Source organism: Lampris incognitus, chromosome 15 (assembly GCF_029633865.1).
Source record: "Lampris incognitus isolate fLamInc1 chromosome 15, fLamInc1.hap2, whole genome shotgun sequence".
NCBI lineage: Eukaryota > Metazoa > Chordata > Actinopteri > Lampriformes > Lampridae > Lampris > Lampris incognitus.
Genome location: NC_079225.1, coordinates 23,837,829 through 23,982,007, shown reverse-complemented (window position 1 = coordinate 23,982,007; position 144,179 = coordinate 23,837,829). Strand labels below are relative to the sequence as shown.

General features: G+C 43.5%; 3 protein-coding genes across 3 annotated transcripts in view; 2 read left to right on the top strand and 1 right to left on the bottom strand.

The window, feature by feature from the left end:
* Positions 1–1,096: 1,096 nt before the first annotated feature.
* blk (BLK proto-oncogene, Src family tyrosine kinase) lies at positions 1,097–11,253 on the top strand. The gene is made up of 11 exons (XM_056294170.1): positions 1,097–1,169; positions 1,626–1,719; positions 1,857–1,955; positions 3,945–4,048; positions 6,090–6,239; positions 6,763–6,915; positions 7,561–7,740; positions 8,384–8,460; positions 10,024–10,174; positions 10,673–10,804; positions 11,051–11,253. Exons 1-11 carry the CDS (start codon positions 1,097–1,099, stop codon positions 11,251–11,253), a joined length of 1,416 nt encoding a protein of 471 aa, XP_056150145.1.
* A 33,675-nt stretch (positions 11,254–44,928) lies between these two features.
* fndc4a (fibronectin type III domain containing 4a) lies at positions 44,929–101,123 on the top strand. Its single transcript, XM_056294998.1, has 6 exons — positions 44,929–45,004; positions 64,191–64,306; positions 72,842–73,046; positions 88,726–88,815; positions 94,887–95,020; positions 101,082–101,123. The coding sequence occupies exons 1-6, from the start codon at positions 44,929–44,931 to the stop codon at positions 101,121–101,123; spliced, it is 663 nt and encodes a 220-aa protein (XP_056150973.1).
* An 11,537-nt stretch (positions 101,124–112,660) lies between these two features.
* The window catches only part of si:dkey-71h2.2 (low density lipoprotein receptor adapter protein 1), an 81,306-nt gene continuing 49,787 nt past the window's right edge, over positions 112,661–144,179 (bottom strand). Inside the window, exons 4-9 of the mRNA XM_056294851.1 lie at positions 134,436–134,550; positions 133,874–133,946; positions 133,507–133,593; positions 131,471–131,598; positions 129,351–129,385; positions 112,661–113,169 (exon numbers count right to left, since the gene is read on the bottom strand). Coding sequence (XP_056150826.1) covers positions 113,085–113,169; positions 129,351–129,385; positions 131,471–131,598; positions 133,507–133,593; positions 133,874–133,946; positions 134,436–134,550 — 523 coding nt within the window. The 3' untranslated portion in view covers positions 112,661–113,084. The remainder of the gene's footprint in view (positions 113,170–129,350; positions 129,386–131,470; positions 131,599–133,506; positions 133,594–133,873; positions 133,947–134,435; positions 134,551–144,179) is intronic.

Sequence of the window (144,179 nt, the reverse complement as noted above, 5' to 3'; positions counted from 1 at the left end):
TAAGCCCTGTATTCTCTGGGGTTTCATTTGTGTAACTTGTGACCAGAAGTGATGCCAATTCATCAAGCCAATTTGAGTAGATGACCATAAGCCATTACTTCCTTAATACTGTCATAAAACATCCCCTTTTAGTATGCATCTGTCAAATAGAAAGCGCATACCAGTATTCAACTGAACATTCATGAAAAGACTGCTGGCGTGTTCAAATGGCTCACTTGGTACAGGTTAGTTGAATGGCTTTTTTTTTTACATTTTCTTTTTTCTTCTCATTTGTCCTTTTTTTGAATACATCAACCATCTATCCATTGGAAGCGTGCAGTAAAAGCATGAGTGAAGAGCTTTCACATTTCAGTGAAGTTCAAGGCTATAAGTGGATGCAATGCATCAGAGCTTTCTGCCATTTCATCTCCTGCTATTTTCAGGTTGGACGTGGTGCAGATCATGCACCGTGAAGCAGGACTGTAAATATTGTTTGCACTTCCTCTTACAAGGGTCTGTTTGTTTGTTTGTTTGCTTTTTTTTCTTGTTCTCTTTCCACCATGACGTAAGCAAACCTGTCATATATATTTATATACATATATATATTTTTTTTACTTTCATTTATTTTCAGTGCCGGCATGAACTCACAAACCTCTCTGTGGTACGGTCGAGGGCTCAGTAGTGGAAGAAGCGGAGACTGACACGGGCTTCGATCGAGCAAGTCTGCTTTATCAGGTAATAGATGCAAACCATCTCTACTTTTTTCTGTTAAGACAATGGGAATTTGATAATCAAAAATGTATTGTACAGTGAGCTGTGACAGCCGTGATATGGTGACAGTATGACCATGGCAGATGTGTTAGACTAGTCAGCGCAGTTCTAACTTAACTATTTCCATTTGCAGACATTGAGGATGGGTTGCAGTTGCAGTGGTCAGAAACAACTGCAAGATGACAAGTTCTACGTGACCAAGAAGAGCTCGCCAGCATCCGGCAACTTGACTCATATAGTAAACAAACCGTACTTAAGTACTACTCTTCCATCACATTCATATAAAGAACACAGTGTAAATGTGTACACATAAGACATAACACAGTGTTTGTGTTTTAGTTCAACTATGAACAATTGCTATTTAAAGACTTTTTTCCCCACCCCTCAGGCACGGAACAGCCAGACTCCTGCAGATAATGGTAATCATTTTAAATCACCTATGCGAAACATGAAATACAAAAAATTGAGCATGAAATGCACAAAGGTGAAATAATGATGAGGATGCTGTGCAGGGCTGCTGTGTAGTGATAACTGACAGACTGAGAGGAGGCTCTATTTGGCAAAAAGAATCCTTGACTACGAGTTTTGCTTTTTTTTTTTCTGGATTAATAATGACAAATTCAAGAAAAGGTCAGTCTTTTTTCACATTCAAAACCAGGACGGTAGTCCTCGTATCAAGTATTACTGCATGAAATGTCCCATTGTTATATTTGCCTTTTGAATTCAAGCCCCGCTCACTGCCAACCAGCATTTCAGTTGACACTACACATGCTCAAAATGGCAGCCCAACATTATACATGAAAAACTTTTCATGACATCTGAACTGAATGCCAGCGTCATCATTCATATCAACATCAAATGTTAATTTCTTTTAGATGAAGATGTTGTTGTTGCACTGCATAACTTCAAACCAACCAACAACGCGGATCTACCATTCAAAAAGGGAGACAGACTTAAGGTTTTGCAGCAGTAAGTCCCCTTTTTCTTAATCTTACAGTGCATTTATATGCAGGGAGACAATTGGCATTAGATAGTCATAACTTACAAATGACTGGTCATATTATACCATGTCCAAATTGATTTTTCTGTTTTTGGTTTATTTCTAGAAATGACGACTGGTGGCTAGCTCGATCCCTTGTGACGGGGGATGAAGGCTATATACCATGTACTTATGTGGCCAGAGCAGATACACTAGAGGTAGAAAAGTAAGTTCAACAGCAATGCGACACACAACATTAACCAGAAGAAGTCACCTAGTAGAGTGCACATCCCCGCCAGTTGTATCTCCCCTTCTCTGGTGCTCAGATTTAGATGAAAAACCAGCTGAGGATTTGGCATTCAATTGCGGTATAAAACAGGTTTTTCAAAGGTTTTGAATCACCGCAACCATGAGAAGTCCTTGATCATACAGTCATAACTGTGCACAAAAATTATTAGGCTGACAGGCCCAGTAGTATGGGAGATTGGCAGTGAACAGATGCACATGGACAGAAAAACCGTTTTTTCTGCCATTATAAGACATTTGCGCAGCGCTCAAGTCAATTGAACGATAAATATGGGGAAAAAGTCTTCAACATGCAGCGCTCAAGCTAAAAAAATCTACCTAATAAAAACTTTTTGCCTGTCAGTCTGTGGGTGCACAGCCTCCTAGGCTGCACTAATGCAACAAAGTCTAATCTGAACTTGCACGTTCCAAAAATAAAAGGTTTGCTATGCGACCATTTTGGTCTAACCACAACCCTGTCTTTATTTTGTTAATATAATGAAGCTGGGTAAATGTTTACACTGCCTGATCCAAATCCACTGTAAATGTGAGTCGTGCACCATTGACTCAGATTGGGCAGCGACAGAGCAGTGTTGGTCGAGCGAGCCAGAGAGTGAATGAGGAGAAGGAGCGGTGAACAAACGTTTTTCGAAGCACTGCAACCACGAGGTTCTTCATCATAGTCATAACTATGCACAAAAAATGTTTTTTTGTTGTACAACAGATATACTCAACAACACAACCCATCGCTGTTACCAGCGATAACGGAACATTAATTCAAAATGACGAGTAAATATGTTAACTAAACTGAATTCAGAAGTCAAGTTAAAAGGAAATATGGCTTCATAGAAATGTTGAACCGCCAAAATATTAATTTTTGAAAATGAAGAAGAGAGACAACTGATTCCCTGACAACTGTGCCTTTTAAATGATACAGCTTGCACTGAATTTGTTTCATTGTCCTCTAGATCAGTGGTTCTCAACCTTTTTGGGGTCCTGGACCCCCTGCATATTTTTGATCTACCCTGAGGATCCCTCCACCTGATCTTGGGGGATGGGGGTTGCAATTTGATAGAAACAGTAGAAACTGCATTTTAAATTGCATTATAGCATTTATTCACTCTTTGGGGCAAAAATAAGAGCTTTCAGTTGTAACTTAGATATAGTGAACATAACAGAATTCTTATGCAGTAACTTTCAGATATATGTAACAAAACAATATGTATTCAGTAACTTTCAGATATATGTAACAACAGAATTTTTATGCAGTAACTTTTAACAATGCAAACGGGAGCGAGATCTCTTATTAAAATACAATAAATTACACTTGTGAAACAGATGATATTAGAGAAAAAAGTCCTGTTACCCTTTATAGTTTAGGTAGATAAAGGTCTCAGTCACATTTGAGTAAAATAATCCTATTTCTATAAATGTCATAGGATCTTTTTATTAAAGATATTTTATTTTCACGGACCCCTTGCAATTACACCACGGACCACTAGGGGTCCGCGGACCCCCGGTTGAAACCACTGCTCTAGATCAGTGTTTCTGTTGTTACATATATCTGAAAGTTACTGCATAAGAATTCTGTTTTGTTAACTATATCTAAGTTACAACTGAAAGCTCTTATTTTTGCCCCAAAGAGTGAATAAATGCTATAATGCAATTTAAAATGCAGTTTCTACTGTTTCTAACAAATTGCAACCCCCCTCCCCCAAGATCAGGTGGAGGGGTCCTCAGGGTAGATCAAAAATACGCAGGGGGTCCAGGACCCCAAAAAGGTTGAGAACCACTGCTCTAGATGAAAGCTTTGTGAACCTGCACTTTCAGCGTCACAGGGATTATCATCAAAAATAGATTTAAGGGCTTGTCATGTTACAACAGTGACGCGAAAACATATTTTTACCTAACTATGGTGTCTCTACTGCAGATGGTTCTTCAAGGGCCTAAGTAGAAGAGAGTCCGAACGGCTGCTTTTGGCTCCAGGAAACAAACCAGGTTCATTCCTGGTGAGAGAGAGTGAGACCAGTAAAGGTGATTATCATCACTTATTTTTTTCTTATCATTCAGAAAACATGAAGATACAATGAATGTTCGACTCCACAAAGGAACACAACAGGTCAGGATGCTCCAGCACTGTAGTGACCCTCCTTTATTGGAAATGTCCCAATTCAATCCTGTTAACAGAGTTGTGTGAGCAAAACACCTTACAACTAACTACTCTGTCACTGAGGATAAACTGCTCTGAACAACAGCGTAAACTGGATTATCTGAAATATATGGCATTATTCTTCTAAGACAGTGGTGATCAAAGAAGGTCACACAATTTCATAGATCTGAATCACAACTTTTTCGTGACTTTGTTGTGAACAGAAAAATGCGGTGTGGTGGCTATCAAGCAAATCCACCCTGGCATGAGTGGGTGTAGTTCCAACGCACCCGTTTGTTGCAACTTTTCTGTTTGTAAAATCCGTATCTAAATATTGCCGAGCTTTCCAGTCGAATTAAAGCGCTGTTAATATGCAAAGGTACAGTTTGTGTAGTCAGTATCTGTACTGCCTGTATGTAAAAAGTAACAAACAAAATATGTCGGTGTGTGGCGCACACCCTTCGTTTTATCATAAAACAAGACTAGGTTAAAACCTAGTATATGGCTGGACCATGACTACATTTATTAAACGGCTGTTTTTGAGCAACTACGTTAAAAAAGCGGCTGCTTTGACATCGGTTCTGTGAACAGCTGATGATGTAATGGAAAACTGTTCGTGCCGATTCCTTATGGAGGAGCAACGGCCAATGGGGAACCTCCAACTCGGCCGTCCAACCAATGGGGAAACTCCATCACTCACTCAGGCGCTAAAACTTTACTTGAAGGGGTGTGCACAAGACTGACATGACGCCGTCATAACCATGACACAACACCTGTCATGAACATAAAGGAGTCTATGAATGTTTATGACTGTTCTCATTAAGTGTCATACGGTCAATTTTCATTTTAAGGCACTTAACATTGTTCGAGATGTCTGTTTTCGAGCTACATATGCATGAAATATATCAGATCGAGCGGCTTGACTCGTGGACTGGTCACCGTTTTATGGTCCTGCCAAAAATTCCATCTTGCATCATTACATTGGTTGGGACCCACTTTCAACAACCAGTGAAAAGTTTATATTTTTTTATGTCTTAGATAGACTAAACTACAACTCAGAAAATGGGAAGTTTCTCATAAATAATAACATAAATCTTTTTTGGCTCAACAACGGGATCGTTGTCTTACTTGTAATTAGAAGTAGGTCTGCTATTGATGGCAGATTTTCAATAGAGTAGTTATTACGCACATCGTATCCTGATTGACAGGGAGCACTGGTAAAATGGATGCTTTTGCACCAGTTCAACCGAGCTAAAGTTAGCGCACCTGAATCACGTTTTTAACTAACTCACAACCCAGAAAAGCAAGCCGACACATCAGAAACACTCCAAACCTTTATGAAAAGATTGGTTTGTTTGAGTAGATCAAATGTGAACGAGTACGTATTGCTTGTAACTGTCGATGTTTGAAATCCCATCTGGAATGAAACTGTTACCAAGTGACTGCATATGAGAGAGGCTAAGAGAGATTAGTGGAGGTGTAGAAAAAAATAAAGCTTGCCAATTTTCTAACCAATGAAGATAACATCGAAACAACACTAATGTGGTGCTTTTTTAGCGGGGCGGGCAGGGGGCCGGGAGGGGGGGGTAAGTGTCAAACACTTGGCCAAATATCGCTCTGTGTCGGTCTTGGCTTAAGAAGCAGATAAAGCGCACTGTGCTTTAGCTTATTAGAGAAACAGGACACACTCGCGAACTGACACCAAGCACATGAACTGAGCACATGAACGTCAAGTGCACAAGCGTTAAAGTGCCCTAAATATCAGTTTGTGCGTGAGTGAGGGAGAAGTGAAGATCCTGAGGTGTGTCACATCTAAGAAGTCAGTGTGTCACATCGTTAGTACTCGTTAATACTCTGAACCGTCTGTACAAAGCGTGCATGTCAGTATGCAGAACTCTCCAAGTCACATGCCTTTTGTTCCTCAAGGGGCCTTCTCGTTGTCCATCAGAGATTCCGATTCGACCCAAGGAGATGTGGTCAAACACTACAAAATCCGTTCCCTGGACAAAGGTGGCTTCTACATCTCCCCATCCACCACATTCCCATCCCTGCAGGAGCTGGTTAAACATTACTGCCGTAAGTAATACACACTTAGAGACCACTGAATAAAATCTCTCCCTCATCAAATGTTTCAGAGGGAATGGAAGATGTGGAACATAATGCACGTGTCTCCCAGCGATCTCCCAGCGGATTTAGTCATTTTTTTGTGAATTATTAGTCAACCCAATTTTGATTCAAATCTGAAGTACGCCCCCTCTAGAAGTGCTGTGTATTTCCTGTGTGAGAGGAGCAATTTTTTTTCCACTCCACTGACTAACCCACAAGAGCCTGACATGTTCACAAGGTGCTGCGGCTTATGAAGCACAGAGACAGGAACAACACGTTTCCCCCAAATATAGCCCCCACATACACGCTTGTGACATTGTATGATTAAAATATGATACTCAAACACATTATTATATCATGTCTTTTTATAGGATGGACTCTCCATAAGGTGCATGCACTGCAGGAATTAAAAAATAATAATACTTCATTCAAAATAGCATCGCCAATTCAACCACGTTTGACTTAATCTTGTTGAAAACTGCTTGGGATACAGGTACAGCAGATGGTTTGTGCCAGCGGCTGAACGCCGCTTGTAAGTCTGCCACACCACAGCCACCGTGGGCACAGGATGAATGGGAAATACCACGTGAGACCCTGAAAATGGTGAAGAAACTCGGGGCTGGGCAGTTTGGAGAAGTGTGGATGGGTAAGAGAAGTTGTCCGTTTACTCAATGCTGCAAAAAAGCATGGTCCCCCTTTTTCTAAAGGATGTATTCAATTTCCCTTTCCAGACCATGATGACTTTTGTCAGATGTACACCGTAGATGTGCTTTGTCAGACTTGAAGGAGAGCCTACCTAAATCATAGCTTATCATAGCAAGCGTGTCAGTATTAACATCAGATAACTGACCGAGTAGCTGAGTTTGCATGGACATGTTTGCATTGACGTTGATCTGATGGCAAACTTGGCAAATACCATGTAAATCTGGTAAAGCACCTCTAAGTAATTCTTAACCACATCGACTTAAATCCACCCAAGTCGGACGAAATTCAAACAAATTTGAAAAAGGTCTTACAAAAGTGTGTGTGTGTGTGTGGGGGGGTATTTTTCTTAGATGGGTCATGGCAGATTTAAGGGGTGCCACCTTCTTCTTTATTGTATGTTTAAATATTTGCCCATTGATGCAAACCAATGCATATGTTCATGTAATTCCACACATCAGCCACGAATAACATCCACCTGGATGTTGGACTAGCTGTCACACACCTTCAAATTTAAAGTTAACTTTAAAATGACCTAAAACAACAGTTTTGAGATATATTTTGCAAAGTGTGGTCTGTAATGTCCTAGGTTTCTATAAGAACAGCCAGAAAGTAGCTATCAAGAATTTGAAGGAGGGCACCATGGAGCCAGAGGCCTTTCTACAGGAGGCCAACCTGATGAAGCGGCTCCAGCATGAACGACTGGTCCGCCTGCACGCCGTGGTCACCAAGGAGCCCATCCTCATCGTCACCGAGTTCATGTGCAATGGTGTGTGTGTGAGTGTGTGTACATATATGGTTGTGTGTGAGTGTGCGTGTGTGTGTGAGAGAGAGAGACAGAGACAGAGAGAGACCCAAACTATTAGAGTATTTGAGAGAGATAATTAGGTCTAAGATTAATTAGGACATGCACAGAGTGATAATTGTGATTTCTTTCTGCATACAATTTATGGATGCCAGGTTTGCCACTTTCAAATTCACATGAAATACATAAAAAAGATGCTGCTTCAGTGTGTTTGAGTTTTTAGTGCAAAACTGTATGGAAACCCTGCATGCCTACAAAATACATTCAGGAACGGTTAAACCGTCAGACAATTTCAGTGCTTTAATTAATCCAGAAAACATCAGCACCTTTTCTCATAATCCAAAGGTATTACAGCACATGGCTTTGACAGCAGGTACACTGCTCCTGTTATTTCATATGACATCAGTTAACGGTACATATAGACACTAACCCGGGCTTTACCTAGCTTGCAGCCGCTAATGGCTAATACCTTAGCCAGAAGGTAATAGAGTTGATGGCGAAATCAGGCTTGTATCGTAAACTTGCAAAAATTATCATCCTGTACACTGCCCTATGGTTTTCAGTTCTCCCTCAGAGTGACTGGCAGTTCTCTTTTCCTCATTCACAGGAAGCCTTCTTGACTTTCTTAAAACAGATGTGGGAAATAAGCTGAAGCTAACCAAACTGATCGACATGTCGGCACAAGTAGGAGAAATATGCCGTTTTTACTACCCCTTACTGCCTTTACTATGACCCAAACGTCAAAAGTCGACAATTTCTTTCATCTTTACCAACACACACTCACTATGCCAACACACACTCACCAACACATACTCACCCACTGCTCCTAGCTACACAGCTAGGATGGGTTAAACACAGAGAGTGAATTCCATTGTATGTATACAAATGACAAATACAGTGTGTTCTGTATTCTGTACTGTGCCCCCCGGTGCATTTCATGAGTTCATAACTCATTTTGAGGACTAATCACTCTCCCGTTGTCTGTGGAAAAAATATGGTAGGAAGGCAGTGGCATTTCTTAATCAATCAATCAAGTTGCATTTTTATAGCGCTTTTCTAGCTGCAACAGCCACTCAAAGCGCTCCAGAAATATCAACCACCACTTATTGTAATATATTCTCCCCACTTCTGCTTTCTGAAGCCATGGGTTAAACCATCAGTTCCTCACTCTTTTTTTAAGCACTTTGTAACATAGTTTTAGAAAAGCGCTATATACAATTATTAATTATCAATTATTATTATTGTTGTTCTGTACTATAAGCTGCAAAAAAAAAAGGCATAACAACTATAACCTACTTGTGAATGTGGTCTATTTATAGCTGGGCTACAGCAAGACAGTTTACAGTAGAGTCCTTTTTGAACGCCAGACATTGTGTACAACACATGTAGAAACTGTCAACACCAAGTGTGAAGTTTCTATCACAGGCTTTTTTTTTAAATTTCCCTTTTTTTTAAATTGCTCTTTTGGTTTGGAAAACCTTGCCCTGTTTCTGTTATTAACATCCGGACAGGAAATGATGTTGTTTTTTTTCCATCCACAGTGCACTCCCCCAAACACTCTCACACACAAACCAGCCTGCTGTAGCTTCCTGAGCGCTGGTACTTCCTGTTTAACCCAATTCACTGATGTGTTTGTATGCACATGTACACAAGAAAGTAAATATGGACATTAGTGGATTACACATATCTGCAAAAACACACACGCGTGCACGCACACACACACACATACACACACACACACACACACACACACACACACACACACACACACACACACACACATACTTCATATATACTGTATATATCTATATAAGATATTAAAATATATTCTCTGCACCATTGCACTTTATCACCTCTTATTTCACCTGTATAGGTCAACTTGTGTATATATCTGAAGATTGTTGTGTTGTTATTCTATGTTAAGTACACTGACAGTACAGAAAGTAAGTACACGAAACCGGAGTCAAATTCCATGTAGTGCAAACCTACATGGCCAATAAACATGATTCTGATATTCTCATATAGATATAATTTATTACCTGAATATTGTATTTTAAGAGAATTATTATTTGATTAATTACTGTATATTAACTATACTTATAACTATAAATATAATTAATCATATATAGGATAAGCGGTTTGGATAATGGATGGACAGATGGATATTGCATTTAATCTTTGTATTTGATCTAGAGCTCCAATGAAATATTCTTTCCAATCCCTTTCTTCCATTCTTTCCGTCAACAGATAGCTGAAGGCATGGCCTACATTGAGAGGAAGAACTATATTCACAGAGACTTGCGTGCGGCCAACATACTGGTCAATGAGACTCTGCACTGTAAGATAGCAGACTTTGGTTTGGCGAGGATCATAGAGACAGAATACACAGCCCAGGAAGGTACAGTACACAGGACATACCTATCACCTAACTGATCAGATACGTATTCCTGCTGGGTTCTGGAAGTTGTTTGTAATTATGGTTATAAAAGTTCACATGCAACATCGGCACTATTTTGCATCCTTCAAATCCACAAGGTCCAAGAGTTTGATGCCGCTAATGTAATTATCCTGTGGCCAAAATTATTGAAGGAGGGGTTATCAGCTAATGCAAATATATAAATATATTTCAGGTTGATTGTTGATTGCAGTTTTGTGCATACTATCTTAAATTCGAGGCACTAACAATCAGGTTTCTGCTGCCTCAAACCATTTGCATCCCTCAAACAAACACACACGCACACGCACACGCACACGCACACGCACACACACACACACACACACACACACACACACACACACACACACACGTAAATATTCCAGCCAGAAGTTTTCTTCTATTTCTCTAATTTTCTCTATTTTCTCTAATTCTCTCTATTTTCTCTCCTTTGGATGGCAGGTGCTAAATTTCCTATTAAATGGACTGCCCCAGAAGCCATCAATTTTGGCACATTTAGCATCAAGTCTGATGTTTGGTCCTTTGGAATCCTCCTGACAGAAATAGTCACCTATGGAAGAGTACCTTACCCAGGTACAGAGAAAACATAAGGAAATAATATAGAAACACAAACATGCATGCAACTAAATTTCAGCAGTACAATTGATCACTTTCATTTGATTTGTGCAGAAACTGGGTTAAATGTTATATGCAATATTTCTTGGATTCAGGTACTTATATCAGATCAACTCACATAAGTAAAAGCTGCCCAAAATATCCCCAGTAAACATCTCCATCAAATTCAAAAACAAACTGATGTGATTATCTTCCCTTGGCCAGGGATGACCAACCCAGAAGTGATCAGAAACCTGGACAAGTCCTACAGGATGCCCTGCCCCGAGGGCTGCCCGGAGGAGCTCTACGACCTAATGATGACGTGCTGGAAGGAGAAGTCTGAGGACAGGCCCACCTTTGAATTTTTGCAGTGCACCCTCAACGACTTTTTCATTTCCACTGAGGGACAATATGAGATGCAACCCTGAGGGGGGGGGGGGGGGATTTGCCATTGAGGTGCAGAGGGAACAAAAGTCTTACAATGTCCCAGAGGCAGAAGTGGAACCTCAATGGACAGTACATCGACATGGCCCTCGTGACAGGCAATCTTTCTTTTGTTTTCTTATTTTTCCAAGACATTTCCGTCTTCATGGAGAGAGTTCTACGCCCACATTCTCAAAGGATGTAAAAGCCAAATCAGGGCTTCTACTCTTGCTAGCGGCTGACTACACCAAAACTTTAATGTAAAATAACTCAATTTTATTATTCCGAATTTATTCCAAATTTTGATGGCTATCCCTCTTGATAGAATATTATCAACCTATGACGTATGAAGACATAATTAAGACTGATACGTGTTGGATATATAGATACGTGGATATGCAAATACAGTATACATCCGGACAGATCACTTAAACAGCCAGTTGGACGTGCTGAAGAAGCCATCGGGGGAAATCACATGACAAAATTTTCCAGTGGTACAGAAACAATCAACCCGAGACTACACAGAGCATAGTAAGCACTTTTTCTTCGATTCCCTTAGCCGTAAGCTTCGGGTGATAAAACAAAGCAGACACTTTTTAAGTGATATCCTACCAGTGGCAGATGTCACATCAGCTTAAAAAATAAAAGTACACACTTACATGATGTTTTGTTTTTGTTTTTGCAGCTGTATTTTAATGAATGGTGTTTGCATTAGTATTACAGAGCTGCAGTATCAGACACCCTTCACGGTGTCTAATGTTGTCATCTATAAATGAAAGCCAGTTGTTTTTTTTATTTTTGAGATTTTGATCATTATAAATATTATTAGAAATGTCTCTCATTATAAAATGTCAGAGTTTGATTATAATGACCAAACCATTATTGAAAAACTGTAAAACTGAGCTCGATTGTCATGCACCACCATCAAGTTAAAAAAAAAACAAAAAAAAAACAAAACAAAAATAAATGGTAACTGGACTGCATGCACAGCACTTTTCTAATCTACCTATCTACTCAAAGTGCTTTACAATGTATGCCTCACACACACATTAATGCACTGATGGTGGAGGCTACTATGCAAGGCCCCAACCTGCTCATCAAGAGCAGTTAGGGGTTCAGTGTCTTGCTCAAGAGCACTTCGACACACTCTCTGCTGGAGGTGGAGATCGAACCAGCGACCTTCCGATTACTAGACAACCCACTCTACCTCCTGAGCCCTGCCACCCCAAAGAAAGAAGCAACAACAAAAAAAAAACAAAGAGGAAGATGAGATCCTCCAACCGAGCTCTCAGAAAGTGTGGCATTTATAAAGAAGTGGTAAATTAGAATGAGACATCATCTTGAACACTTCCTTTTTCAGTGTTAATGTCTCTACAGGAAACAAACTTATCTTTGGATTTGAATTTTCGATTACGGTTGACGTACAACCTTAGGCATACTCTTACTTTGACATCATGTGAAACTAGAGTGAGAGCGTTAATGTTTACTGTAAAACTTTACATTAAAACAAGACTTTATGTAGTGTAAAGGACACCCTCTCATGGGTTAGCCTGCTCTCCGCGGTGAAATATGAATCTTTATGACATCCTACTGCACATCAATAACAAACTGAAACGGAATCCGGGACAGGATGCCATTCAGAAAAGAAAAAAACTGCATCATGCTTCACTTCTTAAGAGCACAGTGGTTTTGATCCTCTTAACTACGTTTTTCCTTGGGGACCAGCTAGTTTTAATGAGATAAGAGAGGGGAATGGCCAAACCACTCAGGGGCCGATCCTGCCACTTCCTGAGCGTACAGGAAACAGGAAGTGTGAGTCAGCATTCCTTTCATGCCACACTACTGCTGGAACACAACACACTCACTGGCTTTACTAGATGCTGGGCTCTAAACTTTTTGCTGGTCAAAAATACATGTTTGGCAGTTAGCCACTGAAAAATTATATATATATATATATATATATATATATATATATATATATATATATATATACACACTGTAACAAAGCTGTAGGGAAAATACATCATGGCGTAACAGCCAGAACAACTTAAGCACCGAATTTGGTTTGGTGAAGGATAAAGGGTTATTTTACCTTTGACAAAACTGAACTAACTAAGACAAAAATTAATTTAAGCGAAATGCTATTGCAATTTTATATGGATATAATTTAGTAAAGCTGTAATACAAAAAGCTCCAAACAAACAGAGAGCAGCTATTAAGGCTGAGCGAGCGCGAGAGGAAGATCTTGTATGTCAGCCAGAGAGATGACCAAAGCAAATGATGCAAGACATTTTCTTTTAATTCACCGTCATTCTTATATCTTCATTTCCCATAATGTTTTATTATGGGACTAGTGATGACATGTAGAAGTTCAGTTTGGAGAAGTGACACTGACAAGAGTCACCTTGAATTCACTCCATCACTGCACTAAGCGTCACTTTCAGTCCATCCCCCTCAATTATTGGTTATGAGAATTAGCCTTTATGTATGTGTAAATATAACCAGCGTCTGAGCATAAACAAGAGATAAGCACAAGTAAGTGATGCATAAAAAGACGCTTCGTCATTTCATTGTGTTTCATCTGGCGTATGACAAATAGACAAGACTCCTCTCCTGAAGTGGGAGCTAACTTCTTGTCACTGATTTATGCACCATTGGCCGCCTTTCCTGATGTAACATCAAAAACGGCTTATATGTGCAAAATTACTGCAGAAGTCATCAGCAATCAGATTTCTACTTTGGAGACTTTCCAGCTGACTATAAAACAATCGGAAGGGCTGCGCTACAGACCATGGAAAGCCTCTGTTTAAGTTGAAATGTGAAGGGCAGTGTTTTGAAGTTCGAGTACAGGGGTACACTTACGTGATTAGTGTATCTGATTGATGACTTATTAGTAAACTGCAATTAGGCAAACTGCAAGGTACTATATTTAAATTTCAGTTGAATGTGGACAAATGCAGATACTGTTTGAGGCCTGTGCTGTCTTGTTGGTGCTCATTTTGTTGTATTACCGCCCGTGTTCACTTATTTGCCCTGCCTTTCTCGACACCCAAGGTAAACAAAAAGCAAAAATGTCACTATTTGGCTAAAGAACTACGATATGATGAGTTGCCATTGAAATACAACAATGTCTTCTCAGAGCAGTGTTTTGCTTCTTATTAAAACCCTGGTTAGTATCCATATCAAAGTGTTTAGAGATGGTGCCTTGACAATAGAGGTGGCAGGCATCGTCATGCACCATGACGACCCTTATGGTAAATGTAGAGGTTTGTGAGATCAGAAATAAGCAAAAGATGTGCATCTAGATGCTATTTTGAGCAAAACCTGTGATGGATGTGGCAAGGAAAGGCTATTTTTTTGTCAGTGTAAATGGTAAATACAGAGAAATGTGCAGGCTGAGTTTGCAGGCCTCGTCGTCTGTATTGTTGCCATCCTGTAGAGGTCAGTGTGACACAGTCTCAAAAAATATCAACTGAGACGCTTCAGCTCAGAAGAAAGAGTGAACCACTAATGCAATTTGAGGAGAGGAGAGGCTCCATCTCTCCATAAGTCAAAGAGGGTTTAATAACTTTAAACATCCCATTGAGTGACTAGCACTGCTGCCTCATAGCAAGAAGGTCCTGGGTTTGAACCCCAGGCCATCCCAGGTCCTTTCTGTGTGGAGTTTGCATGTTCTCCCCGTGTCTAAGTAGGTTTCCTCCCATCATCAAAAAGACATGCATGTTCGGGTTAATACTCCTGTCTGTGCGCCTGAGCAAGGCAATGGAAAGACGAACTGGAGTTGGCCCCGGGTGCTTCAGCTGCCCACTGCTCCTATACAATAGGATGGGTTAAATGCAGAAGATAATTCATTGTAACCTGTACAATGACAAAATAAAGTGGCTTTCTTCTTCTTTTCTCTTTCAAATTGAGTGAAGTTTTGCATTTTTCCCAGCCCCACTGTAATCATTAAGACAGTATTTTTGCTTTGTTGTTTGACAATATTGTTGTGGGACAAAAAAAAGTGGTACGGTGGCCCAGTGGTTAGCGCTGTCGCCTCACAGCAAGAAAGTCCTGGGTTTGAACCCCGGGGTTGTCCAACCTTTGGGGGGGTCATCCCAGGTCGTCCTCTATGTGGAGTTTGCATGTTCTCCCCGTGTCTGCGGTGGGTTTTCTCTGGGTGCTCTGGTTTCCCCCACCACCAAAAAGACATGCATGTTAGGGTTAATACTCATGTCTGTGCCTGACTGAGGCATGCCAAGAAGAGCTGGAGTTGGTCCCCGGGTGCTGCATGGCATCTGCCCACTGCTCCTAGCTACACAGCCAGGGAGGGTTAAATGCAGAGAGAATTTCCCCACAGCGATTAATAATGTATATCAAAATCAAATCAAAATCAAATATCCCTTTCTGACCTATTTTTCGTTTGTTAGCTTTCTATAGCTGTCAACTTGCTCATAGCTGCTGTGACAACTTCATTTCCCCTTGTGAATAAATGAAGTTACATCTTATCCTATGTATTTGTTGTCGCATAAGACATACACAACCCAAAAAAAACTGTAGATAGGGATACAATATGGAAGACAGTTACACAAAAAGCAACTCTCAATCAGGTACTTTCTTTTATCGCCCTCTGCCCAATTATCCAAGTGTCCCTTATCTATATGAGCCCAGCACATGCTCTCTCTCAATGTCATTTAGCTTTTTGGGCAACCGTGGTAGTCTATTTTGGTTGATATTGACCAAGGTGCTTTATAGTTTATAGTACCTTGCCTTTACTGTGCTTTCTGATGTTACTGTAAGTGTTCAAATAGATGTGATCTTACATATCCTCAAATTATAACTGCAGTCTCATTGCAATATAGTTCGGAGCTGGCAGGGTACAGCACCGATTACTTCTTAAAATAAATGCCAATGTTATAAAGATATTCAGAAATGTTTACAACTGTGGAGTGTTGTTGGCTCAGGAGTTGAGCAGCATCATTTATTCATGGGTCATATGTTTATCCATGCATTCTGAATTTACATTTTCAGCATTTAGCTGAGCAGAAACTCTTATCCAGGGTAATATACACTCACTGGCCACTTTATTAGGTACACCTTGCTAGTACCGGGTTGGACCCCCTTTTGCCTTCAGAACTGCCTTAATCCTTCGTGGCATAGATTCAACAAGGTACTGGAAACATTCCTCAGAGAGTTTGGTCCATATTGACATGATAGCATCACGCAGTTGCTGCAGATTTGTCAGCTGCACATCCATGATGCGAATCTCCCGGTCCACCACATCCCAAAGGTGCTCTATTGGATTGAGATCTGGTGACTGTGGAGGCCATTTGAGTACAGTGAACTCATTTTCATGTTCAAGAAACCAGTCTGAGATGATTCGAGCTTTATGACATGGCGCGTTATCCTGCTGGAAGTAGCCATCAGAAGATGGGAACACTGTGGTCATAAAGGGATGGACATGGTCAGCAACAATACTCAGGTAGGCTGTGGTGTTGACACAATGCTCAATTGGTACTAAGGGGCCCAAAGTGTGCCAAGAAAATATCCCCCACACCATTACACCACCACCACCAGCCTGAACCGTTGATACAAGGCAGGATGGATCCATGCTTTCATGTTGTTGACGCCAAATTCTGACCCTACCATCCGAATGTCGCAGCAGAAATCGAGACTCATCAGACCAGGCAACGTTTTTCCAATCTTCTATTGTCCAATTTTGGTGAGCCTGTGCGAATTGTAGCCTCAGTTTCCTGTTCTTAGCTGACAGGAGTGGCACCCGGTGTGGTCTTCTGCTGCTGTAGCCCATCTACCTCAAGGTTCGACGTGTTGTGCGTTCAGAGATGCTCTTCTGCATACCTCGGCTGTAATGAGTGGTTATTTGAGTTACTGTTGCCTTTCTGTCAGCTCGAACCAGTCTGGCCATTCTCGTCTGACCTCTGGCATCAACAAGGCATTTTCGCCCACAGAACTGCCGCTCACTGGATATTTTCTCTTTTTCGGACCATTCTCTGTAAACCCTAGAGATGGTTGTGCGTGAAAATCCCAGTAGATCAGCAGTTTCTGAAATACTCAGACCAGCCCGTCTGGCACCAACAACCACGCCACGTTCAAAGTCACTTAAATCACCTTTCTTCCCCATTCTGATGCTCGGTTTGAACGGCAGCAGATCGTCTTGACCATGTCTACATGCCTAAATGCATTGAGTTGCTGCCATGTGATTGGCTGATTAGAAATTTGCATTAACGAGCAGTTGGACAGGTGTGCCTAATAAAGTGGCCGGTGAGTGTACATTGAATGAGCATGTAGGGGTATCTTATACAAGGACAGTTTAACAGGATGGGAACAATGGCTGTTGCGATAATCAATCGTGTGATTTATGGGAGGTTTCTGTAAAACTCAGGCCACCCTACTGTCCAGCTGAACAATATCATATATGGCTTTATGGCTTTGTGTCCATCTTTGTCTATCCATTTCATTTTCTTACCTTCTTTGTATGTCGCAGACACGAGGTCTTGTTGATTTTGAGTCTGCTTTTCATGGGAAAACATTTCATAATAATCCAGGTTGGAAAATCAAAGAAAGTTGAGCCAGTTCACCTGGATACAGCATTTACTGACAGATATATTTCATCACTCATCTAATGCCCCTTTTCCACTACATGGTACCGGCTCAACTCAACTTTCGCAGTGTCGTTTTCCATTACCGTAACAGTATCCCCTCAGTGTAGCTGGTCTGCATTGATTTTGGTACCCACTCCAGTTTTTTTGGAACCTCAGCAAAGGTGTTACCAGAAAAGTGGTAACAATTACCAAAATGCTGGGACTTTCCAGTAATGGGAAACAAAAAAGTCGAGTTGAGTAAAGCCGGTACCAGGTAGTGGAAAGAGGGCATAAGTGACCTCTTCAGTCTAAACTGACTGCAGGTATTCCCTCCCTTATAAACAATACAGCTGCATAACGACCGAAACCGATCGTTGGTTTCAGTCATTATGCAGCTGTATTGTTTAGATACATGCAGTCAGTTTAGACTGAAGAGGTCACTTAGATGAGTGATGAAACATTTCGCTCAATAAATGTTGTGTCCAGATGAACTGACTCAACCTTCTATGATTTCACAAGAGCAGCTGAACTTTAACATGAAACTCCAAAGTGTGATTAACCTGAATGGCTTTCAAAATTGACCCAATATGAAAATCAACCCAGCAAAGGAACACAAATCTTCATCACACACTTACTGTATGAACCCTGTGTACTTTAAGCCAAGTGTCAGCCAAATTGTTCTCTCGTAGAATAATTTTCACCTTGTAGAAATTACAAGTTATTGGAGGCTACGTATTGAATCAACATTGTTAATATAGAATATCCAGAGACAGTATGTGACGTAATACCATTCTTCATCTGTTATAATGAAGGCAACCTTAGTTAACATGCCTGGCACTATAGCATGATTAATGAGCAGGCTCATCTTGAGATGAGTCATGGCATTGGCACATACAAGACGACAACAAGACATGTGTAGGAAAGGCTCGGAGGTCCATTCAACCTTTCCCCTCTTTTTTTCCATAGCTATTTTCCATTTTTCTTCTGAGAAATAATGATGGGGGGGGGGGGGGACTGGGTGGCTTATCCAAAGATTGATGGCTGATCCCAGGAGAAGGAAGCAACTCATTAACATCCTGCCAAAACACTCTTGCACAATCTCCAGGGATAAAAATGAGTGCTTCACTACAGATAGGACAAAAATTCACCATGCTCAGCGGTGTTCATTGGGCATTACACTCCCCATAAACTTGTTTTCTCTCCTGAGCTTTGATGTCATTAAACAAAATTAATGGGCGCCATCAATCAAGAAGAGATGAGCCGAGCTTAAAAGCTGATTGCTCTTTGTTGTCCCCAGTGACCTCTTCACCTCCTGTTTGTACCACCAGCTCCTCCTACAGCCCAAATAATTCTCGTGAGAATCCAAAAAGTCTCGTTCTCATCCCAGAGGATTACGAAATGTTGCAATCACAGCATTGTAAGATGGGGACAAAGGTATAATGGCACAACACATGAGCTAACACATCAAGCCAGGACTCCGCAGTCTACATCTCCCATCTACAGGCCAGCGGTCACTCTTTCAGGGATGAGGACGTGCACATCCTTGATAGGGAGGAAGGATGGTTTGAACGTGGAGTCTGTCGCCATCTTACAATGCTGTGATTGCAACATTTCGTAATCCTCTGTGAAGAGTACACATGGCCTCTGAAACTCTAGTTAGTGGTCACACCCATATTTGCATATGAAACTGGTCGATGGTTTCGGTCGTTAGGCAACTGTATTGTTTATAAGGGGTGGGGATGCCTGCAGTCAGTTTAGACTGGAGATGTCAGTTGAATGATGAAACGTATCTGTCAATAAACGTTGCATCCAGATGAACTGATTCAACCTTCTTTGATTTTCTTACCTGGATTATTGAGCATGCATCAAGACTATTTTAATCTGATTATGCCCGCATGAACATTCCTGATGTTAAAGTCCCTCCTCCTTGCACTTTTAAACTTGCATTGCTTAATGTTGGATCTCTAGCTAAAAAGACTTTCATTATTAATGACATAATTATTGCTCACTAACTAGAATATATCCTCATAACAGAAACCTGGTTTGAGCAAACTGGTAATAAGGAGCTGATTGAGACATCACCTGCTACAATTTTGTACATTGTACTCGGACTAATAGGTAGTGCAGAGGGTTGTTGTTTTATCTAATGATATGCTTTGCTCTAAATCTGTGGCTTTTAGCAATCATCTGAGTTTTGAATATTTAGGTCTAGTCAGTGACGGCTGGTGGTCATATTGGGACGGTGGGCTAACAAATATAGTATACCCATCTGTAGTTCATACTGCAGCAACATAACATATGAGATGCCAATTCAGAGCAACATTATATACCTTGCAAGTACTCTACAACAACACTATAGAGAAGTATAAGAATGGCCTTATGCCAAAACTCTCTCTCATGAGAGAGATACAACACACACACACACACACACATCATTTGACTATTTTTCTCTGTACACATTAGCACACGCCATCTTTAACAAGAACAACATACGCAAGAATGACAGAACAGAATGCAGAATCATGTAGCCTACAATGCCAGAAAAGGGCTCACTAGGGATTCACAACCAAACGTGCCCCAACTGAAGCGACTGCCAGTGAATACTACAACTGTTTTTATCACAACTGTTTTGCAACACACTGTGTCAAACATGTCCCGAGTAAAACAATTTGGTAAGCACAGCAAAAATAACGGCCATTATAGAAGAGAGACAAGTAATATGTAGACAGGAAAGCTAAACGTGTCTGATGGTCTTTCAAGAGGTCTATAGGCTTGGGCCTACCTTGTTTGAAGAGAAGCTCACATCGACGACCTTCCTGGGATGCGAACAGGTTAATCGCCGGTGATTTTTGGATGAAGTCCCGCTCAATAGACAGCATAGCCAGGGCCTTCAGCCTATCCTGTCCCATAGTACTTCGGAGGAATGATTTGATCCTCTTAAGTGTACTGAGACACCTCTCTGACTCTGCAGATGTCATCGGGGTTGTGACGGCTGTTTGTGTTTATTTCAATGTTTCAGAAAAGGTGCTCTGGCTTACACAAACCACATCGGTTGTCTCATCAACTTGCACAGCCACAAATGGTGCCTGCGATATTTCATCGGCCAGTTTTTGTCCATAAACAGCTAACATACAACCAAGCAACTCATTTTGGCTTGTCTTAGACGACACGCGTACTTGGCAGCCCGTGTGTTTGACAGGTGATCCTGGCTGTCCAAAAAAAGACAACTGGTCAACGAGGTCCAGAAACACGCCCCGCTGGAGTGAAGTCGGAGATTCGTCGGACCCCCGCAGTGTGTGCCCCACACAATTTAATACAGTCCACAATCCGTGATAATGAATGCCCGTTTTTCTTGACTAGCTCGTTGTCTCTCTGTATAGAAATGCGGTGGCCCTCGTCAAGTTGACAGGCGACGTTAACTTCACCCAGCATCGACAGCTTTACGCTATGTCCAATGTGACTTGTGCTGCTTTCATGTTTCCTAATTTGACGTTTAAATGTTTCAAATCCGCAATTCCTTGTTGGGTCCAAGCCGCGTCTCCCCCAAAAAGCAAGCATGGGAAACGGAAAAAGTTCATTTTTAGCTACACTTGCCGTTAGCCAGTCCTTTCGTTGAAACCATCGATGCATCCATTATCGAAATGCTGAGCGTGCTGTCAGGGTCGCAGGGATGCTGGAGCCTATCCCAGCAGTCATTGGGCGGTGGGCGGGGAGACGCCCTGGACAGGCTGCCGGGCCGTCACCAAGTAACATAAAACTTACGATTTTGTCGTTTGTCCTTTCGTGTTATTTTAACACCGTTTGGACGATGTGTCCCCAGTCTGTTCACTTCCAATTTTTCCTCCGAAGACATTGAAGAAAATTGATCAGAAAGTAAACAATACACCTGTTTCATGCTAACGCCCGCGGCCGCCATTGCTACAGTCGCTCACCTTCTCCCTCCCCACTCTCACACAAGTAGCACGTCACTGTATGTACTGTCTGTGCTGTCTGTAGCGCCTCTCTAGCATCTATCCAATCAATCAAATAAGTGGGGTTTCACTAATAAACATATCAGTGTTTAACTTGTGTGTGTGTAATTGCTACTTATTAGGCTATATGCAATACTTTTTCATTTAAAATCACTATTTAAGCGTTAATTCATACACTTTAGAATTAAATTAAAACGTCTAGAATGACTTGTAACCCTTAAACACTCTTCCACTTTTAAACAGAAAATACTCTTTTTCTTAATTAACTTGAAATATCAAAAGTAGTCATTCACCACAACTGTGTTATAAAAAAGTATAAAATATTTACTTGGAAAATATTGTTCGGTGTTTAAATGCTTCGTTTTCAAATATCTTTTGAAATCTCCCAGTCAAATGCATTCACCTACACATTGAAAACATAAGGGCCCAAGAAAAGAAAATAGCCGGCAATAACCTAGCCTAATTTCAAATATCCAGGCCTGAGTGTAGCTTGTGAACGTTGTAGCCTTAAACAAAATGGCTGCTTGACCACGCAGGTAAAAAAAACCCCAAAAGAACGGTACCTTTACTCAATGGAATGTAGCCTCAAATATACAAGGTCCAAGGCGGCGGCAGCAGGAGGAGATATGACAAGAAGATTCACGATGAAGAGAAGACTCACGCAGCTGACGATCTCGGCAAAGTCCACCACTCGGCAACGCTATCCGGCTCCGTCGGGGTCTTTGTTCGTCGTCCGTTTCGCAGTTCCGCACAGGCTTTACTAGTCGAGGTCGATGGTCGCTAGCTTGTTAGCAAAGTCCATGCAAAAGCACTAGCCACTAAGTCAGCAGAACTTATTTCTGTTTTCTTGTGCTGAGTAGTTCACTCAAAACGGACAGAACGATCACCATTAAAGTTTAGTATAAGAGTCCTGGTTGAACACTTTCACTAAAAATGGTGTACAGTTTAACATAACATTTCGTGTTTCCCTTTTCAGCAGACAACGCGCTTGACACGTCTTACTCGTTCGCCGCTCTCTCTCAACTCTCTCGTCTCATACCCTGTCTTCACGTTTTCTCTCCTCCACTCACTTCCTTGTCCTTTGACCTCCAATGTGATTGGCTCATTCACCAGAATTTCAGAAATAAACTAAATTCACAAACATTTGCGTACCTCTTTCTTCCTATTCTTACAGGCATTTTTAAAGCATGTTCACATATATTATTACACAACAAATATTTAACATTTTTAAATGCTGTATGCAGTAAAACATGAACATTACCCAATATGCATTTCTCTCATTGAGCAAAATCATAACTTCATTGCTGGTCAATGAATCTTAACATTTTAACTGTAAATTCTATTTATCAAACTATGAAATTATTTATTCAAAATGATATCTGAAAATAATTAATAAATTTCAACAGGGTTACATGTCATTGGTCAAAAGTCAGCGGCCTGTGGGCGGACTGAATTTAGCCCACATGATCAACGAATCAAGGGGGCGTGCCAAGACACCTGTCACTCACGTAACAAGAATATGAATGGAAGCTGACACAGTTGTGTTTGGGCTGTAAAAAAATAGCCCATTTAGATGTGTTTTGTGTTTTTCTTGTGACTATCTAGTGCTGTTGCCGCTCTTAAGTTCCACAAAAATTTAAAATAATCTGTTCTAATGTTTTTTTTAACAATCATTTTCTCTTTATTGTAAAAAATTGGGGGAGGGGGGCTTAGCGCTGTTAGCACATTTATACCAGCCGTCCCTGGGTCTAGTTATAAAATCCGTATCTTGTACTTCTTCTCATTCTCTATCTAGTGTTTTCCTTTTCTTTTTTTTCTTTTGTAAGAATTTTGTGAGCTGTTATCTAATAGGAATAGGCTACGGGAGTAAACCCATACAGAAAATCAGAGGGTTTTATTTCTTGCCCTTTTCTATCTGTTTAAGTCAGAGAGTGCCACTGGCGTCGTGTGTGGCTGCCGCTTCTCCCTCTCGTGACCTTAAGATCTGTGATCTGTGACCTTAAGATCCACAGTGATTCACAGAGAATTTCGGTTTTATCATTGTTTGATCTCACTGCTGGCTTTGGCATTATTGACCATGAAATTTTAATTCAAAGGCTTCATGATTAATTTGGCCTAACTGGTGCTGTTGTTCACTGGGTATCATCCTACATAAAAGACAGGAGCTTCAATTGGTAGTTTTAAATCTGCTGAAACAATTTTCTCTGGGGTTCCACAAGGGTCAGTCCTTAGGCCAATGCTCTTTAATTTATACATGCTTCTGCTTGGTATTAGCATAAAGAAACATTACATATCCTACCATTCATATACCGATGACACACAATTGTACATTTTCCTTCCCTCTGGTTATCTCGGTCCTGTTAATAAATTAGTAAACTGTATTGATATTAATGCTGGACGTCCAGAAACTTTTTACAGCTCAATGCAGACAAGACCAAGATACTGATAGTTGGTCCTAAAAGTCACAGACAGAAAATTTATTCATACTTAGCAACACTGTTTCTGAAATACAGTGAGCAAGTCAGAAACCTTTGCATTATTTTGGATACTGATCTCAATTTTGAAAATCCCATCACCAATATCACCAGAACAATGTTTTATCATGTTAAAAAAATCTATCAAAACTTAGAATATTTATGTATCTCAAACTGACTCTTAGAAACTGGTTCATGCATTAGTTTCAAGCAGGTTAGACTACTGTAATGCTCTATTTCCAGAATTATCCAGTCAGTAGGATAGCTCCAGCTTATTCAAAATGCAGCAGCCAGAGTCCTTACACGTACATGAAAATTCAAACATATTACTCCAGTAGTGAAATCACTTCATTGTCTCCTGGTACAAAACAGAATCACTTTCAAAATCCTGCTAAATCTATAAAGCTCTTAATGGTTTGGCTCCTCAGTACATTTCTAACTTGCTCACTGATTATAACCTGATCAGGCTTCTCAGGTCATCAGGCAGAGATTTTCTAGCTGTACCCAGAATTACATCCATGTCTGGTGAGGGTGCCTTCAGTTACTGTTGTCCTGCTCTCTGGAATAAGCTGCCTGCTGACCTGAGGTCCACCACAAGTGTGTCCACATTCAAAAGCAAACTCAAAACTTTCCTATTCTCCCAGGCTTATGGTTAATTACTGTCTCTGTGTGTATGGGTGTGTGTACCGGTATGGTAGCACTTGTTTCTTGTGCAGTTGGTTATATGTGCCTATATGATAGGCTAGGTGTTTTTATTTGATTGTGTTGATGTTTTTGGGTTTTTAATTGCTGTTTGTTATGTTTAATATACCTTGAGTGTATGCTTCATTGATTCAGTTTCTGCATTTTGTTCATGATTGTATTCTTATATTCATATTGTTTATGTCTCATGTCTATGTTATCATGGTTATGCCTATCTTTCATATTTTGTCTTATAATATAAAGCACATTGAACTTACTTGTAATGAAATGTGCTATATAAATAAAATTGCCATTGCCAAAATTGCTGCAAAACAGAGAATTTGTTCATCTTACAGCTACATACACACACGCATGCAGGGAGTGACGACCAAAGACCAGTTCCTTCAGCATTTTTCTCACCCTGCTGTCCTTCCTCCAGGGGCAGCCAGAAGCAGTGGGCAGCTCTATCATTCGGCTTCCGGGCATCCATGTCGTGGTCAGACACAGGACAAGAGAGTGTTCTGCATGCTTTTATTATGATTCTTTTTTCTTTTATTTTTTTTTATGTAGGAGGAAACCCATATGAGCATGGCAGCATCAGCGTTAGGGGTGGGCCTTGGGGGTCCAATCTCCTCCAATAAAGTCACTAAGCCCCCTAAGCGGAATTCTCTCCCTGACAGCAAAACAAAACTGAAATACTTTTACAGCTGTAAGTGGAACTAAGTCATACAGTTTGGTAATGGAAGACTTAATACTGTAATGGAAAATAAAGCACAAAACAGTGATAGTTTGCGTTTAGGAAACCATTTCTTACTAAAAATAACAACCCCCTGCCTAGCCAATCCGCATTATATGACCAGTCAATCAATCATATTACAAGGCTGGACTTATAGTTATGTAGAGACATTAGATGGGCAGCAGTAATGTGGACATTCTGCTTGTCACCTTTACGGCCCTTAATAACCTAGCTCCTTCCTATCTTTCTGAACTCCTTCATATCCACACAACCTCCTGCACGCTCACATCTTCTTCTGCTCTCCAACTCACTGCACCTTTTGCTTGCTTGACTACCATGGGGTCTAGAGCCTTCAGTCATTCTGCCCCCCCCCCCCCCGGAACTCTCTCCCACAAGACATTCACAACACTGACTCTCTTTCAACCTTCAAATCCCATCTCAAAACACACCTTTTCAAACTGGCATATTCAGTCTGATCCACACTTCATTGAGTTTTGTGCAGATGATGATTTTATGCTTATCTGTTGTACTAACTTTTTATTGTCTACCCTGTTTTGTTTTGATTTTATGCTGTCTGATACAGTGCTGCTTGTTTTTTTTTTAAACTGTGTTCTGTAAGGTGTCCTTGAGTGCTCTGAAAGGTGCCCACAAATAAAATGTATTATCATTATTATTATTATTATTTTCTTGGCGGTAAACAAAGCTAAGACTTAGCGATGTGCAAAACTTTGCCATCATTCAATTAATATGAAAGTGGTTTGGAACAGCACGCACATCAGCAGTAAGTTGTGGCACAGTTGGCGAGTCTAGCTGTGCTAGCGGTGAGTTGATAAATCCACTTATGCATCATGGGAAAATGTCTCTCCTGCTTTGTACACTGTGCTATTTAAGAGCTGTACTGTTTGCACTCTTGTAATTGTGGCTACGTTTCTGGATGAGTGTGCATTTGAATACCAGTTCTTCATGCGGCCTAAAAGATGTTGCTTATCATTTAATTTGTTGTATTACCTGTGAAGGTCGTGGCCCAATTAATAGGTTTATTCGTTATGCAGAATTGTCTCTTGCAATACTGTATTAAATGTAAAATATTTAACGGATTTTTACTTGTGCATCTTAATTTATAACCTCTGGTTTTGTGGACGTAGTGCGTGTGTGCATGTGTGCATAGGTGACAGTATGTATGTACGCCTCTGTCATAGTTTAGTTCTTTCATGAAACATGATAATGTTGATTATATACTTAATAAAAGTTAAAGAAAATGAAAAAAATATCTCCCTGTCAAAGTTGATTGCCTGACTGTTCCTTATGCTCTGACGCCGACCCCGGAGCATGGGAGAACATGCAGACTCCACAAAGAAAGGCCCCTAGTCTAAAGATAACCCACCTGAGCATGGGAAGAACATGCAGAGAACAAAGACAGCCATTGCACACCGACAGACCTGGGGAGAATATTCAACTCCACTAATGCTAACCCTGCCTCAGGCAGAAATCAAACTTGTTCGGTGCACTGCTGCCACCGAACAAGCGTGTTCTTTGGTCTATTAGATGTGAGGGCACAAAAAAAAGGCCTCCAACACATTCTTGACATACTCTTCCTCCAGGATTACCCCTACCCCTTTTCTCCTCCCATCTGCACCATGGTGGAAGAGTTTGAACCCACCTCCAATGCTCCTGGCCTTACTCCCCTTCCACCGGGTCTCTTGCACACAGTATTCTCTCCATCATATCAGCCAGCTCTCTCCCTTTACCAGTCATAGTGCCTACATTCAAAGTTCTGCTTCTCACCTCCACACTCTTACCCTTCCTCCTCTCCCACTGCCCCCGAACATGCCTTCCCCCTCTCCTTCGCCCAACAGTAGCATACTTTCCACTGACACCCAGCTGGTCAATAGTACCAGTTGTGGTCTTTGGTAACCCGGGCCTAGACCGATCAGGTACGGAAATCTGATTTATGAGCCGCGTATTTGATTTGGCAAAGATTTTATGCAGGATGCCCGTCCTAACGCAATCCTTCCCATTTAACCCTCCCTGTTAAAAGTTTTTTTTTTTAGGGTGTTGTCCCTTAACAGATGTAAGGGTCTAAGGACAGGGTGTTGTCCTGCCCTGTGAGGTAAATTTGTAATTTGTGATAATGGGCAATACAAATAAAATGGACTTGACAATTTCCTTGAGTCACAATAAAATACATTTACAGAATATATTATAACGTGCATGGATAAGTCGACACGTTGGTCCTTGACTAACGGGTCGGACCTTTTAGTCGACTGTTTACGTTGTCGCTAGCGGAGTGGGAGACACGGGTTCGCGTGGCGACGGTTCCCGGGCTGCTCCCCGAATTCGCTACAATATCAAATATTTACTGCAGCCGAAACATAAATTACACTGCATTTGGGTGGGTTATTTGCGAAGAAAAAGCATGCACATGTTGATTTACTTAGGATATTTTACGGAAGCAAATACTTTTAGCAAGTAAAAACGCGTTATGGGGTTGTGTTCAATGTCGGAAACGTCACATTCCGACAACTTTCTGGCGAGACCTGAAAGAACCTTCGTAATAACTAATGTAAACTACTAATTAGACACGTTAGTCCCTCGCTAACGAAGCTGACCCTTTAGCCGAGCGGTTAGTGATGTCGGCTTGTGGTGAAGTACATCCCGTATCGAATCCCGCACCGGGCAAGAAAATAACCGGTTACACTAACAAACTAAAGATCATAAACATTCGTGAACGAAGATTAATTAAGAAAGTAAAATACAAATGTCTCGCTAGAAATGTTATCAAAAAAAATGTTAACGCCGAAACTATCTTAAAATATTGCATTTCCCACTGAGAATAAAAGAAGGTCAGCTTTTTTTTCCTTTTCGCAAACGGAAGATTGGCAGTCACGTGTCGTGGCGTAGGCGACGCGAACATTGGCTGTAACGTGACATGTGGATATGAGTCGTGTTATTGCTTCAGAAATATGGAGAAGTTAACGTATCCGCGGTTTGGAGGAACCGTGTTATGCCGACATTTTATTCTGGCCATTAGACCGGAACATCTCACCAGCGCCATCTTCTTCTTCTTCTTCTTCTTCTTCTTCTTCTTCTTCTTCTTCTTCTTCTTCTTCCTCCTCCTTCACTCCTGCTTCTTTTCTTCTTCTTCTTCTTCTAAATATTGCAAAACGTGTCCCTGTTTAGCAGCCTTTAAAATAGATTCGGTAACTTTTTCCAAATCTCTAAAATGTATGAAAAACAGAATGCCCAAAAATTATTCTTTGTATTTGAAAAATTTAATGTAATTTAACCCCTGGAATATTGCATTGTTCTAATTTATTATTTTTTATCTCTTTTGTGGTGACCCACATCTATATATCGAGAGACATTCACCTAAGAGGACGGTGTACCTTTAAGGGAAGAGGCGAGGGGTCAGATAATGCACTTCCGCTTCCGGTTCACAGTCAGTTCAGTGTCGTTGTCGAACGTATGACATGCAAAGTTGGAGCTAGTAAACTACCTCGACTACGTCTACTCTCACGTCTCCTGTCTCGTTGTTTTCTAACTCCGCATTGGTGACCCCGACGTGATCGAACTACTAATACGAGTATGTCTGACAACGAAGACGCCGGTGCTAACAACATGGCTATTGCTAACGCTAGCATTTACACCGCTACTGTGAAGCTACCCGACTTTTGGCAGCATAATCCACGGCCGTGGTTTCAACATGTGGAAGCCCAGTTCCAGCTGAGAGGGATAACGCAGGATGCAACGCAGTACTTCTACGTAGTGGCGGCGTTAGACGCATCGACAACGGCGCGAGCAATGACGCTGTTGGAAGCTCCGCCAGCTGCTGGCAAGTACGATGCTATAAAGACATTCCTCCTGAAACTATTTGAACTGTCGGAGCTGGAGAAGGCAGACCGTTTACTGTCCCTGAATGGCCTCGGCGACGGCAAACCGTCTGAGTTAATGGAAAAAATGCTGTCTGTGCTGGGATCGGCTGATCCGGCCTTTCTTTTCACACACATTTTTCTGAGGCAGCTCCCCGCACCTGTACGCACAGCACTGGCCAGTTCTCCTCTCGCCACCTCCAAGGACTACCGTTCTCTGGCTGCTGAAGCAGACAGGGTTTTCCTGGCCAACCGGCAACAGTTTGTGCATGCCCTGCTACCCCACCAGACCGCCCCACCACCACCTGTGTACGACTATATGGACACCGCGGCTGCGGTGACAGCCCGCCGCCAACCTGACGACGGGCTCTGTTATTACCATGCCAGGTTTGGGGCAAAAGCAAAACGGTGTCGCAAACCCTGCAATTACAGGGTTCAGGGAAACGCCAAGGCCGGCGCTCGTTAACGGCTATGGGCGCCGGCCGTGACTGCAAGCTGTTGTTCATCAGAGATCCCTTGTCGGGCCGACGGCTGCTGGTTGACTCTGGCGCTCAACGCAGCATACTACCAGCACAAGCTGTGGACACGATGACCGACAGTCACGGCCCCCAGATGGACGCCGCCAACGGCACGTCCATTCGGACGTACGGTATCAGACATGTGGACGTGTGTTTTGGCGGCCGACGTTTCGGCTGGGACTTTGTGATGGCTGCTGTATCCACCCCGCTCCTAGGTGCGGATTTCCTCTGTGCTTTCAACCTGCTGGTGGATGTTAAAAACTGTCGCGTGATTGATGCCGTCTCTTTTGCGTCATACCCCTGCACGCTTGGGGGCGCTGGAGCGCTGTGCCTCGCTAACACACTCTCCACCGGGGATCCATACCAACGCCTGCTCGCAAATTTCCCCGAGCTCACCACACCCACCTTCTCCTCGGCGGTGGCCAAGCACGGCGTGGAACATCATATCACCACAGTGGGCCCCCCAGTTTACGCCTGGGCCCGACGCCTCGACTCGGCCAAGCTCGCAATAGCCAGGGAGGAGTTTTCGACTATGGAGCGCCTCGGCATTGTCCGCCGTTCTGACAGCCCGTGGGCTTCCCCTCTTCACATGGTTACTAAGGCCGACGGGGGTTGGCGCCCGTGCGGGGACTACCGTCGCCTAAACAATGCCACGACCCCCGACCGGTACCCCATACCGCACATAAAAGATTTCTCTACCCACCTGGCGGGCGCTGCCATCTATTCCAAAATCGACTTAGTGCGGGGGTATCACCAAGTGCCGGTCCACCCACTGGATGTCCCAAAAACGGCTGTCATCACACCCTTTGGGCTCTTTGAGTTTTTACGTATGCCTTTCGGCCTTAAAGGGGCGGCGCAGACGTTTCAGCGCCTTATGGATTCTGTGCTCCGCGACATGCCATTTTTGTTTGTGTACTTAGACGACATCCTCGTGGCCAGCGCGTCGGCGGAGGAACACATGACGCACCTCACACAGCTGTTCGACAGGCTCAGCGAACACGGCCTCATCATCAACCCAGCTAAGTGTCAGTTCGGGGAGTCGTCCATCACCTTCCTCGGGCACCACATCACTCCACAGGGGGCCGTTCCCCTCCCTGCCAGGGTTGAGGCTGTCACCATGTTCCCCCGCCCCCGCACTGTACAGTCGCTGCAGGAATTCCTGGGCATGGTGAACTTTTATAACCGTTTCCTGCCCCGTGCCGCCCACATCATGCGTCCCCTGTATGAGGCCCTGCGGGGTAAGAAGTCTAAGGACGAGCTGGACTGGTCTTCGGGGATGGATGAGGCTTTTGTGGCCGCCAAGACCGCGCTGGCCAACGCTGCGCTGCTAGCTCACCCGTCGCCTGCCGCCCCCATAGCCCTTACAACGGATGCCTCCGACTACGCCGTGGGGGCCGTGTGTGAGCAGTGGGTGGAGGGGGGCTGGCAGCCGTTGGCGTTCTTCAGTAAACAACTCCGTGAGAGCGAGCGCAAATACAGCACCTTTGATAGGGAACTACTGGGTCTCTTCCTCGCAACCAGACACTTTAGGTTCCTATTGGAGGGCCGACAGTTCACCGCTTTCGTGGACCACAAACCGCTGACGTTCTGTATGGCCAAAACCTCAGAACCGTGGTCTGGGCGTCAGCAGCGCCATCTCGCGGCGGTTTCCGAGTTTACCACGGACATACAACACGTGTCGGGCAAGGATAACTTCGTCGCCGACTGCCTTTCACGGGCAGTTGTTAACGCCGTTCACTTGGGACTCGACTACGCCGCTATGGCAGCGGACCAAGCCAAGGACGCGACCGTTCAAGACTACCGGTCGACCCCTACGGCGCTACGGCTGGAGGAAGTGACGTTCGACGCGGCCAACACCACCCTCCTCTGTGACATCTCCACCGGTCAACCGCGCCCCCTGGTGCCTACTTCCTGGCGGAGCCGAGTTTTCGACACCGTCCATGGCCTTTCCCACCCAGGAGTGAAGGCCTCGACCAAGCTGGTGAGCGTCAAGTTCGTTTGGCCTGGGCTCCGTAAGGATGTTAGAGCCTGGGCCGGCTCGTGTGAGGCGTGCCAACGCGCCAAGGTGCACCGCCATACCAAGGCCCCTTTGGCGCCGTTTGTGGTTCCAGAGAGGCGGTTTGACCACGTCAATGTTGACCTGGTGGGTCCCCTGCCCCCCTCCCGTGGTTATACGTTCCTCCTCACTATTGTGGACAGGGCCACCAGGTGGCCAGAGGCTATTCCCTTGTCCTCCACGACGGCAGCAGAGGTAGCGCGGGCGTTCATCGGCTGCTGGGTGGCCCGTTTCGGCACGCCTGGTGACATCACGAGCGACCGGGGCTCCCAGTTTACCTCGGAGCTCTGGACGGCGGTCGCTGAGCACCTGGGGATGAAGATCCACCGCACTACGGCGTACAACCCGCAGAGCAACGGACTTTGTGAGCGGTTCCATCGAGACATGAAAGCCGCTCTGCAGGCAAGCCTCACTGGCTGCGACTGGATGGACCGGCTCCCGTGGGTCATGCTCGGCCTGCGTTCGGCCCCGAAGGAAGACCTCCAGACCTCCTCCGCTGAGCTGGTGTATGGCCAGCCCCTGCGGGTTCCGGGGGAGTTTCTTCCGGATGCTACGGCTCCCTGGTCGGCCGCCTCTCACCTCAGTGCGTCCCGGAGCGCTGCCGGTGCCTTCGCTCCCGTTCCGATGTCTCAACACTGCCTCCCCCGGTCCTACGTCCCCAAGGATCTGCCATCGGCGAGGTACGTCTTCATTAGGCACGACAGCCATCGGTCCCCGCTGCAGCCCCCATACGACGGGCCTTTCCGCGTCCTGGAGGCGGGGGATAAGAACTTTGTGGTGGACATGGGGGGCAGGCCGGAGCGGGTCGCTATAGACCGTCTCAAGCCCGCTCACTTGGACATTGGGGAGCCAATGCAATTGGCCCTACCCCCGCGGCGGGGGCGCCCTCCTAGGTCGGCCCCGGCACCTGCCTCTGTTCCTGCTTCGGCCCCGCCTATGGCCCGGGTTCCGGCCCCATCTGTTTCCCCTCCTGTGAAGCGCAGCCGTTATGGCCGCAGGGTCCGCCCTCCGACTCGTCACCTGTTTTCCCCGTGACTTTGCACTATGTCATTGACTGTTCTGTTGTAGAGTCTATTTTTATGTTCATGACTTGCACTTTTGCTGTTTTGCATTGTTTTGTTTAGGTGAATTCTGGGGGGGCCTGTGTGGTGACCCACATCTATATATCGAGAGACATTCACCTAAGAGGACGGTGTACCTTTAAGGGAAGAGGCGAGGGGTCAGATAATGCACTTCCGCCTCCGGTTCACAGTCAGTTCAGTGTCGTTGTCGAACGTATGACATGCAAAGTTGGAGCTAGTAAACTACCTCGACTACGTCTACTCTCACGTCTCCTGTCTCGTTGTTTTCTAACTCCACACTTTTTAATTTTCCTTTTTTGTTTTCTTGTTTTGCTCTCATTGTCTTTGACATTTTTGATGTACTGTTCTTAGCCTACTTTGTTGTTTTAGAGTATACTGGCTTTGTTTGATGTGTTTGTATATCGTAGTCTTAAGAAGAAAAAAAATCCTACTTCTTCTTCGTCTTCTTCTCTCATACCGCCTCCTACTGTACAAGAGTGTGTAATAACGTGTAATTTTACCCTATTAAATTCTACCCATCAACCTTGTGTCACTTAAAAAGGTATAAAGAGTGCCTTCCTGGTGATTTTAATCCCCTCTCCTTCTGTTCCCGGTATCCCCGTCAGATTCCACTCTCGTCCCGCCTCTCGGACTGTATCCTGTAACCTTTCTCTTTCATACATGTTACAATATCATATTAAATCTTCAGCTTTTTCTTTAACTCCAAAGTTCTCACACTTATCACTTTCCCTTCCCCCCATAATGAACAAAGTACCATTTAATCCTGTGTGATCCAGTCTTAGTCATGTTACGACGATCTCCTCCCTTCTGTTCCTTTCTTTATAATTCTTTGTTATGACAGATTTTTGTATTTTGTCATACCCCCCTTCCTTTCTGGTCTTTCTCCGCCCCCTCTTCCTGCTCGGGTAGCAACAACATTTAAGGGGAACCACTATCATGTACTATGATAACAACACAGAAAGGACAACAAAGATTGACAGGACAGATTGGATAGAGAGAGAAGACATGACAAATTTTAAAAAAAAAGTCACGATCCTGACTCATCAAAGATGTTATAATTAGGTCTGAGCCTACAGGTATACAGTATGTTGCTCACCCTAACTAGATTAGTCATGGGGGACACCCTGTGGGTGCGTGTGCACGTGCATGTGTGTGTGAGAGAGATTGTGTGTGATTGATTTTTTTTAAAAGATTTTTGTCATATCATTTTCTGATTGAGACCACACAGTGAGACCAAGCAGCATGTGCAGATGCCACTGCTGATGATAGTGTCCTTGAAAATGTCCTATTGTTTAAGTTAATATCTATTCCTCACGTGATGCAAAAAAAAAAAAAACTCTTCTATCACAATCGATTCATCCTGCATCAGCATTGAGTGACTGAGGAAAATGCCAGAGATGCAAGCGAGACAAAATTGACAAAGACAAGGCAAGAGATTGAATTCATTACATGCCCCTTATTCAGTAGATAGGCTAGGGCTGATTATATTTATTTTCTTCTCGATCAAACTGGCATCTTATACAAGGACCACTAATGCTGATGTTTTTCTCTTTACAGGAGCCAATGCATGAGAAATCTGCAGGTAGAGGGAAATTTTTTTTACAATTTTCCTTGGATGGCCATGGAAAGCCATCTGCTAGATTGATATTTTCTGTTGATATATGAGTGCACGTCAGACCATTTCCCATCATGAACCTTAGCACCATGACGTGGGATCAACCCCCTCAAATGTGTTTGGTAATGGACCACCCTGGTATGGTTCAATGATGAGTCAAGGGCACTGGTTAACTACAGGGAAATCTGATTATCTGTGCACTGGAGCAGTAACAAGTGCTGTAGGATATTGCTAGTCCGAGCGACGTGGGTTGAAGTGTGACAGTTTAAAGTGCTTCTCCACTTTATGGCTCGAGCATTAAGCAATTGTGCAGGAGGTGCTACCTCTAAATAAAGACAAGGCAACGGTCTCTTGGTAATGAGATCCAGCACAAAATCCGTCTCTGCACTGTTGCCTTATATAGTGAAATGAACTACTCTAAATGAACAAATTCCTATGGACAATAAACACAGGAAGAAAACTAATGCAAGTGGCATAGGTCTACATTTATGTGTCTTACAGCTAACAAAAAACAAAAAAACATAAGTAACGCTTTGATATTTGCAGTTTAGCTTTATGTCACAACCATTTGTGCCTTCTTCTAGATGACCTTAAAGCCAAAGCTTATCATCCCTGATCAGTATGCAGAACCAGGTCCCTCATTGTTTAAAGGCCTCCGGTGTCACTATCACTCTGCTCCCAGTAGTAAGTGGACCAAATGCTGATATGAATAAAAACCACAGGCCTTCATAAATACACATATAAAACCCTGACTTAGATTAAGCTTATCATAATAAGTCCATGGTATCAGTTGGAAATTTTCTTTTTAGGCGTGACCCATAAAAAAAACCCCACACACACACACACAATAAAAATGCCACACACACACACACGCCGTGGAATTATTTAACGTGACGATTCTTTACATAGACTTTTTAATGCATTAGTCTCTGCAAAATTACATAATACTGGAGCAAATTGGCCAAGAAGCTCTAAACAGCCCCATTTCAGCCCACATCACACAGGCCAGCAATATCCTGCAGCACCTGTTACTGCTCCGCTGCACACTTTATATCGAAACCGAAATTGCATTCTCCCCAAGCTAAAACAGGTTTTTAAATTTTCTCGTAAGGTCATATGTGAGACATCTTTTACATTTGAATTAACAAGACTCAACAATCATACATTGTAATTGACTATAATTGCCCTTAGTTCAAAAGCTCCAAACATGCCATACTATTAAGTAGTTGTGCGTTAATTAAAATAACTGGTAGATTACTTTGTCATGTACATTGTAGGTAACAAAGTGCAGGCAACTAGCGATTAAGCTAATTTTGCAATCGTATGATAGGGTATGAAGTATGTATGCTTTGCAGCATTGTTCAGACTTGACTTAATCTCATAACATTTCCTGTGAACCTTTAAATAAGTGAGAATTCAGCTACTATATTATCAATAAAAGTGAATAAATATGAATACGACTCTCTAAAACTGGGCCCCATTGGCATCACATGAACCTGGGAGAAAAGAAAAAAATAATCAAGAATTTAAAAAAATAACAACTTGAAAAAAAAATCAAGAATTAAAATTGCATGCGCAGCTATGCACTTACAATCATTTATACTCCTTGTTTGGAATTCACTCATATAAAAATCTTTAATAATGCAGTTATAATGTGACATAAAAGTTATAATGTAACAATACGGCACGGTGGCCCAGTGAATAGCACTGTTGCCTCACAGTAAGAAGGTCCTGGGTTCAAACCCCCGGCCGTCCCAGGTCCTTTCTGTCCAGGTCCTACCCCGTGTCTGTGTGGGTTTCCTGCGGGTGCTGCAGTTTCCTCCCACCATCAAAAAGACATGCATGTTAGGGTTAATACTCCTGCCTGTGCCCCTGAGCAAGGCAATGGAAAGAAGACCTGGAGTTGGTACCTGGGTGCTGCAGACTGTGCCTATACAACAGTACAGGTTAAATGCAGAGAATGAATTTCATTGTAAGAATACAATGTCAAATAAAGTGGCTTTCATTTCATGTACTTGTTATGATGAAAATCATTTTGCAGCCTACATTGCCCAAATTGAGAGCAGCACAGTGCCAGCTACAGACCGAGCAGCTGGGAAAAGTGTCTTGCCCAAGGGCACAACGGCCACATCTGGGATCCTAATACAAGCATCTCTCCATATGTCAGCCTTGGCAAGACCAGAATTATGCAGCCAGGCCTGGGATTAGAGCCAGCAATCCTCTGGTTCCTGACTCGACTCTGGCTCGCCTTTTGTACCTCTAATTCTGCATGACATAGTTGCTATATTTATTTATTTATTTATTTAATTTTTGGTCCATCTTGCGTGTGACCAAAAATAAAAAATAAAAAATGGTGGCTCGGGATGTCACCTTGATGAAGCTTCAGCCCTACAGACTGTGTTTTAACTTTAAAGGTGTCATCAAACCTCCCCTTAATTGGACGGATAAATTGGACTATATATGTAGTTAGTCATACGAGCAGTCATACGAGCAGCTGCTCTTGCACATGTTTCTGCACTTCTAGTTCTTAAAACGTGTTTGCACTTGACCCTGAGCCATTAGCAATGAACATTTTGAGTCTGACATCACAGTTTTTGAAATTATTTGTGAAACCGCAAAGCCTCTCCGTCTGACACCTGGGGTTGGCTAAATGTCAAACCTACGGGGTTGGTTACACGATGACGGACAGTTGGGAGGAAGGCGGTTTGGATAAAGCAACAAGAGGGAGAAGTGATATTTATGCTGAAATGAGGCTTAAACCCCCCCCCCCCAAAAAACGCAAGTTTTGATTTTACAAGGTTCAGCTGTAAGCTCGTTTGCATTGTAAAAAGGTCCTCTTCATCATCATCCACATTTGCTTAATTTATTCATTAAAATTTAGCTCTTAAAAACATGACCTGCATAAAATCGAAACTTCTGTGTCATCGTGTTTGATCTTGATCCAAAAACCCAATCATCGGGAAATGAGAGTAGGGCAGTGAATTGCTAAATTTATTTTTCAGTGGTTGTACACATGTCTTCTTTCCTCTTTGTTGGAGGCAGAGAGCAAGTCATTAGATTGATTTTAAACACTGGTTCACAAGCGGCCCACTGAAAATGAGCGGTTTCTAAGTAGAAAAGTACAGCTTTTATCTTCCTCTGGATGGCGATCAGATTGTTAACATTTACAGTCCTGAGAGGTAGTCAATTTCAAAGTTTGTGCTTGCAAAATAGAGAGAGAGAGAGAGAGAGAGAGAGAGAGAGAGAGAGAGAGAGAGAGAGAGAGAGAGAGAGAGAGAGAGAGAGAGAGAGAGAGAGAGAGAGAGAGAGAGAGAGAGTGTGTCTCAGCTGCAGGCCAAACAAATTGAAAATGAGGCCAAACCTTGTGCAAGCCTGGACCCTATTAAATCATTTTCGCTGCTGATATAGTCCCGAGTTTAACTGATTTTAAACATAATTTGGTGCTCAGAATAAATAAAAACATCGATTTTCAAAGATTTGATAGATCGGGCCATCGTTTCACAAGTCACATTTATATTGGTTTGCTCCTACTGCATTGCAAAAGTTTACAAAAGTAATGCTCACACATGCAGGGGTAAACTTATGCACACACACGCATGCATGCACACATGCACACAGTCCACCTATATGGCCTTTTCAAGGTTGCATTACCATTGGGTATTCCTTATGACAGGTATTTCATCTGCGGTCACTGGACCACACAAATTGTTGTTTTTTCCCCTAAGTAGTTACAAAGAGGTAAGCAAAGGAAGGAAATATTGGATTGTAAAATGGAAAAAATGAGCACATCTATTACAATAAAACAATGGGGAAAAAAGCCCCTAAAATAGCAGAAATTCCTTAACCAAAGGGTAGAGTCAAATCAAGTCAAATAGATGTATGGTATAACCCTAAATCACGGGTAAAGGGGAGAAAATGGTGATTTTCAATATTCTCTCTACACACATGTTGTAGGACTAACACTGCAGTAGCAGCCGTAATACTGAGCAGTAGTCTGTGTGTCTGAAACACCACCGACACTGTCTGCCAGTGATGTCATCGCTGGACAGTCGATGAGTGTGAAAACTACAGATCTGGGGTATCTGGGTAGTGTGGTGGTCTGTTCCGTTGCCTACCAACACAGGGATCGGCGGTTCGAATCCCCATGTTACCTCTGACTTGGTCGGGCGTCCCTACAGACACAATTGGCCGTGTCTGCAGGTGGGAAGCCGGATGTGGGTATGTGTCCTGGTCGCAGCACTAGCTCCTCCTCTGGTCGGTTTGGGAGCCTGTTCATGGGGGAGGGGGAACTGGGCGGAATAGCGTGATCCTCCCATGCACTACACCCCCCTGGTGAAACTCCTCACTGTCAGGTGAAAAGAAGCGGCTGGTGACTACACATTTATTGGAGGAGGCATGTGGTAGTCTGCAGCCCTCCCCGGATCAGCAGAGGGGGTGGAGCAGAGACTGGGACAGCTCGGAAAAGTGGGGTAATTGGCCAAGTACAATTGAGGAGAAAAATCCCCCCCCCTCAAAAAAAACCCAAAACAAAAACAAAATAAAACTACAGACTTACTTCCTGGTTTGCCGCTACCCCTTCTGTCCACATCCAAATAGACTACACTGCACAAGAAAATGTGAATAACAACGTTACGTACAGCGTTCTATCCATCTATCCATCCATCCATTATCCAGACCGCTTATCCCACACAGGGTGCTGGGATGCTGGAGCCTATCCCAGCAGTCATTGGGCAGCAGGCAGGGAGACACCCGGGACAGGCCGCCAGGCCATCACCAACACATTCATACCTAGGGACAATTTACTATGGCCGATTCACCTGACCTACATGTCCTTACACTGTGGGAGGAAACCCACGCAGACACGGGGAGAACATGCAAACTCCACACAGAGGACGACCCGGGATGACCCCCCCAAGGTTTGACTACCTGGGGCTCGAACCCAGGACCTTCTTGCTGTGAGGCGTGCGCTAACCACTGCGCCACCGTGCTGCCAAAACTACAACCCACATTGGTGATATACACTCAAGTGAAAACTATCTGTGGAGGAGGAGCAAGAAAGGAAGAGAGCCAAGTATGCCCCAAGAGTCTCAGAACTTGGTGTAGAGACTGGCCTTCAGAGCCCCTGCAACCCACTTCAACCGGCTCACAGTGGGCCTTCCACCCATTCCTCTGACTCTCAGCTACCAGATCTGCATACGCACAGCTGTCGTAGGTCAAAACAGGGGGGGAACACCACAGACTGCCTCTTACATTTGTAACAATTAAAAAGCGTTCATTTTATTCATGCAATAAAAGTGAAATCACCTCTATTCAACTTCGCTTCCCCGCTGGCACATAAGAAGAATCTGCCAACAGAAAAATTACTACTACTACTTTCGGCTGCTCCCGTTAGGGGTCGCCACAGCGGATCATCTGTTTCCCTTTCTTCCTGTCTTCTGCGTCTTCCTCTGTCACACCAGCCACCTGCATGTCTTCCCTCACCACATCCATAAACCTCCTCTTTGGCCTTCCTCGTCTCCTCTCCCCTGGCAGCTCCATATTCAGCATCCTTCTCCCAATATACTAATCTGCCAACAGAAAAATAAAAAACAAAAATAGAGGAACATGTTTTCCCCATTACATGCCTGCGTGTATCTATCAGCTCAGTGAAATGCAAACTGCATTCCCACATATCTTTACGAGGGTGGGTGTTTTATCACGCTCAACCATTGCTTGCAAAGGTTGCTTTCTTTAAATGAAAACGACTTTGAAAAGTGCAAAACTTACTGTGAAACTAAAGCGTTGCTCACTGCTTTATCTTCCCCACGCTGTTGCATCCTTACACAGCGCATGCCTGGTGCAAGCTTCCAGAAAAATCTGTTTTATTTCCTCCTCACACGTGAAACACAACCAATTAATTTTCCTGATTGGACGTAACACGCGAGGTTGCTAAGTTACCTGGTAAATAACAGCCTCGGTTAGCTTTTTTTGGGGTTACTACAAAGTTAACTGACCACGTAACAACTGAAAGTGCACAAAGCCGTCATCGGCTTGTGCGTTCTTCTCCCTAATTGTATTTGGTCAGTTACCCCGCCTTCCCACCCGCAGACACGGCCAGTTGTGTCTGTAGAGACGCCCGACCAAGCCGGAGGTAGCAAGGGCATTCGAACCGCCGACCCCCGTGTTGGTAGGCAACGGAATAGACCGCTACGCTACCCAGGCGCCGGTTTATGCGGTTGTACCAGTGAGGTGACGTCATCAGCATCCCGACAGCCATGTTTGTTTTCATCCAAACTATGGTGCCCGGGTAGTGTAGTGGTCTATTACGTTGCCTACCAAACCGGGGATTATAGGTTCGAATCTCCGTGTTACCTCCGGCTTGGTCGGGAGTCCCTACAGACACAATTGGCCGTGTCTGCGGGTGGGAAGCCGGATGTGGGTAAGAGTGGGGTAATTGAACAAGTGTAATTGGGGGAAAAAATGGGGACGAGTCCAAAAGAAAATGTTTTCGTCCAGGATGTGCGACTTTCCCTGCTATGCGCAGTTTCAAAAGCCAAAAGGAGTCAGAGTAAGACCTTCTCATGTGTCAAGTCAATTTTATTTGTATAGCCCAATAACTCAAATAACATTCGGGCAGAAATCTATGGGTCTTAATCAGACTTGGATTACGTCAATAAGACTGTACCCCAGTTGTGGAAATCTAATGAAGCCGTTCACATGGTCATTTCAATCATCACTATATGACCATAATGGAAGTGAGGTCAGTGTATTGTGTCGAGACTGAGGCCCTCCTGAAGAAGATAATAATGATAAGCATCTGATAAGGTAAATTAACCCAGCACTATCAGCTAGTCACATGATCAGAGATGATGAGAATAGGTGGGTTTTAAGTTTAGTTTAGACTCAGAGTAGACAGAATACAGAGTTAAACTCTTTGACGTCAGCAGGAAGGCTGAAAAGGGAAGCGGCGAGGACAAACTCTGTAACCTGCTGACTTCTTTGTAAACAGAGGGACAGAGACGAGGTCTGCGCCTTTCATGGGACGCTACATAGGGCTTAATAGGATCTAATTGATAAGACGGAGCAAGCCCATGAAGTATTAGCAGCAGCACTTTAAACTCAGATCTGGTATGTAGGTGTAATACAGCAGCAGCATTTTGTACCATCTGGAGGTTTTCAATAATAGTGCTCGGCATGCTGGGGAAAAAAGGACATTGCCATAACCTAGTTCAGATGAAGCAAACATAACGGAGAGCAAAGAGAAATAATAATAACAACAATTAGGTACTTCTGCACTAATTGTCCTCTTTCTCTTGCAGAATCAACAGTGAAAAAGTAAAAGGAGTAGCATTCTCATAAAATCAGATGTGCTTATTCTGCTTGTTCCTTTTTCACCTGTTTTATAACACTCTACCTCTCAACAGATAACCAGATAAGAAACAGACACTTGTTTTCAGATCATTTTAGCACTTCACATGTGAATTTGAGGTGCCAGTTGCAATAGTATTGGAGGCAACCTTTGGGTTTTTAGTCATCACACAACATTTGTGCAAAATGCTGCTTCACCTGAAACCGTGGCATGTGTACCCTATCTCCTTCAGTGCACTGTTCATATCTCATAACTCATATCTTCATACCTCCTTCGGTGCATTGGTAGCTGTAGTGTTTTTTTATGTACACAGTTCGGGATCCTCTAATAGCTGACAGCGAGAATGTTCATACAATAACAGCACATTTATACATCTGCAGAAAAAGAAAAGACAGAGGAAAGGCAATACCAGATACTGGGGGAATACACAACTAGAAGTCGCATAATGGAAACGGTCAAGGTGAATAAGGTACCACAGGGTTGAGACTCGAATTACATTGGTAAATCAAGCCCATATTTGGGGAATCCAAATCAGGAGATATACAAATCCTAGAAAATTCCTTGATCCATCCATTACCCAAACCACTTATCCTGCTCAGGGTCGCGGGGATGCTGGAGCCTATCCCACCAGTCATTGGGTGGCAGGCGGGGCTATACCCTGGACAGGCCGCCAGGCCATCATAGGGCCAAAATTCCTTGATGATTTAGACAAATGGCTTATCTAGCCTAAACCCAGCCTAAACGACATAAACGAATGGTTTAAAACAAGCACTGACTGCAAAGCAAACGTCACAAGAATATAAAGTGAAAATAACATTGGGAACCATGTTCTAAACACTATCGTACTGAAGCAACGCCATGATGAGAATGAGCTCTGGTGACAGCATCTTGCAGCCAGCTGAGGTCTAATCAAATATAAAACTACAAATTGGCAACAAAAACCTTGACAACTAAGAGTTGCATTTTGCAATTAAGATCCAGTCTAACTTAGTGATTGTTTTACCCCACATCTATTTTAGTGTGCATGAAAGAAATGCATCGAACCCCAGCAATCAGCAGGTTGCATAGCAAATCAAGGACACAGATAGCAAAGCAGCAAGGTGTTTCTTTTGTTGTTCACAACTGCTCCGGCTCTCCTGCAGGAGTTGCACCAGCAAACTGGCTGAGCTAAATGTCACAGAAATGTCAGCTAAAGAGGCCGCTGTTATGATAACTCAAATAGCACATATCTATATAGCACAGCATCATATTTTTTTCTCTCTTACCAAAGGTGTTCAGTGGGCCTGTGTGCCCACTTGAAAGGACTTGTGAGCACATAGAAACCATGGTAACAATGGAAAACAGTCTCTCCGTGACCATTAAAAAGGGTTTAATGGGGAAAACAACAGGAATCTGACAGCCAAGCCTAATCAAAACTGCATTTGGAAATGGGCCACATCAATCTTGAGCTATGGAAATGAATTTTATAGTTCTCATGTATAGAGCAAACTGTTCTTGAGGTGGGCTTTCATTCCCACATTTCGTCAGACGGCCTATTATCTTAACGTGAAATCAGCAGACTGTTCTCAACACACACACACACACACACACACACACACACACACACACACACACACACACACACACACACACACACACACGCACACGCACACACACACACACAGATTTCTCCTGCATGGGGAATACCTCTCCACGATGAATTCATACAAACACTAACGTAACGTAAACTTTGAAAAAGAAGGCGCGACACTGAAAAAAAAAAGCTCTTCGTGGCTTTCAAATTGCTCGACCAAGAATGTTATGAATCAAACGAGTTGTGATATCAATTCTCTCCATCCCACTGCGGTAAAACGTTGGTTTTGCATCTATCTAATGAAGGGAGCTGACAAACAACGCTGGTGAAGGGGTTTGGGGGGGGGGTAGGCGTCAACTGCACGGGCATCTTTCTGGTGGCTCGTGGACGGATTAATCCCATCACATTACATCACACCACATGTTTAATTGGCTATGCTAAGTAATAGTAGCGACAAATAGCGCTTAACAATTTGGGGTTCGGATGACCAAGGAAAACGTGAGGATGAATGATGGATGGATGGATGATGGATGGATGGATGGATGGATGGATGATGGATGGATGAATAAGGTAGTCCTATAGCCGTAGTGAGGGGGGGGGGGCATACAGAAACTTGCGCTGCGGACCGAGGTGCTGAATTTGCCCGAACGTGTCTCTTCAATTTTCTTTTCTTTCTTTCTTTCTTTCTTTCTTTCTGTGTCCGAGGGGACCGACCGCCTCACGAGCGTCACTTCTTCGCGACCTTATCATTCTCTCGCAAAGATCCTCCCGGACGCCAAAACGACCGACGTTATGATGCCGCGAACCAGCGACTGAGAGGGAAGCAGCCCGTTCCGGTCTCGGCGACCCCCCGGCTGGATCAGCTGGCCACCGGCTGCCGTTCTGAACGAGACCGCTTAACCGGGTGAATGAACGCCATGCGGAGTTAACGTAGCCATGGAGAACCCGGTCCGCGCCGACAGCGTGACAGCAGCTGACAGATGTTTCCCGGCGCACACAGGCTGGTCCCTTACAAGACGCTGACCCGCTCTGGCCCCAACACTCGGACTCGTCAGTTGGCGTGAGGCAACGCTTTGAAATGAACTGATCAAGTTGCCTATAAGTAGGGGGATCTGTGAACAGGAGACCTGCGGTTATTTTTTTTTTGCTCCGAGAAGGGGATCAGCGGTCCAGATCATGGCTCGACTGCTTGTTTTGGTGAACTCCGTCTTCCTGTTGCTTTTCGGCAGCGACATCTTCTTGGTGGGAGCGAGTAAGTAAACCTGCAACTGTCCCGTTACCTATTGTAGGAGCTAAAGCTAAAGCTGTCCCAGGTTTTCTTAAACTGGTGGATTTCCAGCCAGCGTTGTCTGCCTGTGTAGCCTGTTTAAAGCCTCTGTTGTACAGCAACTCACTTCATTATCATATGCCGCAATTTGGCTTATTGAACTGTTTAGGGTATATGATTACATGGGGATGGATCGGTTGTGCAGGGTGTTGGTTTGCATCAGGGCATCATATCTCACGTTTTGTTCGGCTCAACTTAGCTGTTTGGCTGTTTAGTCTCAGATGTCTGGACACTTTATTACTTGAATTACTATCTACGTAAGCCTACTAAATCAATAATGGTGGCAATCCTGATTTTTTTTTTAGTTATGCACTAGACGAGATTTATTGTGTTAGGGTTACAGCATCAAGTAAAGCAGAAGGTAGAGTACCTATACCCTACAGTGGGCTACACAATCCACCTTTCCCTCCTTGCATCATCATCTATGGAGGAGCTGAATTAGCAAACACTTCCAGGGCTCAAACTTGTTCCCTGATTCAAGACTCGATTGAATCAGGGAAATCCTCTCAGTTTTACATATGGGACATGGTATCACCTCTCTTTATTCATACCACGCGCCACAGCAATTTACCTGTTGGAGAACTCAGTGCAATCACAGGCGAGGCACCATTTTGTCGTTAGGATGGCAGGTATGTCATCATCCCTCTGACTTGGGCTATTTTCATGTAAGATGGAATCGACCGTTCATGCACACACTGCACATAAATCTACCGCAACATCTTCATGTGCTCATACTCAAGAACAGTAACATTCTCACGAGTTTCCTTTGCTCTCTCTCTCTCTGTTTCTCTGTCTCTATCTGTCTCTCTCTCTACTCACTTACTTGCTCTCTCTCTCTCTCTCTCACTACTTGCTCACTCACTCACTTGCTCTCCCTCTCTCTATTGTTTTCTCTCTCCCTCTCTCATTCTGACTCAAGGGAATTCCGTCCTAAATATACCATGGCAAAATGAGATTGGTGTTCAGCGCTACCATAGGCATGTTCTGTCTGCATGTGGGCAAGAAGTGGCTTGGCTCTGATAAGCAAAATGCATGTGCATCTGAAGTCTGTGGGGAAGGGGGGGGGTTCTTCAAGGCATTGTCAAGAACAGAAATACCATTAAAATAATCAAGGCTCTCATAAATTTGAATAATTGTGAATAGTTTATTGTCCATGGAGATGCGATGCAATGATAATTAAAAGCAGTGTTTAATTAATGAATGTCATTCCCTTGCATGATGTGAGACTGTGGGGTTTATGGTGAATCATCATTCAGAGGAAAACAATCTGAAATAATATTGGGCCGTGCTCTCTTTGGTTTGTGTGGAGGTGGCCACTGAAATTGCTTTTGCACTTGTGTCGATGCGACAAGGAGAAAGGGAATTGGACCATGAAGTTATGGTTAGCCAGGTCAATTAATGGAGGCCTAGAAATGGCCATTCTCTTGTCGAATGGGACTGGTAAAGCCATTATTGTATAGACTATTGTCCACAAATAGGAAATGGCAATGGGTAATGTGTAGCATGCTATACTCAGGTTTAAAATGGTATACCATATGTGTTTTGTTATGTTTCAGTGTCTTTTCAGACCATTGAACGTATCACAGGGCTGCAGTCTCAAAGCTGTATAGATCCAAAGATATCATAAAGAAAGACATATCTTTGGATTATCGTCAGAGTGAAATCTCCTGGAGGGATGCATGGCAGTATTGTCCAAATGTTCATACCATTTTCCCCCTTTTCTCCCCAATTGTACTTGGCCAATTACGCTATTTCCTGAGCCGTCCCGGTCGCTGCTCCACCCCCTATGCCGATCCGAGGAGGACTGCAGACCACCACATGCTTCCTCCAATACATGTGGAGTTGCCAGCCGCTTCTTTCACCTGACAGTGAGGAGTTTTGCCAGGGGGACGTAGCGTGTGGGAGGGTCATGCTATTCCCCACAGTTCCCCCTCCCACCCTGAACAGGTGCTCCGACCGACCAGAAGAGGCGCTAGTGCACTGACAAGGACCCATCCCCACATCTGGCTTCCCACCCGCAGACACGGCCAATTGTATCTGTAGGGATGCCCGATAAAGCCAGAGGTAACATGGGGATTCGAACCGGCGATCCCCGTGCTGGTAAGCAATGGCATAGACCACTACGCTACCCGGACACCATGCCAAATGTTCATACCATTTTGATTAGCTCTGAAGCAGTTGCATCTGCGCTATCTATCAATTTTAAATGTCACTGGGTTTACCCACACAAAGAAAATCCCAGTGTGTGGTTTACTACTCCAAAGCAATGACGAAACCCAAGCAACACACCAGGAGCATTACAACGTAAACACACTTGGCTTGATATTCCTCATTCGCTTCGTGCAAAATGAGAATGAATATGGTATGAGGGTGTGGGGACCAATATTTATTTTTACACTGCTCAAAAAAATAAAGGGAACACATAAGCAATGCAATGTAGCTCCAAGTCAATCACACTTTTGAGATATCAACCTGTCCAGTTAGGAAGCAACACTGATTTGTGAATCAATTTCACCTATTGGCAAATTGTCTAATTTCCACCAGGTGGAAATTAGACAATTTGCAAGACAACCCCAATAAAAGGAATGGCTTTGCAGGTGGTGGCCACAGACCATTTGCCTGTCCTCATCTTTTCTGGCCGATCTTTGGTTAGTTTTTAATTTTGCTAGTGCCCTCACCACTAGAGGTGGCATGAGGCGGTATCTGCAACCTACAGAAGTTGCTCAGGTAGTGCGGCTCATCCAGGATGGCACATCAATGCGTGCTGTGGCAAGAGGATTTGATGTGTCTCCCAGCACAGTGTCCAGAGCATGGAGGAGGTACCAGGAGACAGGCCAGTACACCAGGAGACGTGGAGGGGGCCGCAGGAGGACAACAACCCCGCAGCAGGACCGCTATCTGGTCCTTTGTGCAAGGAGGAACAGGAGGAGCACTGCCGGAGCCCTACAAAACGACCTTCAACAGGCCACTAATGTGCAGGTTTCTGCTCAAACAGTGAGAAACAGAATGCATGAGGATGGTATGAGGGCCCGACGTCCACAATTGGGGCCTGTGCTCACAGCCCAACACCGTGCAGCCCGATTGACCTTTGCCAGAGAACATCTTGGTTGGCAGATTCGCCATTGGCGCCCTGTGCTCTTCACAGATGAGAGCAGGTTCACACTGAACACATGTGACAGACGTGAGAGAGTCTGGAGACGCTGTGGAGAACGTTCTGCTGCCTGCAACATCCTCCAGCATGACCGGTTTGGCGGTGGGTCAGTGATGGTCTGGGGAGGCATATCCTTGGAGGGCCGCACAGACCTCTACGTGCTAGCCAGAGGTGCCATGACTGCCATTAGGTACCGGGATGAGATCCTCAGACCCATTGTCAGACCATATGCTGGTGCAGTGGGCCCTGGGTTCCTGCTCATGCATGACAATGCTCGTCCTCATGTGGCCAGAGTGTGTCAGCAGTTCCTGTATGTCGAGGGCATTGATGCTATGGACTGGCCTGCACGTTCCCCAGACCTGAATCCAATCGAGCACCTCTGGGACATCATGTCTCGTACCATCCGCCAACGCGATGTCGCACCACAGACTGTCCAGGAGTTGACCGATGCCCTGATCCAGGTCTGGGAGGAGATCCCTCAGGAGACCATCCGTCGTCTCATCAGGAGCATGCCCAGACGTTGTAGGGAGTGCATACAGGCACGTGGAGGCCACACACACTGCTGAGCCTCATTTTGAATCATCTTGAAGAATTTCCACAGAAGTTGGATCAGCCTATGTTCTCATTTTCCACTTTGATTTTGAGTATGATTCTGAATCCAGACCTTAATGGGCTAATGATTTTGATTTCCATTGATCATTCTTAGGTTATTTTGCTCTAAACACATTCCTCTGTCTAATAAATAAAGATTTTCAGCTGAAATATTTCATTCATCGAGGTCTATATTGTGTTTTTAGGTGTTCCCTTTATTTTTTTGAGCAGTGTACTTAGAAAACAGGCATGCCAGAAGATTAATCCCCCCATATGATGTCAATAAACAGCTCAAGATGATTAAAAAAAAAGTTTTGCAATTCATTGAAGAATCAGGTGTATATTCCTGCTAGGCTTGCAACTTGATATTAATAAACCATGACACATGCTTGGCAAATAGACATTCTATGTGGAGGATAAATCCTCAGAGGGACACCCGTGTTTATTTTCGCAGTCACAATTTTACCTGTCATATTACAAAGCACACACATTCACCACTTACACGAAGATGAGCGCAGACCACCACATCTTGCGAAAAAAAAAGGAGCTGTTTGAATTAAGTTATTGACTCAGCCCTCCATTTGGCACTGTTGCGCCCTATAAGTTACTCCGGATCAGATAGTTAGATGTCTACGCTGCCGGAAAAAGCAGCAAACCAACCGCTCCCGCTGTTATTGATACAGTAGATGATGCTGCAGAAGAAACGCTTAACAGCTGAGCGCTTGCTTAGAGCTCTCCGCACCCCATCCCCGGTCTTACCCTTTACCTTTCCGTGATGATGAAGTATTGTCACTTCAGAGCCGAATAGCTCGGGGGACTTTGGCCACCGATTGCATTAACCTTAGACTGACACCTGGTCCCATCTGGTCACACTGTTGTATTGCTGCCTGCAGGTCCCCGACAAAGCGGACAGTGTGTCCCTGAGGGAGGCTGGAAGGGACAGTGAGTGAGTATAAGGAAAGCTGAACATTTTAAGGATTTTTTTTGTTGCTACAATGATGTCATGCTACTGCAGTGATTCATATAAAAAAAGATCTACATGGGAGGAGAATGAATGAAGGGAAAGGGCTCATAAGGCATAGCCACTGTTCCCACCTGGCATCGGATGCCAAAGAATGGCAAGATGTGGTTGTCATCTTTACACCAGCCCGAAGGGGGAATACAGTACAGAGATGAAACAATCTACTCGCTTTCAAAGGCAGTGTGGGTAGAGACAGCATTAAGGCTGAGATAAAACCAGTGTCATATTGCCTAAGATCGACTGCCAGGAGCTTTGCTGCATGGAGTCCCAGGGAGATGCGATACCCACAATCCCCTGCTGTGAGGAGGCGTAGATATTGGCTTCCCAGAAACTAGATTAAAACACAGGCAGACTAGGTTGTTTCAAGGTTGATTTGTGCATACATCTAGCTACATCAATTAATAATCACATACCAAATGATTGAAAAAAAATCAAGGCAACTATTGTGATTACATCTTGGATTTGTTTTGAGTGACTGTCTCAATGGGAATGTCTCAGTCGCGATAAAGGTATCAAAAACGATTACAGTAGCAGTACATTACAAGCACACTTCCAAGCTGTGACAAACTTCAGACTTAATGCAGAGCTAATTGAAACTGAAAAGTGATCAATAACACCAGGACACGGAGTCCATCACCCGGTAAACCCACAGCACTTTGTCTTCTGGGTGTTTGAGGTAAATTGATGTGAATTTATGCATCCCAGAGAGTCCAGTTATGACAATGTTAGCAAGCTGATCAATTACTTTGAACTTTACGTCCCCCGAATAAAGTGCTGAGCACTCCTCCACCACAGCCATGATGTAGTCAGTTAATTCTGGCGACAGCCACTGCCTCTCCATCGAGGGCACTTACTGAGGCATAGAGCAAATGACAATGTTTTATGTCTCATACATATGCCAAGCAAGCATTTCAATTGCATTTCTATGTTGTACTAGGCATCTATGGAAGAGCGAGCACTGTGTTGGCCCCCTTGTAATGACATTGTGATTTGTTGATGTTGCTCCTACAAGCATGCTTGAACAGCAACACACAAACAGTCACATCTGGAACATACTCTGTAATTGTGACTACTGTATAGTAATTTCACTAAACCACTGTGAGCTATAACCTATCAGAGGGGTATTGATTTTGGTTGAAGCGGGTATCCTAGAGTGTAGCATTAATGTACAGGTTTTGTTTTTTCCCCCCACCTTTTTCTCCCCAATTGTACTTGGCCAATTACCCTATTTTCCGAGCCATTCCGGTCACTGCTCCACCCCCTCTGCTGAGTCGGGAGGGCTGCAGACTACCACCTGCCTCCTCTGATACATTTGGAGTTGCCAGCTGCTTCTTTTACCTGACAGTCAGGCGTTTCGCCAGGGGGACGTAGCACGTGGGAGGATCACGCTATTGCCCCCAGTTCCCCCTCCCTCCTAAATAGGTGCCCCAATCGACCAGAGGAGGCGCTAGTGCAGTGACGAGGACACATACCCACATCCGACTTCCCACCTGCAGACACAGCCAATTGTGTCTGTAGGGACGCCCGACCAAGCTGGAGGTAACACTGGGATTCGAACCAGCGATCCCCATGTTGGTTGGCAACAGAGTAGACCGCTATGTTACCCAGACACCCTTAATTTACAGTTTTTCTCCTGCATTTAGGTACTCAGGTCAGAGGTGTGGGGGGAATTGTCAGCAAAATCTTAAATGCATAGTAAATTCTATTCTGCCATAGTTAATAACAAGCTAACAACCAAACAAGCTAAGACTTTTTTAGGCAGGTGAGGCAGAAACTGGATACCATATCCCTCAGATCTGTACACCTTCAGGCATCTGCTGCTGCTGCCAAAGAAGCAACTTGAACAACTTCCCAAGCTGACTATGATGAATAGATCAGTACCATTAAGTGGCCACCAGTCAGCGAGCTAGTCGTTGCTCAGACTACCACATAATGCAGAACGCTGGAGTTAGTTGCTTCGTTCCAGAGAGAAATGCAGCAGCTCAAATTGGTCTGGTATAGTGGCCCAGTTGTTAGCACTGTTGCCTCACAGCAAGAAGGTCCTGGGTTCGAACCCCAGGCCGTCCCAGGTCCTTTCTGTGTGGAGTTTGCATGTTCTCCCCATGTCTGTGATGGGTTTCCACCGGGTGCTCCGGTTTCCTCCCACCATCAAAAAGACATGCATGTTAGGGTTAATACTCCTGCCTGTGCCCCTGAGCAAGACAATGGAAAGAAGAACTGGCGTTGGCCCCCAGGTGCTGCACAGCAGCTGCCTACTGCTCCTATACAATAGGAGGGGTTAAATGCATAGAACAAATTTCATTGTAACCAAAAAAACAACTGTACAATGACAAAAAATAAAGTGGCTTACTGAAAGCCTGAGTGTGTATCTGCTCATTATGTACCTGGCACACCTTCAGTGAAGCAGAATACATGGCTGCAGTTGTTGAAAGACTATTTATTGCTTGAATGAGGTCATATAGGAACAATTCAAGGAGCCAGCTATAAATATTCAATTTGAACAAAAGTGGAAGGAGCCACTGTATTATTAGTTGTCATCCCGTGTAGCTCTATGTAAATCAGTGCCCTTGTAAAGTCCCAATTTCTTTCTGTCTTTCTGTCTTTTCTGTTTGAAACTTTTTTTTAGATCTGATAACCGAGCCCAGCTTGACCAAGAGGCAAGTTTTCATACATCAGATTTGATTGATTTGTTTGTTGTCCGATAGCCATTTTAGTTATGTTAACATTAGCTGTAGGGCTATTAAAAGTGTGGTGTATTTGAAACAGCTACTACTACTATTACTACTATTACTACTATTACTTTCGGCTGCTCCCGTTAGGGGTTGCCACAGCGGATCATCCATTTCCATCTCTTCCTGTCTTCTGCATCTTCCTCTGTCACACCAGCCACCTGCATGTCCTCCCTCACCACATCCATAAACCTCCTCTTTGGCCTTCCTCTTTTCCTCTTCCCTGGCAGCTCCATATTCAGCATCCTTCTCCCAGTATACCCAGCATCTCTTCTCCACACATGTCCAAGCCATCTCAATCTTGCCTCTCTTGCTTTGTCTCCAAACCATCCAACCTGAACAGTCCCTCTAACAATCGTTCCTAATCCTGCCCTTCTTCGTCACTCCCAATGAAAATCTTAGCATCTTCAACTCTGCCACCTCCAGCTCCGTCTCCTGTTTTATCGCCAGTGCCACTGTTTCCAAACCATATAACATAGCTGGTCTCACAACCATCTTGTAAACCTTCCCTTTAACTCTTGCTGGTACCCTTCTGTCGCAAATCACTCCTGACTCTTCTCCACCCACTCCACCCTGCCTGCAGGCTCTTCCTCATCTCTCTTCTGCACCCCCCGTTACTTTGGTGTATTTAAACCAGCTATTGCACAAATATCTAAATCACCTTTGTATTTACACTGAACAACATTTTACATTTTCACCATAGCAGCCATATGTGGAAGAAGGTGGAAGGCAGCATCAAGTCTGAGGAGGAAGGAAGCAAAGATGTTGCAGATAACAAACAGATATTGGTGATATTGCTGAAAAGTAAGTAGCTCAGGAGTGGGGTGGCTGCTGACACAACATCACTGTTATCGGTTATCTTTTTCACTTCAGATGAATCTCCGGGACCTGGGACTTTGGGTGCACCGAGTCCAAACACCACTGCAATTGCCTCACATTACCATAGGTGTCAGCAAGTTAAACAAATAAAGTGATCGCATTGCAATCGAAACACCTCGTTAAACTCTCAGCTGAACCAATTGTTTCTCAGATATCACTTTTTTTTCTTCAGCCAGGATATGATTCTGGCTCATATATATGTGTGTGTGTGTGTGTGTGTGTATATATATATATATATATATATATATATATATATATATATATATATATATATATATATATAATATACTGTTAGCTACAAAATGTAGTATTAGTGGGTAACTATCCTGCTATTTCGTGTCATACACCTAGGGCAGAGAGAGGCGAATTCAACCATGCTGTTCACTAATTGGAGCTGTGGTGTAGTAGTCTTTTGGATCAAAATCAGCCACAAAATAGCCTCTAGAGTTTAGGCGGAGGGAAAATCTTGCTAATGAAATGCTTAAAAACATTTCTTCTTTACTTGTTAAAAAAATAAACTTTGAAAAAACCTTAATAGAGGTAATCTTTAATGATAGTAAGTTTACAAGAGAAAAATAAAAAATGCTCCCCCACCTCCTTGTAAAATCTAATTTATTTCAGTCTTAGATAAATCTATTTTGATTTAGTACGCTGAACATGCGATAACCAGATCAAAACGCTCGCTGCACGAAAACAGTGATGCACTGTGCATTATCTCCCCCCGCGAGTAAACACATTGGACAAATATAGATTTGTGTTCAGCAAATTCATATAGGACTCCTTTCCACGTGGCTTGTAAAGCCATTCACCGAGACCCACCAGCACTCCAGCAATCTCTGTAGGGATTGGGCTTCGTACACTATGGGTAGATGGGAGGTAGCTAACGTGGTATATTTAGTAATTCATCCTGACGGTACGCCCACATCTCAAGAGGGTGCTACCATTTATCCCTCCTGACATGTGCCTCACTGTTTGATTTCAGCGCTTATGTAAGAAGTCCTTTGGTGCGGAGCTACTCAGGTCATGTGACCCCTTATCAAATATTGAAGTCTCCACAATGACACTTAACTACTACAGGACTGGAAATCAAACAGAGTTGGAAATTTGGAAAGGAACACTGGGAAATTGTTTGAAAGGTGAAAGGAAAAGCTGCTGTATGTAGAGACACTTGTAGCTGAAAATACAATTGAGCATACATGTCTTGATGCATTCACAATGGCACAACACAGGAGAACTAACACGTCGGGCCAGGACTCCGCAGTCTACACCCATCTACAGGCCAGTGGCCACTCTTTCAAGGATGAGGGTGTGCACATCCTGGATAGGGAGGAACGCTGGTTTGAACAGGGAGTCAAAGAGGCCATCTATGTTGAGAGGGAACAACCATCCCTGAACCGAGGGCGGGGGGGGGGGGGGCTAAGAGTACATCTGTTGCCATCTTACAATGCTGTGATTGCAAACATTTCCAAATCCTCTGTGAATAGTACACATGGCCGTTGAAACTCTAGTTAATGGTCATGCCCATATTTGCATATGAAACTGGTCGTTGGTTTTGGTCGTTATTGTTTATGAGGGTGGGGACACCTACAGTCAGTTTAGATTGAAGAGGTCACTTAGTTGAGTGATGAAACATAGCTGTCAATAAACCTTGTATCCAGGGGTCCGGGTGGCGTGGCAGTCTTCGTTGCCTACCAACATGGGGATCACTGGTTTGAATCCCTTTGTTACCTCCGGCTTGGTCGGGTATCCCTACAGACACAATTGGCCGTATCTGAGGGTGGGAAGTTGGATGTGGGTATGTGGGTATGTGTCCTGGTCATTACACTAGCACCTCCTCTGGTCAGTCGGGGTGCCTGTTTGGTGGATGGGGGGGGGGGGACTGGGGGGAACAGCGTGATCCTCCCATGCGCTACATCCCGCTGGTGAAACTCCTCACTGTCAGGTGAAAAAAGTGGCTGGTGACTCCACATGTATCAGAGGAGACATGTGGTAGTCCGCAGCCTTCCCCAGATTGGCAGAGGGAGAGAGAGCAGCGATCAGGATGGCTCAGAAGAGTGGGGTAATTGGCCAGATACAATTGGGGGGGGAAAGGCCGTGGGGGAGTGGGGGATGTTGTATCCAGATGAACTGATTTGACCTTCTTTGAATTGAGCATGCAACTGACACATTTGAGCATAGGATATCAATACATAAGTAAAGATAGACGATGCTAACTGAACTATCACTCGTTTACTGCAGCAAATGACCGACAGCACATGCATCGTGGCAGCTGCCTGTTTTGTCACCCATGCACAGATGTCTCTAACCCCCATAACCTGCAGGACGATGGGTTTCCAGAGTCCTTTCCTAAATAGATAGATCACTAAATAGATTGTTTTATGAGCAACATGACCAAGGCCAGTGGAATTTGTTTTCAGTACAGCATGTTAAACTCTGCAGCACACTACATCCATGGACAACAGCAGACACTCCACATATTATCACAAACAATACAGTCACACAGCAGAAACAACCATATTACCCATAATTATGTGAATGGTAGTATGCATACCAATGGTGTGTGAGGAGGGGACTATAGGGAGGAATTCAGAGTCCTGACAGCTAGGGGAACAAAACTGTTGGTGAAGCATTTACTCTTAGTGGACAGTGACCTGTAGTGCCTCCGTGAGGGGAGAAGCTGGAAGATGTGATGAGCAGGACATGAGGAGTCAGAGGTCGGAGTCGGGGTCCTTGCCGCCGTACCATACTGTAATAGAAAATGTTATGATGGACTCGGTAACGGCCGAGTAAAACAGAACGAGAAGTTGATGTTTGATCCGGTAATTTTTTTAAGGTGCCTAAGAAAGTAAAGTCATTGTTGAGGTTTTGCAATGATGTGTTAATTTTCCCCTTTGGGATATTGCTGATGTGTGTTCCAAGGAATTTGAAAGAGTCAGTGGTGGTGATGGGATGAATAAATGGTGTAGCTGGGTCTCAGGGATGTGCACTGATGGAGTGAATGCTTGCGGCAGTCAGAGCTTAAAGCTGTTTGGTTGGCCATCTGGGTAGCATAATGGTCTATTCCATTGCCTACCAACACGGGGATCGGCGGTTCGAATCCCCGAGTTACCTCCGACTTGGTTGGGTGTCTCTACAGACACAATTGGCCGTGTCAGTGGGTGGGAAGCAGGATGCGGGTATGTGTCCTGGTCGCTGCACTAGTGCCTCCTCTGGTTGGTCGGGCGCCTGTTCGGGGGGAGGGGGAACTGGGGGGAATAGCGTGATCCTCCCACGTGCTATGTCCCCCTGGTGAAGCTCCTCACTATCAGGTGAAAAGAAGCAGCTGGCAACTCCACATGAATCGGAGGAGGCATGTGGTAGTCTGCAGCCCTCCCCGGGTCGGCAGAGGGGGTGGAGCAGCGACCAGGGCAGCTCGGAAGAATTGCCAAGTACAATTTAGGAGAAAAAGGGGGAAAAGGCAAAAAAAAAAAGAAAAAAGAAAAAAAGAGAAGCTGTTTGGTTGTTAGCTTGCAACAAGAGCAAATTTCGCCTGACAACAAATGGATGTCCTTGATTTTCTGGGAAACTGTATAATTTATGTATATATAACTCAGACTCAGAATCAGAAAGACTTTTTATTGCCATGTGCATTACATGCACTAGGAATTTTACTTGGCGTTGCCACATACAAGGTTGCAATCTGTATTCCTGCAAGGCAAGTTGAAATGCATTAGAATGAAATGACTGACAACTGATCAGCCAACTTAAAACTACTATATGTGTACATATTGTACTGTACATAAGAATAAGGCAAATAAACAGAAAGATAATAACCCTGATATGTTTAATGGGCATACAGTATATGGGGAGTTGACTTGTTAGTTAATTAGGGAAAGGGTACAAGGCCTTTGCTAAATGTGTACTGGGAGTCTATTGTCGACCCTCCATGGTGCAAGTGTATTTCTGACAGGTAGAAGAATTAGAAGCATGCCACCATAATGATCATGGAAAGGTTCTTGCACAGAGTTAGGATGTGAGAGATGATGTACCCATTGCATTTAATGTAGACCATTACAGCACAAGGACAGAGAAACCATTAATGTAAATGTTTGGATGACTCATTTCCCACAATCTTAAAAAAGTGACCTACAACCCGGCATTAGCTCAGTTTGCACTTTATGACTGCTCACTTCTCGTATCGCAGATCAGCCTTAACACTGTAGGACAAGGGCTTCTATAAAGGAGCTGCCCGTTAGCTGGGCAAAATGAGACAGACACGACCTCTGGACCTCATCACAAGAGTGCTCCATACGTCTCAGCATCCCCCCCCCCCACACACACACACACTCACACACACACACTTATTTCTATGTGATCTGTCTATTACAGGGTAATCATTAGTCACAAGGCCAGGGAGCTGGGAGCTATGCCTGTATTTGACCGTGACTCACGAGGGCTGAAACAGGGAGACATTGTTGAGACAGATAGCGTATCCTGAGGGTCAGGTGACCCCCCTGCAATGTCATTGGTGGAAAATTGATTGCCATTCCGATAGCACGTGTGATCCCTCACCTATGCTGCAGAACCACAGAGGCCATTATCGGTTGTCTCCGAGATAAGATACAGCGATGCTGTGAAAACCGAAAGAGAAGAAGAAAGGGAGAGGAGAGAGAGGGCGTCGCATAAAGGGTAGTGTGAGGAATGAAGGAGAATGAAATGGCAAATAACTCAGAATAGGTCCCAGTTTCATCATCTCCTCTTTCATTTTTGTCTCCACGGTTGCAGGGTTCGGATGAAACAGTGCCCTTTGGCTGTCATCTCGAGACATCTCTGTTATGAGCCAGTGTGCAGCTGTGCTCGGGTGAAGTTGATAAAAGCTTTGTGGATTTATAGTGACCATACACATTTTGAGTTAAAACTACAATCTTGAGGATTTGGGGTTTTATTTCCTTACTGATGACACCTGTGATGATGCTGGTAATCACAGGTGTGTTCTTTCTCATTCAAGTGCCATGCCAAATGAAACAGTCACTGTGCTGTTATGTCAGACTCAGCTTACTGCCACCACGACCTGACCCCGGAGAAGCAGCTGATGATGAGATTATATATATACACACAACTCAACCATGCTGTGTATGTTTGGGATGGGGGTGCTGAGTAGGGTACTCCAGACATCCTCCCCCCCAGCAACACCCTCCAGCTCCTCTTGGGTGATCCCAAGGCATTCCCAGGCCAGATTGGACATATAGTCCCTCCAGCAAGTTCTGGGTCTACCCCAGGGTCTCCTCCTAGTTGGACATGCCCGGAAAACTTCCAAAGGAAGGCGGCCAGGAGGCATCCTGATCAGATGCCCGAACCACCTCAACTGGCTCCTTTCGATGCGAAGGAGCAGCAGCTCTACTCTGAGCTTCCTCCAGAGGTCTGAGCTCCTCACCCTATATCTAAGGCTGAGCCCAGACACCCTACAGAGGAAACTAATTTCAGCCGCTTTTATCTGCGATCTCACCCTTTCGGTCACTACCCAAAGCTCATGACCATAGGTGAGGGTTGGAACAAAGATTGACTGGTAAATTGAGAGCTTTGCCTCCCGGCTCAGCTCCCTCTTCACCACAACGGTCCGGTACAACGTCCGCATTACTGCTGATGCTGCACCAATCTGGCTGTCAGTCTCCTGCTCAATCTTACCCTCACTCGTGAACAAGACCCCAAAATATTTGAACTCCTTCACTTGAGGCAACAATTCATCCCCAACCTGGAGGGAGCAATCCACCGTTTTCTGGTAGAGAACCATGGCCTCAGACTTGGAGATGCTGACTCTCATCCCACATATATATATATATACAATATATAGCTTTTTTTCTGAAACTGTCAATGGTGTTATAAGTGCTCAACTAATGAGGAGTGGAATATCCACACAGATACAGGAAAGAAAAAAAGTTTTAATGCATAGCAGTACAGGCCTGTTTCATGCGTCGCACACTCATCAGCTGCTAATGATGAGTGCATGTATATATATATATATATATATATATATATATATATATACACACACACACACACACACACACACACACCCACACATACATATATACATCCATCCATCCATTATCTGAACCGCTTATCCTACTCTCCATCCATCCATTATCCAAACTGCTTATCCTGCTCTCGGGGTCGCTGTTATGCTGGAGCCTACCCAGCAGTGTGTCGGCTCTGTGTGATGGCCTGGCAGCCTGTCCAGGGGGTCTCCCCGCCTGCCGCCCAATCACTGCTGGAGATACAAAATGCATTCATAAATCAATATAACGTTATGTTTGAGTTGGGACTGTTCATCGACACCATATGCATACCTATCACACAATAAATAATACGCTATAATTATTGGCCATATTTGATCAAGGGGTCGGGAAAGGATGAGCCTGATTTCAGAGTTTGGGGTGACTGAAATAAGGTTAAATAGTTAGCAAAGATACCATATTAAGATTTGGAAACAACTTAGACAGGCTTTCAAATTTAAAGATCTCCCTATTGGTACCCCTATTTAAAAAAAATCAGTCTTTTGTCCCCTCTATTTCTGATGGAGCCTTTGAGCTTTGGCGACTCAATGGAATATTCACTTTGGAGGACCTATTTGTGATGACGCTGTTGTGTCTTGATCAGCTGTCTGAGAAGTTTAATTTACCTCGAAGTCACTTTTTCAGATATTTGCAGAGTTGTGATTTTACTCAATCTAAATTTAATTGTGTCCCAGTGCTGCTTCCAAAGACCCAACCGGACCACATTCTTGAAATTAATCCTGCTGAAAAAGGATATATCAGCAAATTTTATTATGCAATTAATACTTTTGGCCAAATACCACTTGAACCCCTAAAAAAATCAATGGGCGAGTGATATGGAAATGTCCAATCCAGAGGGAATCTGGGATCTAGTAATTAAGAGGATACACTCTTCTTGTATATCAGGCGAAATGCATGGGCACAAGTCCATGAATACTGGGATGATATCCAGTGCTTTACCTGTGCCCCTGTCCATAGGGTTAGTGGTTTCGTCAGGAAGGGCAGCCGACATAAAATTTTGCCAAATCATTATGCAGATTAGGGCAGCAAGGTGGTGCAGTGGTTAGTGCGGTCATTTCACAGCAACTAGATCCTGGGTTCAAGCCCTGGGTTAGTCCAACCTGCGGGGTCATCCTGGGTTGTCCTCTGTGTGGAGTTTGCATGTTCGCCCTGTGTCTGCGTGGGTTTCCTTTGGGTGTTCTGGTTTCCTCCCACAGTCCAAAGACATGTAGGTCAGGAGAATCAGCCATACTAAATTGTCCCTAGGTGTGAATGTGTGTGTGTGTGTGTCGGCCCTGTGATGATCTGGTGGGCTGTCCAGGGTGTCTCCCCACCTGCCGCCCAATGACTACTGGAATAGGCTCCAGCATCTCCGTGACCTTGAGCAGGATAAGCGGTTTGGATAATAGATGGATGGATTATGCAGATTGACAAGATCATACCGGATTGGTTGAGGCTCTATACCGGATCAGTCAAGGCCCGGGTTAACAGTGGCCGCCATTGGTGCTGTGCCCTCACAGGGTACCAAAGGAAATTGTAAAATCCACCCCTGAGAAACAGGGAATAAGCCGAAAGAAGAAGAAAAAATTAGCAAAGATACCATGACATGCTACCAAGCTAGATGTTATAGAGTTGCACATTGCATCGTGCATTTAAAACATGTAGCGTGCACAGTATAAATACGTAACACCCTCATATCATCTAAAAATGTTTAAGCTTATTAGTTGCTAGATAATCAAAAATATTCTGAGGAAAAAAAACTGCACTGCAATTTTTTTTCCCTTTATTGACGCCTTATGCGGCAATAAACCTTATGTCATTCTAATGTGAATCATAGCTAAGCTGTACATCGTCATGTAATCAATGATGGATAAATGTTGGGCTCAACACCTGCTCAGAAGTGTTCATTTTGGCCCACAGAAGTAGATGCACCGATTACAGACACCGGTCTCAGGATGTCTGGCGTGTGGGCTTCTAAGAGAGACAATGCCTTTGCCTCCCGATGCTCCAAAACTGTGAACCATTATTTACATGAGTTTTTTTCTTAAAAGGCTCAAAGGGCATTTCCATATTTTGTTTTCCATCTTTGTGTGATCAAAAACTAATCCCAAAAATAAAAAGTAGGTGGGCCAAACAGCTTGTTATGCACATTAAATGTTTAATTCACCTCCGACATGATTAATAAAACCATTATAGTAGACAACCTCATTTGTCCTTTGTATTTGTTATATTCAACGGCCCCATTTCTTTTCTCGTCAGTGTTCAACTACTCGGCTACCAGAGCAGTCATGATTCAGATTTGTGTTGATGTGCTGTCGTCTTGTGAGTAGAAAATATCAAAATATTGCCGGTTTGAATCCCCCGTGTTACCTCTGGCTTGGTCGGGCCTCCCTACAGACACAATTGGCCGTGTCTGTGGGTGGGAAGCCGGATGTGGGTATGTGTCCTGGTCGCCACACTAGCGCCTCCTCTGGTTGGTCGGGGCGTCTATTTGGGGGGGGGGAAATGGGGGGAATAGCGTGATCCTCCCACGCACTACATTCTCCTGGTGAAACTCCTCACTGTCAGGTGAAAAGAAGTGGCTGGTGACTCCACATGTATCGGAGGAAAAATGTGGTAGTCTGCAGCCCTCCCTGGCTCAGTAGAGGGGGTGGAGCAGTGACCGGGATGACTCATAAGAGTGGGGTAATTGGCCAAGTATAACCGGGGAGAAAAAAAAATCAAAAGTACTTTTGTTTTTCTTAGCTCTTAAGGACTGTGGCTGCAATACTGAACAAAATACATCTTCATCAACAGTCAAGGTTATCAGCAAATGGACAGCGTGTTAGCGTGTCAGTATTTCAAGACATTTGTCAGTAAATTGGGTTTATAGCTGGGAAAACCTATCGTGGAGCTGGGGTTCCATGCATTTCCCCCACAATTCATCTTTATATGTCCCCTGAACGCCATCCTCGGTGCACTTGTTATTCATCCATCTTACAGAAAGACTTTGGTGAATTGACTCTCATCTCCACATTCAATCCATTCATTTCTGCCACAACACATCAAATCTATTGGACCTACAGGAGAGCCCTCAGGTTCCCTCTTAGGGTCTATCTGCTCACCATCTGCAAACCCATTGCGTCTATCCATTTTACCCGAGTGATTGCTGGGAGGCTATAGGGCTGTATAGGTCCTCTATCTGTCAACCTCCGTTTCTTTACCCACTTGCTTCTCTCTCCCCAGGCATTGGTAGCACTTTGTAATCAACTTGTCTACTGGCAACTAAATCATGATAGATGGCGAGGAAGCGACGGCAGGGGAGAAACGCGGCACCGTCCAAGCAGGGTGGACATGAAAAAGAACGCTAGTCTTGTTGTCGTTAAAAGGGCCGGCCTGTCAGGCCTAAAGGACAGGGCTGTTGATGAGGGCAGAGGGGGCAAACAGTTTAGCCCAGGAACTGGACGAGTCCATGAGCTCTTGTTTTATTTGCTCTGGCAGATGCATAATTCGCGTTTGCGAATCGGTCCGTCGATGTCAGGCTAGAAACAGTTAGAATAATTTCAGACTCATTTGTGATTTGCTTTCGCTTCACGGTTCGAGAGTAAAGGGTAAAAAAAAAGAAGAAAAAAAGCAATGCATTTATCCAAGTAAATGAGCCCCCATTTATTTAAGGTTTATGCTACTTAACCTGAGCATATATGTATATGTATACAGTGGAGGGTTCAGAAATTGCTCAGTCAGTGGTATTCGTTTACAGCTCCTCTTTTCAAGACTTCACGGTACAAAGAATGAAAAATACTTTAACATGCATTTAAAGTACTGTTACTGATAATAGACCTGGGCTCTGAAAGAAGCCGTGAGACCTTCTCTGTGCAAAAAATCCATCTCAGGGTGACATTTCATTCTTTTGTGTGAATTTGCCAGAAAAGAGAGCCATATTGGTTGAACGGTGAACAGGAGAGAACGGAACATTGACACACAAGAAACAATTTTGCCTTATAATGAAAGTAATGAAAGCGTTTGGAATCGATTTTCAAAACACCAGTGGCTCTGCTGGGGGTACTGTGTGTTTTGGATGCAAGGCTTCGACTGTCACCCATTATGTGATGCCATGTAATTTTGCTCTCTTTCCCAACTTCACTCACTTATACGCAAAATTGCATATTACTTTAAATACTTGAGGAGTACAAATGGATTCTATTTTATACACACACCCACACACACACACACACACACACACACATACACACACATACATATATATACACATGTACAGCCAATAAAAAAAAATATTCTATCATCTATTTTATATGATTCTAATTTATCAAAAAAGTTTTATGAAGTCTGCTAACATAATGCATGAATGTTTTCATATATGTATGGAAACAGATATTTGCCCCTGACTGAGGCATGGTGAGATGAACTGGAGTTGGTCCCCGGGTGCTGCACGCTAGTGGCCCACTGCTCCTAGTTACAGAGCTAGGATGGGTTAAATGCGGAGCATAATTTCCCTTCAGGGAACAATAAAATATATTAAAAAAAATAATAAAAAAAATACATGAAATATTTACCAGAACTGTCTCCTGGTGTGTAAACACAAATATAGATGCGTTAGGCAAAACAACAGATGATACAACAAGGCATATCATGCACTGTATATCAAATTCTTTCTTTACCCTACTTTTCATATCATACTCACCTCTGCGTTGTTTTTTTGTTCCATCAGACCGGCCTCCTGCTCCTGTCAATGTATCTGTCATGCACCTGAGGGCCGACTCTGCAACAGTAACCTGGGAGGTTCCCGAAGGAGATATAATCATCGGTTTCTCCATCTCACAACAGGTACGTCTTGAAAGTAAACCAGGAATATATGGGGAAAATCAGTGGGACAACATCCAAAAAGAGAAATGACCTTGATTTCTTTTTTTATTTCTTTTTTGCCAAGGGCATTGTGGCTTGGCATCACGTCTCCATCACATCTGTTTGAGCAGCTCTTGGCACACTACAAAGACAGGAGGCAGTATGAGGAGGTGCACCTGGTATTAATTTCACAGTTTTAAAGTCGCAGTTCTTTTGACAGCCGCACACGGTACACAACATTGCAAAATCCCCATGAGTGACTAAAGAAAGTATTTGAGGAACAGCAAAATGAAAGCCCACAGAAGTTGCTCAGCAAATACTTATCAAGCACTTTATATCCTGGGATTCTTGTTGCACTGAGAGCAGAATCTCATTTCTGCAAGAACTTTAGAGAGTAAAGATTTGGTTTTTGCTGTTACCCTAATTATATTCTAAGAAACCCTTAAAAGCTTTGAGATCTTAAATCCCTTAAAAGCAAGGGAGAAAGCGTGGCTTAATCTCTAAGACTGGAATCAAAACAAAATGTTGCATGCTTGATTTATCAAGAAAAAACACTTTTTCGGGGTGACTGCACATATGTGCATGCCTGTGACTGCCACACTTTTTCAGGATTGATACATTTCAAAAGCTTAACATAGAAAAAAAGCCCAGTGAATGATGATACTGAGTGGCAGGATGTTATATAAATAAGTCAAGTCAAGTCAATTTTATTTGTATAGCCCATTGTCACAAATTACACATTTGTATCAGTGGGCTTTAGAGCAACACAACATCCTGTCCTTAGACCCTCACATCGGATAAGGAACAACTCCCTAAAAAAAAAAACCCTTTATCAGGGAGAAAAAAATAGGAAGAAACCTCAGGGAGAGCAACAGAGGAGGGCTCTCTCTCCGAAGATGGACAGATGTGCAATGGATGTTGTGTGTGTACACAAATTACAGAATACAACATTGCAAGAGGATAACAGAATTATAATGGAATTAAAAGATCCATCCATCCACTATCCAAACCGCTTATCATACTCAGGGTCGTGGGGATGCTGGAGCCTATCCCAGCTGTCATTGGGCAGCAGGTGGGGAGACACCCTGGACAGGCTGCCAGTCCATCACAGGGCCGACACAGACACACATACCTAGGGACAATTTATTATGGCCGATTCACTTGACCTACATGTCTTTGGACTGTGGGAGGAAACCGGAGCCCCTGAAGGAAACTCGTGCAGATACGTGGAGAACATGCAAACTCCACAGAGAGGATGACCCAGGACAACCCCCAAGGTTGGACTACCCCAGGGCTTGAACCCAGGACCTTCTTGCTGTGAAGCCACTGCGCTAACCACTGCGCCACCATCCCACGGAATTATAAGAGATATGAAGGATATGATGAGGGAGATGCCAAGCGGTGTTCAGATGCCACCGGAACAGCCTAGGAGCTGAGCCACGTAACCACCATCACCATGTAGACCTGACAGGAGGACAGACTACACATGAGCACAGGGGAGACTCACATCACACCATTCACATACATGGGAGAAGAGACAAGAAAAGACAGTCACACATCGGAGCGAGAGAAGGATATAACATTGAAACAGGATAAAAAATTAAATGGATTTATAAGATATATAACAAGAAAATGTGACGAGGGGGATGCCAAGCAGTGTCCAGGTGGTGACCACCGTCACCATGGAGACCTGTTAGGAGGACAGCCAATTGTGAGACTATTATTTACCCATTAATATAACATTACATGCTACCAGGATTTATAGAATACACCATAAGGACATACAGCTATGATGGAGGGAAAAAAATAAAGGAAGAAGTAATTTTGCTAAGATGTGCTTTTGGGAAGACAAAATGGAAGGTAGGAAGACAGTCCATGCTATTGAGACAGAAGAGGCATTGTTTATTAGAATGATGCAAAGTGAGTCAAAACAGGCCAGAGATGAAGCAGATTAAATGCATTCTCTATGTCTACAGAGTGAAGCATGGATAGCCCCTTTGCTGGTAAATGACACCATAGTTCCTTTTAAGCTGGACACAGGGGGTAAGGCAAACCTAACGACCATGGATGTGTAGACTCGCTAGCCCTTGGCTAACAGGTCGGACCCTTTAGTTGACCGGTTAGCGCAGTCGCCGGTGGTGCCGGGAACCCAGGTTCGATTCCTGGCTGCTCCCTGAATTCTCGCTACATTGGTGGCAGCGGTGGGATGCATATGTGCTCAGAGGCGTGAGGGAGCTTCCTGAAGGAGGGGGGTAGTGTAATGACCATGGATGTGTAGACTTGCTAGCCCTTGGCTAATGGGTCGGACCCTTTAGTTGACTGGTTAGCGCAGTCGGCCATGGTGCGGGGAACCCAGGTTCGATTCCTGGCTGCCCTCTGAATTCTCGCTACATTGGTGGCAGCGGTGGGATGCATATGTGCTCAGAGGCGTGAGGGAGCTTCCTGAAGGAGGGGGGTAGTGTAACGACCATGGATGTCTAGACTCGCTAGCCCTTGGCTAATGGGTCGGACCCTTTGGTTGACTGGTTAGCGCAGTCGGCCGTGGTGCGAGGAACCCAGGTTCGATTCCCGGCTGCCCCCTGAATTCTCGCTACACTAATAAGCTGGAGTGATGCATGGAACTTCAAAGTGAGACCCAAAGCACTGAGACAAAAGGAACATGTAGGCTAACGGTTAAGGGTAAGAATTTGCATACACCACCTGATGTTTGATGTACCTGATGGGCATAAGTCACACATAAGGCATGTGTGGATTTGGGCTTCGTAAAATGAGTCTATACCATCAAAGCCATCAAAGAAATAGCATATGTGCAGAGTGCCCCCCAAAATGGTGCAAACGTGACTCAAGATGCTATAGTACCCAGATATGCAGATGTATTTCAGGGTTTCAGAGCACTGCCCTTTACACACGCCATCAAACTGAAAAAGGATGTGCAGCCTGTGATTCACATGCCCAGAAGAGTTCCAGTGGCTCTCCGTGACAGACTGAGGGCAGAACTAGACCTAGAACTAGGCCTGGGTGTCATAAAGAGGGCTGAAGACTCCACTGACTGGGTAAATTCCATGGTCTGCAATTTGCGTTCTATTTGCCATACTTCCGTTGGCTTTTACTCTGCTTTGACAAAAACAATTTTGGCCTCTTAAATGTGAGATCTCTTGCTAATAAGTCCTTTATCATTAATGATTGTTTTTTTTAAATAATCTGGACTGTTTTATGATTACTGAGTCATGGCTGTCCCCAGGGGACACTGTTCCCCTGATTGAGGCAAGGCCCCCTGATCTTGCATGTTTTCATATTCCCAGGCCCTCTGGAAGAGGGGGTGGCCTAGCTGTTTTTTTATTAAGTTGGGACTTAGGTGCCATCCTGTTACTTTGGTAAATTTATCTCTTTTGAGGTTTTATGTTTTTTACTCACTGGCCCTCCCCCTTTACTCTGCATCTTAATTTATAGGCCCCCTAATTCAGTTAGTTTTATTGCTGAGTTTTCTGACCTTCTATCTATTGTTGTGCCAAAATATGACAGGGTGCTTATTCTTGGTGATTTTAATATTCATGTGTGTTGTCCTTCCCATTCCCTGACTTCACATTTTGTGGATCTTATAGACTCATTTAACCCCATTCCATTCGTTAAAGGGGCCACACATTCCAAAGGTCACATTTTATACCTTGTACTCTCATCTACTTTCTCTCTCAAGAGTCTTAACCTGGTGGATATGCTTGTAACTGACCATAAAGCTGTCATTCTCAAAGTTCACTACAGCTTGCTATACCTAGTCACTATTCTAAAACATGCTTTCGCATTCTGAATGCTGGCTCCGTAGTTAAATTCTGTGATGCTTTTAATTCATCGTCCTTTAATCCCTCTATATCCCCTCTCAATCCAGATGCACTGATAAATTCATTAAATGATCAGTTCCTATTCATCCTTGACCCAATTGCATCATTTAAAACTAGGAAACAAAACTCAAATAACCTCCCATGGCTGAATGACCACACTTGTGCCCTTAGAAGACTCTAGAATATCAGAACGACAATGGAAGGTCAACAAGTCCAAATTAGCACATAACACCCTTAAAAACTAAATGTTAATTTACCAGAAGGCAGTTAAGGATGCGAGATCAGCATACTTCTCTGAATTGATATCAAGAAATAACCACCATCCTAAAGTTCTCCTTAGGGCAATTGATTCTGTTATTAATGGTCCCTCCACTTCTTTTTTTTTAACCTGATTTTGAGCTGTCCAAAAAATGTCTCACTCATTTTATTAATAAGATGGAGAATATCAGGTCCCAAATCCAACCCGGGCCTTGCATTCATCCCATTCCCTATGTTAATTCTGCCTCTTTCACCCAGTTTCAACCAATTACAATTTCAGTGTTAAATAGTAAAGATCCAATACAAACTCCTCCTCCTCCATCTTAGACATCATTCCCACTAAGCTGCTCAAGGAGGTATTTTCAACCACTAGCCCCATTATTTAGCAAATTCTTAATAATTCTCGGGGCTCTTGTTCCTTTCCAGACAGTTTTAAGCATGCAATTGTTCACCCATTGCTGAAGAAACCTAATTTAGATCCCCTGTCCTTAAGTAACTGCAGAGCAATCTCCAAATTGTATTTTTTTATCTAAAGTTCTGGAGAGAGTAATTTAATCTCAATTGATTTCTTTTATGAACACTAATAGTGTTTTAAACAGTTTCCAGTCTGGTTTTAGAGCACATCGTAGTACAGAGACAGCTCTAGTTAAGGTTACTAATAACCTACTGCTGACTGCAGACAGAGGTAACTGCTTGATTTTAGTTCTTTTAGACTTAAAAGACTTCCCCCCCCCCCCGCTTCCGGTGTGGGAAGCTGGTGGCGCAAATTCACATTTGCGGTGACCTCACCCAGTACCGGTGTGGGAAGATGGCGGTGCGAATTCACGTTTGCGGCGGCCTCACCCAGTATCATTCATGCAGTGTCTTTGTCCATGTCTGCGTCTAAGTTTGTCTTCGTTTGATGGCTGGGAGAGCTGGCACTCGATCAGCTGGGAGAGCTTGGTCTGCTGCATCCTGTGGGCCCAGGGACCATGATAGTTTTGCCTGGAGCTGTGCCCGAAGAGATTACACTGAGGGCGGTCTGACAGGACGCGGAAGCGGGATGAGCTAAGCTAACAGCTAGCCTATGCAGACCGGCAGTTTCGATAACACCGAGGGCGGTCTGGCGGCATCCTCACCTAGCCTTGACTGTGTTTTTAGTGTCGTCGTGTGGAGTGTGGGGAGGTGTATCAAAAGTGTCTGGCTGGGAGAGCTAGTGTTGGATCAGCTGAGGGAGCGTGGTCTGCTGCATCCTGTGGGCCCAAGGACCATGGCCTTGACCGGAGATTCACCCGAAGAGGAAACACCGAGGGTGGTCTGACAGGACGCGGAAGCAGGGCAGGCTAAGCTAACTGCTAGCCCATACAGACTGACAGTTTTGACAGTCATGCTGGCTGGGGTTCGTTCTCCAGGACAGTGATTTTTTTTTAAATTTAGATATATGTGTTAGTTTGGATATAAACGTTCTTGTAGTTCTTGTAGCTTTTGGATGTGTTTTTGTCTTTGTGTTGCACTGCTGTGGGCAGGGGGAAATGACAAATAAAGTGTTTCTGATTAAGTTCTGCCTTTAACACAGTCGATCACAGTATCCTCTTACATCGCTTAGAGACTTGGGTTGGCATCAAGGGCTCGGCTCTTAGTTTATTACGCTCACCTCTCCAACAGAACTTTTTCTGTTGTTCTGGGTAACTACTTCCTCGATGGCTCAGTTGAGTTGTGGTGTCCCTCAAGGCTGTTCTCAGCTCCCTTCTATTTTCTATATACATGCTGCCCCTTGGCCAGGTCATTCAAAATCATAATGTGTTTTACCCTTTTTATGCTGATGACACTCATTTATACATGTCACTAAGACCCACAGATCCTAGTGCCCTAGCAAATCTCACAACTTGCCTGCCTGACATTAAATCCTGGATGTCCAAAAATGTTCTTAAATTTAGTGAACCTAAGTCTGAGGTCATTCTGTTCTGTCCCCCAAAGTCCATCACCCTTTTTGATACTAATTTTGGTGGTCTGTCATGTAGTCTTAAGCAGGCTGCTAGAAATCTTGGGGTGATATTTGATGCTAACCTCGGTTTTGATAATCAAATAAAACATGTTGTTCAGCCATGCTTTTTCCTTCTCAAGGTAATCTCCAAAATTAGGCCATTTTTTATCAATTGTCTATCTGCAAAACGTTGTGCATGCTTTTATCTGTTCTCAGCTTGGCTATTGCAATGCACTTTACTCCGGTAACAGTAAGGGCTCCCTCCACTGTCTGCAACTGGTACAAAACGCTGCTGCTCAGCTCATTACTGGGACAGAGGCATGACCATATCACTCCTGTGCTTGCCTCCCTGCATTGGTCATCTTCATTCTCAACTGACTGCAGGTATCCCCACCCATGTATAAAATACAATGACATAACAACCAAAAACGTTCGATTTCATATGCAAATTGCTGTGAGCATTAACTAGAGTTGCAATGGCAATGTTCACTATTCACAGAGGATTGGTGAATGGTTGCAATCACAGCATTGTAAGATAGTGACAGATGTACTCTTAACACCCCACCCTCGAGTCTTGCTCCTACATAAGTTTCTGATTTATTGAACTTGTATACGCCCTCTCAACCATTAAGAGCCGCAGATGGAGCCCTGCTGGTTATTCCCAGGTCTCAGTTTGTCACAAAGGGTGATCAGGCTTTTGCTTTTAGAGGCCCCACACTAAGGAACTCTCTTCCTATTGAACTAAGACAAATCAAGTCTCTAGCTTCTTTTAAATCTTGTCTTAAAACTTATTTCTGTGAAAGCTTTTACAAATGTTTGATATTCGTTTTTATTTAGTTACACTGTTTTTATTTTTACTCTTATTTTTGTAGATTTTGATTAACAAATTGCTTTCTTCCCTTGTACTCTTATTTTATGGTTTTACTTATTAGCTCTTTTTGTTTTACACTCTTACAATGATTTTCTTTTGTATATGTGTCAGTTTTAACAATTTCATCCTGTTCTGTGAAGCACTTTGTAACCTTGTTTAGAAAAGTTCTATATGAATAAAGGTTATTATTATTTGTGACAGAAGGGACCCAGCAAGTGCAAGAGAAGGTTTACAAGATGGTAGTGAGACCAGCTATGTTGTATGGTATTGAGACGGTGGCAGTGACGAAATGTCAGGAGGTGGAGCTGGAGGTGGCAGAGTTGAAACTACTAACATTTTTGTTGGGAGTGACGAAGAAGGACAGGATTAGGAATGATTATATTAGAGGGACCACACAGGTTGGTTGGACGGTTTGGAGACAAAGCAAGAGAGGCAAGATTGAGATGGCTTGGACATGCGTGGAGGAGAGATGCTGGGTATATTGGGAGAAGGATGCTGAATATGGAGCTGCCAGGGAAGAGGAAAAGAGGAAGGCCAAAGAGGAGGTTTATGGATATGGTGAGGGAGGCCATGCAGGTGGTTGGCATGACAGATGAAGATGCAGAAGACAAGAAGAGATGTAAATGGATGATCTGCTATGGTGACCCCTTACAAAGAAGAAGAAGAAGAAGATCATCATGCCAAAAACTGCTGGGAAAAGGGCATAACCAAATAGCATTATTTTATCACTCACCAAACACCATGTGATTCTTATGTCCATGAATGTTTATTCAACCAGCTACATTGGTTGTTAGCTAGCAAGTGAAGAAATACTGTATTTTCTGTAAGTGAAGTAGAGCAGGATATATTCCGGATGTAACCACACAAAAGTGATGCACAGAAAAGAAAAGTCTGTGGATGAGAGAGAGAGAGAGAGAGAGAGAGAGAGAGAGAGAGAGAGAGAGAGAGAGAGAGAGAGAGAGAGAGAGAGAGAGAGAGAGAGAGAGAGAGAGAGAGAGAGAGAGAGAGAGAGAGAGAGAGAGAGAGAGAGAGAGAGAGAGAGAGCTAAGCTTCTAAAATTGGATTTGTTTTAGTTGACAGGACTTGTCATTCAAAAGAAGCTGCTGCGAGCTCTGTTTCTTATGCTACTGCTAGTCCTGGGATCAGGTCAAACTTTCAGCCAGTTAGTCAAATAAGTGAGTAATTCAATTTGCATTATTAACTGATCAATTTGATTCTTGCACCCAGGCTGATCATCATTCGCTTCTCCCATTGCTCCCTTCCCTTCCTGCATGTAGTACCATTAGTAATTATTCTAGTTATATTTCTATTTTTGTGTTTGTGTTTGTGTGAGTGGTACTTCAGTGATCACCACCATGTGGTGGGTCAGAGGGTGTATTCGAGCCACAGTTGCTTTTGGGTGCTAAGTATCTTCTCCAAGGGCAGGTATTGATGTCATTGGACATGAAATTTGAAAACGTTCTGTTTATTGGATGGTTTCCCTAATCATAATTCCACCAAGCCACTCTCTATACTCATTAATTTATCTATCCTTCCAGCTGTCCACTTTCTGTCAGCACTATTGACTGTATCTTTGCTCCACTCCCCAGAGGCAGGACGCTCACATGCAGCGGTTCATCAGAGAGGTCAACACCACCAGCCGGGCCTGTGTTCTCTGGGACCTCGAGGAGGAGACAGACTACATCATCCAGGTCCAGTCTATTGGCTTGTATGGGGAGAGCCAGGCCAGTAAGAAAGTTCATTTCCGTACCCTCAAGAAGTCTGATCGCTTCCCGTCCAACAGCTCCAACCAAGGTAGGTGCCCAAGACTTTGCATGTGAATCGAAAAGAGTGTGCACAAAAATGTAATTTTATCATGGGTTTCCTTAATCATTCTGACGTTAATGTAGGATTTGATTGTAGCGAGTGTTTTCCGGGGGTCTTTTCATATCACAATGCATCAAAGGAAAGCTGTAATTTTTGGCCCTTGTAAGACTGTCAGTTAGTCATTTTCTCCCTTTCTTTCTGCCATTACCATTTAAATACTTGGGGTCAATTGTCCAAAGTAACGGGGAGTGCAGAAGAGAGGTGAAGAAGAGAGCGCAGGCAGGGTGGAGTGGGTGGAGAAGAGTGTCAGGAGTGATTTGCGACAGAAGGGTACCAGCAAGAGTTAAAGGGAAGGTTTACAAGATGGTTTGGAGACCAGCTATGTTATATGGTTTGGAGACAGTGGTACTGACGAAAAGACAGAAGGCGGAGCTGGAGGTGGCAGAGTTGAAGATGCTAAGATTTTCCTTGGGAGTGACGAAGAAGGACAGGATTAGGAACGATTATATTAGAGGGACAGCACAGGTTGAACGGTTTGGAGACAAAGCAAGAGAGGCAAGATTGAGATGGCTTGGACATGTGTGGAGGAAGAGACAGGTATATTGGGAGAAGGATGCTGAATATGGAGCTGCCAGGGGAGAGGAAAAGAAGAAGGCCAAAGAGGAGGTTAATGGATGTGGTGAGGGAGGACATGCAGGTGGCTGGTGTGACAGAGGAAGATGCAGAGGACAGGAAGAAATGGAAACGGATGATCTGCTGTGGCGACCCCAGCGGAAGCAGCCGAAAGTAGTAGTAGTAGTTTCTGCCATTACCGCAATATCTACAAAATGCATACATGTTGTTATAATTGTGTTGTACAGTACACAATCGAGAAGAAAACTTGTGGGCTTCTTAGGAAAGCATTGCATCCATGGTTAGCATATACATATTTACACACATAAGACATTGTGTGCAACCAGTGCAGATCATTGATATCTGAGTACTTTCAATAATGGTAAAGGTAGAATGAAAGTTCATTCATTTATCTTCAGCTGCTTCTCCGTGGTAGGGTCGTGGTGGCAGCAACCTAAGTAGGGCACTCCAGATGTCCCTCTCCCCAGCAATGCCCTCAAGCTCCTCCTGGGGGATCCCAAGGCGTTCCCAGGCCAAATTGGACATGTAGTCCCTCACAGAGATTTCTAGGTCTACCCGGGGTCTCCTCCCAGTTGACCATGCCCGGAGGCATCCTAATCAGATGCCTGATCCGTCTCAACTGGCTTCTTTTGACACAAAGTAGCAGTGGCTCTACTTCAAGCTCCCCCCGGATGTCTGAGCTCCTCACCCTATCTCTAAGGCTGAGCCCTGATACCCTATGGAGGAAACTAATTTCAGCCACTTGTATCCACGATCTCACCCTTTCGGTCACTACCCAAAGCTCATGACCATAGGTGAGGGTTGGAACGAAGATTGACTGGTAAATTAAGAGCTTTGCCTCCCGGCTCAGCTCCCTCTTCACCACAATGGTCCGCTACAACGTCTGCATTACTGCTGATGCTGCACCAATCCGCTTGTCAATCTCCCTATCCATTCTACCCTCACTTGTGAACAAGACCCTGAGATAGTTGAACTCCTTAACTCAAGGCAACAACTCTCCCTCAACCCAGAGGGAGCAATCCACCATTTTCCGGTAGAGAACCATAGCCTCAGACTTGAAGGTGCTGACTCTCATCCCAGCCATTTCACACTCAGGTACAAACCGCCCCAGTGCGTGCTGGAGGTCGCGTTCTGATGAAGCCAACAAAACCACATCATCTGCGAAGAGCAGAGATGCAAGTCTGAGGTTCCCAAAATGGACACACTCCTCCCCTTGGCTGTGCCTTGAGATTCTGTCCATGAATATCACAAACAGAATCGGAGACAAGGGACAACCTTGGTGGAGTCCGAAACCCACCGAAAACGTGTTTGACTGAGAATGCGGACACAGCGCTCACTTTGGTTATATGAGGACCAGGTGGCTTGTAGCAACTGCCCCGGTACTCCATACTCCCGTAGTACCCCCCACAGAGTGCCCCGGGGTACACGGTCGTAAGCCTTCTCCAAGTCCACAAAATACATGAAGACTGGCTGGTCAAACTCCCATGCCCCCCTCAGCACTTCTGCAACACTCTCATTCTAATTCTGGACTCATTAGAATGAAAGTGTTAGATTTTAATGGATGACATTTTTTTGACAATAGAGACCCTTACACATGTTTGACAATAGACACTAGGTTTAGTTGACTTCAAAGGCAGAGCTAGTACTTTGCGTGATTCCCCATGTCTGCTCCACATACATAATGGCTGTGCTGGAAGTTTGCTCTAAGATTTGGATCACTCCAAAATGTTGCTATGAATGAAGGTGAGAAGTTAGCTGATAGATAGTAGGAGACAGCTGGTAGGATAATAGATTTAATACAAAAAGAAAAGCTACAATCTCTCTGCCAACTATTGTTCATCTCACTTTGTTTTTATTAGTTAAGATGTTCCAGCTATAACTGCTCCATGAAAAATAGGATGGCTTTATGTTTTTCATGCTGCCATCAATGAAGAACAGCAGTTTGTGCAAGGGCCAGGCACTCACTCAGCAACTGACTTTTTAAAAAAAAATAATGCTTCACCATTTCAGTGGAGAGTCTCTGCTGTGGCTTTGTGCAAATACAAAGTATTTGCACAAAGCCACAAATGCAGTGACTTCACCTGAGTCTGTTATGTAAAATACATGTTTGCCTCATATTTCCATCCCACACGGTCTGCCAATTGACCTTTTTCCCCAGGCAGGGACAGGTGCTTTCCATTTCTTCTGAGTATCCTGTTCTCTCACTGAAAATCCCTGATGGCTGTTGTGAGCTTTTAGGTGCATTGACATTCAAAATCAGGTACAGTAAAGGCCAGTATGGACGATAAGTGCATCTAGCCCAAAGCCTCCTGTCTTAGCATATCCCATGGGGGCTCACTGTGAGTCGTGTAGGTTTATTTTCTCTGCCTGCCCAATTCATAATTGACAGACTCTTCATGCTTGGATGCAGAAAGACTCTTCACCACTCGGGGTGCCTAATCAGCATTCTGACACACACTCCAAAACACTCAAGATTCAGTCCCCAGGCTCGGCTTGATGTGCTGGAGGAAATGCAAAAGCTGTGACCAATAGAGAACAGGCCCAGTAACTCTCAGCACATATGAAGAAATAACAAGAGAGGGCTATTTCCATTATATTCAATTATAAAGATTTTCAATTCCCAAAGCTATAGGTCAGCTTTAACCCAGACAAATCTCCTTGGCAATGGGCTCAGTCTTAACTATGAAATGAATTGAATTGATGATCAAAGAAGTGGCAGTTTACTGTGCTGTTGGGGTTGGGCTAAAAATGGTTAATTGACACGTTTTGTTTTTTTCCCTTTGTGATCTATAGGGCGTAACTGGTGAATGTGAGAAATGCTGATGCTTGGGAATCATATATGTTCTGTGGCTGACGCAGGTCAGGTACCATTATTTAATTCGGCATGATCAGAGAAATTGAAATGGAAGGGCACTTTTTCAAGATCAACCTCTAAAGAAGCATTCAGTTTTAAGTCAACACATACAGTATGGCCATTGGCATTTCTACATTTTGGAGCAATTAGAGGATAATTCATTTTTTACAAACTGGGTCATACTTTCTTAGTCTTTACCATCGTGCATGTTAGTTATGACATTTTTCGAACCGGCTTGATTGTGGAGATTTTGGACATGGCATCACTGCTAGACACAGATATACAATGGCGTCTTACAGAGCAACCGAACACAAGCGTCAGGAATGTTTCAACACATCCAATGTAATGCAGTTATCTAAACCATGTATTAGGGACTGAAAGTTACAGTGAAATTTACAAGTTATCTCCCAAAATATCCATTGATTGGTCGCATTGCTGAGCTACTAAGAGGAGGCACAAGTGCTGGTCATCAGATTTCAGTGAGTACTAAACAACACAACAGAGTTCAACACACCAATCAATAAAACATGCAAAGTAAAACATTATATACAACCATGACAAGGCCAGACATCTCCGGCTGGAGACATTGATGACCAGCTAACAGCAAGGAAGCATGAAAAAAAAAAGAAAGAATTAAAGACGTTCAGATATTCCGAACACATATCACAGGATATGGAAAAGGATATCGACCCAGAAAATAGTTTCTTTAACAACATCAATAACAACTGTCTATACTACACCGATGAGCAGTTTAACATGATGGTCAACTCAGATCATAAAATTTCAGTTATTGCGTCCGGGCAGCGTAGCAGTCTATTCCGTTTCCTACCAACACGAGGATCGCTGGTTTGAATCCCTGTGTTTCCTCTGGCTTGGTGGGGCATCCCTACAGGCACAATTGGCGGTGTCTGCGGGTGGGAAGCCGGATATGGATATGTCAAGTCAAGTCTATTTTATTTGTGTAGCCCAATATCACAAATAACAAATTGCCTCAGTGGGCTTTACAGCAACACAACATCCTGTCTTTAGACCCTCACATCAGATAAGGAACAACTCCCTAAAAAAAAAACAACCCTTTAATGGTGAGAAAAAATAGGAAGAAACCTCAGGGAGAGCAACAGAGGAGGGATCTCTCTCCAAGATGGACAACGTGCAATGGATGTTGTGTGTACACAATGCACAGAATACAACATTGAAACAGGATAACAGAATTATAATGGACTTATAAAATATATGAAGAATATGATGAGGAGGATGCCAAGCAGTGTCCAGATGCCACCGTATGTGTCCTGGTCACTACACTAGCACCTTCTCTGGTCGGTCAGGGCACCTGTTCAGGGGGAGGGGGAACTGGGGGGGAATAGTGTGATCCTCCCATGCGCTATGCCCCCCTGGCAAAACTCCTCACTGTCAGGTGAAAAGAAGCGGCTGGCAACTCCACATGTATCGGAGGAGGCATGTGGTAGTCTGCAGCCCTCCCCAGATCAGCAGAGGGGCTGGAACAGTGACGGGGATGGCTTGGAAGATTGGAGTAATTGGCCAGATACAACTGAGGGGAAAACAATTTTCTTTTTCAGTTATCCACATTAACAGCAGAAGCCTATATGCCAACTTCCAAAACATCAAAGAATATCTAAGTCTCGTCAATAATCCATTCAACATAATAGCTATATCTGAGATGTGGATTAGCCCTGAGAAAGGTGTTGACTTTGAGTTAGCTGGATACGAATTGTCTTATAAGAACAGGCGGAGAAAAAATGGAGGGGGGGGGTTACTTTGCATGTGAGCAACAGCCTAAGCTACAAGACGGTAGAAATTATGTCAACAGCTGTTGATGATATGCTGGCATTTATCACAATTGATATCTGTATGGAAAAAAGAAAAAAGAAAAATGTAATCATAAGTTATATATATACAGATTCCCATGATCAAATATTGAAATATTTAAGGACTGGATAGAAGAAACATATTCAAAATCAACACAAAAGAATATATTCATATGTGGTCATTTCAATATCGACCTGTTAAATCCAAATAAGCACAATATGACAGAAGAGTTTATTAATACAATGTGTAGTTTGAGTTTATATACTAAAATCACCAGACCTAGCAGAATCACACCACACTGTGCCATCTTAATAGACAATATATTCACAAACATTATAGAAGGCAACACTGAGAGCCTTTTAATAAATGGCATCAGTGACCAGCTAACAGTGTCTGACTGCAATTTTAGGAAGAACAGTTCCCAACAACATTAAATATATAAGAGTAAGAACAGAAGAATGCATGAATGCTTTCAAAACTGAATTACTAACACATAACTGTAATATAATATACAAAGAAAAAGATACTGAAAAAGCTAAAAATTGCTCAATAGAGCAATTCAACAGTAGACAGAAATATAAGGATAGTCCATGGATCACAAAGGGACTACGTAATGCTTGTCATAAAAAAATAAGCTCTATAAAGAATTCATAAAGCACAGAACCATTGAAGCAGAAATAAGATACAAAAATATAAAAACAAGCTAACTAACATTATGAGGACATGCAGGAAGGAATACTACACTAAAGAATAAGATACCAATAAAAACAACTCCAAAGGCATATGGAATGTGTTGAATAGTATTATTAGAAACTGATCTAGAAGCCCAAGTTGCCCTCAATACTTTACAGATAATGATAATACTATAAATAACATGGAAGTCATGGTCAATGGCTTCAACAGAGTCTTTGTAAATGTGGGCCCAAAACTGGCAGGAAAAAAATCAATGACACACAACCACAGAGGGGAATTATGATGAATATGAGGGCAGAAATCCAAGTTCCATTTTCTTAGAGCGGTAGAAGAGAAGGAAATCATGGACATTGTAAACAAATGTGAGAACAAAAAAAAAATCTACTGAGTGGAATGATATTGATGTGACAATATTTAAGAAAGTAATTGAAGGTATTGCAAAACCACTAACCCACATCTATAACATGTCCTTTCAATTGGGTAAAGTTCCAAGCATATTGAAAATCGCAAAAGTCATACCCTTATATAAAACTGGACATAGACACCAATTTACAAACTACAGAATAATTTCGTTATTGTCAAAATTTTCCAAAATACTGGAAAAACTATTTGCTGCTAGACTAGACAAATTCATTGAGAAGCACAAACTGTTAACCGATAGCCAGTACGGGTTTTGACCATAGACAAATTGGAAAGGTATGAAAAAGAGGAGTGATGCAGAATTGGCTAAGAAGCTACATAGGCAGCAGTTGGTAATTCTAGGTGAACATAAATCAACGTGCATGGCTATTACTTGTGATGTGCCCCAGGGGTCGGTTTTAGGTCCAAAACTGTTCATCCTGTACTTAAATGACATATGCAAGATATCAAAAATATTGAAATTTGTTTTATTTGCAGATAACACAAACATATTTTGTTCTGGTGAAAATTCACAGCAGCTTTTAGAGGTGACCACAATAGAAATGGAAAAATCAAAACGGTGGTTTGACAACAAAACAAAAAAAATCCTTAAATCTGGAAAAAACAAAGTTTATGTTGTTTGGAAATAAAATAAACACCAAAGTAAAAGTAGTGATTGACAATGTACAATTAGAAAAAGTATATGAAAATAAATTCCTAGGTGTGATACTAGACCACAAAATCTGCTGGAAACCTCACATAACATATGTGCAAGCAAAGCTGGCAAGGAGCATTGCAGTCATGGGAAAAGCAAGTCACATTCTGGATCATAAGTCATTGTACACTCTGTATTGTTCATTTATTTTACCATGTCTGATCTACTGTGTGGAGGTGTGGGGTAAAACCTACAAAACCAACCTACAGCCATTATGTATACTACAAAAAAGAGCCATAAGGATTGTTTCATTTTTATCATGTGCCTGCACATTGTTTTTAAATGACAATAAATTGAATTGAATTAATAATGTAGGATATCGTGAACACACCAACAAGCTATTTTTAAAGTCAAGTGCCTTGAAGTTCAGGGATTTAGTAGAATTTAACACAGCACAGATAATGTTCATTTAAATAATAATGCCCGATATCACAAATTTGCCTCAAGGGGCTTTACAGCAACACAACATCCTATACTTAGACCCTCGCATCAGATAAGGAACAACTCCCTAAAAAAAAAATCCTTTAATAGGGAGAAAAAACACTGGGGCCGGGGTTCGCGCCTCGGTCTCGTCAGATCCGACTATGGCCGGATTCGATGAAGAGTCGGCTTGTGTTCATCTCATGACTGCGTCTGTGTGTGTGGGAAAAAGCAGTGGTTTGGCCTGGATTCGCCTTGTCACGGAAGTGGCGAGGCACCTCCTTCGAGACTGCTGGCGAACGCATGTGTTTGAACTAGAATAGGGATCGATTTGCCACTAAATCGGGAGAAAAAGGGAAAAATCAAAAATAAATATATATTTGAAAAAAAACAGGGAGGATAAAACAGGATGAAACCTCATAGAGAGCAACGGGGGGGGGGGGGATCTCCCTCACAGTTCATGGTATAGTCCTGATAGGAAATTTGATTGTAAGTTTGAGTCAAATGCTCATAGTTGAATAGGGTTTATTTTGGCAAGATGAGGACTTTCTTATTTTTAAGTGCCAGTCTAGCTGTTGGGTTAAGCTAATTTTGTTTTATGAAAATCCTAGGAAATTTAGCTTCCCCATACCTTATGCCCTAGCACCACCTATACAGATAATTATTGCTTTTTACCATCGGTTGTATAGCAAACATAGTGAACATCACTGTCCTCATTATGTAACAAAATAAAAGGAAATCAGTTTTGACAAAAGTTATAATTTAACTGATCTGTATTAGTGTCTTGATGACACTAAACAGTATATTAAATAGTATATTTTGCTAATCTAGATAACCCTCAACATGTACAAAATGTGACTACGTGTTAACAATAGAAAACATTTTGAAGTGACCCACTCTCCGCTGATAAAATGTGTTTTGAGGACCTTCCGACTTTTCCCGACTCATTAAAAGTATTTATTTCATGATGCAACATTAATGAGACTCTGTAGCCTCCACCCCGACTCCACTGAGTCATCTAAGTAGGACGTAAAATCAGTCAAGTCAATGGGCAAACTTCATTAGTGGGAGTGTAGTTTTGGGTGGCACGATGTAAACAATCACTTCCAGTCCTCCATAAATCTTAACGCCAGACGAGTCCACGAGCCCTACTTTAAAATGGCTATTATCTTCGAGTTTCTGTGGCTTTCCAAGTTTGAGTTTCCTTGAAACTCAACTAAACATTTTCCCCCTTTGTGTTCGGGATCTCCTCATTATTTATACGCTATCCACAAATGCTGAAGTCATTGTCTCTGTCTAATAACACAGTTCATTCTGTAAATGACCAGGAGAATCCATACAATGCAGTTGCCATTTGTAAAACAATAACCCGCTTGCTAAGCAAAAGGTATCAGCGGACTCGTTATGATTATTGCGCAGAAGTGGTTAGCGCTGTCGCCTCCAACAAGAAGGTCCTGGGTTCGAACTCCCTGGTTGTCCAACCTTGGGGGGGGGGTCATCCCAGGTTGTCCTCTGTGTGGAGTTTGCATGTTTTCCCCGTGTCTGCGGTGGGCTGTTCTCCGAGTGCCCCTGTTTCTCCCATCATCAAAAAGACATGCATGATAGGGTTAATACTCCTGTCTGTGGCCCTGACCAAGGCATGGCGAGACGAACTCGACTTGGTCCCCGGGTGCTGCATGACGGCTGCCCACTGCTCCTAGCTACACAGCTAGGATGGGTTAAATGCAGAGCGTAAGTTCCCTACAGGGGTCAATAAAGTATCTCAAAATAAAAAATAAAAACCAAATAAAGAAAAAAAATACTCGGACTCCTTATTCATTAAAATGGCCGGCTTACATTCAGCAAGTGGATCACCGTGAAATTATAGTATTTTGTATATTAAAAATTTCAGGCGTTAAATAAATTGTAGGGCGGTACAGTGGTACAGTGGTTAGCACAGTTGCCTCACAGCAATAAGGTCCTGGGTTCGAGCCCCAGGGTAGTCCAACCTTGGGGGTCATCCCGGGTCATCCCCCATGTGGAGTTTGCATGTTCTCCCCGTGTCTGCGTGGGTTTCCTCCAGGTGTTCCGGTTTCGTCCCACAGTCCAAAGACATGTAGGTCAGGTGAATCAGCCATAATAAATTGTGCCTAGGTGTGAATGTGTGTTGGCCCTGTGATGGACTGGCAGCCTGTCCAGGGTGTCTCCCCGCCTGCCCTCCAATGATTGCTGGGATAGGCTCCAGCATCTCCGCGACCCTGAGAGCAGGATAAGCCGTTTGGATAATGGATGGATAAATAAATTGTATATATTTTGATATGCTTGATGTATAGGGTAATTGTATCACAGCACTTAAGTACAAATGCTTACTTTTCACCCCTTCCCTCTTTGAGCTTAGTACACTAAATCTATTTGATGGTTTATAACACCTACCTGCAAACTACCTTTGCAATATAAGAGCAATGAAGTGGTAAATTGGTGAGTAAAGTAACATACATCATGCATTTGTGAAACCACCGGCATAGCAGCAGGAATGAAACAGTGTCAGTGAAGCATCCATTGGGACTTCTGGCTACCATAGATTAGAGACATAATGCTCCTTGATTTGTTTCCAAGATCCTCAAAAAGGGAAACGAAAGGCTCATTCTTCCATGGCACACTTTGTAGCTACGTATCTCTTCGTAACTTTGCAAACTCCCTCAACTTCTGAGGTGGAATTGCCTTTGCTCTCTGGTCATATAGGTCTGTCTGGTGGGGACGTAGGCCTTCAGGACACTGCCATCCTTGGTTTAATTGGAGAAGATGTAGTTTGGGGGGTTTTTTTGCGCTATTTCCCATGAATGCAATTAAGTTATAGTTAACTTCACTTCTTAATGTCTTGAAAATCCTTTTTAATCTGGCCTTCCCCGACATCACAGAGCCATTTCAGAGACCCTTTGTAGCAGCTAAGTACTCCGTATTCAAAGTAATTTGAGCTCTCTGGAATGGCTCCCTTGCACCAAACACAGATGAATCAGTCATGAATTAACAGTGCATTTATTTCTCTCTAATGCACAGTCATTGATCTACTACGATCGATTATGTATTGCAACATATGCAGCTCAGTATAATGCAGTGATTGTGAATCCATATGTTTCATGAAAAACCAAGGAAGCATTGTCTGGCAGATTGATGTGCATGTACCCCATGTGCCGTAGAGCCGAAGAATTTGAATTTAAATAGGTGGAGCAATTTTCAGGATCAATATTGTAGAAGGCCTCGAAGACAAGTTCAATTTCATTAGTTCCCTAAAATGCTTTTAAAGGGAACTAATGCATGTGATTTCTCTGCCCTTCAAAAGTGAGGGATTGTCTTGCAGGGGTCTCACTGCAGACCCCCGGATAGCCGGGGATCCTGCAAGAGTAATGTTTCATTTAAAGCATGGCACTGTCTTTAACTTTAAGATGATGAGGCATTAATTAACTGGTGAATGAAATATCCCGCATTATGTGTTTTTTGATATGGTTTCCCTTGGTACAGATTACAGATTTGTAGGTCAGACACATCCCATCTAAAATGTATGTTAAATTAGTTCAGAGCATTCAATTTTATTTGAGCAATGTCTGAATACCTACTATATGGGAAATATATATATATATATAGTATATATATATATATATATATATATATATATATGTGTGTGTGTGTGTGTGTGTGTGTGTGTGTGTGTGTGTGTGTGTGTGTGTATGTATATACACACACACACACACACACACACACACACACACATGGGCAGCTTCAACAGGGCAGAGACTTGTGAACTAGTGGGCTTGTACTTGTTGTCTCAACTACAGGTCCTAGACATCAATGTCGGGCTATATAGGGACGACGGGCTGGCAGTCTGCAACAAACTGGCAAGAGAAGTCGAGAGAATAAAAAAGAAAATGTGTAGTATATTCGCAAACAATGGGCTAAAAATTTCAATTGAGGCTAACAGAAACCAAACTGACTTCCTCGACATCTCTTTAGACCTTATAAAAAGGTACATGCAGGCCATACATGAAGCCCAATAACATACTGCAGTACATCCACAAAGAAAGCAATCATCCGCCCTCTATCTTGAAAAATATCCCAGTGAGCATAAATAAGAGACTCTCATGCATATCTTCTAGCGACACATACACACATCCGGCTTCCCACCCGCGGACATGGTCAATTGTGTCTGTAGGGACGCCCGACCAAGCTGGAGGTAACATGGGGATTCAAATCGGCGATCCCCGTGTTGGTAGGCAACGGAAAAGGCCACCATGCTACCCGGATGCCCTACAATGTAGAAATATTTTGAGGAGCTTAAAGAAAACTAATTATATCAAAGTTATGATAAGAATACAGCGTAACACTAAATGGAAATGTACTAAAGAGGCACACCAGAAGATGCGATGATTGGTGAATAAAAGCATTGCATTGGTTTGCTTCAGTGAGGTAATAGTCAATATTACAACCTCCAAATAGTCTTATGTAAAAAAAAAAGTCAACAAAGTGAAGTCAAACCTCTGAAAATATTACCCAGTACCACAAAGCTGTCAGGCAGCCTCATGAATAGAGAGAGGGAATTTTTTTTACATTTTTTTAGAGGTTTCATGTCTTGCGCTGTCAAAGACAACCAGGAACATGGTCGGTCCCCTTAGACACAATTACTCCATTGCCCCTCAATGGGATGCCAGGTTGGCTGTGCTGAACCAGATCTAAACAAGCCTCTCCTGTTTTCATGCAGGAAAGATTAGAGGAGAAATTCCACAGCTACTCTATGCTTCCTACTGGCAAACAAAAGGCTATGCCTGTGCAGGATTGCTTTCAATTTCAGTCATGTTTTATTCAGAAGTACACAGTTTTGAAAACGTCTTGCCTTTCATTAATAGCCTTTAAGTGAAAGCTATAGTACACTCACGTTGGCCTACAGGGGATCAGAGGGTGTGGTGTGTTGTATTTATGAATTAAGAAGGTAATTATAATTGAATCAACGGAGAAAACATCAAAGTTTGAAATGAATGAAAAAGGCAGAATGATTCATAATAATGCCATTTATCACTTGTATTTTAATTCGTCACTGCAAGAGAAGGGCTATTGAACATGACAATGACCACTGAATGACCGCATGTCACCTTTCTATTGATTACCGCCGTGTGAGCACGACACAGGCTGGGCCATTGATTTTATATCAGGGATGTGGTGTGATCATACAGGAGTGAAACATGTAATTGCCAAGTTTCAAAGTGAGATAATGCAGGATTAAACCCGCCGACAATGTGACTCTGTGGTAACGTTGCACTGGTTCATTACTATACACCACTTCCCTATGCAGCTCACATCCAAAAACAGATGACGTGATTTTACACAAGTAAAGGGGAGGGTAAACTAATTGATGTACCGCGGACGCTGCGGGTGGTATTCAGTCCATCCCCTCGTTCTCCTGCAGGAGAGAATCAAACAGCATAAGCGAGTGCAGCGCTTTGGTGAAATATGCATGCCTGCACAGCGGCGTATGTTTCTTGACTCAGACCAATTGGAGATTGCTTTGTACTCAGCAGAAGAATCTCCACGTGGCTATCAAATCTCTATAAATATTAATCGTTCATTAGGCTCCCTGCCAAACAATCCTTTTTGAGTAGCCTTCCAGCTCTAACCAAATATAAAACGAAATTGCAATTGCGAGACAATGTCATACAGTATTAATAAAGTCTGCTTGCAAAATTGGATTTAAACCTAAAATAAACTTGGGTGAAATTGACACAATGCCTCTTCGAGTTGGGCGGGGGGGGGGTGTCAAAATATAGGATTCTATAATGATAAACTGTTTATTGCAAAGCATATGAAAACCTTAGGAAAAGGATCTAACTGGAGCCTAAAAGCCAACAAAAAACATCTGGGAGTTTGTATAGGATGTGACAAGTTTTTTTTTTCCTTTTTTTTTCTCCCCAATTGTACTTGGCCAATCACTCCACTCTCTGAGTTGTCCCGGTCACTGCTCCACCCTCTCTACCGATCCAGGGAGGGCTGCAGACTACCACATGTCTCCTCCAATACACGTGGAGTCGCCAGCCGCTTCTTTTCACCTGACAGTGAGGAGTTTCACCAGGGGGATGTAGCGTGTGGAAGGATCACACTATTCCCCTCAGTCTCCCTCCCTCCCTCGAACAGGCGCCCCAATTGACCAGAGGAGGCACTAGTGCAGCGACCAGGACACATACCCACATCCGGCTTCCCACCCGCAGACATGGCCAATTGTGTCTTTAGGGACACCCGACCAAGTCAGAGGTAACATGGGGATTTGAACCGGCGATTCCCGTGTTGGTAAGCAATGGAATAGACCGCCTCACTACCCGGACGCTCTGTGACAGAAGGTTTTTAATATATACGGTAGTCTATATCTCTGGTCTGGTTAAAATGTGTCTGTATATCCTACCCAATGTATGATTCTTAATATTGACTTGGAGTCCTGCGCATTCATAGTTTTAAGATACAATATGAGAGTCAAGTTTCAAGTATTTGGGCCAATTTGGACAAAAGCAGCAAAACAAATATCACCTAGACTGGGATTTTGCCAGGCAGCTGCAACAAATACATGAAACAAGTGTTGGATCAAGTAAGACCCTTGATACGGGGGACGTTTGAAATGGAACATGTACATCAACATAATTGAACTAGGAGATGAACAAAAGCAGTTTCTCTAGATAAGCAGAGACATTAGATCAATTATGAAACCAAAGATCAGAATATTGATTTGAGAAGAAAGTAGAATATGGAAGCATCCAAGGGAGAAAAAAGAACTTCGTTTTCTGGATCATCCTTCACTGTGTTGCAATCACCCCAAAATCTCAGTTAGTCAAAGACCCCACCTGGCCGGCAGAGTTTAGATACCGCAGTACATAGACATGCCCTGTTATATAATGCAAAGTCAGTCTTCCTCCAACTTAACCCAGTCTTGACATGCCTTGCAGCAGCAATTACATGCAATAAAACAGGAAACCACTTTTCAGCTGGTAGGAGAGAGTCCCATGTGAATCAGTTTGATACTGCATGCCGCACATATGAATAGACTCATTACTGAGTAGTCTTAAATTGGAGCAGCAAGAGAGGGTTAGGACTCGCTCACCCCCTTTGTCTTGAAGAAACAGGCCAGGTATGCACATAAGTGGCCACCCTGGGTTAATAGCACGAAGGAAATTGCAATGCATCCGATTTTTCATATTGACTGAAAGCTCCAGAGTGATGGGAGTCTCCCTCTATGTGACCTGTAGTCTTCCTGCTAAATGATTTGAAAAACTCATCTTTACACCTTTCTGCTCCTTTTCGTGTCCTCCTCTACACACACACACACACACACACACACACACACACACACACACACACACACACTGCAACCACTATGCCCCCCCCACAAACTACATAACAATACAAATGATCCCAGTTGGTATTTTCTCTCGCACGAGTTGAGCTGGCAGCCTGGCATCCAGTGTCTTGACAACTTGATTCGCTTATGGAAGAACAATTGGGAAGAGTGGCGCTCTGGAAGAGTTCCATCCATGCAGGTTAAGTGATAGTTTAAGGGGTGGAAATAGGCCCGTAGTCAATCCTCTTAAAAGAGGATTAAAGCTACAAGATTGATGTGTGATTTTGCCCATCGCTTCTTTCTGCACTTCCTCGTAAAATGTCATGATGGTCGTACCAGATAAGCAGAATGGCCACTCTCACAAGCTACAGCTGATAGAGCGCCTTAGTGGTGACAGACACGGCTTGGCAGGTTGACGGTTTCATTGTGAGTGGTGTACACCTAGCTGCAGGAGGAATTACACTCTCTTTAGAGCCACACAGTCACCAGGAAATATTTATTTTAGCATCAGTATGCTTTTATCCTACTTTCTCTTTTTCAACTGTTCTTCATTCACAGTTCCCCTTGTATTTCTTTGCTCTTATTTGTTATGGCCCCCATACAGTACTCCTGACAGTGTGATACATTGCCATGATAACTGAGAGTAGCAATAAACATGTAAGAGTCATTACATTACTCTGTGAGTGTCAATGTATTTGCAAGTATCAGCGTTTAGGGTGGTGGACTGTATTTAATGGTCTGTATTGATTTTGACCATCCTGTCTCTAATCTCTTACAGATGACCCTACTGTGCAGGGCCTGGACAAGTCCAGACACCTACAGACAGGAGAGATGATTATCATTGTGGTGGTGCTGGTCATGTGGGCAGGTAGGATTGTCAACTTTCAAATTTTACCAAAAATGTTGATCACTGGGAAATCAGAGCCTAAAATCAGAAAGATGCATTAACACTTTAGATGACAAGTATGATAAATGTGTGGTACAAAGTTCCACTACACATAGTAGAATAACAACAGGACGATAACAGGACTCTTGTACAATACACTCAGTAGACAGTGTACACTCAATACACTCAATACATATAACTTAACATGCATTCAGTGTCTATACATGGTCTAATACTACTACTATTACTACTACTACTACTACTACTACTACTTTTGACTGATCCCGTTAGGGGTCGCCACAACGAATCATCCATTTCCATCTCTTCCTGTCCTTTGCATCTTCCTCTGTCACACCAGCCACCTGCATGCCCTCCCTCACCACATCCATAAACCTCCTCTTTGGCCTTCCTCTTTTCCTCTTCCCTGGCAGCTCCATATTAAAGTGTCTATACACTGTATGTGTGTTTAATATCCACTGCATCCACGTTCATTAAAGAGAGACTGACATGCCCTTTCTGAACACATTTTTTAACATTGGGAGTTTGAATCATAACTGAAAATAAGTGTGGTTTTATGAATTCAAAGCTATTGGCTACTGTCTTCCTGGGTGGGTGGGGCTCGGTACCGCTCGTCACTTGTTATTTACAAAAAATGTTGGATAGCGAGAGCGAGAGGGAGATCCTCTGCAAGGATTACAGTTTTTGGTGATATAAATAACTGTTAGATAGATAGATGATAGATATTTAGATAAATAGATAGATAGACAGATAGATAGATAGATAGATAGATAGATAGATAGATAGATAGATAGATAGATAGATAGATAGATAGATAGATAGATAGATAGATAGATAGATAGATATATAGATAGATAGCAATACATCATAGCCAGATCGATAATAAAGTCTCAGCAAAATAGCACAAACTCGAGCCAAGTAGTTAGCAGCAGGGGGTGAAAGAACAGCTTCTCCGTGGTTTTATAGCATCTCGCTACGGACACACACCCTATATGCAAATTGACTGGTGTCTACGTATCCACCGGCACACTTTGCCATTGGACACCATCTACAGTCAATCACAGAGCTCTCTTGAGTGGCCGCAGATGCACTGTTTTGGCCACTGAATTTCTCCGTGGTCACATTCCAACTCGGAACATGGACTACCAAGTCTAGTTGCACTTGATTCAACTCCTTTGGATAACCATGACCTGGATGAATGAGAACATTCACAGACACTATCAATAGGAATTTTCAGATTTTGATGTCAGTATCACTTTAAGAGTTATTGCAAGTACACCCACATGCCACAATTCAAGGCATTTGTGCTACAGTGGTTAGAATATTTAAGTTAAGAAAAATATTGGCCAATCAGCTTGTAAAATACACTCAATAGACAGTATATTATTATTATTGTTTTTTTGGGGGGGGGGGGGGTTTCTCCCCTTTGACTCCCCAATTGTATCTGGCAAATTATCCCACTCTTCCAAGCCGTCCCGGCCGCTGCTCCACCCCCTCTACTGATCCGGGGGTGGGGGGGCTGCAGACTACCATATGCCTCCTCCGATACATGTGGAGTCGCCAGCCGCTTCTTTTCACCTGACAGTGAGGAGTTTCACCAGGGGGACAGAGCACGTGGGAGGACCACGCTATTCCCCCCAGTTCCCTTTCCCCCCCAAACAGGCACCCCAGCCGACCAGAGGAGGTGCTAGTGCAGCGACCAGGACACATACCCGCATCTGGCTTCCCACCCGCAGACACGGCTAATTGTGTCTTTAGGGACACCTGACCAAGCCGGAGGTAACACGGGGATTCGAACCAGCGATTCCTGTGTTGGAAGGCAATGGAATAGACAGTGTATTATACATGTAACTTAACATGCATTCAGTGTCTATACACTGTGTGTGTGTGTTTAGTAACTGCTCGCATCCAGTTTAAGACTCTGGTGCTAGCCTACAGGGCAGTGAAAGGAACAGCTCCTTCCTATCCCCAGTCCATGGTCAAGCCCTACACCCCCGCCCGACCACTTCGCTCTACTGCCTCGGGACGCCTGGTTGCCCCATCGCTCAGAGGCCCCTGCTGCCTATCGACCCGGTCACGGCTCTTTTCTGTCCTGGACCCACAGTGGTGGAATGAGCTCCCCACTGATGTCAGGACAGAGGAGTCACTGCCCATCTTTCGGTGCAGGTTGAAAACTCACCTCTTCAAGAACTACTACCCTGTTACTTGCTCTTAGCACTTATTGTATTCACCCATTTAAAAAAAAAATCTCTTTCTCGCCCTTTTACTTTAGCACTGGCTTGCTCTTAAATGCTTGTTTAGAGAGAAGATGTGCTTATGACCTCTGATGACTAGTAGTTCTCTTGATTTCCTACGTTAAATGATGCACTTATTGTAAGTCGCTTTGGATAAAAGCGTCGGCTAAATGTCTGTAATGTAATGTTTAATATCCACTGCATCCGCATTCATTAAGAACTATTGCAACTACACCCATGTGCCACAATTCAAGGCATTTGTACAACAGTGCTTAAAATATTTAAGTTAAGAAAAACATTGGTCAATCAGCCACATTTAAATGCTGTAATAGTCAAGGATAAGTCAGGTTTTTTACAACCTGAGTCTCATTTCAGTTATGCTATAATTTTATTCAACCAGCGTCATTTTGGGGAATTTGGACACGAGACAACTGCTGAATAGATATTTAATATAGTGTGTTATGGTGTCAAGTAATACAATCTTTAAACCTGTCCTTTCGACAACAAAAATACCCTGGTGCCTCAGTTAGGCTGTGTACATAATTTTCCATTATCTATGACTTCTCAGTTGTGCTGGCTGGGTAGTTTGTCTATGAATATGACGGGTCATTCCTGCAAGCTGAACCAAAAAGTAGCTCAGTTATGGGATTGACCATTGATGATATTGGACATCTTCTGTCTTGATGCATGCTCAATAATCCAAGGAAGAAAATCAAAGGTCGAATCAGCTCATCTGGATACAGCGTTTACTGACAGATATGTTTCATCACTCAACCTAAGTGACATCTTCGATCTAAACTGACTGCAGGTATCCCCGCCCCTTTTAAACAATACAGTTGCATAACGACCGAAACCAACGATCAGTTTCATATGCAAATATGGGTGGGACCATTAACTAGAATTTCAATGGCCATGTGTACTATTCACAGAGGATTAGGGAATGTTTGCTATCACAACATTGTAAGATGGCGACAGATACATAATGACCAAAACCAATAAATGTCTGTCAATGAACGTGTATCCAGATGAACTGATTCAACCTTCTTTAACTGACACTTTAGTTTTCGATTCCCAGTACATGGTTTAGATAATTGCTACATCATTATTAACTGATAACGCATAAGTGAAAATGTCTTCATGCATGCTCAACAATCCAGGTAAGAAAATCAATCAGTTCATCTGGACACAATGTGGCCATTGAAACCCTAGTTGCATATGAAACCAATCGTTGGTTTCGGTTGCTATGCAACTGTGCTGTTTATAAAGTTGGGGGATACCTGCAATCAGTTGAGACTGACAAGGTCATTTAGATGAGTGATGAAACGTTTCTCCCACAAAACGTTGTGTCCAGATGGACTGAGTCACCTTTTTGTGATTGATAAGTGAAACATCAACATGTTGCAGAACCCTTAGGGGGATTTGCATCATGTTGATGGGTTACTGTTAACATCTATAATGAGACTGAAGGTGCATATCTGTTAAATGGACCTATTTTCCCATGTAGCCTTTGTCGTAGCTTCATCAATACATTGACAATGTGGTTTTCCCAACACCTACTATGTGACGTCAATGCATCCATCAATCAATATGTAGTATTACTAATCTAAAATCAATGAGTCCCTAGTGTGGCACAGCACAACAACACCAGAGGCTTCATATTTTAACATTAAAGGAAACAAATCTGGCCACTTTGGAAATTACCCAACACAACGTCTGTGCAGTTGTCACATCAGCATCACAACTCCCATCACATGATGCCTTTTCAGCAGTGTCAACTCTTGTAATAACTAGTTGTGCCTGTAAGGACCTGTGCCGATTAATCCAGTGCCGAGAGAAAATGAGAGCTAGCATATCAGACAGACTCCCAGAGGCAGTGTTTCCCGCCCCCGGGATACAAAGTGAGATCTTAAATAATCACAGGAAGCAAACCGCCGGGGAGAAAGGAAGAGCAATATAGCGAGTGGAAAGTTAGACAGGGAGTAGAGGAGTGCTTTGATCCTAAAAAATCACAAACGGCATATTTCAGCTACATTCAATCTCACACAACAGTTAATATTAGTGTAGTACAGCTGCTTCATGCCTTTAGGACCTTTATACATGCAAACAAATCCGTACAGCAGGGGTGGTGTGTAATGTAGGCTAAAGAAGGCTAAGCCTCCCCTAACTGCTGGATATTGTGCACCCTACATGGCCGTCTGGATGGATGCCTATTTCTCCTCCTTTTGATGATATTGAATAACAATCATGTGCACTTATGAATTCACTCTTGGAGTGCTAGTGCATGCTTTGTTACACTGTGACTGTGAAAGAAGTCTGAGTTTTTATTGGCTAATGGTACATGAGGGCCCTCTGAAAGTGCATATTTACAACAGCAGTTATTTTCAACATCAATATTATTATTTTGCAGGTTATTGGCTGATGTACCTCAAGCGACAGGCATGAGCGCAAGTCAATGAATACTGGGATGGCATCCAGTGCTTTACCTGTGCCCCTGTCCACAGGGTTAGTGGTTGTGTCAGGAAGGGCATCCGACGTAAAATTTTGCCAAATCCTTATGCGGACTGAGTAGACCATAGATTGACCAGTCGAGGCTCACTGCCAGATCTGTCAAGGCCCAGGTTAACAAAAACCGCCGTTGGTGCTGTGCCTTCACAGGCTACCAATAGAAAATATAAAATCCTCTGTGGCGACCACCGAGGAACAGGGAACAAGCTGAAAAAAGAAGATTGGCTGATGTACCTATCAAATCAATGAAATATGTAAATGCTGACTGTAAAAGTCAGTCAGAATGCCAAAACGAAAAACTGTAAACAACCCTGAGTGGTCTAAAGAATATACATCCATTACGAAAAGTGCCAGGGATGAATTTCCCGCAGGCTTTGCTGAGCTAACATTGATGTGAGCAGCAAAGAAAGGGAGCTATTGAGCGGCATGATACAGGTTGTTAAAACAAGTATGATAGTTGGTCAAATATTAGCCCTCACCATCCTCAGCCTTACCTGCCACCTGCCGTACATTCATCCATCCATCCATCATCCAAACCGCTTATCCTGTTGTCAGGGTCGCGGGGATGCTGGAGCCTATCTCACCAGTCATTGGGTGGCAGGCGGGGAGACACCCTGGACAGGCCACCAGGCCATCGCAGGGCCCACACACACACACACACACACACACACACACACCTAGGGACAATTTAGTATGGCTGATTCACCTGACCTACATGTCTTTGGACTGTGGGAGGAAACCGGAGCACCCGGAAGAAACCCACACAGACACAGGTAGAACACAGAGAGAGTATTTCACAGCTCCTTTACCTTTACTGTATGTTTTTTTTAACAGTTTTCCTATTTTTTCCCCATGTCTCTCATCTATATGCTGAACTGTAATATTTTTTCAGATGCTCTTGGCCTATTTGATCTGGACAGCGTAGTATTTTCCCATTTCAAAGGATGAGTGAAATGCTCTCTAAGAAGACTTCTGGAAAATCTGGCAAAATGGAACACAGCAAACTCAATGCATGATATGCCGTCTCTCAAGCTAACGGTTGAGGGCACAAGGCCAAACCCCTTGGGAACTGAATTCCATTATTCCACATGGCCTTTCAACATGCTCAGAAAGACAAGGTGGTGACAGGTCTGTGAATGACAGGTGCCACCATCTGAACACATTTCTAACCCCCTCTCTCTCTGTGTGTATGTGTTTGTGTTTTTGTGCGTGTGTGCGTCTGTATGTATGTGTTTGTGTGTGCACATGTGAATATGTGTGTGTTTGGTGCATGCCCATCTCCCACCGCCCCGGCAGCCGTCATTGCCCTGTTCTGCCGACAGTATGACATCATCAAGGACAACGACTCCAGCAACAGCAAGGAGAAGGCCAAACCATCCTCGGAGAGGAGCACTCCGGAGCACCACAGCGGAGGCCTGCTGCGGAGCAAGGTGAGAATGCAGGCTGACATCTGATCACAGTCCAATCAGTCAGATCACAATCCCAAAAAGGTTTTTCTCTCATAGAAAATGTGAAACTGACTGTGAATGAATCAAATTTTGGCATTGCACCTGCAACGGTGTATATACTGCACATGCTTACCTAACCTCTCCCTCGGAAAATATGGTTTAATCGACTTGACTACAATGACGCCACCATAACCTCGGTTGCTTTGGATGCATATGCAGTAAACACAGTTGAATGAAGTGGAGTTCGTGTACACAATCTCTGTTAGGAAGTTTGGTGATGGTGTGCATGCTTACATGGAATACAAAACACCAAACGACTTTTTGATATTGCCTTGTTGACTGGGGGCAACTTCTGATGTGCCATTATAAAAAGAATAGGGAAGGGTGATGGTGCAGCAGTTGAGGCCCTTATCTTTGGACCCCCAAGTGTCCCTGTAGCATCAAAACAGGCCTGAAAACTCCATCCTGTCCCCCAACGCATCACAGTAAATGAAAGAAAAGTGGAATTCCCACTTTCCTTTTATCTGAAAAAAAAGAAAGAAAAACAGCAGATAAACTTTCCAGCTTTGATAAAAATTCAAACATGGGGATTTGAAAAGCAATGTGGGAATCAAGCCTTTGTCATTTAAGTAAACCAAAATGCAGAGAAGAAAATACTGTATTTCAAATTTAGTTCAACTAAGAAATATGCACACAAAAGCAAAAAAAAAAAAAATCACAAGAAATACCTCTTTTTTTTGTGTGGATTCTTTCCCTCCCTTTTTCTTCCCAATTGTACTTGGCCAATTACCCCACACTTCCAAGCCATCCCAGCTGCTGCTCCACCCCCTCTGCCGATCCAGGGAGGGCTGCAGACTACCACATGCTTCCTCTGATACTTGTGGAGTCGCCAGCCGCTTCTTTTCATCTGACAGTGAGTAGTTTCGCCAGGGGGACGCAGCGCATGGGAGGATCACGTTATTCCCCCCAGTTCCCCTCCCCCCCCTGAACAGGCACCCCAACCGGCTAGAGGAGGCGCTAGTGTAGCAACCAGGATACATACCCACATCCGGCTTCCCACCCGCAGACACAGCCAATTGTGTCTGTAGGGACACCCGACCAAGCCGGAGGTAACATGGGGATTCGAACCGGCGATCCCCGTATTGGTAGGCAATGGAATAGACCGCTACACTACCCAGACGCCATCATATTTTAATATTGATTGAGTTTGAAAATAGTCTAATTCAATTGAAACAACATATGCATCTATACCTACATCATAATAAATATTCATTAAAATGTCCATTATCCAAATCGCTTATCCTGCTCTCAGGGTCACGGGGCTGCTAGAGCCTATCTCAGCAGTCATTGGGCGGCAGGTGGGGACAGACACCATGGACAGGCCGCCAGGCCATCACAGCCCCCCCCCCCCACACACACACACGCACAGGCTCCAGCATCCCCGTGACCCTGAGAGCAGGATAAGCGGTTTGGATAATGGATGGATGGTTAATGGAAGGATGTAGGTGCTCATGACTGCAGCAAGGCCCCAGCTATGAACAAGTATGGGCCCTTGAATGCATGAGAAATGTCTAATAAGATGGATGGATAACAAGGTACAGGTTTAATCACCTAGGGACGAGTACTGAGGCTTCAACCAATCGATAGCAGAAGTCATTAGCATTCTGGGTGTTGACCTCTTTGTAGGAATTAACTTGGCTGTATATATTGAGTTCCCACGTTTTAATAGGCTGAGGGACAGTCACTCCAGTATTTGCTATCATGCTGGCCATTTTCCTTTTCCTCATTAGGACCCCATCCATCCATCCATTATCCAAACCACTTATCCTGCTCTCAGTGTCGCGGGGATGCTGGAGCCTATCCCAGCAGTCATTGGGTGGCAGGCGGGAAGACACCCATCACAGGGCCCACACACACACACATACACACACACACACATATACACACACACATCCACACCTAGGGACAGTTTAGTATGGCCGATTCACCTGACCTACATGTCTTTGGACTGTGGGAGGAAATTGGAGCACCCGTAGGAAACCCACGTAGACACAGGGAGAACATGCAAACTCCACACCGAGGACGGCCCAGGATGACCCCCGAGGTTGGACTACCCCGTGGCTCGAACCCAGGACCTTCTTACTATGAGGCGACCGTGCTAACCACTGCACCACCGTGCCACCTATCATTAGGAATCATTGTTTCCTTTATTCATCACTTAATGGTCTGTTGTAGAACCAGTCGAAGTCCTGATGAGTCTGATGGGCTTTGTTCGCTGGTCCACGGAGAGTTATTTTGAACGACATCTTTGGCTCTTGTTTCAGTAAACAAAAGCTTTAGTCCACTCGTCAAAGGGCCCGAAAGATTGCCGAGGGCCAATAATTGGCCTGCTATTTTGATCGGGCCATCTGTCATTCCTACATGTGGTCTCTCTATCAAACATGCCGAATCACTGCAGTGCATATACCCAGCTCATTCTCATACAGTGTTTAAAACAGATGTCAAAAGTTCATCACTGTTGTAGGATGACTATTGTAATCTGACATAGCAACACTAAACGAAGCAAACTTTAAGTCGTGATTTATTGGCAGCGCATGCCATGCCATTAACGAAATTAACAACTTCCTATCCATCACTCCTGAACCCCTATTTCAGTTATTCCTGTCTAGGCAGTTATAAACCCCAAGACAGGCCATTGTGCAACCTGCTCTTTGAGCAGTGTAAGAGGCTACTAAAGCTAATGAAGCCTTCACAACCTCTTTAAAAGACTCTATGTGCAAGCATCGAGATAAGGAGTGATTGAAATATTTTTTGGACACCTGAAAAATGACACAGGATTAATCATGTGATGTATTTCGATTCTAACTGTACGCAACAGAAACAACATCATTCTTTAGACACAGTGGATGAATGATTAAAGCAGACCAAATAATTTATCTGAACGTGCTCAGCAGCCAAGCACCTACCTCACGCCTATCCATCCTGGAAGAGGGGTCCCTCCTCTGATGCTCTTTCTGAGTCTTTCTGTTTCTCCCATTTCTTTCCTGATTGGGTTGTTCTGTGGAGCTTTTCCTTATCCAGATCAAGAGTCTACGGATAAGAGATGCCACACATTGCCATTTATATTCTATGCCTCGGAGACCCGTGGCAACACCTCGGGTGTTGGGAGAATGTAATGTTATTCTAAAGCCCCCTGGGCTGGAACTGTGATTTAGGGCTATATAAATAAATTCAACCTGGCATTGAATACTCTAGTATATTTGATGCAGTATCCCAGTGGTGTACACAAATCATTTCTTCACTGCCTAATCTTTATTTTTATTTTTTTTAAAACCACTTTATTTTTGTCATTGTACGGTTACAATGAAATGTGTTCTCTGCATTTAACCCATCATACTGTATAGGAGCATATTGTATAGGAACTGCAGCACCCAGGGACCAACTCCAGTTCTTCTTTCCACTGCCTTGCTCAGGGGCACAGACAGGAGTATTAACCCGAACATGCATGTCTTTTTGATTACAGTACATTACTTTCATTTAGCCGGCGCTTTTATCCAAAGCGACTTAAAATAAGTGCATCATTTAACGTAGGAAATCAGGAGAACTACTAGTCATCAGGGGTCATAAGTGCATCTTCTCTCTATCAAGCATCTAAGAGCAAAACCAGTGCTAAAGTAAAACTGCAAGAAAGAGATTTTTTTTTAAATGGGTGAATACAATAAGTGCTGAGAGCAAGTAACAGGGTAGTAGTTCTTGACGAGGTGAGTTTTCAACCTGTGCCGAAAGATGGGCAGCGACTCCGCTGTCCTGACATCAGTGGGGAGCTAAATCACCACTGTGGGGCCAGGACAGAAAAGAGCCGTGACCGGGTCGATCGGCAGCAGGGGCCTCTGAGCGACGGGGCAACCAGGCGTCCCGAGGCAGCAGAGCGAAGTGGTCGGGCGGGGGGTATAGGGCTTGACCACGGCTTGGGGATAGGAAGGAGCTGTTCCTTTCACTGCCCTGTAGGCTAGCACCAGAGTCTTAAACTGGATGCGAGCAGCTACTGGAAGCCAGTGTAGGGACATGAGAAGGGGAGTTGTGTGGGAGAACCTAGGGCGGTTGAACACCAGACGAGCTGCAGCTTTCTGAACACGCACCAGAGCTCTGATGGCCGACGCTGGAGCGCCGGCAAGGAGGGAGTTGCCGTCGTCCAGCCAGGAGATGACCAGAGCCTGGATGAGCACCTGTGCCGTCTTATCGGTGAGGAATGGGCGAATCCTCCTGATGTTATAGATGGGAAATCTGCCGGAGCGAGCAACCGATGCAACGTTTGCAGCAAACGACAGTTGGTCGTCCAGGATCACACCCAGGATCCTCGCAGTCCGAGCTGGCGTCACCACGGTGTTGTCAATGGTGAACATGCAAACTCCACACAGAAAGGACTTGGGACGGCCTGGGGTTCGAACCCAGGACCTTCTTGCTGTGAGGCAGCAGTGCTAACCACTGGGCCACTGTGCCACCCAGCAAGCACAGCCACAACTCTATAGCATCTGAAATAACCCACTAATCCCTCTTGTTAACCTACACGTTACAGAAGATGAACGTAATTTAAACAAAGATTAAACACTTTCCAATACCTCCCACACACAAAATTATTAAAGGATAGATTGCTTTTTTTTATCCCCCCCCCTTTTCTCCCCAATTGTACTTGACCAATTAGCCCACTCTTCCAAGCTGACCCAGTCTCTGCTCCCCCCCTCTGCCGGTCATGCCTCCTCCGATACATGTGGAGTCGCCAGCCACTTCTTTTCACCTGACAGTGAGAAGTTTCGCCAGGGGGACGTAGCACGTGGGAGGATCACACTACTCCCCCCAGTTCCCCCGAACAGGTGCCCTGACCGACCAGAGGAGGCGCTAGTGCAGCGACCAGGACACATACCCACATCCGGCTTCCCACCTACGGACACGGCCAATTGTGTCTGTAGGGATGCCTGACCAAGCCAGAGGTAACATGGGGATTCGCACCAGCGATCCCTATGTTGGTAATCAGCAGAATAGACCGCTACAATACCAGCTACATGGACACCCCCTCATATCATGGTTTCTGACCGTGATCTTTCATGGTGATTTTTCTTTGCCGTTCAGAGAAAGTGTTCGGATTGAGAGATCCCCCCAAAACAAGAAGGGACACTCACGGCAGAAAGAGAACAAAGTTGAGCTGTTGCAGGAGACTGAAAGCAGTCAAACATTTTGGATCAATATTTATGTCCATATACATAAAACGACTTCTTTATGATCTGAATTTGCAGGCTAGAATGAAATAAAGAGTTATTCATTAATAGGGCTCACGCAAATACTGTAGGTGGCTAACACAAAGTGGATGACACAGTCCACAGCTGCAGAGCAGTGCATTAGATCTCATTACCCTTTGACCTTTAACAATATGTTGTAATATAGGGGTTGTTGTAATATAGCTGATTAACTTCAAAACTGGAGTGTTGAATTAAGGGCACATTATGTTACCTTTGCAGTCGAAATTATGGTCTCCCTGCTTTTGAAGGTGTCCTTCAGTCATGTCCTTTGTCTTAAAGCAATGACTGAGAAAGAAAGTGAAAGTTATAATTCTGATTAAGCTCCTTTTCTTTTTGGTCATTTGGACAAATAGTCATGATGTAGAAAACTCAATTAGAGATGGAGTCATACATTTCAGGACTATTGGGATTGAAGTACTGTAACTACATTGCTGCTGGTTGCTCAGGGTGATGAAAGTAATAAAAATGAGGGATGTAAAATCTTTGGTCTTACCGTACGGGATGAAATTAGGTTTTAGCTGAGATCAAATGGCGATACAGCTTATAAGTAGTTTGAGATGGCTCAATCTTCATTAGTGAGGTGTTCAAATGGGTCGCCGCTGACATAATATCCCAACTGGCTGAGATCCACCACCTCATTATCTCAGACCTCGTCAGTCCGCTCCAACCAAATGACGGCAGTGCCGTGGAAATAAGAGCGGGAGGCAAAGTCATGTTAACTTTTTGGTTATCTCCCCTTTCTTTTGCAGTTTCATCCATCTGTGGCATCTATCAACATCATTGAAGTTTGAGGGCAGGGATGCGGATGTTGGAACTTTACCCCCCACCTCCCCCAATCGCTTCATTTTCAAACATTTTCTATATAGTGAAGAAGAGAAAATCCACGATGAAGACAACGGTCTCAACAGCTGCCATGAGGCTCAGTCATAATGCTGGTTGACCAAGCTAACCTAGCAAAAGACACGTGCATGCATTTCAACAAAAAGGTACACATCCACCCCCCTCCAACCCCCCAAACACACACACACACACACACACACACACACACACACACACACACACACACACACACACACACACACACACACACACACACACACACACACACACCTCACAGTAGCTCTGTACAATCTGCTCCTATGTGTAATATTAACTCATGATTTAGTCAACACTGAGGTTATTGGCCAGACACCTTGTATGTTACTGCAATAGAATACACACATCACCATCATCTCTGGGAGGTCTGTTTTCATATTTTCAATAGCCGGTGTATTTTTGATATAGGTGTGTACAACTAGAGGCCATATTCATAATACGATGCAGATAACGCCCCTAACTAGTTGACTTCCTTTTTCTCCATTCATTTACAGAGAGCTGATGTACAGTTAAAACCAAATAGTGTGTCCCTTTCTTTTAGGCAAATTTCAGGTAAACTAGGGCAAGAATTATCAACATAGAAGAAAAGTCAGATGCCCAAAATCAATTTAGCTAAGCCACAGCATCAAACATTCCTTACATATTCAAACTAAAGTCATTTGTGAATAAATATGTATCTTTCACAAGTAACACTGTTGATAAATCACGTCTGTACATATTGCTATGATAATTGATCATGTTTGTACATATATTTCATTCATTTGATAAAAAGAGTTGCATGCAGGCCATTTGCCTGTAGAATAGCATCCAGTCTGTGCTCCAATTACACAAAATCATGCAAAGATGACATTCTTGCAATATTGAAGCATTGATATTTAAATTATTATTTTGCCCTGCTTTTAAACAGACTTTTTCAGACAATGTTTTATTTTGTTCTTGTAAAGGTCTAAACTATTATCTATAATGCAAAATAAAAATACTTTTGAATGTCAATATGATGTCTTTCTGCTTCATGAGGTATTTTTTGGATGTTTTTTTGTTACATTTCCCTCCTAGATTATATGTTGTTCTTTGTACACTACGTGTTCTGTTTTTGTCTCGTCTGCATCTTGTTCACAGTGCAACAACCCGGCTTTTACCTGAGCTTGAACTATACATTGTCTCCTAATTGATTTTGCAATCAATTTTACGATTGCCTACGCATGCATAGAGGCATAGACTCAGATCTACAAGCAGAGCAATGTTTTTACTCTCGGGTTTGAAACAAGTGGGAAGAGCATTGACATGGCTAAGTCCAGCTGTACAACTCAAGTTACTGTTGTGATGCAGTATTTCAAGTGTAAAGGGCAAACATAAGAGTATAATAATAAGAGTTTTGAAGTTAAACTCGCTTTCCTGGTAAAATACCATCTTTTGTATTGGATTCATTTGAGACTAATAAATTAGTTTAAACTCTTGCATGCTTGTCTATGGTTTTGTCAAGCAGAGGACTGACTAGTTTTCAAACCAGGAGAGAGCTCATCCCGAATCTGAGTCGACCACCATCACTTGATGTACTGTACCGAGACTTTTTCCCAATCCACACTTGCAGACGTGTTGTGATAGACAACAATTTGCTGCAGTATTGCAGTTATCTTCCTCTCTTGCCTCATTGCTCCATCTCAGGTGTCTTGTTGCAACAACTACTGTGCTGACTGCTTCTGTGATGGAGAGAGGATGCCAATTTACAAACTCTCGACAGCAGAGACACTCAACTAGGTCAACTGTGCCATGGATAAGTTTACTATTAGGAGAACAGAGGCACAAAATGGATGTTCAGATTTTTTTTCAGTCAACAGAAGATGTGTCTCTCATGCTCTATCTATCTATCTATCTATCTATCTATCTATCTATCTATCTATCTATCTATCTATCTATCTATCTATCTATCTATCTATCTATCTATCTATCTATCATTCTGTTTTTTTTTACATTTAACTCCACCTCCAAGTCTGAGGCCATAGTTCTCTACAAGAAAATGGTGGATTGCTCCCTCCAGGTTGGGGATGAGTTGTTGCCTTGAGTGAAGGCGTTCAAGTATCTCGGGGTCTTGTTCACGAGTGAGGGTAGGATGGAGTGGGAGATTGACAGGCGGCTTGGTGCAGCATCAGCAGTAATGCAGATGTTGTACCGGACCATTGTGGTGAAGAAGGAGCTGAGCCAGAAGGCAAAGCTCTCAATTTACCAGTCAATCTTCGTTCCAACCCTCACCTATGGTCATGAGCTTTGGGTAGTGACCAAAGGGTGAGATCGCGGATACAAGCGGCTGAAATTAGTTTCCTCTGTGAGGTGTCTGGGCTCAGCCTTCGAGATAGGGTGAGTAGCTCAGACATCTAGAGGTCTGGGTATCTGATTAGGATGCCTCCTGGGTGCCTTCCTTTGGAGGTTTTCCAGGCACATCCAACTGGGAGGAGACCCCGGAGTAGACCCAGAACTCGCTGGAGGGACTATATGTCCAAACTGGCTTGGGAACGCCTTGGAATCCCCCAGGAGGAGCTGGAGGGCCTTGCTGGGGAGAGGGTCGTCTTGGAGTGCCCTACTTAGCTTGCTGCCACCACGACCCGACCCGGAGAAGTGGCTGATGATGAGATGAGATGAGATGAGATGAGATGAGATGAGATGAGATGAGATGAGATGAGACTCCACCTTGCATATCTACCATGAAGTCACTCAGTTCACTTCCATCTTCTCTGATGGGGTGATTGACCAGGAAAAGACTCACAAGTGGTAAAGGACATCAGGTAACAATAAGGCTTGGGCACTTTTTCAATTTGTGTTTTGTAAACTGAGAGGCAAATAATTGAGAAATAACGCGTTAAGATTTTCAAAAACATGGAAGGATGTGTTTACATAAGCGGATGATATATGATTTTTATTTGTGGGCCGCTTGACACTTGCAAGTCACTCTTTATGCATTTATAATGGTTGTCAAAGTTGAATAGCAGTAAGTGTTTGAAATTGCTCTTTATATTTGATCGAAGAGCTTGATGCCAATTTCCCATGTGATGCCATCAATCATAACTAAACCCTGCTGAAGTAATACAGCAGAATAATTATTTAGAAATTCTGAAGTGTGTTACAAAGCCATGTATGAAAAATCATGTTTGCAAATGCAAACTTTGTTTTTGTACCTTTTACCTAGTTTGAAACCCGTCTCCACAGATTAACTTAATTGTTGGCTTGTATTGTTATACACTATAAAAGATGGCTTTTTTGTCATATATTAGATTATATGTACAGCCTCATACTTTACATAAAGTTACAGTTGTCACTTTTTGTAGGCATTTACCTTGCAGAAGTTGTATTTTAATGATCAATTTATTACAATAGGAGTTTATTCATTTTGCTGCCTACATTGCCAAGATGGGAACAGCACAGCATCAGCTGTTAAACTGACAGGCTGGTGCAGTAAATAATAAACGTGTTGCATTTTAGCAAAAATATGTTTACAAAGAGTGCTTTAATAATCAATTCACAGCAAGGACCACACCATCAACAAGATGTGTTTAAATGGTTTATTAAAGAAAAATGATTGATGTGCGTAGTTCTTGTTGTTCTTCCACTGCAACAACGGACCCCCTCAGGGAGAGGAAGAGGCAGAGAAAGGGAAATGGGGGGGGGGGGTGCAGAATTTGAGAGTGGAAAGGGAGGAGATGGTTTGATGGGTATTTATAGGAATGCTGGAAGTGGTGCAGTTGAGGTGTGGTTCTGCCCCTGAAACTCACTAGTTAAGCTTCAGCAGATAAGCTTTTAGTTCATTTTGAGTTGAGCATACGATACGTTACGATATGATACGATATGATACGATACGATACAATGTGATACGATATGATATATGATATGATATGATACGATATGAGAGAATACGATATGATACTTTGTCAGTTTGTACCAAAATTCATTTTGCATCCTTAGGCAGTCCGGGGTCAAGAGATTAACGCACAAATTAAACATACAGTTGTATATTTGACACGTATCAGACGTACAAAACACATCAAACAGTCATGACAAACATACATATCACATTATATCCTCTGGATTCAGATCTCAATTAACAGCACACCGATTTTGGTTTAGCAAAAGGATAGACATGTATAAAAGAATTCTTCAGCCTGTTGCGTTTAAATTGAGGGACCTACAATGAGAACAATGATTCAGTCTGACTCGTCATTTTATCGATTCAACAGACTGAACTGGCTCTATGACTCTTGGAAACTATACATAATTACTATAATTTTAATAGAATTCTTCAAAATGTAACATGAAAGTAAAAATTGTGTAATTTTTAGGCACTAAAAACTTTGATTCAGTCAGACAATTGTCTCTGGTCCCTTACCCGTGAGGGTTAATTATGATAATAAATGAGATGTACAGTAGGCTCACCTCAATGAACCACTGGCTGGCTCATTACTGTAATGAACAGGGATTGGGTTTTGTTGATACCTGGCCTTCTTTCTGAGACCGCCCTTACCTGCTGAAAGTGGATGGCATCCATGCTACTGGGGACGGTACCGCTCTTTTGTCTAGCAATATAAATAGCTGTCTACGTTTAGTTTGACACTTGAGACTTGTCATTCAGCAGGTTGCAGGTAATTAGAGAGTCTGCTAGGTTTAAATCTAGTGTGGATGTGGGGTCAACTAGTTTAGTTAATATGTTTAGTCAGAGAATTTCTCATAGTGTAGTTTATCAGATTGACAGCTTGGTCTATAACGTTGAGACCATCAACCTTCACCGCTGAATAGCTCCCAAGCTCTCCTCCCCTAAATGTGTGAATCACAATAATCTAATAATCATTCCTACCACTGGTGATGGTGAAATGTACAACGAAGCATCTAGTGATCTACAGAACCAAACATCTAATGTTATCAAAAGTGTGATCACATATCGTCCAATGTGTAGGTCTTCATAATTGTCAACTAATAATACAAGGTGTCTAATTTTGATTAATATTTCATCTAGTGGTAGCTCTCAAGTTCTACCTATTACTGATCACTGCAATAAGACACTTTAATTTGGTTTTATAAATATCAGATCACTGCCTATCAAAGTCTTGCTAATAAATGATCTGGTTCTTGAACATAGTTTTGATATGATTGGGTTATATGAAACACGGCTGAAACCAAATGTTTTCTTTCCCTTTAATGAAGCTTCCCCACCCGACTATACTTATGCCTATGTAGCTCGGGCAAATAAACAAGGTAAGGGTATTACCTAAATATATAAGTCTATTTTCATTTCAACTTCTAAAATTGAAACTACATTCAAATTGTTTGAGGCCCTAATACTAAGTCCATCTCCCTCAGCCACGAACAGACTGCTCAGTCCACATTGTGATACTCATTATTTCTTGAAGATTTTGGAGAATTTATTTCAGGTCTCTTGTTACTCATTCTGATGAGATTCTAATTCTTGGCAATTTCAATATTCATCTGAATAAGTCTGGTGATCCTCCAAGAAAAGCATTTTTGGCACTTGTTGATGCTTCTTGGTTTGCCCAGTTAGTTCAAGAGTCGACTCATTGCAGTTTGATTTGGTTTTATCTAAAGGAGTAGCTGTTTCTGTTCTGAATGTCTTGCCAACCACATCCACTGTGTCAGATCATTTTCTCATTAAATTTAAAGCATCATTGGCCTGTCCTGTTAATGTCGCAACAGATTGTAATCGCCACTTGCCACATTGGTCCATCCACTGTGGCTGCATTTGGCCAGCAGCTGCCTGAAGTCTTGGCTCCTTTCACTGTAGAGCTAGGCAACTAAAGAGACCTACACCCTGGTTAAACAAGAAGACATGCTCTTAAGCGGGCCTGCAGGAGACTGGAACATAAATGGCGAAAATCAGAATCGGAAGTTTTTTACCTATCTTGGCATGAGCGCTTATTGAAATACAAGTGTGCTTTATCTGCTGTGCAAATGGCGTATCTCTCGCACTTAATCAATATTAATAAACATAATCCTAGATTTCTCTTTATAACTAACTTTACTAAAATGCAGCCGTCCATTAGCTGCTCAACATTCGCGACCCACGAGTTTCTAGACTTTATCTGCAATAAAGTTGATGAAATTAGAAACAAACTTAGTTCTTCAACTCCAGCGACTCCTGCAGATCTTGTGTTACCAAATTCATATCTATACAACGAGCCACAGATAGTCCCTGTTATTACAACTTTTGAGACTATCTCTCTTGATACTTTGACTAAGCACCTGTCAGCTTCTAAATCAACTCCTTGTCTACTTGACCCTGTACCAGCAAAACTTTTAAGACCTCTGGCCTTTCCTGGGACCTACAAGGCTAGACATTGTTAATTTATCACTTACTACTGGCACTGTTCCCAGCAGTTTTCAGACGGCTGTGGTCGAACCACTAATTAAGATCCATGGTCTCTTGATAAGTATTGACCAGTTTGTAATCTTCCCTTCTTTTCTAAAGTACTAGAGAGAGTTGTGTATCAACAACTTTTGATCCATATAGAAGAAAACTATTTATATGAACCTTTTCAATTGGCTTTCAGGGCCTGTCACGCCACTGAAACTGCTCTAATGAGAATTAGTTGCTGTGGACTCTTATTCCACCTCTGTGCTTCTACTACTGGATCTCAGTGCAGCCTTGACAACACTGAGCTCTGTATACTATTAGATAGCATAAATCGTAATTTTGGTGTCTCTGGCCTAGCTCTCTCTCTTACTTATCCAGAAGAACACACCTTTTCTGCTGTAATGATATTACATAGAAATTCTCTGATGTTAAATATGGCATACCTTAGGACTTGGTTCTTGACCATCTACTTTTCTCCCTTTATATTTTACCTCTTGGCCAAATTATACACAGTCATGGAAGAAATTTCCATTGCTATGTGTATGATACTCAGCTGTATGTGCCTATAAGGCCTGATGATCATGCTCAAGTTAGAGGCCTGCGTGGATGTTGTGAAAAATTGGATGTCTCTAAATGTCCCGCTTTTAAATTCAGATAAAACCGAGATGCTGGTTGATGGCCCTGCCAGACATAGAAAAGATTTGATCAAGAAACAGGAACGTGCAACAACTCCGTGATTTCACAAAGTGTGGCAGCCAAAAATCTTGGTGTTACATTTGAGCCCAGCCTTTCTTTCGATAAGAACATTAAGAAATCACCAAGACTGCCTTTTTTCCACTTACATAACATAGCTAAATCCAGTCTTTCCTGTCCATGGCTGATACAGACACTCTAATATACATGCATTGGTTTCATCCAGACTTGATTACTGTAACGTTCTCTTTTCAGGTCTGCCACATGCTAGTACCAAAAGTCTTCAGATGGTTAAAAAGGCTGCAGCTAGAATCCTAACTAAAACTAGAAAATTTGACCATATTCCGCCAATTCTTGTCCCCTTTCATTGGCTTCCTATCCATGTTAGATCAGACTTTAAATTTCTTCTTCTGACTTAATAAATCCTAAATGGGTTTGCCCCATCATACCTGTCTGATCTCCTTAAACCATACATTCCACCTCAAGCTCTCCACTCTCAAAATACAGGGCTCCTGTGTGTATTCACAGTTAAAAAGAAGTCAGCAGGCGGCAGGACCTTTTCCTATCGGGGCCCCTTTTCTTTTTGAATAACCTGCCTGCTGCCATCAGAAAATCAGAGTCTGTTGGGTCCTTTAAATCCAAACTTAAAACTCATCTTTTTGCCTTAACCTACAATTAATTACTTCACAACCTGTGGTGCAGGGCGGGTCGGTTTCTCTCTCAATGAATTTACCAAGCACTGTTCTGCTGACGAGATTATAGAATATAGATGATTGACTATTGCAGCTGTTCTCTTCTCTCTCACGTCTTTCTCTGTCTGAATAATGTGTCTTCCTGTCTTCACCTGTCTTCGTGACTAGTGTTATGTGACTAATGTTTTTTTCTTTCTCTTCTCTCGTGTATGTGAATGCTGTGATGTGAGCCTCCCCTGTGTGCACGCCTAGTGTGTCCTCCTGCAAGATCTACATGGTGATGGTGGTTGCCACCTGGACGCTGCTGGGCATCCTCCTCATCACATTCCTTATATATCTAATAATTATTTTTTATTCTTTATATATCTAATAAATCCATATAATTTTCTTATCCTGTTTCAATGTTATATCCTTCTGTTACTCCAAAGTGTGACTAATGGTTTTCTTGTCTCCTCTCCTGTGTATGTGAATGGTGTGATGCGAGTCTCCCCTGTGTGCATGCGTAGTCTGTCCTCCTGTCAGGTCTCCATGGTGATGGTGGTCGCGTGGCTCAGGTTCCTGGGCTGTTCCAGTGGCATCTGGACACTGCTTGGCATCCTCCTAATCACATTCTTCATACATCTTATGATTCCGTTATAATTCTGTTATCCTCTTTCAATGTTGTATTCTGTAAATTGTGTTTTATTCTGTACACACAACATCCAATGTATGTCTGTCTGTCTTGAGAGAGATCCCTCCTCTGTTGCTCTCCGTGAGGCTTCTTCCTATTTTTTCTCCCTGTTAAAGGGGTTTTATTAGGGAGTTTTTCATTATCCGATGTGAGGGTCTAAGGACAGGATGTTGTATTGCTGTAAAGCCCACTGAGGCAAATTTGTAATTTGTGATATTGGGCTACACAAATAAAAGTGACTTGACTTGACTTGACGTGTTAATTGGATCACCCAATTCATTGAAAAGAACTGGTTCCTATGATTAAGAGAACCAGTTCAAACAATTTGATTCATTCACGAGTCAGAAAAGTCTATTTGCCACTCATTCAGCCGCAGTAGTCATTAGAAACACTTCTAGTCTGACTCCCAAGTGCCATCCTCAGCACGAGATGAGGCCCATCAGTTGTTAAGCCCTATTAATTAACAGCTGAAATAGTACAGCCATTGCTGACAAAATGTCAAGTAATTAGGGACAGTGTGGTGCATGTTGAGATCTTATCTGCAGCTACTTAGCCATTTCTTAAGTCACATCAAACAGCCAATTAGCAATTAAACACTCTCTCATGAATACCTAATGAACAATTCAATTGCAGATTACAGAACACCATGGCGAAATTAGACATTGAACATGAACATCCTGCCCCTTTGAGTTAAATAGGAGTTCTTGAATTAGCAGACAATGAATTATAAATGCTTTATTCTGTTTTGTAAGAATAATGGAAAACAGGCCATACCATTGTATTTTTTCTATTTTATTTAATTTAATTTAATTTTGTGCCTGCTACACATCAAGAGGGCAAGAAAAGGGACATACATGTATGTAGTAAACATTGCAGTTTCAGACATAGAGAGAGAGAGAGCGAGACAGACAGACAGACAGACAGACAGACTGCGCAAGAGAGAACAAGAGAGTGAGAGAGAGAAAGAGCGAGAGAGGGAGCGAGTGAGTGAGAGAGATATTAACAGAGTGAGAGAGTTTAAAAGAGAGAGTGAAAGATGGCAATATGTACATCATTACATCATGCCAATAAAGCCATTTGAATTTAAATTTGAAAGAGAGAGAGAGAGTGGGAGAGGGAGAGAGAAAGAGAAAGAGAAAGAGAGAGGGGGCGAGAGAGATAGGTGGACATGCGAGAGTATAGCATCGATTGTATGGAAGGCATGGCAAGAATCACTTTCTTTCTTTCTTTTTTTTAATCACATTTTATTCATTATCCTCCTGCGCCTGCTCTGACCTAGAGGAACGTCTCGGGGCGAGAGAGGTGCTTTGATTGGTTGACATCCTCTGAAGGGGCTGGGATATTTTTGTTGATTCTTAATGAGGTGCACGTTTCTGGAGCATGGCAGAGTAATCCTTGCAAGTTGATTTATTCAGTTCGTTACTTCTTATCAAATTCTTCAGTCAGCACAGTTGTATGCCCACAAGTCCAGTAAATCAAGCTGGTATTACCTGGCACACTCCTGACATCATTTATTGGTAATCAATAAGTGGAGATCTCACTTCTATGAAGAGAGTCTAAAGGAAACACGGGAACAGTAAATTTAATGGTGTAGCAGGTCTGTCCATGTGGAAAGTAATAGACCGGTCACTATAACTCCACTTTACCCACAGTAAAGTATCCATCAGTAGGTGTAATGATCAAATGACACTCAATTTGGACTGGATACTCAATCACAATGAATGCAATGAACTCAATTAATTTTCCCGCCCTGAAATAATGATACAGTTACACCCTTCTGGCATTAAAATAAATAAATAAATAAGTAAGTTCAGAAATGCAGGGTGAGCAAGCACCTCCCTGCCAAACACATTTTGGAAATAATAGCTATACAAAAGAACGGAAAATGATATTTAACGGTGTCTAAGCCCAGATATCACATTAGTCATGCCACAGAAATACAACAACAACATCTGGAGTGATTAAAGCACAAATCTCAATAAATGCCATAATGAAAAATATGCCGTTGCTTTTCGAATGTTTAATTTGTAGTCTTCACTATCTTTTAGCATTTGTGTGATGTGAATTCTCATTCTGACACAAGCAACAATCCATCCACAATCAGCCTATGAGCTCCCCGCATCACGGCTTATAGTACGGTGTGATGCCGACCTTACAGTCACGCAGTGCCAGTCAGCAGCGTTTTGAAGGTCTATATCTGCGTTTCATCTCCTGTTCGGTTAAGAATGAGGCGAAAATGTGTCCGTTGCCAGATTCGGCACAAGCTTGTGCTACTTGGGACAGTTATAATTGTCCTGGAGTTGGTTGGAGGCACATTTCCAAGACGTGTTCTCATTCTGAGAAATCAAACAGTGAACAGTACCGCCGCCAAAAAGTAGAACAGTCAAACATGCACAAGTAGTATCTCTCTCTCCTCAAATGTCAGTGGTCATCTTTTCTGAGAGCCAGTTTGTACTTCCAGGTTTTGCACTGGATGACAGCGAGTGATTCTTGCTCAGAACTGTCTTGCAACAAATGAATGCAATGTTATGGTGCACCTGAACCTCAAGCGTGCATAATACTGTACAACTATAAAACACGCAGTGAAAGGTTGGGGTAATATCTAAAGTCTTCTATGTATTCTGCAGACTGTCCTTGAGCTCTGGTACAACGCTCTGCTGTCTTTTGTATAAGAAACTATTTCAGGCATTCATCATACAACTATGTAGTATAAATGTTCGAAGCAGAAAAGTTAAAGAAAAGAAAACCACTTTATTTTGTCATTGTACAGTTGTTCGGTTACAATGAATGTGTTCTCTGTATTCAACCCATCCTATTGTATAGGAGCAGTGGGAAGCTGCAGCGCCCGGGGACCAACTCCAGTTCTTCTTCCTATTATCTTGTTCAGGGGCACAGGAAGAAGTATTAACCTTAACACGCATGTCTTTTTAATGGTGGGAGGAAACCGGAGCACCCGGAGGAAACCCACGCAGACATGGGGAGAACATGCAAACTCCACACAGAAAGGACCTGGGACGGCCTGGGGTTCGAACCCAGGACCGTCTTGCTGTGAGGCAACAGTGCTAACCACTGGGCCACCGTGCTGCCCAAGTAATATGGGGGGCTTTCTTTTCTTATTTCCACATAGTACATAGTACAGTACATTTTCAGTAAGTTGATAATTTCCAACTTGTAGCATCGTATCAAGGAACAGATTGTTACAACAGCCACACACTGGCTGAGGTCGCCCTTTGCGCCCGCTATTTTGCAATTGACATTTTGAGATAATACCAAGACAATACAAGACCGCTGAGGTGTTGCCTCAAGTCTGTAGACTTTCGCTTCACAGCCGTACTTTTTATATCAATTTATTTGTCTAAATGAGGCCATCCACATGGAAGAACAATTTCAGAGCAAAAGCTATTAGTGTCTCTGAATTGAATGCGTGTTGGGTTCAGGGTGCAGTTCCCCTAGAGTCATTATTATCAAGTCACAAGTGGTCCAATGCACTTTCAAAGATCACACAAGTTGCCAGCGTCATAAATCTTCCAAAGCCAATTACAGTAGTTGAACACCTGCAGGCACAAGAGCACAGAAATATCAGTCAAGCTGAAATTAAGGGGCCTTGGGTAAGGTTGATGAAACAACACAGGGCTGCAGTTTCTGTGGTGCAAATACGAGCACCTTGGTTGGAATTGAAACGGAGTGAAATAATTTCAGCATGGTGGATATGAATGTCTACAACGCTATCATCTATCATCCACAGTAAGATGGATGATTTCCATTCCAAGTGACAAAAACTGACAACAGGTTGTTTGCTGCAAGCTCGGTGTGTGTTATTCAGTAGTACGTTTTTCGGAAGCCATTCACAATAGGGCAGGTGAATGTGTGTATTGTTGAGTTACTGTCAGTCGAACGCCACAATGAGAAAATGTCACTGCATTCAATGTGCAGCAGTGAGCCGTAAAAAAAGGCTTGAATGATAAACAAGATGGATGAAAATGTGTTCCTGAAATTAGAAAAGAGTTTGTTCAGGGGCATCCGGGTAGCGTCGCGGTCTATTCCGTTGCCTACCAACACAGGGATCGCTGGTTCGAATCCCTGTTACCTCCGGTTGGGAAGTCGGATGTGGGTATGTGTCCTGGTTGCTGCACTAGCGCCTCCTCTGGTCGGTCGGGGCACCTGTTCAAGGGGGAGGGGGAACTGGGGGGAATAACGTGATCCTCCCACGCGCTACGTCCCCCTGGTGAAACTCCTCACTGTCAGGTGAAAAGAAGCGGCTGGTGACTCCACATGTATCGGAGGCGGCATGTGGTAGTCTGCAGCCCTCCCCGGATCAGCAGAGGGGGTGGAGCAGCGACCGGGACGGCTCGGAAGAGTGGGGAAATTGGCCGGGAGAAAAAAAAAAGGGGGGGGGTCCAAAAAAAGAAAGAAAAAACTTTGTTCAGATCAGAACAAGACCATAAGCTAATTGAAGAAACGCAAAAACACAAACGTTTGCAGTGGGACTTATCTGCACATGGGTTGTGGGTCTTTTGTTGTTTGAAATCAGAATAGACCAAATTCAAAGGCAGTTCATAAGGAGCCAGACTTGCTTTGCTCCACCAGTACTTAACTGCAGTCACCTTTATGTTCACGCAGCTGTGTGGTTCTGTGACTTCACATTGCATTACTCTATGTATGGTAGATAAATAAGGCTCTGACTGCAAGAAAGAGAGAAAGAAAGAAAACTAGTGGCCTCCTCTAATGGTCTCGTATAAGAACAAAGATGAGAAAATGAGGACCCAGTGCAGCATCGCAGTATTTGTACAAAGTCCTTTATTATGCATTAAACATGTTACAAACCAGAACAGCCTCCAAAGTCTTTACAAATGTGAGCTTTACATAATTTTAGGACAACCTCCAGTAGTTTATTGTACTAATAATATTCCAACATGGTTTATGGAAATCCACCAATTGCATAGATCTCAGGAACGAAGCACCTTCTCTGAAAAGTAAACGGATGTGTGTAAACATTGTCTGTTGATCTGAATAATTGCGCTGTCTGAAAGAGAAAAAAAAAACCAAAAAAACAATTCCCTCATTTTCTGACTCAAAATATTCACCTTTTTAACATTTATAAATTCTGAAATTGTACAAGGCCTGCACATTAATTCGGCCCAAGCCACATTTCTTTCAACAAATTACTTGATTGGCAGCACCCATTGTGAGTCCACGACAGGAAGACGGAGCTGCATCTCATCCCCGCTAGAGAACAGGAGAGGAACATCTTCTAGTCTGTTAGGATTGACCCGTACATCTTCTTTGCACAGGGCTTGTACAAATTGAAGAAGCTCTTAAGGGACTTGGTTATGAAATGAAATATCAGGCGATATTGTGAGTCGGTGATGTCAACTTTTCTTGAAATTCAAATAAAATAGCAGACATTATGCTATTTAACAAGCGTGACTCTAATGAACAGGGTGTATATTGCTTATCATGAAGAACACGGACTCTTATCTCCGTTCTTTAACTGCGTACACGTTATTCCTTTCCAGGACGATGTGTTTTTGATTGTGTGACTAGAACAGTCCATCTTCATCTAGTCTGTATTGATGCTACGTGCTGAAACAATGCCAGGTTGTGTGTTTGTAGGCGAACCTGAGACAAACCACACCATTGGTGTTTATTGCCCGGGTGTTTCTGGACGTCATCACTGCAAATCTGAGTCTGAGTCTGAGAGCTCCTAAATAACAGCCTGTTTTGAAAAAATCACTGAATAAAACTCAATCTGCAAATTTTTTAAACATCCACACAGTGTAAATTTGCCAGTAAAGCAATTAAGGAGACTGCGAGAACATTTTCCACTAGCAAGAGATAACCAGAAGTGGGGACAACTCTCCATTAAGAAACATCAGACTTCAATCATCTGGGAAATGGGATGGAAAAAGTCTTTATTTTCCTCTGACGTGGGTTTAATTTTTCACGGTTTGGAAAAAAAAGGGGGAAAATTGCATGAAATAGCAAACTGTTCCATATTTTTCAGCCAATAATAAATGCCAAAAACTATCAACGCCCGTTGACCCCCTGGAGACCACCATCGGGGGTCCACAGCTCGCCTCGCCTGACATTTGCAATACAGTTGGTAATTCAGCTGGTGAGGAATGAAACAATGCAATTAAGCTCCATGGCCTAACCCGATAAGCCGTCCAATTATTCAGCAGAAGATGTCATGAAAACGACACCGAGCCACCCCCCCAACCCCCATTCCCTCTCCCACCCCCACAATTATTCACTACAGTGAACCCATGAATACAGAGACCAGGGCCGCTTGCAATACAACATGCACTTGACAACGAATGCCACTTCTGCGTTGCATTAATGTCCGGAAAGAAAGAAAAAGCTCAGCGTGAGCTCAAGTGTGAGAAAATCTGGGGGAGAAAATGTGGGCGGTTTGTGACATAATGACTGAACAAGAGGAGGCGATGTTAATTCTGCCAATCAGTGGAAGCTTGCTTAGCCTTTTAAGCAACCAATCCAGTCCCTTCATATCAATAAACACCACATGCCTGGTTTATGACTCCGGAATGGGGTATTTTCTTTCTTTTCTTGACTTCATACAATGTTTGAGGGTTATTATGCACACAGAAAGGCTACCCTCTAAAAATAAAGCAATTCCTGCAGTAGTAAAATTCACACACAATTCGAGTTCTAACCTAATGCAAAACACACAGGCGTCTTCACATTTACATCTGCAAAGCCCGGTCAACAACACTGATTAATTATCGATTTCAAAAACAACCTGTAAGAAACCCTGATTCTATCCAGACCGTATTCTACCACATTTGAAACAACCCAGTCTACATACATACATTACACAATATCGACGATGAAAAAATAGAGCATATAGAAATAGGTTTCTTTACTCTAATAGCTCTGGCCTTGCCATATACTATATACACATATGCATGTACATATAAATACATTTGCTCCCCATCTCCATGTTCCTTGTCCCCCCAGCAGTATCAGCATCATGTCTACTGTATGTACAGTGGCAGCTGAGTGAGCCATGAGCCCACAGGCAAAACAATCTATAATTATCTTTTGGTTATGTAAGTCACGTCGGACATCTTAATAGAAAGTTATTGAATAAGTTAGCGTCAACACCCATTAAGGACTCCTGAGTAAAACAGATATGTTTATCCTTTTCTGCAGCAGGGAAGCTGGCCGGCATTGTGGCGTTCAGCCGTTTCAATTGCAGTACCGAGGGCGGTGTTTTGTGCACTATGCACGATGATGATGATGCAGAAAGAAGGATTTATGAATACCCTTTGCTGTTGTCTGACAGAGGTGCGATATCTCGGCTGGTCGAAGATGAATTCATAGAGGCTGGATTAATGGGGAATTGTCCCTTCTGATAGCCAGGAGTGAGGAGGGGTCGACACAAAGCTTACAAACAGATTAATAGTTCTGGATGGGGACTCCACGACCATGTTTATCACAATATATAGATCAGCCAAATGAGAGAGGATTTTACATCCATCCACCCGTTATCCAAGCCGCTTATCCCAATCGGGGTAGGGGGATGCTGGAGCCTATTCCAGCAGTCACTGGGCAGCAGGCGGGGAGACACCCTGGACAGCCTGCCAGTCCATCACAGGGCCGACACATTCACACCTAGGTACAATTTAGTACGGCCGATTCACCTGACCTACATGTCTTTGGACTGTGGGAGGAAACTGGAGCACCCGGAGGAAACCCATTCAGGCACAGAGAGGACATGCAAACTCCACACTGAGGATTACCTGGGATGACCCCCAAGATTGGACTACCCCGGGGTTCGAACCCGGGACCTTCTTGCTGTGAGGCAACTGTGCTAACCACTGCACCACCGTGCCGCCCTATCACAATATATAGATAAGGCAAATGAGAGAGGATGTTACAGTTTACCAGAATTATCATGTTAAAGCCATTAGCACTGCTTGTGGTATGTGTAGTCAGATCTGCATAATCTGCAACTCAAACCCTTCCCTTGGACAAAGTGAAAGAGCCATTGTACGTGTGCAATGCTATTCTGCAAATCTTACACTATGTCTGAAACACTGGTTGATAGACATCTCACAGCAAGAAGGTTTTGGGTTTGAGCCCCGGGGTAGTCCAACCTTGGGGGTCGTCCTGAGTTGTCCTCTGTGTGGAGTTTGCATGTTCTCCCCGTGTCTGCATGGGTTTCCTCTGGGTTCCTCCCACAGTCCAAAGACATGTAGGTCAGGTGAATCAGCCGTACTTAATTGCCCCTCGGTATGAATATGTGTGTGTGTGTGTGTGTGTGTGTGTGTGTGTGTGTGTGTGTGTGTGTGTGGGCCCTGTGTGGTGGCCTGTCCAGGGTGTCTCCCCGCCTGCTGCCCAATGACTGTGGGGATAGGCTCCAGCATCCCGCGACCCTGAGAGCAGGATAAGCGGTTCTGATAATGGCTGGATGGATGGCTGGTTGATAGACTTAGATTGTCCTCTTTGTTCCGGTGTACTCCATGATGCAATCTATGGTTCTTCGAGAAACCACTCTTTTATCATTTGATGGTTGCCTCTGTATCGATAAGACTCGAATCCTCAAACAAAAAGAAAAGAAACGGGTTGATCCAGGATGGACACGGCAATGTCCAACTATTGATTTAATGTCACACACGCTCCTTTGTTCGCTACAACAAACCGGCTTGATTGGCAAGCAGGGTGAATTGTATGGTGAGCATATCCATCCCATAGAGTGCCGTGAGAGAACGACGATTGACCGGCATAGAAGAAGATTCATGCCAGTATATGCTGCAATGCTGCACTGCTGCTAATGACTATGGCAGTGGTTTTCCCGTTGAGAAGAGTACAAAATTAGAGAGCTTTTGCACATTTCGAGAGAAATGCATGGAAACTGGACTCTTTTTCTTCTTCTTGGAAATCCGGATGTTCTGCAGGCATTTGTTGAGCTAGTTTGAATGTAGCTGTGGATTTAACGGAAGCAGGAAGCTTTGTATGAGCAAAGCTTTTCCTGCATGACAACAAAAGGTGGTGACTTACTCCAACCCTGATATTACTTCTTGCTATGACCTGCAGAAACTCTACTGCCATGCCGTCTTTCTTGTCTAAAATAGCTGCTTGTTTATGTGCACCTAATTCTAATTTGTCTGGAGAGGAGAGTCACACACACACTCACTCACTCACTCACTCACTCACTCACTCACTCACACACTCACACACACACACACACACACACACACACACTAAGCTCCATCTGGCAGGTTCTGGGAATTTGAGTATTGTGTCTTGCACAGCAGGGCTTTTCTGAATTCTGTGCAGCGGGGGTTTTGAGCGGCACGTCATTTCGGAGGAATGGAATTTTCTAATGTCAGGCTAGTTTTACTGGCTTGTTTGCAGCCGACTGCTGAATATCAAGCAGGAAGTCCTCTGGTCCAGGTCAGGCCCTGGGGAGCGGGACTTCCTCAGCTGTCTGGTGATGCATCGTCTGTTGCCTATCAGGCTGGTTCTGGGGACTACGCTGCATGAGGCCACGTGCGCCGCTGCACGGCGCATCGTCTTCGCTGTTGGTTTTATTCCGAGTCACCGCTGCTTGTGCACAAGAGATGCTCGAGGGGGACCGAACCCTCAGGACTCAGAGCTGCATTGTCAGGGACTGGTTTGGAGCGGGACTCGGCCAGTCTGCGTGAGAGAGAAGGGAGCGGGCGTTAAGACGGCTGTTGAGCGGGAAAAGGAAAATGAGGGAGAGGGAGGACAGCGATAATGCCAGCGGAGTCGGGGACAGACAATATTTATTCATGGCAAATCATCAAGAGGGTTCATGCAGTATACACAGAGGTCAATCAAAACAGCGAGAAGGAAAAAGAGGAGAAAATGAGCCACTTATTTGAGTGACAGAAAGACAATGAGCATGGGGGGGGGTAGAAGCAGAGGCCTGAATTGGGAAAAGGCACCTTGGTAAGTTGTCCATCAGTGGCAAATGGAGAGAGGCAGGGAATATCAATCGGCACAAGTCAAACACACAAACACACAAACACCGACACAACCACGGGCGGAATGTCAATTGAACTGTCGTTCACAAGACATGGGTCGATGAGTGTGCCCATTTATACGTATTAGACAGAATTACACCTAGTATGAATAAATGGCAACAATAATGCAAATTAACTGTTCAATAAAACTCAAGGCACCCCGTTTTTATAGCATAAAAAGGAATGATCCATCACGGTGATGCCGTTTTATTATGCATCATGCCATGCTGTTTTATATTGTGCATCCTGTATTATTGTTTCGAGGGTTGGTTTCCTCAAATCATCACATTCTACACGGTGCAAAGGAAGCTGGTGAATGTCACAAAAACCGATGAGGATTTCAAATGTAAGATTTCATGCCACATGCATTCATCAAACATGTACTCCAACACGACAAAATACCATATCCTACCTCTCGCCTCACTTACCAGAGTCCATCTCCTCTACCTCCACGTTGCTGTTTGCCGGGTATAAGACAGAACAAACAATGACAACACCACCCGATGACAAAGACCGGGATGGAAAATCCATGATATCTACTACAGATTCGTTGACTGTACGTTGAAATGTCACCTACCTACATACCAAGACTCCAATGAGTCATTTACTTTCAAAAGCATGACCTCAACTGCACAATGTTGTCCTTGACATGGAAATTACATGATGAAGACACATAATAGACAACTGTCGACATTTTTAGATTTTTTTTTTGCCCCGATGGTGTGTGTGTGTGTGTGTGTGTGTGTGTGTGTGTGTGTGTGTGTCCGTCCATCCATCCATTATCCAAGCCGCTTATTCCAATCGGGGTCGTGGAATGCTGGAGCCTATCCCAGCAGTCACTGGGCGGCAGGCAGGGAAACAGCCTGGACAGGCCGCCAGTCCATCACAGGGCGCACACACACACACACACACACACACACACACACACACCTATGGACAATTTAGTAAGACCAGTTCACCTGACCTACATGTCTTTGGGCTGTGGGAGGAAACCCATGCAGACACGGGGAGAACATGCAAATTTCCCATTTAATCCCATCCCATTTGATATTTGCAGGCAATTTAGATTCCAGTTCCAGTTCCAGTTTAGACTATGGGAGGAAACTGAACCCCAGTTAAAGACTGATGGTTGGAAATTTCCCATAACGGAAACGGGGGCATCCTTTGGCCAAACAAAGCCATTCATCTCATCAGTGTAAGAATGTTTGCTGGGCGGGCGGCTCAGTGGCCCAGTGGTTAGCACTGTTGCCTCATAGCAAGAAGGTCCTGGATTCAAACAGCAGGCCGTCCCAGGTCCTTTCTGTGTGGAGTTTGCACGTTCTCCCTGTGTCTGCCCCCCCCACCATCAAAAAGACATGCATGTTAGGATTAATACTCCTGTTTGTGCCCCTGAGCAAGGCAATGGAGAGAAGAACTGGACTTGGTCCCCCGGTGCTGCAGCTGCCCACTGCTCCTATACAATAGGATGGATTAAAGGCAGATGACAAATTCATTGTAACTGAACATCTGTACAATGACAAAATAAAGTGGCTTTCATTCTTCTTCTTTCTTTTTCTTTCTTCTTCTGTGAGTATAAACTGAGAAATGGAACTGAGAGCTCTCTGTCATTAAATCATCAGCATGTGTCTCTGGCCCACCATGCCTTCATTACGCTGTTTCTACAATGAAAAAATAGCAAGCTCCAATTTGAAAACCATGAAGTCATCACATTTCAGAGCGAGCTGAATTATTAAAGAGCCGTAATACAGGGCGGAATGAAGCCAGGCGTTATAACATAAGGCGGTTTAGTTTACTGGAATCCATAAACTGGTCACCATTTATCTCAGGCAGATGTTTTGAATAGAAGGAAATTGACTCCATCCATTTAGATAAAAACCATATGAAGCTAAGTAAATACACCAAGGGGGTAGGGGAAAAGAGTAATTTTCATTAGGAAGTGTCTGATGCTTTTCCATTGGCAGGGTACTCTCGCCTTCCTCAAAAAAAAAAATACAAAAAATACAAAATCAATCCACATAATTTATGGACCAACACTTGAGCACTTAGTTATTGGTTTTTTTTATCATTCAAATTTTATCTCCTATCTCTTAAAAATAAAAAATAGCAAAGCTATATCTTTTGAATTTTTCTGTATACTTATAATGTACCTATGATCTGTTCAACTAATGTATTTAGTTACGTTAACTCATTTGATGGATGCTTTTCACCCAAAGCCAATTGTACACTCTGCATGCTGTAAATACATTTATTAGGATATAAAACTCCACAGTTGAGCGGCGAAGCCCCTGTTCATCAAATAAAACTACTCTTAACACTTTCCCAATTGGCAGCTTTCCAATAATGACCTTCAGGGGAAAAAGAAAAAGAAAAACACCCACAAACTCTTACAGTCAATCTGATATAACTCAGTTAAAGTTGGTTTGGTTGAAACAATTGGGCCTCAAAACAGTTGGAAAAAATAACTAAAAGGCAGCCTGTCAACCCACGAGGCTGGCGGTGATTGATTGTGGTCTTTTAGGAGGGCTGCTGGCCATTTTATTTTCTATGAAGGGAGGCATGTAGGCAACAAAAACATAAACAAAAGATAGATACTACTGTGTCTTGGATTTGTCACAGGTAGGTGTGTGTATTATGAGTGTTTGTGTCTGTATGTCGACTCATCTCCGTCTCAGATGAGGCTGATGACAGTTGCACCGTCTGCAAAGCTCAACTCCTGAAATTTGCAGAGGACACTAGTCATCGGCCTCACCCGAGATGGAGATGAGTCCGCATACAGACAGACAGGTTGAACAGGTGGCGGTGTGGTGTGGTCACAACAACCTGGAGCTGAACACACTCAACACTGTGGAGATGATAGAGGGCTTCAGGAGGAGTCCCCATGAGTGCCCCCCCCCCACCATAATCTACAGCACTGTATCGGCTGTGGATTCCCTCTGGTTTCTGGGTTCTACAATCTCCCAGGACCTGAAGTGGGAGTCCCAACATCAACACAGACATCAAAAAGGCCCAGCAGAGGAGGCACTTCCTGCACCAGCTCAGGAAATACAACCTCCCTCAGGAGCTGCTGATCCAATCCTACACTGCAATCATCGAGTCTGTTCTCTGCGCTTCCATCACTGTCTGGTTTGGATCGGCCAGCAAACAGGACAGGAACAGACTACAACGGAGAGTTAGGTCTGCAGAAAAGATTACCGGTAGCGACCTGCCCACCATCTAGGACCTGTACACCTCCAGAGTCAGGAAACGGACAGGGGAAATCACTGCAGACCCCTGACACCCTGGACACAACCTGTTCCAACTCCTCCCCTCTGGTAGGCGCTACAGAGCACTGTAATGCATCTTCTACCTCGCCATCACACTTATGAACAGTAAACTCATTGTGGCACTGTGCAATGACCCGGCAGCACTATAAAAGCCACTGTGCTTACAAATCATATATATTTATCTCATTCTAAAATACAAAATGTGCAATACATTTCACTCACTATTGTACTCTGTCCATAACCACCTACTATAGGTATATACTGTAACTTTTTTCTTTTTTTACCCGTTTATCTCAGCACTTCTTGCAGGCTTCACTTCTTTGCACTATTTGTATCCTGTTTACAATTCACAGAAACTGTTTCCCCTGTGTCATTCCTTGTATATCCCTGAAGATTATTCCTGAAGATATACACCACTTAAAGCCACTTTATTTTATTTTGTCATGGTATTCTTACAACGAATTGTATTCTTACAATGAATTTGTTCTCTGCATTTAACCCATCCTATTGTATAGGAGCAGTGGGCGGTGCAGCACCCAGGGACCAACTCCAGTTCTTGCCTTGCTCAGGGTCACAGACAGGAGTATTAACCCTAACATGCATGTCTTTTTGATGGTGGGAGGAAACCAGAGCACCTGGAGGAAACCCACACAGACACAGGGAGAACATGTAAACTCCACACAGAAAGGATCTGGGATGGCCTGGGGTTCGAACCCAGGACCTTCTTGCTGTGAAGCAACAGTGCTAACCACTGGGCCACCATGAAGTAATAAGTACATTTCATTATCTATATTATATCATATCATATAATTATATAATATAATTGTATTATAGGGCGGCACAGTGGTGCAGTGGTTAGTGCGGTCACCTCACAGCAAGAAGGTCCTGGGTTCGAACCCCAGGGTATTCCAACCTTGGGGGTCATCCCAGGTGGAGTTTGCATGTTCTCCCCGTGTCTGCGTGGGTTTCCTCCGGGTGCTCCGGTTTCCTCCTGCAGTCCAAAGACATGCAGGTCAGGCGAATCAGCCATACTAAATTGTCCCAAGGTGTGAATGTGTGTGTGTGTGTGCGCGCATCAGCCCTGTGATGGTCAGGCGGTCTGTCCAGGGTGTCTCCCCGCCTGCTGCCCAATGACTGCTGGGATAGGCTCCAGCATCCCACGACCCTGAAAGCAGGATAAGCGGTTTGGATAATAGGTGGAATTGGATTATATTAACATTGATCAATTATATTAACTAATATTAATAATTATGTGGATTGACAAGACCGCCATCGGTGATGTGCCCTCACAAGGTGCCGATGGAAACTATCAAATCCACTGTGGTGAACACTGGGAAACAGGGGACAAGCCAAAAGAAGAAGAAGAAGAAAAATAATAATATAATTATGTATAATACCATATTATACTTTATTATATTGTATTATATTATATATTTCAAGATTATTCCTGAGGATATAAGTATATTCCTGAAGATTGTTGTGTTGTTATTCTGTGTAAGTACATTGAGAGCCACTAAACCCGAGTCAAATTCCTTGTATGTGTAAGCATACTTGGCCAATAAGATGATTCTGGTTCTTGATTGTATGTGTGTGCGCGCACGCATGTGTGTGTTTGTGCGTGTGTGTGTGCGTGTGTTTGCTTGTTTTCAAATACTGCAGGTAAACTGCGAAGTTGTGATGAATCAATTTTCGAACTCATCGTTTTGCATCTGCAGTAACTGAGGTCACCAAGCTGAAATAATATCACATGAGACACTTCATCACCTCTGCCGAACTGAAGACATTGATTTCTAATAGGGGAATGCAAACATACTGATGAAGAGGGGAGCCTGGACAGGGATCCTCAGCAGCATAATAACGCTATCTGCAGTAGTGTGTGTTCAACATCCATCCCCTTTCACACTCATTTTCATTAGCAAACAGGATGAGCTGCTGAAAAATGTGACCTGCTGACTATGTGAGCAGAAATAGGACACTAGACTGCGGTAGAGAGGATGTTGGAGATCTGTCTCTTCTGTCCTTCTGCCTTCATTTAGCACCGAATAACAAAATGGACATTAATCCTACGGGTCGCTGCTGAGACCTTTACTCACATGTTTGTTTAATCCACACTAGATTTCTAAAATGTCCTTTTCTCCGTCTCCGCCAGGCACCAGCATCAAAAAAACCACCAGATGGTTCAGAATACCAATGCAGAGCAAAACTAGAAAGTCTTACCATACCACAACCATCCCAGCCTCCTTTCATTGGCACCTTATCCATGATAGATCTGACTTTAAAGGGCTAGTGTTAATGTATTTAATACTGTACGGGCTAGCTCCATCCCTTCCATCAGACCTTGTAAGCCATATGTCCCATCCCGTGCCCTCTGATCCCGACGCGAAGGCCTCGTCTCTTCCCAGAGCAGAAAAATATGTCAGCAGGTTGCAGAGCTTCTTTCTCTTTGCACTCGTTTTCTTTGAAAGAGACTTCCCACTGATACCGGCGATGCTGATTCTGTAATTCCCTTTGAGTCGAAACCAAAATCCCACTTCTTCTCACTTGACCAGCAGCGGCAGCGCTAGTATCCCACATCTCATCCTGGAAGAGCTTTTTTTTTTTTTTTTTTCCCTGTGGAGTTTTTCCACGCCGGAATCGAGGAGCTCAAGATAGAGAGTGTCATCTGTTGTCATTTACTGAATCTACCTGTTTTTTCATTATGTGAATGCAAAGCCTTGACGTGACTTGATTGCTAACTTGACATTTCCAGTGCCTGAACAATTCATAATCTACCTCTATCGAATCTGCATGTACATAGATAATATACAGGCACGTAACGCTCCTCATGCAGATATTTGCAGAAACACATTTATCCAATGTTTCCATGCACTGGGCTAAAGTCCACTCGCTCTCCTCTACTCCCCTCCTACTTATCCATTCGCTTTAACCAAATCGCTCATTCCTCCAAAACCGCCAGCAGATCTATTAGCCGAGGGCCAAAACGGCTTAATGGGTTGCCATTCCTCTAATGTGAGGGGGGACATATCCCTCCATTTCCTCCCCTCTGCTTATGAAAGGGTAATGCAGAGCTGCAGGACATAGAAACACACATTAGCTGATTACGTGGAGAACCAATGCCATGCAGAGCGCTCAGTGTTATATTTTTTCCTTCCTCAACTGAACTCACTAGACTGTGTACAGCCTATGGATATACTACCTACCCCATAGCTTGTAATTGGGGGGGGGATGCCAGAGTGTTTTGCATAAGGGTGAAAATGATCTATATGGATCAGGAGTTTGTGTTTGTGTTGTGGAAAGAATGCATGTCCAAGTGAGTGACCGTGTGTGTGTGTGTGTGTGTGTGTGTGTGTGTGTGTGTGTGTGTGTGTGTGTGTGTGTACACACCAGTTTTTCTATCCTAATGGCGACCAAATGTTACATAGGAAAATCTGAACCCACTTACCTTGTGGGGACATTTTATGGTTCCCCATGAGGAAGAGGGTCTATTTTAAGGTCAGGACTTGGGTTTAGGGTTAAGGTTAGAATTAGAATTAGGTTAAGGTTAGGGTAAGGGTTAAGGTAAGGCATGTAGTTATGATGGTTAAGGTTAGGGTTAAGGGCTTGGGAATGAATATAGTTAATTAAGAGTCCCCACAAGTATAAGGTGACATGGTGTGTTTGTGTGTGTGTGTGTGTGTGTGTGTGTGTGTGTGTGTGGTTGTGTATGTAGTGCTGTGCACATTTTTAAAAATTCTAATGATCACACTTAACTTCAAGAATTTCTGTCCAAGATGTGTGTGTGTGTGTGTGTGTGTGTGTGTGTGTGTACATACACACAGGGTGTTGTGATGCGTCTAGTGCAGCAGTGTGTAGTTGGAGGGAAGGTGCATGTGTTCTTCCAACCCGCTTGTGTCCTTCCTGCCCTTAGCTTGCTGCCGCTGGCTAGCCTTTGTGGCGAATAGGGAAGCATCCTAGCGTGTAAGCCTTCCCTTGCCAGTACATAGCCTCTCCTTCACCAAGACTCCTGCCAGGCCTCCCCGTGGCCACACGTGGTAACTGGGGTCTTGCGGCCCCAGGCTAACTTGGCAGGGGATCTCGGAGCAGCAGTGGGCCCCAGAGATATGGTGTGCAGGCCCACCCTGGTGGACACGCCCTGGCACCTATCAACCACTACCCCACTGCCTTGTGGGTGAGTCTGGGAAGACATAAGGCTAAGGGAGCTTACCCCAACAGAAAAGCAAGCTGTGGCGGTACGCTTCGAGGCGGTTTCCGAAAAACTGGATTTCCGGCAGCCCCCTGCAGTTGTGTGGAGATGCCGGTCGTCTAGGGATCCCCCTTGCCATCGGAACCATCTCCTCTACAATCAAGTCATGTGGCGTTGGGAGAAGCGCACCCCCCATGCCACTTTAAAAACCATCTCTGCGCAGGTATCTTCTGCTATCTGAGTCCTCAAAGGACCCACAAATAGAAGAAGATGGTCATCATCGGGCACCATGGACAACCAGCAAGCAAGTGTGTGTATGCAGTGAGCGCACACAGTGAAAGGTCTCCCCTTGAGAGGTCTACCCCACAGCATATGAATGAGGGTACTTGTTAATAGGTAGACCTGCGTGTTTAAACTGGTGAGTAAATCCTGGAAAGTACAGGTACTGTCCATCTGCATGTATATCATCAGTGTGATGGAATAGGAAGTGCCTCTGCTTCGAGAGGTGGTAAACCTGCTCTAACATTTGAGCTGACAACATGGTTCAGAATAGTCAAATTGATTACCTTAGAAATTAAGTCAGCAAAAAAACAAGGCTGCATCACACATTCACTATGGGGGAGAAAAATCTATGCAATCTCTCTTCCTCCGGAGCAAAACGAACGGTATGACCCCCGGCCGGATTTGTGTTTGTCATGTGGGGTCTTTCATCTACATCACATGTGGCATCCTGCCCGATAAATCAATAAAATATGGGCCGAGTAGCAAGGCCGGATGCTAAACTCTCCGGGTTCACTTGTGAGAAGATGGAGCAGGTGCTTTACCACAACACTGCCCCCTTCAGTCTAACCAGCATCACCAATCCTCCACATCTACACCCCTTTTTCTACTCCTTATGGACTGGACTGGAGACACACTAAAACCAAGTGCTGACAGGTTATTCCTGCTCCTACAGCCGCTTTAACAGCTGACATGCCAGAGGTGGCCCTAACTTAGATGGTCACTGACCCGGCTCGTAGCACTGCCTCTAATTATAAGAGCCCCCTTTCCAGGACACAGAGACGACTAAAGCCACTTAATAGCAGTCGTTCATCATTGGATGAGTTGCTCTTAAAAATAGAGCAGTCCGAGTCTGCTTAATACTTACTATAGAGCAGGACGGCTTGGGGAAAACCATTAGGTACTGTTTACACTGCACCATCACTAACAAAACAAAAAAAAAATCCTTTATTAACCCCCTTGGGGAAATTCAGTTACTGCAAATGAACCCATCCTAGCTGTCATCTGTGCAGCTAGGAGCAGTGGGCTGCCGCCTTCATGCAGCGCCCGGGGACCAACTCCACTTCTTTTCCCCATTGCCTTGCTCAGGGGCACAGACAGGAGTATTAACCCTAACATGCATGTTTCTTTTGACGGTGGGGGAAACCGGAGCACCTGGAGGAGACCCACCACAGACACACAGGGAGAACATGCAAACTCCACACAGAGGACGACCTGGGATGACCCCAAAGGCTGGACAACCCCGGGGTTCGAACCCAGGACCTTCTTGCTGTGAGGTGACAGCGCTAACCACTGGGCCACTGTGCAACCCAGAAAGAAAGACCGAAAAAATTCCCATTTTAAAACACTCAACTGTTTTTTCCGTAACCTCTAGGTGTTTGCCTCCTTGTCTTTGACCACAATGTATTTCAAATACGCTCAAAGTAACAAAACTTTGGGTTTTTTAACCACCTGCTTGAAGGGAATAAAAATGCTTTGTCAGCATCACCGGCAAGTGCCAGAGCTAAGGTAAAAAAAAAAAAAAAACACCCATCACAAAGTCAATGCTAAAAATACCTGGTCCGTAACCTTGAGAAGTGAATGTTGTTCCCATGCTCTGCCTAAATCCCAGGTCCCTGCTGTGCAGACGCAACAGCTATATAGAGGCAGGTAGGAGCGAGAGAGTAGAAAGGAAGCTGCCACATATCTTGGTATATCTGCAAGCGAGTGAGCGAATGACAGAATGACAGAGTGTGTGTGTGTGTGTGTGTTTATCATTCAATTTATGGGTCCTCCAGTGACTGTGTGTACAACGGCACGAATTAGCACCGGGGGAATGAAGTTATGATCATCCACAAAAGGGGTATTTTATGACTACATGACAGCCGATGATGACCCTCACTGAACTGTCAGAGTCATATTCCTCTAAAATATCGCCCTACAGTATCCAGTGTAGTGGGACCCTGACTGTATTCCGGTGTAAGGGCACTCACACAGCTCACACGTGTACTCGTTACCTCGAGAATGCGTCTTCAAGCCCGTCTTCCACGTCCTGTTGAGCCAATACACAATATGAGTCAGTACACGTCAACAATACAGTACTTACTGTGCACAGTAAATCTTGACTCTATACAGCGCTGCAGTATTTGCCAGTGAAGTCAACCACCTGCACAACCACCTATCTGCTTGTCATGTTTAATTACCGCCAAGTGTCGATTCCCATTATAATTACCTGACAAGGAAATTAATTCATGAGCATCATAACCACAATCAAATACTGCAGACAGGATAGTTTTTGATGTTGCGATAATTTTGTCAATGCAATTATGGTCGATATTCATGCACCGGTATTCAAGGACCAACATCTGGAAACAAACTAAGTAGCCGCACCGATCATTTTACGCCCACATTCATCTACTCCTAACATGGAAGCTAATGCAGTAGTTTCTCCATTGCAGGGCATATCAACTATATGAACATGAAATGCCGTCAAAGGTGCGAGGTCAGAGACTTAACAGTCAAGTTGAGTTGGACCAGCTAATGAGAGCTCTTTAAATCACAGCATGTCCTCGGGATGAGTAGAAATACTATCTTTAATATCACCAGGGCTGATTTTCATGAAGGCAGATTTGATTGGACAGCATCTTATTCTAAGGTATGTAGTGCCAGCTAGTGTTGGCTATTTGTAAATGCCCGAACGGAGACGGGTTCGGCTGCATAACATCAAACCGACGACTAAACACGGCCTTCATCATAATGATAACAGTGTATTTTGGAATAGAAAAGTAAGAAGACAACCAACAAAAGTCATTTAACAGCAGAAGTTTAAATGTCACACGTTTCAATTAAACACTGAACAACCTCAACAGTAATTGGGTTCACTTCAAGGTGTGAGGATGTCCCTTATCTCAGATGGCATCTTTATAAACTCCACTTTTGGAGGGAAAAAAGGAAAGCGGTGACATGAATAGTTGGAATAAGCACTGCTTTTACAGTACCGTGGTGTGATCTGACAATATATTTAAAGTTTAAAACACTTTCTTTTCTTTCTTTTTTTTTACTACTTTTATTAATCCCCAGTGGGGAAATTCTTCCTCTGCATTTAACACATCCTAGCGGTGTAGCTAGGAGCAGTGGGCAGCCGCTAGTGCAGCACCCGGGGATCAACTCCAGTTCTTCTTTCCGTTGCCTTGCTCAGGGGCACAGACAGGATATTAACCCTAACATGCATGTCTTTTTGAAGGTGGAGGAAACCGGAACACCCAGAGGAAACCCACTGCAGACACGGGGAGAACATGCAAACTCCATACAGAGGATGACCTGGGATGACCCCCAAGGTTGGGCAACCCCAGGGTTCGAACCCAGGACCTTCTAGAGTTTGTAGAGTCGTTCACGTCGTATCGGCGACCTATGGTAAGTTTCCATCTCCCAGCTTTGTTTTCAGTATAGGCCCACAATCTCGCACAAAACTTCAAATTATGCAACTTTAAATTAACTTTAAACTAAGCTACTTGAATAAAATAATATCCTTTCCTAACGACATGCAAAAAAATTCTACTTTAATTTATTTTTCATCTTTGTAAGTTACTTCTCTTTGTGACACCGGCGTTACTGCCGTCATGTTAAATAACAGCAACAGAAAACTATACATGATATGAATTAAGATGAGGGCAAATGTCCCCGAAAGCTGATGTGGGAATAACATTTAATTTCTCCCGATGCATCATTGGTAAACTGCAGACTCTCGATTGCTTTAACTCCTGTGCAAACACTTATTTAGACGCCACAGTTGACTTTTCATAGTGATGGACTACTTAAAGATGTTTCATATGCCCTTTAGCAGCACTTCTTAATTGTATTGTACATAATGAGAGCTGAGAAGTAGAAGCAATCCGATGCTAAATTGCTAATTAGTGAATGGTAGGACACAGGCGCTTGTGTAAGGAGTCAGCCGATGACAACGAGACGCAAAAATACAAAATAATTGCTGCAGTATGTACCGCATGGTGATTGGGACTTGTTATAGCTGACCTTTGACCCCACTGTAAAACAGAAAGGAGATGGAATGCTGAAGACATTTCGGAGCGTGGTAACAAACGAAACAACGGGCACTTTGAAGATGGGGGTCGTGACCTACCCAGGAGTCATGTTTGATTGGTCGTCTCAGCATGGGGTTGCTGCGGGGTGAGGGCGAGCCGAGGGAGGCGGAGAAAAAGGGCCGCCGCAGCTTCTCCTCCATCCCGCCGGGCTTGTGCTTCTCTGGATCTACAAGAGATGACAGGAATGGAGGACAGCAGCGCGCAGAGAGAGGGAGAAAAAAATTATGAAAGGATAAAAGGGGAGAAACCGGACAGCAGAGAGGGATGAAACAAAACACGGGTAAGAGGAGAAGTCCCTTTGACTCCGCAAGGCTGCAGCTCAGAGGAGAGAACCACTGACAGCTTTTATTCTCTGGAGAGAGCAGAATATAAAACATCCCCCCCCCCGCCCCCCAAAAAAAGTTTGTGATTCTCTCTCTCTCTCTCTCTCTCTCTTTGCTGACTCTGGCTTTTGTCACCATCAGCATTTCTTTCTCTGTCCTTCAGGCCAGCACCGGTGGGAGCGAAACAAATTTTAATTGAGAGCAGAAGAAAAAGTCAGGCCTTAACTAACGTAACTAACAGATTGAGCCTCAATGAACTGCAGATGAACTTCCAATTTGCAGATCCTGTGACCTCCCCACCCCTTCCCCCGGAGGAAAGGAGAACTTTTAGACCTATAAATGTCAAGGTTGGTCCGGGATGGTCGCTCTGCATGACCAATGACTGTGAATGCTACAATATGACGGGTGTTGTATGGGGTGATTTGGGCTGAGGAGAGACTGACATCAATTAAGTCTGTGTGAGGAAGAAAAAAAAGAGCGGGGGGTGCAGTGTGAGTGGGTCTATTCTCTGGATACATTTTGAACTAAAGGTCATCTTAACATACCGATGTAATTGCCGGTGAGGGCATTTAACTTTATCTGGTCAAATAGGAACTCGGGGAGTTGAAGGTATTTCATTTAATGAGTACCTGGCCCTCTATGATAATCAATGGCAAACGTTGAATGTATTGATTTAATTTTTGACTACAAAGGTTAAATTTAATAATTTATCCCAAACTGAGCAATAAACTCATTACTGTTTTAAAAAATGCAATTCCAAATTTATATCCATAGTCAGACATTATAGTCATCCTCATCATCATCGGCAGTCACTCGGGGTCGAGTATGACTGTCCTCTCTCTGGGTCCCTCTGGGTCTTCAGGTGGGTATAGAAGCTGATCCTGGGGCCGCATAATAGGAGGCAGCTGCACGTGACAGCTTTTTATGTGGAGTGGCTGATGCGCCTGCAGCCACCACATGGTCCTTGGCAGGGGGTGGTCAGAATCCAATGGCATAGAGAACCAAGACGATTGGGGACCACCCTCTGTTGCAGTCTTCGTCTGCCTTCACTGCCGTTGTGACCTGGAAACATCTTCCACTGGTTTCGCTGTTGAGGTCTTTGTTGGATTGTGCTTCGTCTGGAACCTCCCCCTTGACCTAGCCGCCTTGGATGACCCTACCAGGAGCCAAGCTCCGGACGGCATAGCTCTTGGGATCATTGGTACACGCAAGCTTCTCCACCATGGCAAGGTGGCGATCCAGGAGAAGAGACATTATAGTATACTGATTTATACTCTTATATTCTGATTTTCGGGAAAATATTCTGCCCCAGCAATTGCCTTATAAAAACTAATAATCTGTTTTTTCCACAGATTTCTATAATCTGAACACTAGGTTCTTACAGTGGTTACAGCAAATTGTTTTTCCAAACGCCCACTGTAATAATATAAATGACTTGCAGTGTGTTTCTGCTTAGCCCTAAACAATCATCTTAATTATTCATCCCTCACCTCCCCGAATGGCATGAAAGTGAATACAAGTTCAAACACATCTCAGCGGCATCATAAGCCCCTGTCATAACAAAACCTTTTTGAGCTATGAAACATTAAACATTATGATTTTTTATTTTTTTTTTACAAGGAACTGTGCAATGCTAGTTTGCGAAGCCACATTTCATTTACACTGTATATTTCTTGTGCATGCTATGGAAAACAAATTGATTTTCAAAGACCATCGGTGGATCAGATCATAAGAAATGAACTTCTCTCTACCTGCTGAAACACAGTGCGAGTCTGCAGCCTCCGTCTGTCCATCAATGGCCGTACAGGAGCAGCAGGTCTGCGCCTTCTTGCTTTTGTCTACGTGTATGACACACATATCACTGTTATCGTTGAACTTAGCAATGCAAAACATACCGGGCATCACAGCACTTGTGAAAACATCGTGATAAATTAAGCCGAGCGTCGTCTCTTTGTGGTGGGTATCCACCATCAGAGTTTGCAGACTGCAAGCCCCCAAATTCACCAACTGTCAAAGCTTCTGCACTGTATATCGGCCAGATATGATCCTTTGTGTTTAAAAAGTTAGAATTGAAGCCTCACAGTCAGCTTCGTCAGCATTGCCTTCATACGGACTCACCTTCCTGAGCTATCTCCCACAGGTCTAGGGCGATTTTAAAGGCCTGGGCTACAGTTAATGTCACAGCCTGAGCCTGGGAACAAAAGAAGGAAAAATAACAGAATACAGTAAGCTAAATAGCTCAAATTCATGAAAAAATTTCAACGCAAAATTCAGTTAAAAAAAAACAGACTGGTACTAGTACTAGTTCAATCAGGTAAAGACATGCTTTATTTTTCCCCCAAAAATTCATTATACTGATCACCTGTCAATATATCTTTGGTTAGGTTAAGTTACCATTTGTCCATCCCTGTAAGTAATGATCTATTTTGCAAAAAGGGTTGCCTTGTTTGAATAACTGCAGTGGATGCAAGGATACCATTTGGGGATTTCCCCTCTCTTGCCACTAGATGGAGCCACACACTTTACATTCATATTGTCCTCTGCAGGCCTGCATCTAGTGGGATCCACTTTCAATTAGACCCAATGAACCTGTTTGAATCTGTTCTGTAAAATGCATCAGCCCAAAACGAGTCACAATAAATTCGACGACTGACACGTGCCGACACTCTTGCATACTCACAATCTTCTTCTTTTGGCAGAGAAACGCATGGCACTCCAGGGTTTCGTTAAACTGACTCTGACAAACGTAAGCAAAGACCTTATCCTGAGTTTTGTCAGCGGTGCAGTAGGAGATCCTAAAACAGAGAAGATGACAGAACAAACCTCCCATCAGTCCATCTCCTTACACAGCACACTATAATATTACAACGTTTGCAGTTATAGATGAGCAACTCTGGTAGACAAGAACCTATTGGTGGCTACAAATCACAAAACAAAACAGTTTTTTTATAGGATTCGGGTGGCAAACATGTATTTTGTGCACTTGAATGTACAGAAACTAGTGACTTGGCCTCATCCATCATGTCAAGATAAACAGATCTGCTTCACGCTCAAAAATGTGCTTGTGTGCCCAACCTGTTGCATATGCAAATGCACAGACGGGCCAATCTAAGCATAATGTGAGGAGAGGTGATGACTATCATGCAGATTTGGTCAGACAGATGGGCATGGCAGAAAAATCGCAGCGATGTTCGTGAGAGATGAATCAGGCGACAACAGAGATATCCAGTCCAAATTAATTTCAGAAACAGGTGTTCGTGCTCAAATCAATTGCTGATAGGAGAGACCCGGGTAGATTTGCTATGGTGATGGGACCACGCTGCAACGCCTTTCATCTGCACATACAATCCATCATAGTTATTGCTTCAGCATGCCACATGTGAGGCTCAGACGGCGCCCTTTCAAGAAAGTAAAAAGTGACACAAGTGGAATTAGAGACTCAGATAGTCAGATTTTATTTCATTGTGATAATGGGGGCATGAGGGGGCTACTTTTATCATTTTCAAACGTGGGACTGAATAAGCACTGATTTGCATCATTTCGTCTTCTTCCTCTTCTTTTGGCTTGTGTTTCTCAGGGGTCGCCACAGCAGATTTTACAGTTTCCATCGGTACCCTGGGAGGGTAGAGCGCCAACGGTGGCTGTTGTTAACCCAGGCCTCAACCAATCTGTTATGGAGAGTTGCATCATTGAGAATCCATTAAATTTTTTGTTTTCACTAAATTTTGGTAAGATTTTTTTTTAAACTACGCTGACCACCAAATGCCTTCTAATGCATGTAGGCACCAAAACTGAGCCATGCTCGTATCTGATCAGTGGTTGTTGCTTTATTAAGGTGATGATGATTAGCTCCACAAAACATTATTGTCTAAACACTGCTGTCTGTTTTTAGTACAGGTTTCTTTCTCAGAACAAGGTGTGAAAACATGTGTCTTAAGTGTCTGATGAATTTGCTGTATTTCGGCAACTTGGTGTCACGGTGTTTGTGGTATTGACATCTCTTTTTTCAGTTGTTCCTTAAATCTTAACATTTAATTGGTCTGTGAGAACATGATGCAAAATATTAAGGTGTGTAAAACTAGAGGAAATAATTGCAGAAAACAGTGGAATTTTTGACCGAATTAACTCATCTCTGCTATAATATACTGCAACTACTTATCAACCAAAGAAAACATTGCTCACTGAAATGGCAGTACATTCTGTTTATATATATATATATATATATATATATATATATATATATATATATATATATATATATATGAATATCTCATATCAGTGAAAAATGGAAAGTCTCAGATAAAAAAATTGACTTTCACTGTGGCCGTATTGTGCTTGAGACTTTATCCCCGAAACTTGCACCGCAACTCGACTGGATCTAATATCTGGCTCTTGAGAAATCCAGTTTTCTGCAAAACCACTTGACAGCCATTCCCGGTGGATTTCAATGGCTATCTAAAACCAATCTAGACAAAGCCCACCGACCCATTCCCTCTCCTACAGCTGCCTGCATGTGTCCACTGAACTGAGTACAATACCAGCAGGCTCGTGCTGCTGAATTTGATGTGCTATTGGAAGCAGTATTGATCTGTATCAGCCTTTATGCAGAGTTTCCCTCTAGGATTGCTCCCTGGGATGACAGCGTGCCTCATGGTTGCATTTAAAAACCAGTCTTATGCCCGCTAGTCTATAAACGGGACAGAGCGAAATGTTGGAATTTGTCCTTATTCCCTTTGTTCTGGTAGGCATATCCTCTTTACTGTAAATGGCAACAAGAGGGAAAGTACCAGGCTTAGGAGTGATCACATTGGCCATGGTGCCTTTGCAAGACTCATATACATACGTACAGTAGGTTTTGATAGAAATATATGCACTATGGGGAGCGGTTTATTTTTAATTCTTCTTAAATCTTTTTGAAACTCGACAACAGCATGTTGGGCTTAGCCTGTTTGTCTCTAAACATAGCATCAAAGCCTGCAAACTCAATTACAGGTGCCATGGGTTGATGAGGGCATATAACCGCCGCGGAGGAGGAGAAACTGAGATGGAAATGATGAATTATCTATGGGCCCAGTGGGCTTCCCATCAGTGCTGCATGGATCTCTGCATAATATACCATCACTTGTAAACTGTACACCAAAGGCCTACAGAAAGCAGCCATCCATTTATTGCTCCACTTCAAAAGGGGGCCCTAGAAGTGAAGTAATTAATTCAATCAAACAACAAGCATGAATTAACCAGCCCTCACATTTCCCCCCTCAAATTAGTAAATGTTGCTGCCTTCTTCTTCTTCCCTATCATGACCCATATAGGAATGCCCAGGATAACCAGCTCTACGCTTTCTACCCCGCACTCTTGACTTATTGTTTGTATTTAGGGTCTAATTGCAGAAAGAATGTATAGGGGGAAGTTGAAAGGGGTGGCCTATTAAAGTTGGGGGAACATTTTTGCTTACTACTGGCGGCATGGTGGCCCAGTGGTTAGCACTGTTGCCTGACAGCAAGAAGGTCCTGGTTTTGAACCCCAGGCCGTCTCAGGTCCTTTCTGTGTGGAGTTTGCATGTTCTCCCCGTGTCTGTGTGGGTTTCCTCTGGGTGCTCCGATTTCCTCCCACCATCAAAATGACATGCATGTCAGGGTTAATACTCCTGTCTGTGCCCCTGAGCAAGGCAGTGGAAAGAAGAACTGGGGTTGGTCCCCGGGCGCCGCAGCTGCCCACTGCTCCTACACAATAAGATGGGTTGAATGCAGAGAACACATTTCATTGTAACCGAACGACTGTACAATGACAAAATAAAGTGGCTTTCTTCTTCTTTTTTCTTACCTAACAAAAGCTATCAAGTGCTGAAATATATAACCAACCATCCAGATAGCCCTCAATAGCTGGCCAGCATTTGAGTATCACTTGCTAATAGTAGGCCCTCTATGTCCACTATGGTCCAAAGGTGTCGATTTGATACAATCTGGTTTTTGAATCGATGAACTGGCCACTTCAAGTCAGCAACCAGTCCGCTGTAGATTGGTTTAGAAATGCACGCTTCCAGGGGCATCTGGGTAGCGTGGCAGTCTATTCCGTTGCCTACCAACACGGGGATTGCTGGTTCGAATCCCCGTGTTACCTCCGGCTAGGTCGGGCATCCCTACAGACACAATTGGCTGGGTCTGAGGGTGGGAAGCCGGATGTGGGTATGTGTCCTGGTCGCTGCACTAGTGCCTCCTCTGGTCGGTGGAGGTGCCTGTTTGGGGGGGGGGGTGTGATCCTCTCATGCACTATGTCCGTCCCCCTGGTGAAACTCCTCACTGTCAGGTGAAAAGAAGAGGTTGGCGACTGCACATGTATCGGAGGAAGCATGTGGTAGTCTGCAGCCCTGCCTGGATCGGCAGAGGGGGTGGAGCAACAACCGGGATGGCTCAGAAGAGTGGGGTAATAGGCCGGATACAACTGGGGAGAAACGGGGGGGGGGTGTTTCCAGGACAGTGGGATGCACAGCTGAACTGTATAGAAGGGAAGGTATTCGACTGACAACCCCAATGACATGCCAGCACACACAGGCTAGAGCCTCGAACGGCTCATTTTAGTAGCTTAGTAAATGAAACTGCCAATAAAATGGGCCACTAGACTAATGGTGGCGTAGCCTGATGTGCTATAGGTTTACCACTGACAGGTGGTTGACCAAGTCCTCACCCAGTGACTGTGAGTGATGAAACCCAATAAACGTTGTGTCCCTGAGATGAATGATTCAACTCTCTGTGAATAGGGATAATGAGCTGTAGGAGTAAATAATAGGTTTATTTTTCATTGATGCGTTCCAAAAAAATGCAAATATTTCACATAGTGACATGATACTATAATGAGATATTGTCTTGCAGAATCAGCCGCTCGTAAGCTTATCAGTTTAGTAGAAAATCTCTTATTGTTCACATGACATTTGCTCTAGGCATTACATTAACAAGCAAATAGGTCAATGCACATGCAGGATAAGTGTACATAGGCCCTTTCTGGGAAAATGCACATGGACAGAAATGTGCGACATGAATGGTAATGTTTCATTTCTTTGCGAAGGTTTTTGCAAGACAACCACAGGGCAACCACCATGCTTATGTAAGAAACTGCTGAAATGTGCAAAATCTCCCCACTTCCCTTTAACATTTACAGTAAGAGCGCACGGGCGTCACGGCAACGTAATCAGAAAAGTCCCCATACAATGGTCGACTGAATATTATCTCCACCATGAATAGAATAGGAATTCCTAACGCAGGGCAATTTGGGTCGCCTGAAATAGGTCATTATATTAGGGCAACGGTGTGAAAAAATATCATTCTTATAATTTTACATCTCATGAAGTAAATCCACTTCATCCTTAAGTCAAGGACCCGTGTCTGCATACATTACAGTACAGTACGGCGGTCCCATTCGCTTTACAGAGTTGTCAAGCTTGGATGCCTTCGCTTTTCTTCGGTATGAATATGTGTGTGTGTGTGTGTGTGTGTGTGTGTGTGTGTGTGTGTGTGCGCGCGCATGTTTCGCTATCTTTGTGTGGCCCAAATGTCCTCATTAGGATAGCAAAACCGGACAGCACCTACCTTGTGTGGACATTTCAGAGGTCCTCACAAGGAAAAGGGTCTATTTTAGGATTAGGAGCTGGTTTTAGGATTACGGTTAGAATTAGGGTTAGGTTAAGGTTAGGGTAAGGGTTAAGGTAAGGGTTAGGGGTTAGGATTAGGTTAAGGTTAAGGTAAGGGTTAGGGTAAGGGTTAGGGTTAGGTTAAGGGTTAGGTTAAGGTAAGGGTTAGGCGTGTAGTTTGTGTGGTTAAGGTTAGGGTTAAGGGCTAGGAAATGAATGTAGTCAATGAGGGGTCCACACAAGGATAGTGAAACCAGACTGTGCATGTGTATGTGTGTGTGTGCGTGTGTGTGTAGGACTCATTAGGTACACAAATCTGACTTATGGTTTGCAATCATTAGAAAACATGTACGGGGTTCAGTGCCAATTATAAGACCATTTGTTGAAATACAAATTTTGCGTTTGCCAACAGCTTGAAACCAAACGACACAAACGGAGAAGAATGGAAAACACAGGCTATCAGAATATAGCCTGTGTTTTCCATTTTAATAACAACAAAAATAACAACAGGCGAATTCTCACCAAACTTGCAATAACAAAAGCCGAGCTGTCACACCGCATCATATCTCCAATAAGGGGCTCTGCAGACCGCACGCCTTTGATCTCCTCACAACACAGAACAATGGAGCTGGGTGGGGGGACGGGGGGAGGTGTCAGGGGATATGGGGATATATTTATACTATGGAAATGGAACATAAGGCCTTTTCTAAAAGGCCTCCTCACACACACACATATATATATATATATATATATATATATATATAACTTGTTAAAAGAAACAATGGTAGGGAAAGCACTCAACAAATAAGGAGTAAAATAATTCTGTGAATCAAGGAAATTCTTTATGAGACATTACAAGCCGGTTTCATGCCATAAGCAATCATCAGCTGTGTATATATATACATATGTGTGTGTAAAGCTCAGGGCACTAATGGTAAATCAGTACTGGGAATCAAACAGTTATTTTTTTGATATTGTGAGCAACCTCTCTCACCAACCTGCCACCCGCCTCTCCTTACAAATGTCAAATCTATTTATGAGTCAATCTGGAATACAAGGACACAGGTAGGATGTTTTTTTCATTAAATGTTGCGTTTTGCATTCCCAGTATTTTAAATGGCACATTAATTAAATACACTTTTGCTTGAATGGTAATCACCAAGTCAAAAAAGCGTGTTGGGCTCAAACTTCTTCTGATGTAAAATGGTTGGTCCCTTCACTTGAAGGTGCAGGGGGGGGGGGTAATTGCATGCATTGAAAATGTTGGTCGGACACATTCGGGGAGCATTGAAAATGACTGAAATCTCATGAAAAGGTTTGAGCTCAAACCACTTAGAGAGAAAAGAGCCGCCTCACAGAAGGCGAAAACCCACAGTTCCAAGCAGAGACGCTGTAACGTGCAACACTCTCTCCCTTCAGACCACATGGGGAACGTGTTGCATCTACTCAGACCTACATCCCTCCGTCTGGAGCTTTTCTGACTTGGATGAGGCTGTTGTAATGGAAGTGAGCAGTAGACGGTAACATCTGGTCCCTCAGCCATCCTTGTAGACCACTGACGAACAAAAAGGTTTTCTATGGCAGTGTTTCCCAACCCAGTCCTCAAGGACCCCCTATCCTGCTGGATTTTCTTTGCAACCCTGAATAGGTACCTGTTTGTAGTTATTCAACCAATCAGCAATGAATTATGTCAGACGTTGCACACCTTGCATAATTAAGTGCTGTGAGATGATTGGTTGAGTAAGAACAAGCAGGGCTACCTATGCAGGGTTACAATGAAAATCTGCAAGATTGGGGGTCCTTGATGACTGGCTTGGGAAACGCTGTTCTATGGTAGCATCCTTGTCCTATAATTCAAACCTGCGGGCAGACCTTCAGCGTACCGTCACCGGACACAATTGCCGGGCGTCAGAAGGTAATGGCTGAGGCACACCTAGTAGAAACAGCGGCTTGTTCTGCATGGTGCATAGAAATTGCCATTCAGTGACATACCTGACATGCAAATGAATATCCATGCAGGTCTGATGACCAGCCATGTTGAGCGCATGCACTCTTACCCATGCTTTAAAGAGACGTCCAAGGGTCTGCGGGCCAAAACGCTTTGACCTTTCACAACCCGAACGCGTCCCCCGATTTCTCGACCCACAGCTTCAAGCGTGCACACTTAATTGCTTATGGCATCTGGAGTTACCCTTGCACATCAACTGCACCGAGTCCCCCCATTTGTATCTTATCCTGCGTATGCTAAGCTTCCCCGCAGGGTACCAATTTGAGTTCAGCTAAGCATACAGACACACACTTTAATACAGGCTACACAGCACCACACATTTAGATACACATTCTCATGGTGACGCATAAACATGAATGCTCATACAAAGTATGCCCACACACAAATCCATACATGGTCACACACGCACTTCCGCCCATGCACGCACTCACGCACAGTCACTCTTGAGTACTGCCTGTCTTACAACACAAACGCTCCTTGTGCAGTCTGTTCTCATCTCACTCCCCCATCTTTCACTTTCTGAGCAAACAAATGGATTTTGTGCAGCAACAATAAAGAAACGGAGGGAGGGAGGGAGGTATACGGCAGGGATACATGTTGGGGGTGGTGTTGGGTGGGTAGCATTCAGATGTTAAAATCAATCCTCTGTCAATCTGAGCCCTGTTAACCCCCACCCAAGCACACACATGTGCATCACCACACACATGTGCATCACCACTGTGGCGGACACGTCGGCCTCCACATTTCGGTGGCAGGGGTCTTACGGTAACCACGGTGGAGAGTAATTAACAGCAGGAAGTCCTGTGTTCAGAGCGGCAGTCCTGCTGATATGAATAGAACAGAGGTTTCTTTCTGCACGAGAGGAAAAGAGAAGGGGGGGTGGATCAAAGGTAAGGATGATTCCCCTGGCCCACGGTCTGCTCCAACTGATAAGGTGGATCGAGGAGACGGGGGAGGATGAGGATGGAGATGGGGGTGTGGGGGGGTGTAGACCCACATGCACAACACGTGCACCCACAAAATATGCTCCCTGTGTCTTCCCAGTCCAAATGCAGCCCCATTATACACACACACACACACACACACACACACACACATTTATCTATCAGAGTCAGTGCTGTAATCACAGGCCAGCCGTGTGATGTTTAGATTTTTAATCCTCAGCGATGTGATGCCCAATCTGCACTGGAACAGGATCCTATCCAGATGGAAGACGCCTGCCAAACATATCGCAACACACACGCTCCTCAATCGCACTTCATGCGCCGGGGTTGAATCCTAGCGGGCGGCGGCAGACTTGGTAAGCTCTCTGTGGTATACGTAGACAAAGATGGATGGCCGCAGTGAACCTCCCATTATTGGCTTCCGGGGGGGAATGAATCGAATACGGGACTCACAACAACGAGTGGGGGAACTGCTTACTGTAATCATGCAAAGGACTGCATGCAAGGGACCGAGCAAGGAGGTGACCCTAAAGTACAGTAGCAAACACCTCCGGCTCTCCATGGGACAAAGAGGCTTCTGAATCCATGCATTTACCAGCTTGGGTGGTGACAGCCTGATTCATTAATAGGTGGATTTATTAATCCATATTACATAATAGCGTATGATGTCATTAATATTCACAATGACCTAATACGCTAATACAAACAAACAAACGTTATCTCGAGGTGTACGACGTCAACATCTTTACGCAGTAATCTATCAAATAAAGGCTAGATCGGTTACAAGAAATCTCAACCAATTTAACAATGGGCGCACCATTCCCAGACGGGCAGACCTTCGCCTGCGTTAGCACTACCGCCGGCCTGGCGCCGTGCGGAGACTAGCGCCCTTGGTGTACCTGTGCGGAGGACTGAATGTTTAACGCGCATGCGTGTGCCGCGATGAGCTCGGCGGGCCCTTTGGACGCATTTCTGAACACAGGAAGCCGCATTTATGCACAAGTATGCCATCCTAACCAATCTTAACCAATGGGGGACCCTCAGTAGCACAGGCCCCTCTCTTTTCACCAGCAATACAACAACTCCACTTTACGTAGCCCCTTTCTCAAGTTGTCAGCCTCTGAATCCTTAACTGTCCTGTTTGAACAGGGAATCGGGGATATTGAATAATAATAATAAAAAATAAATCAAATACCAGCACAGCAATTCAAAGTATAACACTGTAGTGATTATCCGTTTTTGTTGTGAGGTTGGCCTACGTGGCCGCGAGCTGGCAATTTCATTTTTTATGATTAAACTTTTAAAGGTACAATTTGTAAGTTTATCTACTTAATACAAACAGGTAGGTAGATTATCCCGCTTATTCCATGGTCACTTACCAAAGCATTATAATAAAAGCATTCACTTATTTTTTTATTTTTTTATTTGGTAGAACATTTTGGACTCAGAATTGAAAGGTTATGAAGCAAAAGTTAAAGCCGTGTTCATTGCGTTGCTATGGTTACGTAGAGACTCGGTGTCCAGCGTAAAAAATTCGAACAGTGATTAAAACTTGAGCCGAACTACATGTGTATTCCACTGTTTTAACGAACACCCTCGAGCCAATCAGAAACCAGTATTCTCCATGAACATGGTATAAATATAAATAACACATCCGCAATGTATAAATATGCTAATCAAAGTGTTGCTTTTCCTAAAAAAAAAAAAAAAATCTGAGAACCATTTATTTTTATGTTTTAAAAAATGTTGACGGCCCCACACAATCTGTTATGTTGTGGTCCGTCAGCAAATTAAATTTCTTCGTTTGGATGGATCCAGGGCGGCCTGGTGGCGCAGTGGTTAGCGCGG

What these genes read in the sequence shown, in the direction of transcription:
- blk (XM_056294170.1), top strand. Translation starts at nt 1,097, where the DNA reads ATGAACAATTGCTATTTAAAGACTTTTTTCCCCACCCCTCAGGCACGG. An exon ending in CCAGACTCCTGCAGATAATG is followed by an intron (nt 1,170 to 1,625) that starts GTAATCATTTTA and finishes AATTTCTTTTAG; the next exon opens with ATGAAGATGTTGTTGTTGCA. An exon ending in TGGAAGAGTACCTTACCCAG is followed by an intron (nt 10,805 to 11,050) that starts GTACAGAGAAAA and finishes TCCCTTGGCCAG; the next exon opens with GGATGACCAACCCAGAAGTG.
- fndc4a (XM_056294998.1), top strand. Translation starts at nt 44,929, where the DNA reads ATGGCTCGACTGCTTGTTTTGGTGAACTCCGTCTTCCTGTTGCTTTTC. An exon ending in CATCTTCTTGGTGGGAGCGA is followed by an intron (nt 45,005 to 64,190) that starts GTAAGTAAACCT and finishes TTGTTCCATCAG; the next exon opens with ACCGGCCTCCTGCTCCTGTC. An exon ending in GGTGCTGGTCATGTGGGCAG is followed by an intron (nt 88,816 to 94,886) that starts GTAGGATTGTCA and finishes CCGCCCCGGCAG; the next exon opens with CCGTCATTGCCCTGTTCTGC.